The 127868-nt window shown below is 42.9% G+C and overlaps 1 protein-coding gene and 1 non-coding gene across 5 annotated transcripts; both read right to left on the bottom strand.

Annotated features, from left to right (window-relative positions):
• Positions 1-6741: 6741 nt before the first annotated feature.
• Positions 6742-88553, bottom strand: ZFR (zinc finger RNA binding protein). 4 transcript variants are annotated; one of them, XM_058680222.1, is made up of 21 exons: positions 88270-88421; positions 87874-87973; positions 67686-67709; positions 66044-66326; positions 62926-63070; positions 60850-61068; positions 54192-54439; positions 51053-51244; positions 50059-50350; positions 47005-47198; positions 42422-42541; positions 34922-35067; positions 29667-29829; positions 28660-28865; positions 27542-27692; positions 24997-25138; positions 20625-20722; positions 19678-19773; positions 9281-9392; positions 9079-9176; positions 6742-8325 (listed from the first exon to the last, which is right to left on the bottom strand). In XM_058680222.1, the coding sequence occupies exons 1-21, from the start codon at positions 88304-88306 to the stop codon at positions 8146-8148; spliced, it is 3246 nt and encodes a 1081-aa protein (XP_058536205.1). In that variant the 5' UTR covers positions 88307-88421; the 3' UTR covers positions 6742-8145. The 4 variants fall into 4 exon arrangements, 3 of the variants coding, with proteins under 3 accessions (XP_058536205.1, XP_004583692.2, XP_058536206.1); XM_004583635.3 differs by lacking the exon at positions 67686-67709; XM_058680223.1 differs by lacking the exons at positions 67686-67709; positions 87874-87973 and having other exon boundaries at positions 88270-88553.
• LOC118758242 (U6 spliceosomal RNA) lies at positions 52961-53064 on the bottom strand. The gene has a single exon (XR_004995614.2). It is a non-coding gene; the product is annotated as a U6 spliceosomal RNA (small nuclear RNA).
• Positions 88554-127868: the final 39315 nt, after the last annotated feature.

Genomic DNA, 127868 nt, shown 5'->3' with positions numbered 1-127868 from the left:
GGTTGACAGGATGTCATTGTCGTCCGGTCGGTAAGCTGTAGTGGGCCATCGAGTTCTCGTCAGTCGCTCTCTTACTTTGCTGGTGGCTTTTAGGGAGAAGCCACACGTCTAGAAATGTGATGTGTCCAGTTTCGCCGTCTGCGTTCCAAACCTACCTCATTGACATTCAAGGTTTACAATTTTAAATGTGAGACGGACCGAGTGCCAAGGGGCACTGAGGGACAGATTGGAGCGATCCAGAAAGGCGCTGTCAAGGGCATGTTTTATTTCAAAGAGTTGTTTGCGTCTCTGATTGAATATCAAAGCTCCTCTGCTAGTTGGCAAAACCTTCCCTTTCCAACACGGCTACAAAGAAATTCCATTTAAAGTCCACATTGGACGCCAAGCACTGAGACGCTCTCAGAAGTTCAGTGGAGCGGGGGGGGGGGGGGGGGGGGAGGGGAGAGGACCTGATCAATATTGGCAAGTAGCTTTTCAGGCGTCAGGAAGCGGGCTGCTCCCAGGCATGCGAGCCCTTCCCAAATCCCCAAGTCCAATTCAAGGTAGCTAACAACGCTCAGCGAAAGGGACTGTGCTGGCATTTGTAAACAAGGGTGAAGTCAGGCGCTTGAGCTGGGTGTCTGACGTGGAGCCCACCCTGCGTGTGTCGGCTTCAGGTGAGCAAACCCGAGCTGCGGGGCCATTTGTCCGGGCCGTCCAAGTTGGTTTTTTTTTATATATATGTATTTTTTATTGTATTGTTGTTGACAATCTTTACATAGTTAATTGCTGTTAAAAAAAAAAGGTTCAGGGGGTATAGGGAAGTGGGTGTGGGTAATACAATTATGTCCATATTGTTTCCATCATGTATCTGAGGTAAAGGGGGATATTGAGGGAGAAGCCCCACCCGGTTTCCCGCCCACCCCAAGTCCCGGATAAGGGGCATGCTCTGAGATATTTGCTCAAGTGGTGTTAATAGTTCTCCAGTAATGAATCGCTGCCGGTTTCGCTCGATGAGGTCGTCCACTGATTGATATGGTCCATCATAAAGTCTCCGTTTGCCCCATATTTCGCTGCCAACATATAGCTGAGATGAATGATTGACCTATTCTGTCTTCTGTCTTTTCTTGGTTAGAGTTCTGAGTCCAGCAGTTCGATTGGGGAGATCTCCAAAGAAACCTTGAGGTATTCCCAAACCAGATTCTTGTATGTTCTAGCAAGCACAAGGCCCGGCACAGTCCATCACCCCGATCAGCTGGTGGTTGCAATTGCTGGGTTGGTTCTGTTTTCAGTCCCGAGTTGCACTGGAACCAATGTGTGTTGCAGTCCAGTCTGGTTCTGCCCAGCACGTACTCGGCTCTTACATCAACCAGTGGGAGCTGCAGCCTAGTCAGGGCGACCCACAATAACCCCCATCAGGCCCACCCCCTACCCTGGTTTGCCAGTATGTGTAGCAGTAGACCAGTCTGTCCCCCATCCCATTTGGCTCTTGTACTTGTCAATGGGTATTAAAGCTTAGTTCCATCTAACCAACCCAACCATCCAGCCCTCACGGATGTTGTTGAGTACCTCTCTGTCTAGCCCAGGTCTGTCTTGATTCCAAAGTCTACATTCCTAACATACCAAAAAAAAAAAAAAAAGGAACAAACACATCTTGAAGATCCCAATTACGAGGCAGCAGCAAACCACAGTGGTCAATCCTGCTTGAGAAAGTCAAGATCTCCTGCAGCGGTGTGAATAATGTGTTTGTAAAAACTGATAACAATGCCACTTTACATTTCACAGACATTTCTAACTTTCTGAGTGGAATGGCAGAGCAGATTCTTACAGTCTGAGTAAATGATTAATTTACTTATTTAGGATTTGCTTTTAATCTTTTTGAGAAGCAGAGCACCAAAGAGAGGGTGGGATCCTCCACCTACTGGTTCATTCCCGAAATGGCTACAAGGTCTAGAACTGGGATAGACCAGGCGGAAACCCAGAGCATCTTCCTCATGGGCCGTCCTTCTGATTTTCTAAACCCATCAACAGGGAGTAGAGGGAAAGTGGAGCAGCCGGCACATAAACATATGGGATCCTGGCGCTTGCAGGGGGAGGATTAGCTAATTGAGCCACCGCACCAGGCCCTGAATTTGTGTTTTTATGTTAAGGGTGGATGATACATCAGAATCGGGTCAGAGACCTGTGTGTCTTACTGCAGGTGCAGTGCCGCCTCCCAAGCCCTCCCCACGTCCCCTAAGATGTTACTGATCCCTGCCCTGGGGGTCTCCCTAGGAGTACAACTAGAGGAGTCTTTCCTTTCCGGACTTTCCATTGGCCCTCCCAGGGGGTGCCTGAGCACTGGCCCATGGAGGATCCCCCTGTCCTCAGCTGGCCATGCCAGGGAGACTGGCAGGCAGGCACTGACCCACTTCCAGAGGCTGCAATCCCTTGGGGATTGTTTAACCACTACTGTCATAACCCCACACCTGCAGTCAGGAGTAGGCCCAGCCTTTGCTCCTTGTTCTGTGGGTTGGTGTCTCAGAACACGTCCTTTTCTCCCTGTTGTGCCTCTCTCTCCTAAAGCAACAATGGGAACAATGATAATGACTGCTAGGTACCTGAAAGATTATTACAAAAATTGAACCTCTTGGGCCTGGAAAGGCCTGTTAAACAGCAAATACTAAATGGGTAAATGTGGGGCTGGCACTATGGTATAGCAGGAAAAATTGCCACTTGTGGAGCCAACATCCTGTATGGGCACCGGTTCAAGTTGCAGCTGTTCTGTGTCAGATCCAGCTCTCTGCAATGTTCCAGGAGAGCAGAGAAGACAGTCCAAGAGCTTGGACCCCTGCAATCACAGCGGAGATCCAAATGAATTTCTTGGCTCCTGGCTTCAGACTGGCCCAACTAAGCTTCTGTTGGAGCCATCTGGGGAGTGAACCAGCATGTGGGAGATCTCTGTTTCCCATTCTCTTTCTCTGTCATTCTTTCAAGTAGACAAATACATAAATCTTAATTCTTTTCAATAACTAGGTAAAGGCTCTCCACTCAGCAAGCAAGGTACTGCCTGTTGCATGGACTGTACACAAAGAAGCAAAGTGACTCCTCCCTGTTAACTTTGGGACAGTTTTAAACAGAGGTTTTGTTTTTGTTTTACATGGACCCCATCCTTTGACACAAAATCATGCCTTTTGATTTCTAATTCATCATATCACATTTTCCTCCTTCAGGCCATGCTGCATTAAGCAATTACTTGACCCCAACTTCAGCACCCATTGGTGGACACATAGGTCTGCACTGCAGTGATTCCACAAACCTGGCACTCCTGCTGCACGCAGACTCTTCCAAAACACTGCAACGAACAAATGAGGATGACTTTTACAGGCAGTCGCGGTCTGAGTGTGTTTCCTACCCGCTACACCTGCACCCCCGCTCATACACTGGAACTTCATCACCAATGTCCAGGTGTTAAGAGGTGGAGCTGGGGCCAGCGCCATGATGTAATAGACTACTCTGTGATGCTGCCATCCCTGCTTATGACCCGGGAGAGGCAGCAGCAGAGGACGTTTTAATCCTTGGGTCACAGCCAGGCTCCTGGCTTTGGCCTGGTTCATCCCTGGCTGTTGTAGCCGTTTGGAGAACAAAGCAGCTGGTGGAAAATCCAGTTCTCACTCATCCTATAATTTTGTCTTTCAAATAAATAAAGATATCTTTTTAAAATATATCTATATATTTAGATTTATTTATTTTTTACTGGAAAGTTAGACTTACAGAGAGAAGGAGAAACAGAAAAAGATCTTCCATTCATTGGTTTACTCCCCAAGTAGCTGCAACGGCTGGAGCTGAGCTGATCAGGCCAGGAGCTTCTTCTGGGTCTCTCATGTGGATGCAGGGTCCCAAGACCTTGGGCTGTCCTCGACTGCTTTCAGGCCACAAGCAGGGAGTTGGATGGGAAGTGGAGCAGCAGGGTTAGTTAGGAACAGGTGCCCATTTCTTCACAGAATTGTGGGAAGAGCTCAAACAGGGACGCCGCACCCTCTACAGGTCAATTCTAAAAGTACAGTGAGAAAGGAATCTGCACTTTTCCCATTCAGCTATGCTTCCCTGCCCTGTGTCACCAGACCTCCTGGGGTACATTACCGGGCTTGTAACCACCAGAGCTCCGGTTCTAATCCTGGCAGCTCCACTTCCCATCCAGCTCCCTCCTTGTAGCCTGGGAAAGCAGTTGAGGACAGTAGAAAGGCCAGGCTGTCCTTCCAGCCACTCCATGTCATGGGAGGGTGGGAAGATGAGCAGAGCTATTGCACTCCAAAATGCTTATCCTGACTGCTCCATCTTTTCTTAGATCACCCAGATCACAGGAACCCGGGGGCCAGGTGATAGGTCATTGACTCTGCTTCTCACTCTGCTTCCTCTCTAGAGCTGTGTCCTGGCTCAGAGTACCTGGTATGTGTGTGTGTGGGAGTGCATGTGTGTGTGTGTGGGGGGTGGCAGTGCGGGGAGAAGCAACAGCCAGAATGTGTTATTTGCATTACCACCCATTTGTATTTCTCTTGACTCATTCCAGGAGAGTGAAACTCAAGCTCTGGGGGTTGATTCAGGGATGGTAGTCCCCAGGAGGCAGGGATGGACAAAGAACATCTCACCACTTTCAGAATGACACACATGAATGCCTCACATGTCATCCGGTCATGTGAAGGCTGTGTATCCCCAAATCAAAGGGATCTTGGGTTTCACTGGGAACAGAAAGTATTCAGTTTAGAACTTGGAACTTCTGGGACAGCTGAGCTGGGCAGGGAAAAGTGAGGGACCTGGCCCCTCAGGCTGACTTTTTTCTGAACTGAAGTCGGACAGTCCAAGTGCTGTCTGATGGCTTTGGTGATCTGGAAGTTTTGTGTGGGGATGCAGGATCCTCTGTCCATAGCTAAGGGCCACTGCTGCTTGTAGCCCAGTGAACTTAAAAAGGACCTGGTGACTGTGGCACAGTGGATCATCAGGTGAGTCCTCTACCTCCAAGTGCTGGCTTCTCAAATGGGCACTGGTTCATGTCCCAGCTATTCCACTTCCTGTCCAGCTGCCTGCCTGTGGCCTAGGAAAGCAGCAGAGGATGGTCCAGGTCCTTTGCATCCTGCACCCATGTGGATGACCAGGATTCACATGGCTCTTTGGCTTTGGATCATCTCCGCTCTGGCTCTTGTGAGCATTTAGGGAATGAATCAGTGAATGGAATATCTGTCCATCCTTTCTGTAAATCTCACAAACAAAAAGTAAATAAATATTTAGCGAAGGACCTGGGAAACTGGAGAACCTCCTTAAGTGAAAACAGGCCAGGCACGCCTCCATATTGGGACAGGCCATCTTCGATCAGAGCTGGAAGGCTGGGTTGTACCTTTCCAATACAAATAAATCTTTAAAAAAAAAAAAAAAAGAGTGTGTGTGGTTAGACTGGAGCTGTATAGATGTGGCCTTGAATGCCAGGCTAAGGACTCTTAAGGTGTCTCCTCAGGCACTGGAGGGTTTTTACTTTTTTTTCTTCATAATAGTAATTGCTTAATGCATAATCATTTCCTATTAAGTAGTAAAAATTATTCTTTAAAAATTTATTTTTATTAGACAGGTAGATTTACACAAGGAGAGACTAAAAGATATTCCATCTGTTATTCATTCCCCCTAATGATTGCAATGACTGGAGCTGGACTGGTCCAAAGCTGGGAGCTGGGAGCCAGGAACCAGGAGCCAGGATATTCTTCCAGGTTTCTCCTGTAGGTGCGGGGGCCCAAGGCTTTGGACTATCCTCTGCTGCTTTCTTAGGCACATTAGCAGAGAGCTGGTTTCAAAGTAGGGCATCTGACTCATGCGCTGGGATTCCATATGGGTACTAGTTCTAATCCCGGCAGCCCCACTTCCATCCAGCTCCCTGCTTGTGGCCTGGAAAAGCAGTCGAGGACGGCCCAAAGCCTTGGGACCCTGCACCCATGTAGGAGACCCGGAAGAAGCTCCAGGTTTCTGGCTTCAGATTGGCGCAGGTCTGGAACACAGGATCAAACCCTAATTGCAAGATGAAGGGGGCTACATGGCAAAGGCTCAAACACGAAATTTTATACTTGGGTTTTAATTTCAGCTCTGTCACTTAAATTATTGACATAGTTTCCTCATCTGGAAAAAAGTAGTATATGGCACTCTCAGTATCGTTAGAATAAGTTTTTAAAAATATATTTATTTATATACTTATTAATGCTGCAGCCAGGTCTCCTGTGTGAGTGGCGGGGCCAAGCACTGGGGTTTCTCTGTTTCTTCTCTCAGGCCATTAGCAGGAAGCTAGAACAGAAGTGCAGCAGCTGGAACTCAAATTGGTCCCCACATGGGAAGCCAGCACTGCAGCTGGTAACGTTACCCACTAAACCATACAGGCCCCAGAATGGTTTTAAATAGAAAAAGGTATCTGTCGTCAGCTCAAAGTAAGGATTATTTCCATTCCTTCCTTCTTCAGAGAAACAAAACTGAAAAATTTTCCTGGAGGATTTAATATTTGAGAATAAAATCAGATGCTGAAAGATTGAAAAAAAATTTTTAAAAAAGACTAAAACAGGCCTGCCAAAGTTACATAAGATACTATGCAACAAATCTGATGAAAAGCCCAGACTCCCTCAGTGCTCCACCATTCTGTAAAAGACTGACATTACAAAGAAAAAGCAATACAATATTGAATCATACCTTTTTTTGGAATATATGTGCTCACATAATCAACATTTGTCAGGAATAACAACATGTAATACCCAATAAAGTTGAATACGGTTTTACTGAAGCGTATGTCATTTCAAAGCAAAGTAGTTTATGATGTCAATTATAGTATATAATACATGTAAGTCATTATATGAATTTAACTTTTTTATTTATGTATTACACTGTAGTGCTGTGACAACAAAATGACATTTGTATACCAGAGCATACATACATCAACAGTAAGATGTAACTTCTCCTTACACCACTGCTAGAATATTTAGCTTTTCTTAGGAGACATAGGCATATAAGATGGCCACATCAAATAATCTTCTGGTTTTTTTCCTTAATTTTAATTTTTTTATCAACACTTTTATCAATGTCAATGTTATTAGAACTGTAAGTTATCTGGGTGATGGGGTGTGTGTGAACCAATCAACTGTATTATGCTGTAATTGTTACTACACTATCTCACACACCAATAAAGAACTGTCACCATAATTAAGGGCTAGTTACTGTGGTTAGTTGCACAATGATAAAGTTCTTTTGAAAATATTGGTTAGCCCACTTATGTGAAAAATGCCCTTTCCACTTATACAGAAGAAAAAATATTCAGAAAGTTATTTTTGGCCTTGCTATGTCAAAAAGTCAACTGTACAAAGATCTAAGTTGAACCTAAAATTATAATTTTAAAAGTCTATTAAAAACAAAAATGTCATGCATTTTTATTAATTATGCAGAGGCTTTAAAACTGTTGCAAGACCATATAGTATATATATATATATTAGCTTTTATACTGCTAATGCACAACTAACAGCAAACTTGATTAGCATAACAGAAATCTGTCTTAATTACACTTTTATATATCACACTAGAGACAAACGCCACAAGAGCTCCAGAAACACCCAGCTCTGAGCACTCAGATGGCAGGATAACTTTAAGTGTTGTAATCCTTCACATACAGAACAAAAGGGGAAAAATCTGCAGTCTCACGTTACAAAAAAACGCACTGCTGTAAGAGGTTGGGGGGAGAAAGGATATTATTTATAACACAAAATAACTCACACCTAGTGTCAAAAAAGCAAACAAAACTTCTAAATAAAAATATCAAAATACACAAACCAACTGAAGCACAAATCCTGCATTAAATACAGTGAAGACTGAATAAGACAACATACTAGTTAGTAAAAGACACAAAAACAGGGAGACCTAGGGCAATCAGTAAATAAAACCCAAATCATAGGAAAACAATCTGACCCACCATTTACCCCAGGAGGAGTACACGCTTTTGGAGTCTTTTCATTCATATAATACCTAACACTGTACAGTAAGATTTTAATGTCATAGAAAAACTTGGTTCTTCCATGAAATTCTCCATGAATTTTTAAAGTAGACATTATTATGAATGAAAAACAGCCAATAAATGGGCACCTGTTTTTAACACTGAAGAATTACAGAAACTTTTTAAAAGTTATCATAATCTTTTTTATCTTTTTTCCCCTCGGCTTCAAATCCATCAACGCCATCACTATCCCTTCTTCGCTTCCTATTGTTGTGAATGTTAAAACGCTGGTTCATCTGTGGTAATGGATCCATGCCTAAGACTTTGTGTATCTGGCGGAATGCAAGGAGTCTCAAAGCAAACTGCAATCAAAAAGAAAGAAAGAAAACAAGATTTTAATTAGTTAAAAAAAGAAAAAACAAAAAAACCCCAAGTTTTCATTGGGTTGGAAGCATACTGGGAGGGTGTTAGGGCACTGCTGGTGCCATCCCAGGGCAGGTCACGGGGTCAGTGCCAGCTCTGCTTTCGAGCCCAGCTTCCTGAGAATATGAGAAGCAGCAGACAATGACTCACATGGCTGGATCCCGACCACACCTGGGGCAGGTATGGACGGAGTTCCAAGCTGCTTTGGCCTGACTAGACTTAACTACTCAAAGAATTTGGTGAGGCAGTGGATGGAAGATCTGTCTCCGTGGATTCTATGTAGGTCTTTCATGTAAACACCTTTTTATGCTGGCAACAACCAGGGTTGGGCCAGGTTAGAACCCAAATATGGGAACTTGACACCTGTGTCCAATCCGATGGCAGGGATGTCATGTCCTGAACCATTATCTGCTGTACACCAGTGTGCCCATTAGCAGGAAGCTGGATTGCTGCAGTGAGGACTTGAACCCCTGCACCACAACATGAAATGTGGTGTCAACTGGTATACTGTGCCAGACGCTTAGCCCTTTGTCTATACATAAAATCCTTTCAAGTAGCTTACTAAAGAAGCAAAAGAATAAGTACCACACCATGACTTCTTCTAAAGAACAATCATTAACAAACAAGCCAAATCCCACAACAGCCTAGAGGGCAGTAACTGCAGCGAGCCTTTGGGCTGGGCCCTTGCGCACCTGCGCACTGGATGTGATGTCTTCACGCTGCTGCTCAGTCATTGTTGCCAAGGTGTCAAAGGGATCCTTCTCACAGGGATCCAGAAGTCCAGGGCTACCTACAGCAGTCACCAAAAGGAGACAACGTATTGGCATTATCTGTTTGTAAAAGAAGAGTTCCAGTTCCGTTATCTAACCTGGGTAACAACAAAGGTGATGTTACCTTTAAGAATGATCCCTGAAGAAATGCATTCGAACACTCTTCGCAATGCATCCCCAGGGCTCTGCGGGGTTGATGCACTGCTGATTGCCTTCTCCACTAACAGCTCCATAGCCTAAAAAGAGAAACACACAAGGGTTCAACACAAAGTTTTTCTTTTCAATAACGACTGTTCTTAGGGCAGATGTTATGGCATATGGATTAAGCAATTGCTCAGGATGCGCACTTTCCATATTAGAGTGCTGAGTTCAAGTACTAGTAATTTCACCTTTTAAAAAAGATTCATTTCATTGGAAAGTCAGATTTAGAGAGAAGGAGTCTGTAAATGTCTGCTGGTTCACTCCCCAAGGGGCCGCAATGGCCGGAGCTGTGTTGATCTGAAGCCAGGAGTCAGGAGCTTCTTCTGGATCTCCCACGTGAGTGCAGGGTCCCAAGGCTTTGGGTCACTCTCTACTGCTTTCCCAGGCCACAAGCTGGATGGGAAGGGAAGTGGAGCATCCGCGATACGAACTGGTGCCCATGTGGGATCCTGGCGCATGCAAGGTGAGGACTTTAGCTACTAGGCTACTGTGCTGGTGCCCCTTCTCTCTCTGTTTAAGATTTATGCATTTTTGGGCCCAGTGTGATGGCTCAATTGGCTAATCCTCTCCTTGCAAGCGCTGTAATCCCATATAGGTGCCTGCTCCACTTCCCATCCAGCTTCCTGCTTGTGGCCTCAGGAAGCAGCAGGGGATATCCCAAAGCTTTGGGAGTCTGCACCTGTGTGGGAGACCGCGAACAAGTTCTTGGCTCCTGGGTTTGGATCAGCTCCACCTTAGGAGTGAAACAGCAGACGGAATATCTTTCTGTCTCTCCTTCTTTCGGTAAATGTACGTTTCCAATAAAAATAAATAAATCTCTGGCCACAGTGGCTAGAGCTCAGTTGGTCTGAAGCTGTGATGCAGGAACTTCTAATTTCCCATGTGAGTACAGGGTTCCAAGGATGTCGGCCATTCTCTGCTGTCTTCCCAGGCCACCAGCAGAGAGGTGCTTTCAAAGCGGAGCAGCTAGGACACAAACTGGCAACCATACAGGATGCTAGTACTAACAGGTGCTAGCCTGTAGCTATTCCACTTTCAATCAAGTTTCCTGTTAATTCACACTGGGAGGCAGCAGATGATGGCAAGGAGATCTGGATGAGAATATTCCACCTGTGGTTCATTCCAAATGGCTGCAATGGCTGGGGATAAGGCCAGGCAGAAGGCAGGAGCCCAGAAGTCAATCTTCATCTCCCCATGTGAGTGACAGAGACTCAGGCATGAGTCATTCCCTGCTGCCTCCCAGGTGCACAGCAGCAGGAAGCTGACTAGGCACTCAGGGGGTGCGGACTTCAAAATGGCATCTTATCCATTAAGCCAAATGTCTATCCCGTATGTTTCACAATACAGATTGATGATGCTAAGGCATTACAGCAGGAAAATATTCTACAGTTACAGACGCCCCTGTTCTCTTTGCAGTGGTATTACCTAAATTTTCACTGAATGCATATCTGGGTTTTTGGAAAATACAAATTATGCTTTTGGACTATGAGCTAAAAGAATAAATAACAGACAAAGGTACGGATTTAGAAAGCAACAGATGTGGATCTAACCTGTTATGTTTTGAAGGATCTTTTATCACAAATCTTTCCAATTTCTTTTCTTTTTTTTTTCAAAGATTTATTTTATTTTTATTACAAAGTCAGATATACTGAGAGGAGGAGAGACAGAGAGGAAGTGGAGCTGCCGGGATTAGAACCAGCGGCCATATGGGATCAAGGCGAGGACCTTAGCCACTAGGCCACGCTGCCGAGCCCCTCCAATTTATTTTCAAAAACAGAAACGATTCACATGATTCCCCCATGTTGAATCATCACTACTATCTGGTTCCCTAACACTTTCTGTTAGGGTAATGGTGTTACCTAAACACTCATGAAAAGATTCATCCACAATGCAGCTATTATCTCAATTTGGATTAAGACTACCAATAGCAACAAAAATTCAGGGAAAATAGTTTGGAACTTCAACAAAAATTTTAAATCATGAAAATAAAAATCCTTTAGTAAGAATCCCTTTTTTGGGCCCGGCGGCGTGGTCTAGCAGCTAAAGTCTTCGCCTTGTAAGCCCCGGGATCCCATATGGGCGCCGGTTCTAATCCCGGCAGCTCCACTTCCCATCCAGCTCCCTGCTTGTGGCCTGGGAAAGCAGTTGAGGACGGCCCAATGCTTTGGGACCCTGCACCCGCGTGGCAGACCCGGAAGAGGTTCCAGGTTCCCGGCTTCAGGATCGGCGCGCATCGGCCCGTTGCGGCTCACTTGGGGAGTGAATCATCGGACGGAAGACCTTCCTCTCTGTCTCTCCTCCTCTGTGTATATCTGGCTGTAATAAAATGAATAAATCTTTAAAAAAAAAAAAAAAATCCCTTTTTGATAGAACACTAACAAACTGAGATGTACTCCAAGGTCATGTTTCAGACTCTTCTAAGAAACTACATATTTACAGACTTCTCAGAGACACGACAGTGCACGGGAGAGGGACACTTAGAGAACACATGCAAACAGCTGGGAAAAACGACAGTTGGCAACAGACTGAATAAAATCAGAAAATAATGGACTAAGTGGAAGTCACAACAAAAAATAAGTTAGAATGGTTTAATTTATTTAGCTTAGGATATAAGCCAGCTTTTTTTTTTTTTTTTTTTTTTTTGGTAAGAACTTTTTTAAAGATCTTCACTTACATGTTTTAGTATTTCAAAAAAAAAAAAAAAAAAGAAAATTAGTTATATAGAAATCGCTATGCATCTGTATGAGCTATTATTTATTTCCAGATAAATTAGGTATTATTTTAAGATGCCAAAATCCTGGGAGGCTCTTGAAGATAATATCAGTGTCACTCATTCTGATTTCTCCTCATCCTGGCATGATGTCATCAGCATGTAATAAAGACACAAGGAGAGGGACACAGAAAGATCTTCTATTTATTTCCCAAATGCCCACAAGACAGGCCTGGTGCAGGCCACTGGCATAATCCAGGATCTCTTGGGTCTGGCGGCATGGCCTAGCGGCTAAAGTTCTCACCTTGAATGGGCTGGGATCCCATATAGGCGCCGGTTCTAATCCCAGCAGCTCCACTTCCCATCCAGCTCCCTGCTTGTGGCCTGGGAAAGCAGTCGAGGACGGCCCAAAGCCTTGGGATCCTGCACCCATGTGGGAGACCTGGAGGAAGTTCTTGGCTCCTGGTTCCGGATTGGCGAAGCACCGGCCGTTGTGCTCACTTGGGGAGTGAATCATTAGATGGAAGATCTTCCTCTCTGTCTTTCCTCCTCTCTGTATATCTGACTTTGTAATAAAAATAAATAAATCTTTAAAATAAATAGATAAAGGAATGAATCTTAAAAAAAAAAAATCCAGGAACCCTTCCAGGTATTGCATGTGGGTTTAGGGACCCATTATCTGAACCATCACCTGTTGCCTCCCAGGGTGTACGTCAGCTGGAAGCTGGAACTGGAAGTAGAGCTGGGACTTGAACACAATCACTCTGCATCTTAACTGTTGTATTAAATGTCCGGCCCTGATTTTGTGTTTACAAAATATAGGGACCAGCGCAGTAGCCTAGTGGCTAAAGTCCTCGCCTTGTATGAGCTGGGATTCCAAATGGGCTCAGGTTCGTGTCCCGGCAGCTCCACTTCTCTTCTAGTTCCCCGCTTGTGGCCTGGGAAAGCAGTAGAGGACGGCCCAAATCCTTGGGACCCGCCCCCATGTGGGAGACTTGGATGAAGATCCAGGCTCCTGGCTTCGGATCGGCTGAGCTGTGGCCATTGCAGCCGCTTGGAGAGCGAATCAGCAGACAGAAAATCTTTGTCTCTGTCTCTCCTTCTCTGTATAATTGACTTTCCAATAAAAATACACAAAATATTTTTATTTTCCCTAAGTATTTTTGGAGAATATAATGACAAAAATAAGTATTAAATAATCAACAATGATGTAGATAGATCAAGTGATAACACGCAACACAAGTAATTCAAAGCTTTTTCAAAACATCCTTTTTTTTTTTGCAGAAATATCTCTTTAAACTCCCAACTTATGTTACCATACTTTCAAAGATCTATTTATTTTTATTTGAAAGGCAAATTTACAGGGAAAGGGGGCCGGGGAGAGTTTCTTCCCTCCACTGGCTCACTCTCGAAAAGGTTACAACACCCACAGTTGGGCCAACCCAAAGCCAGGAGCCTGGAGTTTCTTCTGCGTGCAGCAATGTTGGTACAGGTGCCCAAGGACGTGGGCCATCTTTCACTTCTTTCCCAGGAACTTTAGGAGGGAGCTGGAATGGAAGTACAGCAACTGGGACTCGAGTTGGTACCAAATGGGATGGCCGGCACAACAGGTGACAGCCCCCCAAATCTGCTCTTTGACTGAAGGTAAAAAGTGGGAAGTTGTGATTTATAGTGGCAGAGAGGGGGAAACTATTTTATTGCTTAAAGATTTTACTTTTATTGGAAAGACAGATCTACAGAGAGAATAAAAACAAAGATCTTTGGAACACTGGTTTACTCCCCAAAGCGCTGCAATGGCTAGAGCTGAGCTGATCCAAAGCCAGATGTTTCCAGGTCTCCGACGCGGGTGCAGAGTCCCAAGGCTTTGGGCCATCCTCTACTGCTTCCCCAGGCCAAAGCAGGGAGCTGGATGGGAAGTGGAGCTGCTGAGACCTGAACTGGAGCATATGGGATCCTGGGCAGTTAAGGGGAGGGTTTATCCATGAGGATATCATCACACTGAGCCCAGAGAAAAAAGTGTTTTAAAGGCACAGGCACAGCGGTTAACCAACTGCTAGGGAAGTCCACATTCTATGAGAGTGGCTAAGCTCAAGTCCTGGTTCTGCCCTCTTTTCCAGCTTTTGCTGATGCATACCCTGGAAAGTGGTGGATCCCCTCCTGTGTGAGACTCAGAATGAGTTCTTGCTTCCCTGGCCTTGGCTTGGTTCAGACCTGCTGCTGAGGACAGCTAAGAGTGAGTCAGTGGGTGGAATCTCTCTCTTGCATCTGCCTTTCAAATAAACATAAAAAACAAACAAACAAACAAACAAAAAAAACCTGGCAGATGCGGTAAGAAACAGCATGGGTTGACGTTGTGGCACAGTTTTAATAACTGCTGGCAATGCCAGCATCCCATAGGGGAGCCGATTTTGAGTCCCAGCTACTCTCCTTCTGATCCAGCTCCGTGTTGATGCGCCTGGGAAAGCAGCCAAGGATGGCCCTGTTACTTAGGTCCCTGGACTCACATGGGAGACCTGGAGAAACATGCTGGCTCTTGGCTCTACATTGGCCCAGTTTGTTTCACTGTGGTCATTTGGGGAGTGAACTAGCTTTCTGGGGAGAAAAATGTTGAGTTACAGCTTCTTGGTAATTTAGGGGAGACTATTACAGTTAAACAGATGGCTTTTGCTGGGAGTAGCTAAAGGCTGGAATATTATTTTAAGTAAAAGCAAATGAGATCCACAGTCCAGGGATAACTGACAACTTCCTGATTATTTTGCAAATTAAGAGACCATTAGTTCTTTGCCTGCAAGTATCAGGGTCCTATCATTTAAATTTTTCTCACTGGGGAGCAAGCATTTGGCTTAGGTCTTAAGGTCTCTACATCTCACTTCAGAGTAGCTGGGTTTAATTTCCAGCTCCCAATTCCAGCTTTCTGAAAATGCAGACCCTGGGAGGTTACAGATGACAACTCAAACCATGGGGTCCCTTCCACAGACTTCAGAAACCTGGACTGTGGACTAGGGCCTATTTTGGCTGCTGTAGGTGTTTGGAGAGTGAATCAATAGATGAAAACACTCTAATTCTATTTTTCAAGTAAATAAAAAAATTTAAAAATATTTATTCTTACTTCCTTTGTTTTATCAGCAACAGTCACGAATTCTCAAATTTAATCCCAATAACTATAATCAAAATTAAAAACTCTTTAAGTACCATTCCAATATAGGGAAATGTTACATCACCCCACCCTCTTTCTTCCAAAGCTTTTCTTTACTTGAAAGGTAGTTATAGGGCCCAGCGGCGTGGCCTAGCAGCTAAAGTCCTCGCCTTGAACGCGCTGGGATCCCATATGGGCGCAGGTTCTATTCCCAGCAGCTCCACTTCCCATCCAGCTCCCTGCTTGTGGCCTGGGAAAGCAGTAGAGGACGGCCCAATGCGTTGGGACCCTGCACCCGTGTGGCAGACCCGGAGGAGGTTCCTGGTTCCCGGCTTTGGATCGGCGTGTACCTGCTGTTGCGGCTCACTTGGGGAGTGAATCATTGGACGGAAGATCTTCCTCTCTGTCTCTCCTCCTCTCTGTATATCTGACTTTGTAATAAAATAAATAAAACTTAAAAAAAAAAAAAAAAGAAAGGTAGTTATAGTGACAGAGAGAGAGAGAGAAATAAAAGCTTCCACCCTCTGATTAACTCCCCAAGTAGCAGTGCTGGGCCAGGAGAGACCAGAAGCCCCAAGCTCCACCTGAGTACTCCCCCATGAGTACAGGTTACGCAGGTGCATTAGCAGGGAGCTGCATGGGGAATGCAGCAGCCAGGACTCAACACACTGCACCACATGGCAGACCTAAAGATGAAGGAACAGTGACAGAGGACAGTTTAAGTGAGGGATGGACACACACACACACACACACACACACACACACACACACCCCAGAGATCAATCTTCCACCTATTGGTTCACTCTTGCAAGTGTGAAGGAAGGTGAAGGAGGTGAGCCAGGCTCAAGCCAGGAGTCTGGAACTTCATCTGGATCTGCCACATGGGAGGCAGGTCCCAGGTAAATTATCAGGAAACGTGATCAGAAGCAGAGTACCTGGGGTTCAAACCAGCACTTTCATATGAGATGCCAGAGTTAGAAGCAGTGGGTTAACACACCGTGCCACAATGCCTGCACTCCTCCTATCCATCTAACCATTTTAAACTGAGCAATTCAGGGACAGGCAATTGGCACTGTGTGTGACACCAGAATGAGGAACAGCTACAAGAAAGATAATAGACAATTCAACCTCAGGATAATCTCTTGTCTCTAGAATGGAGAATCATATCCATCGGACATAATAAACTGTTTCCTTCTTGAATAACTGAAAAAAATCTTCAGGACAAAAGGATATGCAGGTTTCAAAGAAATACTGACAAGCAGATTCAAAGAGCTAATTTGGCTTAGTTAATAAAATCCAATGATTAAAAAAAATTCTTCAAAGAACTTCCACAAAAAGGGCAGAAAAAATAAAGCTGGACCTATTTTCAAAATCAAATGCCCCAATTTAATGCAGTGATAGAAAAAAGAGGGAAAAGCTGTAACCTACCAAACTGTCACTGAAGTAATAGCAAATGGTAGGCAGTTATTCTGAAACATGAAACCAGTTTAAGAAAAATCTTAATGAAATTAAAAGAAGCCCCAACTTAGTAGATAGCACTGAACCATTTAAACACAGAATATGGCAACCTATCTGGAGAATAACATAACTGGATTCATTTTTGATTCACATATGACTTTTTGGTCAATTTTTTATTACCACAAGAAATGTATGTTTATTTCATTCTGGTAAAAATTAAACAACAAGTATCTCCCATAATCTTCCCTTCCCTCCTGTTCCTTAGAAGTAACCAATATTCTTGGCTTCGGATCGGTGCGCACCAGCTGTTGCGGCTCACTTGGGGAGTGAATCATCGGATGGAAGATCTTCCTCTCTGTCTCTCCTCCTCTCTGTATATCTGACTTTGAAAAAAAAAAAAAGAAGTAACCAATATTCTAAGGTATAATCATCCTTTTTCAAGAGTCTGTGCTATCGGGCTCGGCAGCGTGACCTAGTGGCTAAGGTCCTCGCCTTGATCCCATATGGCCGCTGGTTCTTATCCCGGCAGCTCCACTTCCTCTCTGTCTCTCCTCCTCTCAGTAAATCTGACTTTGTAATAAAAATAGAATAAATCTTAAAAAAAAAAAAAAGAGTCTGTGCTATCTATTTCACACACATACACGGAAGGGAGAGGGGTCAGCACTGTGGTATAGGACGTCAAGGTGACATTTAGGATGCCAGCATCCCACCAGCGAACACTGGTTCAAGTCCCAAGTCACTATGCTTACAATCTAGCTCCCTATAATGTGCCTGGGAAAGCAGCAAACGGTGGCTGCAACACTAGGGTTCCTGCTACTCATGTGGGAAATCCAGATGAATATTTAGCTCCTGGCTTCAGCCAGGCACAGTCCTAGTCACTGGGGGATCAAAATGAGGAAAAAATTAGCAGTTGGAAGATATTTCAGGTAGAAGACCTCTGTCATTTTTGCATTTCAAAGAAAGACCAAAATTTAAAAACATATATATATGTAATTACAGAAAGTGTTTAGATGAAAAATATATATAAATCAATTTGTAACCTAACATATGAGAGATCTCTGTAAGTAAACAAAGTAAAAAATCCGGAAGTTAGGTAAACTAATTAGAAATGGTAAAAACTGAAAAGCTGAAAAAAATTACTTTCCACATGAATAAGGGACAATTTATCTATTTTATTATAAAGTTTATATAATTCAGTAAATGACAAGTATCAAAGAAACTGCCAAACAAAACTACGGATGCCAATAATCAAAATAAAAGCAAGTAAAACTGAGATATGATACTGTGTCTAATGTCATCAGTAAGAGAATAATCCTCAGAGCTAGTGAGCATGTAAAGATGAGCCGTCTAACAGTGGGCTGAAACTGCTGAAGATGAAGCCTAATGATACCAGAGTGAAAATACTGCTCCTGGAACCCATGCCCCTTAGTGGAGGGCCTCGTTTGAGGCGAACTATTCCACGCTTCCAGTCCAACTTCCCACAAATGACCTGGCATGCCAGAGATATTTAGGTTCCTACCAGCCACATGGAGACCTATATGAGCTCCTGGTCTAACCCTACCTGCCATTGTTAGAAAGGCACATTTACAGAGAGGGGAGAGACTGAGAGAAAGCTCTTCCATCTATTGGTTCATTCCCTACGTGGCTGCAACAGTCAGAGCTAAGCCAATCTGAAGCTTGGAGCCAGGAGCTTCTTCCGGGTCTCCCACATCTTGGGTGAAGGGTCACAAAGCTTTCAGCCATCCTCGATTGCTTTCCCAGGCCACAACCAGGAAGCTAGATGGGAAGTGGAGTAGCTGGGACACAAATGGGCTCCCATACAAAATCCTGGTGCATGCAAAGTGAGGCTAGGCTTTGCCTAGGCTACCGTGCCAGGCACAAATAAATAAATCTGAAATCAAAACACTTTCTGGTGACCAACCAGCATTTATTTTTTAAATGACATTTGAGTTCCTCCAAATTCTATTATGCTCAAAAGCTTGGGCCTGGCGCAGTAGTTTAGCAGCTCAAGTCCTCTCCTTTTTTTAAAAAAAGGGGGGGCGGTGGAGGCTTTCACTTATATTGCACCATTGTGTACTATTTTTGCATAATGTGTATCTGATTTTTCAAAGCTTCCAGTCCTATATATTTTTTAAATGTTACCAGAATCCTACATGAGGAGATTAACAGCTCATTTTCAGTTTTCCTTATGTATCCATACATGCAAAAAATCCAACTAATAATTCCTGTAGTATTTTTTTTTAATTAGTAAACATCCTGAAAAGAGCATAATATGAGTGAAAAACAAAAAGCAGCAGCAAGCATACTTCAGTGTCAGAGCCTTTCTGGGTCTTCCATCTGGGTACAGGGAACCAAACACTTGGTCCCATCATCCACTGCTTTACCAAGTGCATTAGCAGGCAGCTGGATGGGAACTGGAATCCATAGGACTCAAACCAGTGTCCAAACAGAATGCTAGTACCACAGGCAGAGATGTAATTTTAATCTACTACAATGTAGAGGCAGCCTCCAATTATAATTCTTTTTTAGATTTTTTTTTTAAAACCAAAAACACACATTTATAAAGGAGAGACAAAGATCTTCCATCTGCTGGTTCACTCCCCAAATGGCTGCAATGACCAGAATTGAGCCAATTTGAAGCCAGGAGCCTCTTCTGAGTCTCCCATGGAAACACAGAATTCCAAGGCTTTGGGTCATCCTCCACTGCCTTCCCAGGTCACAGCGAGGGAGAAGGATAGGAAATGCAGCGGATGGGACACAAACCGCCACCCTTTTTGGGTGCCAATATTTGCAGGGAGAAGATTAGCTAATTTAGCCATTGCACAGGCCCCAGGTATAATTCTTTAATTAGTAAATTCTGACAAATTAAAACACTATCAAGACTCCAAGATTTCTTATTAGAAGTGAAACGATAAATCAACATTTAATCAATGAAAGTAGGATTAATAACAAAGTGCAAGGTAAGAGGATATAAAGTGACCGCAGAAATACTTGCTGTTTGGTTTTTCCCACTTACCCAGCTTGGAAAATCAGACCAGGTGGGGACTCGCTGACACAGGTCTCTGAGGATGCGGATGATGATCACACAGGACTGCAGCCCGTTCGCGCGAGCCTTGAGAGCAACACAAAACCACCTGAATCAACCTTAGAAATACTGAAATGATCCCTTGGAAAAAAGGTAAAATACCACTGTTCAATGGAAGCTCAGATAAAAATAAACATAATTGCATTTAAAATTGTATTCAATGAGCTGCCATTTACAGCAATATTTTATGCCAGGGTTAGTATTTAAAAGCTGGTATCTAGGTCAAAGTAAACAGATTATGCAAGAATAATATTTCTTGATCTCCTGTGAACCTTGACCTGTGTTCATTTAAAACAGGAAACTTGAAAAAAAATCTGCCTACTTTAGAAATAAAAGAAAAAGTAAAGAGCTAAAAATTTGTGTAGGGACTGAAAGGTTAAGGAAATCTGTTTGGTTTCCCTTCTGTGCCTTTGCATGACTGCAAAGTCACTAAACCAAACAGCTGCTTCCTCACCTTTCACTCCCTACACCTATTACTGAGAGAAAGAAGGGGGAATCTTAATCCTATACACAAAGCTTTAAACACTTATTCCATTATTTAAAGCAAAGTTATCTGCAGCCTTATGGAATATAATGTATATACACAAATGTGATGCTTCTAAACAAGTCAACTTTAATTATAGCCACTAAAATACCAACCAAACACCCACACTACAAAACACCCAAAAACCTTATTAAAAGTTTGTCAAATTAATAGTAACTGCAATATGCAGATTGTATGTTCATAGCCAGCTTTCTATGTTAACATATTTTATGAGATTTAATTTAAAATAGTATTGCTTGGGTGATCTTTTGAAATGTTTAAGCACAGTTAAACATGTTGTACTGAACTACTCTCTCATAAGGCTACAAGAAAAAAGTAAAATGATGTTCCGAACCTGGAACCACTTAGCGTGGCGTAGAGCAGCCAGAGCGTCAAGACATTTTTGCCTGTCCAAGACGTCCGGTGGGTCTTTCACCATACCCGAGGTTACATCTAAAATGGATTGAATTGGCAAAATGCAGTGAGGAATGGGTGTTTGACCAGGTGAGCAAGACACTTCCTTAGAGCAGCATCAGTGTCACATGAGCCATTTGAGAATTTGCCAGTACTCTAATTTACCCAGGCAGTAACATTCAAATTTCAATAAATCAATAAAGAACAAAGGGTTAAATTCAACTCTTAATTGAATATAATAAATAATTTTGGGGAATATAAATCCTACCCACCAAAATGAAATCTAAAGGAAAGATTACTGGATACAGTGCACCAGCACAAAGACAAGACAAGAGGGAACACAAAAATCCACCTTGATAAATGAGAATGTACAATAAACTGCTGAGTTTGTTCAATACCTAAATAGTCATAGGTTATTTTGGGACTAATACAGCAAAGAACTCATGATGAACATGAAATGATAATAATCATAAAAGATGATAAGTTCAAAATAGGCACTTAGAAGAGTTTCAACTTTTGTTCTTCCACAAAAGGATTTTAGCTATTCGAGACTATGAGATACCTTTAAATTACTATTGAAGTATACTAAAGAGTAATTAGAGAGAAATAATGGATAGCAGAAAAACAACAGGAACTAGCATGGTTATACAGAATTAAGTACAGAAAAGAAGCAATAAGGAGACTGCATTTAAGATAAATAATATACAGTATTTAAGCTGATTCAAATACAAATGAGCCACATAAAATTTGAAAAAACATGAAACTAAACCAAGACCAGAGTTCAATTTACATTAATAAAAATTATTCATCAAAGCAGTAAAAGGGATTTTTTTTCATCTAAACATCTGTAAAATGTGTATAGAACTGACAGCAAATTTGCTATCAAAGCAAAAACAAGCAAATTGCAATTAATTTAAGAATATCTTAAATACAGAAAAACTACATAATCAACTCACTATTAACAGCCATTTTGCTAAAAGGCATAAAAATTACAGGGCACAAAGGATTTAATAATCCACTGAGTAAATCAAATGAATATGATAGACAAACAAAGACATTCATGAATGAGTAAAATAGGAAAAAGTTAAAGATGACATTAGGAGTTCTAGTTGCACCGCTGGCCAAGTTATCATCTATCTCATTATGTGGATTCACAAATTTCTAAAAGTGCTGAAGAATACCACTCCTGGTCTGCACTTTCTTTTCTCAGTTTTTGCTCCTTAGTTAGATGGATATGATTTTTCAGCAGCTGTGTTAGAGGGGAGACTCACAGATAGCCAAGTGGAATGCTGTGGCATCTTGAGAATGGACAATGAAAGAGCAATTTTATGCAATAACTCAAAATTTTTAAAGAGCAGCTGCTGTACCCTGATGTACCTGGAGCAAAGAAATAATTTTGAAGGGGAAAAAGATCATGGGTAAGCAAACTAAGAATTTTTAGAAAGGAAAGAGGAAACATCAATAGCAGAAAACCTCTCTCTCCCCCAGGTATGCAGATAATAATAATAATAATATCTCTTTCCCTGCTCTCACTATATTGTTGCCAACAAAATGCAAATAGGTGAGAATGCACAATCCCCTAACAACCTCTAAATTTTCACATTAACTTATAATTTTATAATTTCCCAAAAAATAAGAAAATGTTTATTCATAAGCATTCACAACCTTGCAAATTTTAATAAGTGATTTAAATTCAAAGATGCCAAGACATCTATTGCAATTTAAAAGCAAATTAGATCTAAAAATGTAAGAAATTTGTTAAAATTCTGAGTGTGGATTTTTGCACCCATTTTGTATTTCAAATGGATTAACCCCTTAGATAAATTGTGCTAAAAATCATAGCTGTGGCCTAACACTCAGTTAACAAAACAAAAAATCAGTTGATTTATGAAAATACAGATCTTTTTCCTACATTTCTTAATTGTAAGGGGTTAATCACTAATTAGAAGACATGCTGTGTCCACACTATTTTATGATTAAATGTTAATGGGAATAGATTAATTTAAATTAACATGGTTATGTAAAATATAAAAACCATTCAACCATTTAAAAACTAGTGTGAACACTGCTCCAGTCTAGAAAAGACAAGGACAGAACAAACAAAACAGCCACACAAAGGACAGCAAATGCCAGACTCTGCATCCAAAATCCCTCCCTAATCAAACGGCAGATGTGACACTGAGCTTCTGAAAACCTTGGTCAAAAATCCTTCCGATGTCTTGGCAGCAACCCCTGACAGGAATCAATCAATCCCCTCCTAGAAGGCTTTGGACCGGGCCTGATAAGCTACAAGTGGAAGAAAACATACATAATAATACTTAGCTTGCTGCAGACAAACTCTGTAGCAAGGGTTAGAGCATTCTGAACATTTCAAACGTAAAGTCAATTAAATGGTTACTAAATGTTTAACTGTCAAACACAGTATACAAAAATACATGTGTCATGTGTTTAACAGTTATTTGGACAATTTAATCATTTATTAGGTAATTTTTTGATTAAACGGGATTACTACACAACAAAGAGGCTAACACACTATGCACAATTGATTTACAATTCTTCTTTCCGGCAAAGCCTTCCTTATCCCTCGTACTATCTCCCCAAAGCAAGCTATAGGCTTTCAATGATTCGAAGACACAGAGCGCTGGGAGCTGCAGTCCGAGAGAATACATACCGTTATTCTGCAGCAAGAAAGAAGCAATCTTCATAATGAAGCTACAGACATGGTTTACTGCAGTGATCTGCAGCAGGGACACTCTATCAATGCTTCTACATTTGTGCACATTCAGTGTCTGGAAGCAATATCTTTCAATTTTGGACTGATCAGATCCCTCACAATCATGTTTAAGAAATTCAGAACAGTAATTCTAACTGAAGTCTGGGTCAGACAAAAATATAATTTTGTTTCCTTTAAAAGGGATAAGTTAACAATTCACTATAAACATCTTAGGGCTAAAATCAGACTCCTGAAACATAAAATGGCTTGATAGTATTTAAACAAAATGAAAACAAAATGTACTCTAAAGTAAATTAAGAAGCTATATAAGCATAATTTTCTACTAAATACAGCAATATTTTTATATCTTATTTGAAATCTTAATTATGGGGTCACATGCTATATATGACCTGACCAGATTGACTCAGAAACTATTTCTCCAACAACACCCATAACCAGACCTTGAGTGGAAACTCGTGTTTATATAAAAAAATCCTTTATACAAAAGCCATTTATTTTTAAGTTGTAAAGTTTAAGATATAACTTAAGAGTCCTAACATAGTGTGTGTACATGTATACATTCATATAAAAGTATGTTACAATAAGTATGTCTCCTAATGACACTTTCAGCAAAATGTTTCTTTTCTTGGGTTGTAGAAAACCCAGTGTCTTAGAAACAACTGCTCTGCAATAAAACCAATTTAAAGGGACTGGTTTAACCTATTTCGCTAAAAAATATCAGGGTATATTTTAACTCCATACTCAATAAGTTAATGTATAAAAACAACATGAAAGGAAACAAAGTAAATTTTATCTGACCCATAAAACAACAGTACCACCACTGCGGACACTGGTCATGCTTTTCTGCTTAAAAGCTTTTGAAGCTTTAAAAACGTTACAGAACAGTCCCTAAAGCAACATTGCTGGCACCAGCAGGATCTCATAGTCTACAATGTTACGTTTAAAAACCTTAGCTGCTTTGACTAACTAGTTACATTTGTACCATTTATTTTCCAATACATCTGGTAAGACCTTAGGGTCAAAGTCCACGTGTAGGTGCATTAGGATGCTCTGCACTTAGCACAGTAAGTGCTCCACAGAAAAAGCAACCTCAGAGAACTAGAAATAACCATCTCAGAACAAGCCAATCCATGACTACACAACTTCTTTCAATGCCAATGTCATGAGTGTTTAGCCAATTTCACTTGTGCAACTCCGTCTTTTTTGAAACAAAAGGCAAGAGCAAGAACTTAATAGAAGTTAAACTTGTAACCATTAGTTACTAGAAACATTTAAAACACTGCTAACAAAAATGATTTTAAAGGTTTTTTCCAGAAATCTGAGGTTAGCAAGAAAAGAAAATTCAAGAAAATCAACCATACCATTAATATTTTATACAAGAATACTTCACTAAAAAGAGCATATGCTTTGCAAGCAATGATCTTAAGCAAAACTGGTTGCTAAGTAAGTCCAATCTATCAAATTCATTTGTAATGCCAGCATGTTGCCTTCTAGGGCTATATGCCATCTTAAAAAAGAGTAGATAAATTTTTAAAAGTTTTAAAAAATAGGACCGTAGAGTATTTAATGGCTTTCCAACCTCCTTCCCTCATGTTCTCTTCTCGAATAATTGGAGATGTCAGGGTAATAGTGACTTGCATTTTGGGTTCCACACATGAATTCAAAATTATTGCTGCTTCAGATACAGCACATTTTATGTCATACTTCTCAGGACTTATAACCTATGAAATGAAATAAGAAATTAGCTGGATCTATTCCAACAAGAAGAAAGAACAGTTTTCATGTCACTTTACCTTTCTATCATAACCACATACAACTTCAACTAAGAATTATATGCCAATATATGCCAACATTATTTAGTTCTTGATTCTCCTTACTTTTGTGCAATTTTTTATTGAACTAATACCATTATCTGCACATGTCTCTTACATGAATTCTTAGATAAAAGAAAAACTATCATATCACATAAATTTGCAGAAGTTTAAATGAATCAATTTTACAAAACAGTAAATACTAGATAAATATTAACCATAATAATGATGATGAATTATTTATCCATTTATCTACTTTTACAATAAAAAGTGATGGATTTGGCAGAATAGATTCTTTATTAACTACTATTTTGTTAGAAAATACTTAAAATACAGAAATTATCCTATAATAAGAAATTCTATCTAGAACACTGGATATCTAAAACAACAAGCAATGCCAGAGATAAACTTCAATGCCACATTTCTCTTCCTAGCTGCTCTGCTGTGATATGGTACCACTCTGACTCATTGTAGTAATATGCATTACCAATGAAAACCAGATCCTTGGATTTACAGTGCCTAATTAAATCACAAAGTTTTAAAATAAAATTTTATATCCTGATTTTTGAATCTTTAAATTAAAAAAAAAACTTTAAATGTTAAGTTATTTGGACAAGCTAATATATAAAATGAAAGCTTTTTTTTCATCTGTTTTGAGAGGCAGCGAGAGAGAAACAATTGCAGAGAAGGTGCTATCTACTGGTTCACCTCCCAAATGCCCTCAGTGATGGAGTGTGGGTCAGGCCCAAGCTGGCAGGAACTGCACTGAATTTCCCACCACTCTACTGCCTCCTTTAGAGTCTACACTGCAAGAAGCAGGAACAGAATGTGGATTAGCAACTTCATCACAGCGCCAAAAGGAATGCTCCATTACTTGTGCTTACCAGGATTTACTGGAGACAAGAGAGGAATTTCTTAACACTATAAACATCTATGTAGAAGATGGAAGATACAGTGTCTCTTGCTTACTTGTGGTTTTGCTTTCGATGGTTTCAGTTACCACAGTCAACCACTATCCAAACATATTAAATGGAACAATCCAGAAACAAATCGTTTTAAGTGTTACATTGTGTAGTTTTAACAAAACCTGATGCTATCTAGTGCCTAGGACGTAAACCATCCCTGTCAGCAAACATGCTGCATCGGTATCCGTTCACTAGCTACTTCAGAGCTCTCCTGTTTATCGGACTGACTGTTCAAGGCATCACAGTGCTTATGTTCAAGTCATATAAACACAAGAGTTGTGATGCTCCCAATTTGGATATGCCAGAGATGACAGAATGCCACATTAAAGTGAAAAGGTAAAAGCTTTTTACCTTAAGAAAAAAATCACACACCATGGCTATTACATGTTACTGTGTTACTTTCTACACATGTCCAATCATATATTAACTTTAGATAGCTATCTAGAGATAACAGATAGCTATAGGGAAAAAAATCAGTACTATGAGTGTCTAGGAATACCTATGGATAACAGGGGACCACTGTATTCAGAATAAAATACAGAAATTTAAAACAGATACTGATTAACTATATTTTATTAAAAATATATTAAATTGGGCCCAGAGCAATAGCCTAGTGACTAAGTCCTCACATTGAAAGCCCAGGATCCCATATGGGCACCGGTTCATGTTCCAGCTGCTCCACTTCCCATCCAGCTCTTTGCTTGTGGCCTGGGAAAGCAATAGAGGATGGCCCAAAAACCTTAGGACCCTGCACCCATGTGGGAGACCTGGAAGAAGCTCTTGGCTCCTGGCTTTGGACTGCTCTGAAACTCTAGTTGTAGAGGCCGCTTGGGGAGTGAAACAGTGGACAGAAGATCTCTTTCTCCCCTTTTCTCTGTAAATCTGCCTTTTCAATTTTTTTTAACTAAGTAAGATATTTATAAATTTTCAATTTTTTTTTAACTAAGTAAGATATTTACAAATTTTAAAAAGGTTTAAGCTAGCTATATATAGACCTGGTTTTCGAAAAACCACCTGTTGTCCTCAGCAACTGCCTTCTTACAACTTAAGTCTTGGAATAATAACAGAAAAAAGAAGGCATATGCTGATATTTTACATTTTTTAAATAAGTAAGGAAGATGGCTTTATGTCAAATACAAGTGCCATAAAAACCTAAAAAGACAAAGTAGAAAATAGTTTTATAGGCTTGCACAATCAAGCAAAAAATTCAACATATAAAGTTGAGCCAAAAATTTAAAGACTGGCGTAGGCTTAAACTAAAGCACAGTGAGTACTGCCAAAAACATAGGAAGCAGACAACTGGTAAAAATTAAAATTAACATAAAATTAACATTTCCATAATACTTACAGCAAGTTGTTTGGGGAGGTTTTCTGCAATTCGGCTTAATAATGACTTAGAAGGTTTTTCTGAGCAAAGCAAAACAAGATGTACATTTCTATCTCCTCTGAGAAGTAATCCTTTTGCCAATACTCCCACTCGCAAAACTCCTTTCAAAGCTCTGCAATAAAATGGAATTTTAATTTTATTATGACATTTTTCAATCATAATCATGATATTCTCTAAATACACAATAATCAATTAAATAACCATTATACAATTAAAATTTTCAACTACAGGAGAAAACACCCAGTATTCTTAGAATTAAACTTTAATCTAGATAAGCAATCACGATTAAAAAACAAATTGATTTGAATTCTCACAGGGACAAGTGCAAATAAAGGATGCTAACAATTCTGTTACTTATTTTACAAGTTAGAATAATTACAGTCAGGTTAAGGTAAGACAAAACTATTTCCAAATGATAAAGGGAAAATGAAAAGTAACAAAAAATGCAAACTTTATAACTGCCACCTCAGGGTTTTTGTGCTTTATGAGCAGGGTTGTGACGCAGCAGGCCTGCAATGCTGGCTACTCCACGTGGGGTCCAGCTGCACACTCAGCACCTGAGAACGCAGCGGAGGGTGGGCCGAGCGCTCGGGTCACCCAGCTGGACTTGGATGCAGTTCTAGAAACTGTGCTTCAGCCTGGCCCATTGGGCGTGATACACCAGATGGAATAGCTCTTTCTCTTTCAGTGTCTCCCACTGTCTCTGTTGCTCTTGCAAATAAATAATTTTCCCCCTTTTAATACAGTTATTGGAACTCATACTGGGTATGTGTCAGATGTAACTAATACATAAGAACAAAAACAGCAAATGAATGTAAGAGACTCGTTATAGTTCCATATAAACAAATCAAATGAGTGAAAATGTTAAGAGTAGAGACGATACGTGTTCTTGGCAGAATTACATGTGTCACTTTGGGGAAAAAATGCATGTAAAAACATTAAGTATCTGACCCAGGCATATTTAAGGAATGCAGATTCAGACCAAGGGTTGTCAGTCTTTGTATCATGATGTCAAATACAAGAAGTCCATGTAAGGAAAACCAAAAAATCCACAAATAGAAAAACTCATGAGAACATACCTGTCTTTCCCTCCCTCTTTCTTATCGTCTCCTTCCTTGTTCTTGCTCTTTTCATGTTCAGATAAGCTGTCTGAAACAAGTTTCAGAGCACGTTCTGTGATAGAAACAATTTTCTGCACTGCCTGTAACTCCTCCTCAGTTGGATAAATGGTTGCATGCTTTGTCATTACATAACGGTCATCAGAGGAGTCAGGACGACGTAAAGGCTAGAGAGAAAGTTATTTCATGTAAAAAAAGCAAACAACACATACGTACTTGCTACGTTTTCAATAATCAAATTGGTTCATGTTAAATGGCCATTTAAAAACAATTTGTATTTTTAAAAAATTTTCATGAAAAAATTTATAAAAATGTATGCCATTCAGACTATAAATAGATGTGTACAAGCCTTGCCTAGAACAGCAGATACACTTAATGCTTCAAAGATGCCTCTTATTCCAATAACCCAAGTTTTTTGCAGCGTAAGACTACAACGACACACAACAGTTCCTTAAAATGCTTTTACTCAGCATTCAAACACTGAACATGCAGATCTTTCCTACAACATTCCTAACAATACACTCGGGTGCCTATCCTGACCCAGCTGTCAACCCCCTTTCACTCAAGTTAGAATAAGTTTTGTGAAGAGGTAAAGATTCCACAAGTAGGCAGGCAGGTAAAACTAACGTGAAGGCCAAGCAGTCAACTTCAAATTAGTTTTTCCTTCAAAGAAACAATAAAATATTTAACATTGAAAGAGTTAGCATAGTAAGTTTGGCTTCCATGTCTTTCAAATAAATTAATCTTTAAAAACTTCACGGAAATTTCATGAAATCTTATACATAAAGACACTGGACTTAAGAATCAGTAATTAAAAGGAAGGAAAATTCTAAATCAGTTAAAAAACTCAAATTAAGATTGTTAGATAACATATTAGATCTAAAAATTAACCCTTCTTAAATTGTTATCTTCTAATGCTAAACCAGTCTTACACTGTCCGCCCTTGCATACACCGAGTGGATACTCACTGCAGGCCCCTGTGGCTGCGGAGGCATGCCTGGGCGGACTCCCAGCAGGCCTAACGGGCCGGGAGGACCATGCGGATAGCCTCCGTCCGGCATGCGGCGGCGGTCGTCCCAGTGATGCTGCTCTTCCTCCACTCTTCTCCAGTACATGTCCTCTTCATAGCGCCTAGAGCATAAAGAACAGTATTGTAAGTACATGAGGGACAATACCAAGGACGTGCTTCAACAAGCGACAAAAAAGTTATGAAAAACCCCATCCAAATCAACACTTTTCTGTTTTTTGCTACTACTTATGGTTTCACTTATTTGATTCCATAAAGAAGTAAATGGAAATGAATCAAAGAGAATAGAGGAAATAGCCAAACAAAATGTCACAGCCCAAGAAAAAAGCAGGAAAGAGGGAGAAAAGGTTTAAGAAAGCTCGGTGCTCCTTCCACCACCACCAAAGTGCGTGCCCAAGGTGCATGGGGAACATGTACGGATTTTCTTCACCTCCTCTAAGAAACAACCATTCTTTTCCTACAAAAAAAAACCTTCGTAGACTATCACTAATTTCCTCACTGAAGATACACAAAGTTGTTTCTCTGTCCTTTTTAATCAGTATTTTATTTATTTGAAAGAGTGACAGGAGTATGAGTTGTGGGAAGGGGAGTGGGGAGGGAGGAGAGGAGGGAGGTAGAGAGAGGAAGAGAGAGAAAGAATGTATCTTTTGTCTGCTGGTTCATTACCCAGATTTCTGCCATCGTCAGAGGTGGGACAGGCAGGAACCAAGAGATGAACCCAAGTTTCCCATGTGGGTAGCAAAGGTACAAATATGTGGCCCATCTTTTACTGCTTTTCCTAGGATATTGGCAGGGACTCAACTGAGAAAAGCAAAGCTAGGATGTAAACTGGTGTGTATGTGGGAATGCTGGCATTTCATGCAGCACCTTAAGCCACTGGACCACAACGCAGGTCTCCAACAGGGATTTCTCTACTTTGAAGAAAACTAAGAGTCCAAGTCAGTACAATAAACAAATAGCAATCCAGGGCTTCACTATGTGAGATATTCAGGGGAAATGAGAAATACGGTAAAGTTTAAAAAAAAAAAAAGCCCTCAGGTTTTGGCAAGAAGAAACAACTGTTGCCACATGGGAGGGGTGGGGAGCGTCAAGCCTGTGAGTCACAAAATCACTCACTCTGACTCTTCCAAGGCAACACAGGTGAGACCTGAAATTCAAAAAACCTATATTGAAATAATTTTTTAAATTTATTTTATTATTTTTAAAAAGACTTATTTTTATTGGAAAGTTGGATATTATACAAAGAGGAAATACAGAGACAAAAATCTTGTCTGTTGATTTACTTCCCAAGTGGTGGGAATGGCTTGAGCAGAGCTGAAGCCAGGAGCCTGGAGCTTCTTCCACCTCCCCTACATGGGCCCCCATCTGGGCTGTCCTCGACGGCGAGACAGCTTCCCAGGGCACAAGCAGAGAGCTGGATGGGAAGTGGGGCTGCTGGGACACGAACCAGCGCCCACATGAGATCCCAACACTTGCAAAGTGAGGACTTGCTGCTCGGCTATTGTGCCAGGCCCAGGATAATTTAAGTTGATAATTTTGTATAGCCAATGAACAATGTTACAAATATTCAAATAGACCTTGAGCTAAAAAAAAAAAAAATCTTGTCTCTGCTTTGCTTGTCAACAAATTAAAAATCCATTCAAGTTTCTTTTTCATCATTTCCCTCTTTGTTTCAACTTCATTTTATTTATTTATTAAAATTTACCTTATTTTTATGTAAAAGGCAGATTTCCAGAGAGAAGGAGAGACAGAGATCTTCGATCCACAAGTTCATTCCCCAAATAGCCACAAGAGTTCTGGAAAAATCATACTCATTCTAGTTTTGAGTAATTTAGTACTATTAAAGCGTTATATTAGGTATAATTTCATAAAGAACTAGACTAGGGGCCCAATGGCGTGGCCTAGTGGCTAAGGTCCTCGCCTTGAACACGCTGGGATTCCATATGGTCGCCGGTTCTAATCCTGGCAGCTCCACTTCCTCTCTCTCTCCTCCTCTCTGTATGTCTGACTTTGAAATAAAAATAAATCTTAAAAAAAAAAACTAGACTAGGATCTAAGTACATAAAATTGAAAAATGTAACAGGAGCAAAACTACTTTAAAAAGTAACATAGTAACAAGTATGAAATAAGTAACAAGCAATTTTCCACAGAACAAATACAGGCCCCATAGAGGCCAGAAGGTGGTGTTGTGAATAAGCTGCTGCACACAATGATGGTGTCCCACTTACTTGGGTGACAGTTCAAATCTTAGCTGTTTTATTTCTGATTTGGCTCCCTTTTAGCACTTGGAAAAGCAGATCAAGATGGCCCAAGTCCTTGGGCTCTTGTACCTGTGTCAGAGACCTGGTTGTGGCCTAGCACAGACTCAGTCATTGTGGTCATTTGGAGAATGCACCAGCAGATGGAACAGTCTCTCTCAGCCTTTCAAATCAATCAATCAATCTTAAAAAATAAAGGCTACCAGGCCTGGAACAGTAGCCATTCAGTTTAAGCCCTTGTCTTGCACAGTCTGTCATCCCATATGGGCGCTGGTTCTAATCCCGGCTGCTCCACTTCCCTTCCAGCTCCCTGCTTGTGGCCTGGGAAAGCAGTCAAGGACGGCGAAAAGTCTTGGGACTCTATATACACACAGGAGACACGGAGGAAGCTGTGGGCTCCTGGCTTCGGACTGGCTCAGATCCAGCTGTTGTCACTGCTTGGGGAGTTGTTAATAGCTGGCTTTAACATGTTACAACAGCGTGGGATGACTGGGATGCTTCCAAGGGATTCAGGAAGTCATGTTCATTTTCATAACAATACTAAGATATTTATTGGCCCCTTTCCTCCCCTCTGTCAATCTCTTATGAGGAATAGAGAGGCTGACAACATAATAAACACAAAAATAACAGAATGTCTTACAAAACAGTATTAATACTTTCCACTATTTTGGCACAGAAATGCAGTTACTTGACAGTTAATTTTCACATCATATTATTAAGCATGTTTAATCCAAATGTTCAGTTATTAAAAATATTTAATCATATTTAAATACAAAAATGGCCTCTTTAATATTTAAATTTATCAGCTTTAATGTATAATAAATATTAACAGCTATAACCCAGAGGAACAAAAAGTCTTAGGAATCCTAAAACAACAAAGTATGTCCTTAGATCAATAGGTGTGAGAAGCACTGATAATACACAACACAAGCAGATACACCCTTCAAACATTCCCAATTCACTATTAGCACACCATGCTAGGAAAAATAACATAGCCTCAATGAGGGCCCATGTTACAATAATTGCAACAGGAAAGCACTGGGAAAAAAAATCCACATATCTAACAATAAAAGACTGGTTATAAAAACCATTTAAATATAGACAAAAGGTAAATCTACACAGGCAGAAAGTGGTGTAATGTTTAGGTTGGGAATAAGATAGAGGCTGCTGGGGGACAAAGGGAGAATGTACGTTAACAGGTTTGTGGTTTCCTTTAGGGGTGATGAACAGTCCCCAATAAAACTTTTATTTATATAAACAAATGTCTAGAGAATAGGCCATCTCAATCCTCCTCCAACACACCTTCAAAGTTCCTATTAATGAAATCTTTTAAAAAAAATTATTCTTAAAAAAAAGGGGGGTGGGGCCCGGCGGGGTGGGCTAGAGACTAAAGTCCTCACCTTGAACGCGCCGGGATCCCATATGGGCGCCCATTCTAATCCCGGCAGCTCCACTTCCCATCCAGCTCCCTGCTTGTGGCCTGGGAAAGCAGTTGAGGACGGCCCAAGGCTTTGGGACCATGCACCAGCATGGGAGACCTGGAAAGAAGTTCCTGGTTCCCGGCTCCGGATAGGCGCAGTAGTGGCCGTTGCAGTCACTTGGGGAGTGAATCATCGGACGGAAGATCTTCCTCTCTGTCTCTCCTCCTCTCTGTATATCTGACTTTGTAATAAAAAAAAAAAGGGGGGGTGACCTGCGCAGTAGCCCAGTGGATAAAGTCCTCGCTTTGCATGTGCTGGAATCCCATATGGGCGCCCGTTCTAATCCCAGCAGCCCCACTTCCCATCTAGCTCCACGCTTGTGGCCTGGGAAGGCAGTTGAAGACGGCACAAAGCCTTGGGACACTGCACCTGCATGGGAGACCCGGCAGAGACTCCAGGCTCCTGGCTTTGGATTGGCTCAGTTCTGGCCACTGAGGCCCATTGGGGAGTGAAACAACAGACACTTCTTCCTCTCTGTCTCTTCTCCACTCTGTATATCTGACTTTCCAATGAAACAAAAATGTTTAAAAAAAAGTTTGGGAGCTGGCACTGTGATGGAGCAGGTAAAGGCACTGTAAGTCACGCTTACATCCTGTGTGGGCACCAGTCTGAGAGGAACAGCTGTTAAGACTTCTGATCTAGCTTCCTGGTAATGGCCTGGGAACATCAGTAGACAACAGGTCCCATACCCACCTGAGAAACCCCAATGAAACTCCGGGCTTCTGGCTCCAGGCTGCTGCAGCCCTGGCCACTGTGGCCATCTCAATGAACCAGCAGATGAAGATTTCTCTATATATATAACTATGACTTTTAAGATTTACTTATTTTTATTACAAAGTCAGATATACACAGAGGAGGAAAGATAGAGACGAAGATCTTCTGTCCAATGATTCACTCCCCAAGTGACCGCAACGGCCGGTACTACGCCGATCCAGAGCCAGGAGCCAGGAACTTCCTCCAGGTCTCCCACACGGGTGCAGGATCCCAAGGCATTGGGCCATCCTCGACTGCTTTCCCAGGCCACAAGCAGGGAACTGGATGGGAAGTGGAGCTGCTGGGATTAGAATGGGCGCCCATATGGGATCCTGGCAAGTTCAAGGTGAAGACTTTCGTCTCTAGGCCACACCGCTGGGCCCCAATAAATATTTAAAGTAAAAAAAAAAAACAATGTTCCAGATAGCTCTCTAAAAACCATGTTCTATTTTGCTTGCTTTAAACTGAGACATTTATTTACAGTACTAAATCATTTCTTCAACATTTCCTAACACCAGGGCCACACTGAATACTAGAACAGCCAATCATTTAGTTTTATTGCATGTTTTTCCTAGACCTAGAATCTTATAGGAAAGTAAAAGCACTGAGAATATAATAAATCTGGATTTCCCTGAATCAGAATCACCCACAACAGCTCAGAAAGGCGGAACCACTTCCTACCACGCTAGTCGAAGCTACTGTACCTCATCTCCATTCTCCAGCGTTCCTCTTCTTCTCTTCTTCGCCAGTACTCCTCCTTCTGCATTTGCTTTCTCATTTTCTCTTCTTGAATCTTTCTTGCTCGAATGCTGGGCTTCACTTCCACTTGCAAATCTGGATTTACCTTTTTCTGTTAATAAAGGCAAGCATTTAATATACTAGCAGCCTCTTTCAGCAATTTACATGTATTTCTAAGCAAATTAGTCTATATATTTTTCCATTACTGAGGCTTTTACCTGCAAATTTCCTATACAGTAAAAATCAAGACACTTAAATGGAATCATAAGAGAGTCAGAATGCATTAATAAAAATCTTAACTATTCCAAATATGAAATGGCATACAACTATGGATGAAACACATAGCTTATTCACTATTAATTCTGACAGTAACTACTCTTGTGTTGCTACTCTTTATTTGAAAGGTAGAGAGAAATAGTCATGCAAAGATCTTCCAACCTGCTTCTTAACTGCATGCAATAACCAATGCGAGAACAGCCTGAAACCAGGAGATCCATCCAGACTTCCCAAGCAGGTGGCAGGGACCCACATACTTGAGCTACCATCTGCTGGCACTCGGGCACATTAGCAGAAGATGGATTTTACACAGAGGTGGGACTGGCACTCAAGCACTCCGGCATGGGATGCAAACAGTCCAAGCACGGGCTGATACCCTACAGCACATTAGCTTCAAAATGACTCTTTTTATATAAAATACTGTTCCGGAATTGACTATTTATTTTCATAGAACCCTGTATTTTAAAAAAAAAGTATGAAAAAAAAATACACGGTCCAAACTAATAAATATTTAAATACAGTATTTAAAGATTTATTCATTTTTTTATTGGAAAAGCAGATTTACTGAGAGAAGAAGAGAAAGATTTTCCATCCACTGGTTTGCTGCCCAAGTGGCTGCAACAGCACGTGCTGAGCCAAACCAAACCCAAGAGTAAAGCCAGGAGCTTCTTCTGGATCGCCCACATGGGCGCAGGCTCCCAAGGCTTTGGGCCATCCTCTACTCCTTTCCCAGGCCACAAGCAGGAAGTTGGTTGGGAAGTGGAGTAGCCAGGTTACGAACCGGTACCCATATGGGATCACAGGCGTGCAAGGTGAGAATTTAGCCACTAGGCCGTTGCACTGGGCCCAACAATATTTAGATTGAAAAAAAAAATTATTCTCCCACGTGTGTGCAGGGACCTGAATACTTTAAACCTTCATTTATTCACTGCCTCCCAGTGTGCTTCTTAGTAGTATTTCCATTTATTTTCCCAGTTAGTGTAACTGGTAAGAACATGTTAAGTAAGGTATTGTTTTAGGAGGACATTGTGACCGTAGAAGGTCAGTGAGTACAGGATTAGTTGTTTGGATATTTGGAGGAGAATAACCAAATGGCTACCTTTTGTATACCTGATGAGATATCACTTGTATAAGAACAGTTGAGTGGAAAGTAATATACAAGAGAAAAGGACTTCCAAACAAAGGCATAGAAACAGTTGATGGTTTTGTTGATGAACTAAGTATCTCTACCTTAATCCTGTATGACCCTCAGTGTATAAAGTCTGATGCCACTAATAAACTACGGCTTTTGACCATCAGTCAGGGTCCACGTGTGTTATTATCGGCTCCGTGCACCAAGTCCATCACTGCGGGACAGCGACAACTGGCGCCCGAACAGGGACATGAGAGAAGAAGAGAAAGTGCAGCGGAGACCCCCACAAAAAGTGGTGAGTGGGACAATGGGCCAGAACCAGTGTAGGGCACAGTCTTTTATCTCTCTTATACAGAATTTTTTAGTGAAAAGTGGAGCGAAGGTAACTAGGCAGCAATTGCGTTCTTATTTAGAGCTTGTTAGTGAATATAATCCTTGGTCTCCAGATGAAAGGACACTAGAAACTGGACTTAAGAATTTTACTCAGAAAAATGGTGAAAAGGCCGGAAGGATAGAAGATAGTTTTTGGATTATATCGGCTTTAATTAGAGCTATTATTATAATTTTAGAAGGGGAATCTGCAAGAAATTCCTCTAAGGGGAGACACCCCCAAAATGTAGCTAAAAAAGAAGTGTTTCATAGTACGAACAAGAAAGAGAAAGGGAATCCTTAAGAGGCCCACCTAACAGGAAAGGACGCTGTAATATGGCTAAAAAAGAAACGCCTCATAGTACAGATGAGGAGGATGGCCAAGAGGAGCCTGTGAGAGATCTCCCTAACGGGAGACGCCACCGTAATGTGGCTAGGAAAGAAATGGCTTATACTGCAGATGAAGATGAGAAAGAATGTGTGAGAGACCCTCCCACGAGGAGATGCCACTGTAATGCAGCTAAAAGAGAAAGGCCTTATACTACAGATGTGGAAATTAGAAGAAAACTTGGAAGATGTTACCATAATGTAACTGAAAATGAAATCAGAACTAAGAAAAAGAAAATTTTCAGTGTTAAACCACAGGATTTCTCTAGTGAGGTAAATGAGGCTGGGATAAAGCAACAGTTAAATATCAGCCCATGCCGTCTTGCTCTTAAATCTGATCAAAAACGTTTCCAAATGTCTGATGTTCCCCGGAGACCTCATGAATTCCGATTGCTTTTTCCAATCATACTTAGTCAAGAAAATAACCAACCTACCTATGAAAGCCTAGATGTTAATGCCATCATAGCTTTTAAAAAGGCTTGCATGTCCTACAGACCTACTTCTTCTTATGTGTGGGAATATTTAAATGGCTGGAGCCAGGGAGCAAACTGGATTCCTTATGATTTTGAAGTAATAGCAAAAATAGGGTTTTCTCCTTCTCAATATTTACAATGGAAAATGTGGAGAAGCGATATGACTAAAGAAAAACTGCTGTCCTTAGGAGCATCAGGTCGGCAACTCCCTGGTGGAGGACAATCGACTTATGATATGTTGGTTGGAGATGGACAGTGGGTTACTACAGAGCAACAGATAGAGCTACCTCAAGCTGCGCTCATGCATATACAAGACGTAGCATTGTGGGCATGGGAGAAAATTGAGACTGGGTCTGAATTTGCAGGCAGTTATACAAAAGTCATTCAAGGAGCCAGAGAATCTTTTTTTTTTTTTTAAAGATTTATTTTATTTTTATTACAAAGTCAGATATACTGAGAGGAGGAGAGATAGAGAGGAAGTGGAGCTGCCGGGATTAGAACCGGCGGCCATATGGGATCAAGGCAAGGACCTTAGCCACTAGGCCACGCTGCCAAGCCCGGAGCCAGAGAATCTTATGCTGATTTTGTAAGATGTTTAACAGACTCTATAGAAAAACAAGTTAGGGGAGAAGGCACTAGGAAATTGTTGTTAAAGCAACTGGCCTTTGATAATGCAAATGAGGACTGCCAGGCTGTTATCCGTCCTATAAAAGAAAAAGAGGATCTTCTTGGTTACCTGAAAGCCTGTTGCAACATAGGGACATTTAAACACCGTGCCCGCCTAGCAGCACTTGAAACTTTTGCTATTCAAAAACAAATGAAGGCTAAATGTTTTAATTGTGGCAAGCCAGGACACCTTAGAAAAGATTGCCGAATGCTTCCTTCAACTCAAAAATACCAACTCAAAAATACTTTTAACAGTCACTCCCCTGGAATATGTCCTAAGTGCCAAAGAGGCCAACATTGGGAAAAAGAATGTAAATCCAAATTTGATCGTGATGGCAGATGCCTGTGGCCAGAAGACTCTGGGAGGGGTCAGCCCCAGGTCCCAAACATTCACAGGTTTACAAAATGGGAATCTGCAGAGAAGTTACAAACTTAAAATTGCCACTGTCTTATTGCCCCACCTGTGCTCCTCACCCTGTAAGTATAAATCCCGGAGGCTGAAATTCCAATCAGTTGTGGTGTGTACATGTTATTCATATAGCACTTTTTCCTATACAGCATTGCTTAATCATGTATACTAATTTTTAAGTACAAGTCTTTATATTAAGTTAATTTTTATGTTCACTGTCTCATTAAGTTCTCATTGTTCAAAATTAACAAAAGCGATGTTCTTGCTTTAAGGAGTATTTGGGTGATGTCATTATATCATTATAAAGTGAATGTTTGCTGTTTTGTTTGTTAATGTACCCAAGTTGTAACCGCATGTCTTTTGGAATATCTTATAATGCTGAGGAAGCTGGCCTTCAGTTGAATGGCTAGCTTTCACAATAATCACCAATTTCAAGGTCTTTTGTTGTGGTAGATATTTAGCAAATTGACTTCATCTGTATATCCATTGCAACTTTTGGGAGCTTGGAATTGAAAGAAGATACTAGGCTTTTGTAAATCTTGAGGGTTTTTTGGGGGGACATTTAATAAAAATGTGAAATTTTATCATAAATAATTTGGTATGAAATTGAACTCGAACACTATTTGATTATTTCAAGGTATAAGTTAATGTGATATTCATTGTCTACAAAGTGTTTGCATGTATTAATTGCATGTATTAATGTAATTCTTGTGTTTTTGGCTGGTTATCAAATCTCTCACTGCCTTTAATGTGTCAAGGTTTTGTATTTGTTTTAAAGATATTTGAGTGATGATCTCGCATCAATAACCAATTGTAATATATCATGTGTTATGCTAATGTCAACAACAAATCTTGTTTCAGATATTTTTAGCTATCCTTAAAAAAGCATTTAAGAATTCAAAGGTTTCAAATCCTAGGGATTCCCTTGGTATTCTTACGAGGTCTCAAGAATGCCAACGGATCTATCTCCCGTTTTATGGAGACAGTTGACCAGGCTATTGGATTATACTAAGATTATTGCCAAATAGCAAATGGAGTAAAATTTTATTGTGTCAAAACGTTGTATACATCCATGGAGTTGTGAAGGTTTAATTTTAGTTTGCGTTGCTAATTATGTATTCTTAGCATGGCTGTATTGCTGGGAAGACTGAAATTTGCAATTTTAGATTGATGGAGGGATTTCATAGCATGATCAATGTTTTTGTCTGAGTTTCTTGGTTCAAAACTATTGATTTAATGGCGTTTCACTTACTGGTTTCTGGTGAACACTAATACTAAACTTGGTTGAGGATAATATTTTCAAGTCTCCAAAAGTGTATGTGTGTGTCTGTGTGTGTGCGCACACACATGTGTGTCTTAACATTTTGTTCTTTGTAAAAAGTTGTTTCAAATTGTTATCATGTGTTGCTGTTTGTTTATCAAGAGCAGGTTGCCTTGGGGCTGTGGCAACCTGCAGCCACACCCAGAGCTTTCCGATAGAATTATAAAAGCACAAGGATGTTAAAGTTATGCTTTAAAAGCAGAAGGGGGGAATATGCTACCCCTGTAAATGCATTAATTTGGCCTTACTCACCTTAAATTTTCTTCAGATTTTGTCTCCTGGTAAGCACCAGCTCTGCGTTACTGGAGGCTGCTTGCAGGCTAAACCTGGATGTCTTTGGTTTGGTGGAGAGACCCAGCCACTCACAAGTGGAGAGGTCCAGACCCCTTGCTAACTGTGGGAAGAGGGTTTGTTTGTGTTTTCCCAGAAACTGAGCTGCAGCCTGTATGGGTGCCAGCAGGTAATATAAAGCCCTGGACTCCATTCACTGGAGGAAGCGCCTGCAGTAAGACAACTTCACGACTTCATCCTGAAAGATCCATCTCCATCAAGGAGACATTGGAGGAGGAGGAGGAGGCCAGACCCCTCCCAACACCGGGTGACATGAGGGATTCTAAGAGATTGGTGCATCAAGCGCAACTGTCCTTGACATTATGATGCATTTGATAAACACTAATAATCCGTGGGAAAGGTTATGCTCTTGTCCCTAAAATTTCCTGATGGATCCTCAAAACTATGGCTCACCTGACCTCGAAAGTGCTGCAGCTCCCTTGAACTCAACGCTGCCCCTGGAGAAGATGGAACCCCCAGTGGAGTTACCTCTAAGAACTGAAAAGCTAAATTTGTTTAATATTCCTCTGGTTCCACTACAGCTCAGGAGTGCAGAGAAATTCTGCACCTTCTTAGAATGTTTGAGGAAGACTTTAAGTGTAACTTGTTATTTATAGATTTTAATGACCTTAGACATTAGAAAAGCCATAGAAATTTGTGGTGGTATCCAAGGATGACATTGACACCCTCTTAAAGGAGGTTGTGTGTATAGAGCAAGGGGGATCTCAGGGTGGAGCAGGAGGATAAGAGGAGCCCTCTATCCTAGTCCCGGAGACCCCCGGAGGCCTCCCATGTGCTTTCGCTGCAGGAGCAGTGGATACCTGCCTCATCAAGGACATCGAGAACTGTATCCCGACTGCCAAGGAGATCACAAGGAAGATGAGTGCCCTTGGAGGCCGAGAACTCTGAGGTCAGTCCTTTAATATTGGATTTCTCACAAGGGATTGAATCAGCCCAGTACCCTGCTCATAGGGTCTGGTGACCTGGGAACTTAAGCCAGGAGCCCTGGGAGGCACTCAGAGACAAAAGGATTGTAGGAGGAGCTTCCTCTAGTCCTTAACTAGTTCCAGCCTTGGCTCCCAGCCCTCTCTTACACCAACCATCAGGGTTGCTTGTGAGCTCCATGTAGAGTTAAATTCTTCCTCACTCACTAAGTTGTTGGGGATTTCCCTGCTCACCTGCCTAAGACTTTTCTATTCTTCAATTGTTAAATGCAAAGTTCTGTGAAAACAGTGCTTCATCACTATAAACTGCAAAGTTTAAATTAGGTTAAGAATCTCCCTGAAAAGTTTTTATCAATTTAAAACTGTTAATGCTAAACAAGATGTAACTGTAACTGTAAAGAACTTTGATGTTATGTTTGAACTCAGCTGCTATGTATGTTAATGTTGGTCTTTACACTGTTCCTGTGCCACTCTGATTTCAGTTAAACATCTTACCTCGGCAGAAATTATATAATATATAATATTGTTTCTCCCCATTTTTCTGCTCTTCCAAGAGCATGTTCCCCCTACATACATCTTTCAGGCCTAATTTTACAAAACACAGAAGGGAGATTTGTAGGAGGACATTGTGACCGTAGAAGGTCAGTGAGTACAGGATTACAGTTGTTTGGATATTTGGAGGAGAATAACCAAATGGCTACCTTTTGTATACCTGATGAGATATCACTTGTATAAGAACAGTTGAGTGGAAAGTAATATACAAGAGAAAAGGACTTCCAAACAAAGGCATAGAAACAGTTGATGGTTTTGTTGATGAACTAAGTATCTCTACCTTAATCCTGTATGACCCTCAGTGTATAAAGTCTGATGCCACTAATAAACTACGGCTTTTGACCATCAGTCAGGGTCCACGTGTGTTATTATCGGCTCCGTGCACCAAGTCCATCACTGCGGGACAGCGACAATTGTTCTTACTGAATTGTAATAAACTTGAATATGTTAAATACATAAAAACCAAGTATCTGAACCTACCAAATGCATGCTCATCTTCAAATAAGAATTCATTGGTGGGAGCTGTGTTCAGATGTTGTTTTGCTTTGAGATTGCTTTAAGAAAAAAAATCAGTAAAAGGAAAGATAATGGTAAACATATTTCTTACTTTATACTGAAGTCTGTGTCTTCGTCCTTTTAAATGCATCTCCTTAGCATTAGGGTCATTAAAGCTGCACTCGCATAATTTACAATGGAACCTAATTACTTTTCCTTCGTCATTTCGTACCTTGTTAAAGAGAGAAAAATCAAGAATCATTGACATGAATGTTACAGTTGAATTCATAAACCATTTCAGATTATTTGAAGAAGCTGGGACCAATTAAAACTTAATGAGAAAAAAAGTAAATGAAAAAATCTTTTAAAAGGACGGAAAAGTCCAACTAAAATTCACAATTTGTATTTTTTAATAGATTTATTTTATTTTTATTGGAAACTCAGATATACAGAGTGGAGAAGAGACAGAGAGAAAGATCTTCCGTCCGACGATTCACTTCCCATGTGGCCACAACAACCAGAGCTGAGCTGATCTGAAGCCAGGAACTAGGAGTTTTTCCAGGTCTCCCACTTGGGTGCAGGGTCCCATGGCTTGGGCCACCTTGACTGCTTTCCCAGGCCACAAGCAGGGAGCTGGATGGGAAGTGGGGCAGCCAGGACTCGAACTGGTGCCCATTTGGTATCTCAGAGTGTGCAAGGCAAGGACTTTAGCCACTAGGCTACCATGCAGAGCCCCACAATTTGTATTTCTAACATGCAACGTGTGCTAGCACAAAGTTGTTTTGTCAATTATCTTTGATTTTAAAGTTCTGACTAAAACATTTAGGTTGCTAATTTCTAAATTTAATTTTAAAATGTACTGGATGCTTTAAATTCTCTAATAGTTAACTGAATAGATGCTTTTGACTTAGGTACTCTTGCAGGCAAAGATAAGCATAATTAAAAGCATAATTTTAGTATATAAATTTATCAATTTTCTAGATTTTTTTCCCTAAGTTTATTTATTTTTATTGGAAAGTCAGATATACAGAGAAGAGAGACAAAGGAAGAAGAACTTCTACCCAATGACACTCCCCAAGCAGACGCAATAGCTGGAGATGCACCAATCCGAAGCCAGGAGCCCAGAGCCTCTTCTGGGTTTCCCATGTGAGTGCGGGGTCCCAAAGCTTTGGGTCATACTCAACTGCCTTCCCAGGCCACAAGAACGGAGTTGGATGGGAAGTGGGACTGCTGGGACTAGAACCGGTGCCCATATGGGATCCCAGCACATGCAAGGGGAGGACTTTAGCCGCTAGGCTACTGCACCGGGCTCCCAAATCTCCAGATTTTAAATGAAGACAAAATGTTACTAAATGATCAGGAAGACAAGAAAACTGAAATGTTCTTATGAGGTCCATAAAGAATATCAGGTTCAAATTCTACACACAGCTTTAAGATTGGCTCAAAGTGCGGTGATGTTTAAAATTAATCATAACAGCTTACTAAATTTGGGATCATTAACCAAAATCACCAGAAATTGGAGTGGTTTAGCTGAGAAACTTTGGGTGCCAGGAGCCCAAGCACTTGTGCCATCTCGTGCTCGCTGGCTGCAGCAGCTGACACTTGGACAAGCACCTATTTCCGACAACAGCTTAACCCATTATGACAAAGCCATAGGCCCCTGAGACCAGTTATTTTTTCAGATAACCAATATAACATTATGAGATCTATCAGTGAACTGCTTAAAATTGGTCTACCTTGTAAACAAAGAAGGGTCAAAGATGTAGCAAAAACCCAGTATTTGTGAGATGCTATGCTGCACAATTTCATTTAGTTCTCACAAATTTGTTAAGGAGTATTCCAATTTTACAGATGTGGACATCAAAGCCCAGAAAACAAATACATGATTTATGATTAGTGGCAGTGTTGTAGCACTGTATAATCCTCTGGCCAAAAACAATTATCTTTTCACTATCTATAAAATCTTCTGATATACCCCCATTCTTCAATTTTACTGAGTTTATTAACTACACTCAAAAAATAGTTTCCCAGTAACTTGAGAAACAAAAATGACCTCTTAAAAATTAACAACCTTCATTTTACTAAGTGATGTATAAAAGGATATATTATTCCTTTCCATCAAAATTTTTGCTGCTTCCAATTTTGAAATTTTTTATTTATCATAGTTGAAAAATATGTTATAAGAAAGCCTGAAGAATAAATGTTTACAAGACAGTGGTAACATAGAAAAGAAAGTAATGCCGTTTAAGACATGCTTTTTTGTTAGGAAACAAAAAGGTTTATTTTTATTTGAAAGTCAAAATTACAGAAAAACACACATCTTCCAAACAAGGTATGCTTTCTTTTTTAATAAAAAAAAATTCCCCAGATATAGGCAACTGCCTTGTATCTAGGCAAGTGCTACATTGCTGGGAGAAAAGTAGCCAGGAGCTGACAGGCATTCTGGAACTAATTAATGCCAAATTTGTGCCAGTATAGTTGCCTACCCAATTATTACTGTTACTTTTTAAAAGATATGCTGTGAAGGTAGAGAATGCCTGGTCAAGATATACCACTGCAGTTGCCATGTGTAGGGGCTACAAATTGCCCAGGGAAGGGGATCTGGGGATGTGTTGGAGTGGCAGCATATGAGGGCATGACTGACAGGGGACAGGTGACACCTAGGGGCTTCCATGGATCTGCACTTGCATGTAGGTGAGGGAGCTGAGATGGATGCTTGTGGGGGAGGGAGGGAGGGATGGAGGGCATATCTGGATCAGGCTAAGCACTTGCCCATGTAGGAGACCTGGGCTGGGCTAAATAGCATGGCCTGTCACCTGCTGGCACACACAAAAGCTGGGGTTGGGAGCATGCCTTGTTAGCCTAGGCCTCAGTACCCACCTGTGAGTGTAGGGGCAGGGAGTAGGTTACATCACGCTAAGTGGCAGACCAAACAGAACGCTAGAGAACCGTATCTGGGGGCAGATTCTGTAGGTACACGTGGGCTTGCCTCTGTGGGACTATGGCACCCTCCAATTTGTATGGAGACCTGGGGTGGTGATGGCCTAGTCAGGCTGCAGCACCTGCCGGCACAAGCAAAGGCCGAGACTAAGGGCAGACTATGACAAGCAGGGCTGTGGCATCAACTGCCACATATTATAACTGGGACTGGGATCCAGCCCGGTAGGGGAACTTGGAGAACTCCCCTGCAAGGATACAGCTCTTGCTGGTGAATACGAGGGCAGGGGCTAGAGGTGGCACAGGAATTGGTGCTGTACCTGCTGACAAATGCCAAGACTGGGGGGGTAGGTCATGTGAGACTGAGCCACAACACCCTCTGGACCACAAGACCCAGGGCTGGGAATAGACGTGATAAAGGAACTTCAGGGACTCCCTTACTAGCTACTGCTTCCACCGATGAGTGTGAGAGGTGGAACTTGGGGGTGGGCTAGTCTGGAGGTAGGCCTGGCCTGGCTCAGCTCAGCTAGCTGCTGCACTTACTGACAAGTGTTAGGACTGGGGGCGAGCCATTCCAGCATAGACCGCAGTACTCTCGGCAAGCACAAGATATGGGGGCTTGGGGCAGGCAAGGCTAGTCAAGATGGCAGCAGTCATTGGTATATGTGTGGGCCAGACCTGGCAACAGGTTGAGTTAAGCCACAGCACCCACGGGCGTGTATGAAAGGCATACGGGAGGCAGGACGCATTGAGTTAGCCTATTTCGGGTCGCCCTAACTGGGCAGTGGCACCCCCTGGTATGCATGAGGACAATATCTGTGGCAGGCTGGCTGGATTGGGCCGCCGCACCTGTTGGTTTGTGTGAGATGGAGCTAGGGCAAAACTGACAAGGCAGCTGCATCCACTACGCGTTAGACTGAATCCGATCCTGCACTGGCTGGTACACACAAGGGTCAAGTCTGAGGTCAGCGTAGGTAAGGTTTCTTAGGTGGATTTCGTCAACTAGACTGCAGGACTCATATCCTAGCCATAGGGAAAATGATAGGATGTGTGATCCAAACTTGGAGTGCCTGTGTGCGGACTGGGCCTCCTCAGCTGCTGATACCTGTAGGATAACACGCTTACATGCACTTGGGGACACGACAGTAAGCTCATCTCGGCAGCAGAGCACGTTAAGTGCCTTGTCAGAAGATGGAAAGCAGAACAGGTTGGATCACTTTCCTGACCAAGCTTTGTTACATGTTCCTGAGCCTGTGCATGCACTAATGCAGATTTGGTCAGCCCTGGAAAGATTTTTCTGGTTTAATGAAGCTGACAACAACTCAGAACTATCAACACCACTCAAGTAACACCATCAGGACACTCTTCCCCACATCGGGGTGTCTAAGGCGACATCAAATAACTGTACACCATCCCTGCGTGCTGAGGTAGTTTGACAGCAAGGAGTGGTCCTCTCCCCTTCCTGCAATTTAGACACTGAAGAAAAAAATTTGAAACATTCGTCCAACTGACCTTCCTCCACACCTCATCCCTTCCCACTGTAATCAGAGACCCACACGGCCATGCATCTCTCTCAACCATGCAAACAATATTAAAAATGAAATTAAAACAACCTCTAGAGAAGTAAAAACAAAACTGATATTCTCTCATAAGTAAACTATATCTAAAATAATTTAATGTAACTTTATATTTGGCGCTTGCTTGCCATTAAATGACCCCTTTCTTAATTTCACAGCAACTGTACTCTCAAATTAATACCTCTTCCACATAGTCATGGCCCACGGGCTGCACGTCACTCTGCAATGCTGCAAGAGACGCAGGAGTGACTGTCTCCGACACTGCATCAGGCTTGACTTCCGCAATCTGCACAGAAGTGACAGGAGCACTTTTAACACACTCGGTTCCTTTTAAGTCTTCTGCTTTGTTTCCTGTTGACTGCAGCTTATTACCACCTAAAAAAGCAAGGAATTAGTTACATCTTATTTTTATAGTAATGCATAAGCATAGACAATGAAAACTTCAGTTTAAGGTCTTTCCAAGCAACATTTGAAAACCTATTTGAGGGGCTGGCATGATAGCATAGTGGTTAAAGTCCTCGCCTTGCACGCTCCAGGATCCCATATGGTTGCTTGTTCTAATTCCGACGACCCTGCTTCCCATCCAGCTCCCTGCTTGTGGCCTGGGAAAGCAGGTGAGGACAGCCCAAGGCCTTGGGACACTGCACCCACATGGGAGACCTGGAAGAGGTCCTGGTTCCTGGCTTCAGATTGGCTCAGCTCCAGCCGTTGCGGTCACTTGGGAAGTGAACCATCAGACAGAAGATCTTCCTGTCTCTCCTCCTCTCTGTATATCCACCTTTCCAATAAAAGTAAATAGATCTTGGGGCCCAGCAGCGTGGCCTAGCAACTTAAGTCCTCGCCCGGAACGCACCAGGATCCCATATGGGTGCTGGTTCTAATCCCGGCAGCTCCACTTCCCATCCAGCTCCCTGCTTGTGGCCTGGGAAAGCAGTCGAGGACGGCCCAATGCCTTGGGACCCTGCACCCGTGTGGGAGACCTGGAGGAAGTTCCTGGTTCCTGGCTCTGGATCGGCACAGCACCGGCCATTGCACTCACTCGGGGAGTGAATTATCAGATGGAAGTTCTTCCTTTCTATCTTTCCTCCTCTCTATTTATCTGTCTTTGTAATAAAAATAAATAAATCTTTTTTTTTTTTAAAAGTAAATAGGTCTAAAAAACCCTATTTGATACATAATAGATCACAATTTTTAAAAAATAAACATTTGATCTTTTTCATTTTCGTTTCCCTTCTTCACCCCCCAACACTTCTGCCCACTTATCTATTTTTATTACATCAACTATCTAAAAGTGAACAGCAAATACTTGAAAGAAATGGGGACTAAGCCTAATCCATTCACTTAGTTAGTCTGCCAAGCAATTGAACTTCTAAATAAATATTATGTAATCCTTAAAAGGTATTTCCATGAGTTTTTAATGAAAACTCAGTTTAAATAAAATTTCCAACTAAGGAAAGAAATGGAACCCTTTAGGATTTATTAGTGTTTATTTCCAACAACCCATTTTCTATGAAATCTGATAAAACTTTCTCCAAGAATTATTTACCATAGATGTTGTCACTTTAAACTGAAAATAGGAATAACTTCCAAACCTGAAAGAACTATAAATCATATTTTCATTTTAATTACTAATGAAACACAATACCCTAGGAGTTTGATATAATTATGATTTTTTAAAAATATATTCTTTTTAAAACACACTTAAGTATCTACAACATGCTGGCAATATAGTAAAAATATGGTTGCTCTTCAGCAAGGAACAGCTCCCCGCTGCAGATTCAGGAGATTAAGAAAAAAATGGAAACATTTATCTCACACACCATCCTCTACACCTTGGCTTCCCCGACCCTAACCAGTGGCTCACTATGGCATACATTCTTCCCAACTATTCAAACAACGTTAAAAATAAACAAACACTAGTAAAATAAAACAACAACCTATAGAAAGGGGGAAAATATTTACAAATATACATATATAGCTGCCCTTGAAAACCTGTGAGTGGAATGAAAATTCACAAGCAATCGCAGCCCAATGTGGTAAGTAATCTGTAATCAGAATGAACTACATAGTATGGGTCTGAGAGGCAAGAAGCCACTACCCTTTCAAACTGATCTGCTTGGGAAAAGCGTCCCAAGGGTCCGGACATGCAGCTGGGCTTTAAAAGATGAGCATGATCTGGGCAAGAAGAAAGGAAAAACATATTTAGAAAAGCACAATGTAGTTACAAAGACATGATAGTCAAAAAAGAGCCAGTAATTCAGTGCAAGTTACTAAGTAGGCAGTGGTAAATAGAAATGAAGCCAGAAAGGAAGCAGGGGTCAGATTATGAATTGCTTATATAACATAATTAAGGAATAGAGTGTTTGACCTCTACGCAAAGGGAAGGCTCCTAAAAATTTTTAAGCAGAAGACTAAGGAAATTTTACATACATAACACTATCTTTATATATGTATGATATGTATTTGTCTACACACACACCCCTGAAACAACTGAAGACAGTGTGGATGAGAGACTGAACGCAGTATTCAGTACGAGACAAGATTCCAAGGGAGAACCTGAAAAAACAAACAAATGGCAACAAAGACTAGATTTTTTTTCTGTAGAAATATAAACAGAAAGGACAAAGAGGAGCAGACAAGGAGAAAGGACAGCTGGAGGAGGCAAAAAAGAAAACTTTTAATTTATTCCATCCATCAAAATGGTTGAGACCACCCAAAAGCAGTGAGGTACACATAGCCGGGGCAGAATCTTGAGAACCCAACAACATAAAAAACACACAGTCAAGGGAACAAATAACAACACCTGAGCAAGGGGTGGGTAAACCCACAACCCCGGGATAAAACAATATCTTATTTCTTCAGACACAGCAGTGAACTTTTCTAACATTAGGGGACCAATAGGATTAAACTGAAAACTGGCCATGAGGTGTGGTGATTAGGTATCTGGTAACTCCTAAACAAGTTTCAGACAATGGGTGGAGCGGAAACAGACTAAGGATTGGACAGAAAGCATATACCAAGAAAAAGTGAAGTTAACAGCTTGAGATTACAGAAAAGGTCTGTGTGTGGTGAATGACTACTAAAAGGAAGCAGATGACTTTAAAAAAAGCAAGCACATACACAAAGGCAAGACACATTCAATAGCACAGGCAAAAAAAAGGATTGTAAGTTCAACAACAGAAGAAAATTTCAACCTAAAGAGTCAGGAGGAAGATAGAGAATCTTCAGTACTTGCCAACAAAGTTTATTTTGGGTGTAGATGTCTTCTTGGCAGCCATATTCGTAGGCACTGCTGCCACTTTACTGCCAGAGGTGCTGTTAAGAGATGTGCTTCCTGTAGTGGGAAGACCTTTTCCTGAAGAGGTCGCAACTGATGAAGTATTCACAGTACAATTGTTCCCTGCAATGCTTGAGGGAGAGGCAGTTGGTTTTGAAGCAGATATCGCTGTTGAAGAAGTAGCTTGGCTAACAACATTTGGTTCTGTAGATGGAATTGGCTTACCAAGCTTTGTATGTAATTTAACCACCTACAAAGCAAAAGCAATTTATTAGGAAACTCAGACTAGAGATTTTTTTTAAGTTTGAATGACATAAAATGAAATTCTAAATAATTTTCTGCTAAATGTTTTCTATGTTTTAGAAACAAAACTCATTACTAAAAGATAATCTGTGTGAAGCACAAACACAGACTCCATCTGCTACAGGTGAGGAAACAGTGAAAGAAAGAAAATGTCTTGGTCATATGCATACCAATCCATAATGAAGCAAAAAAAGAGAGGAAGAATAACATAACTTCCAATTAATGAAATATGTGATATAGTTTAATTAAAAACACAAAGATCTGTAGTTTCCCCCTTTTAAGCAGTAACTGACATCATTTTACATAAGAGGGCACTTAAAAAGGTTCATGAAAAAATAGAATTAAAATGTTAGTTTTGAAAAATTTTGACATCTATGCAATTTTTTCATAATATGTATTACTCACAAACTTTTTGAGGACACTGGGTATGCATGAATTTCAAAAATTTTGCACCAAAACAACCTTGCCTAATACATTTCATTTTCCATGAACTTTCTGAAGTATTATATATATATATAAGCATGTAAGAAGGCTTATAAGGTACTCAAAGTTTTCAAAATTTGAAACCACTTTCACTTAAATCCCCATTGGGGGGGGAAAAAAAAAAGGAGTATGACATAAGGTTGTGTGGGGGAAAACCACCACCTACTTTCTGATGCTTGGCACCACGGATGTGGGCAGCATAGGCATCTGCTCCCGTACAGGACACATCGCAGAGCTCACAACGTAGCTGATTCTGAGTCCCCCGAGTAGAGCTGCTGCTGCTGCTGGTATTTTGTGAGGCTTTCAACGCGGCTTCTTTTTTTTTATGCTTCTGTCCTTCTAAATGTTCTTTATAAGTCTATTTCAGACAAACAGGATACATTTTGCTACATTAATTTTCTTTCTATATTATTAAAAAATTTCCCATACTCAAATATGAAAACTAAACAAATTTTTTAAATAGCTGAATAAGAGTATGTGAGATTGCCTTCAGAGGTGATTTATCCGTACTCCTCCATATCAAGAAAACACTTCGGTTTCCACAATCAACTTCTAATTTACAATTATAGTATTAGGCAACTGCTTTCAGCTTTTTTTTTTTTTTTAATAAAGATTTATTCATTTTATTACAGCCAGATATACACAGAAGAGGAGAGACAGAGAGGAAGATCTTCCATCCAATGATTCACTCCCCAAGTGAGCCGCAACGAGCCAATGCACCCCTATCCGAAGCCGGGAACCTGGAACCTTTTCCGGGTCTCCCACACCGGTGCAGGGTCCCAATGCTTTGGGCCTTCCTCAACTGCTTTCCCAGGCCACAAGCAGAGAGCTGGATGGGAAGTGGAGCTGCCGGGATTAGAACCGGCGCCCATATGGGATCCCGGGGCTTTCAAGGCGAGGACTTTAGCCGCTAGGCCACGCTGCTGGGCCCAACTGCTTTCAGCTTTAAAAGCTTGTTCAAACTTAATATATTTGTAAGAAAAACAATATTAGGGTAATTATAACCAACAAAGCAGTGTAATTATATATTAAAAATTATCTTGAATACAGATTACTGATGAAGGAAGTAAAAATAGCAGGTCAGTTTGTGTTTTGAGTAGAGCTAAATCCTATTTTATAATTCATTTTTTAAATGTTTAAGACAAAAATGATTAGCAAAAAATTATGTTCATGATAGAATTTCAGAGCTAGATGATACCTCAGAAATTATTCTAATTTTTAAATAAGAGAACCCTTTCTAGCAAATGAAATCTTATGTAAAACTACGGAGGGTTCCTATTTTGTTTTGTTTTGAAAGAAAAACAAGAAACTTAACACCCAGACATTTGATTCTCTTATCTAGAGTGGCCTGAAGTGGCTCCACAAAGCAACCTGAGTCATTTATTTGGGACAATTCCTTGTTACACAGTGAGGGATTCAACTTCTCCACAGCCGCACGCTTAGTGGCCCAGGTAACTGCAGCCGTGGCCCCTAAACTGAACAGACTCGGTCTCCCTCCTTATGCCCAAACCAAGACTCACCCTTCACAGCAAACACAGTCAACAATTTCTTATCTGCTGCCAATCATGACATCATTCTCTCAACAGTCAGAGTACAACAAACTCCCCTCAGATGCTAAGACCAACATCCTTATTCCCTTTCATGTTTACTCTGCACCCCTGCAAACATCCTCAAATTTGCCCTTGCCAGTCACGCAATCACAATAAAACCATTTCTCCTCATATTCAAAACAGGGAAAAAGTTTTATGTATCTACCTACATATATTTAATGTTCCCTAAATTGGTGTTAATTCAGGGAATGTCAGACATTGCAAATATATCTCAAATTTAGTACTAAAAATAAAAGTCATCCAGTAAATCACAAATACACATAGGTAGGTCAGAGGTGGGAGATGGGTAGAATTTGAAGATACCAACAGGAAATCCACACTTCATCTTTTCTTTTTGAATGTCAGGCCTTTTATCTGCCAAGCTGCAAACTAAATTCTCAAATTCAGAGTAAAAACAAGCTTGATAGGAGACTTCAATCAACAAGCTTTTATAGATAGAAAAACTAAGCCAGAAAATCAAGGTTATTAGTATGCTTCATTGGTTGACATTTTTGTGTCATTCTTGCACAGGGGCAATGCTAATCTTATCTGTATCATTCCAATTTTAGTATATGTGGTGCCAAAGCAAGCATGGTTGACATTTTTGAAGAAGTCCTTTACATCTCTCTTGCTCCCAAAATTCTCATTATTCTCATGAAAGATTATACAAGTAGTTAACATTTCACAAATCAGCAACAAAAATCAAGTCTCACTAAAACGAGAATCTTGAAAATGATATATTATTAGTAACTAAGTAAGAATTCTGTACAGGGTTTTACACAGTAAGTTATGAATGCTAAAGAAAGTTACAAAAATTTATTTTTACACTCAAAGCCCAATTAATTCAAACATAAAACTTTAAGAACAAAGTAGCCTTCCTTTTAAAAAGCTCAATTTGCTCATTTTTAATTCATATTCACAAGTATTTTTAATACAAATACAATCTTTATGTCTCAATAAAAGCAGGTCTTAAAAATGCGGACATCATGATAGCCTAGTGGCCAAAGTCCTCGCCTTGCATGTGCCAGGATCCATATGGGTTCCAGTTTGTGTCCTGGCTGCCCCACTTCCCATCCAGCTCGCTGCCTGTGCCCTGGGAAAGCAGTCGAGAATGGCTCAAAGCTTTGGGACCCTGCACCTGTGTAAGAGACCCGGAAGAAGCTCCTGGCTCCTGGCTTCAGATTGGCTCAGCTCCAGCCGCTGCAGACGCTTGGGGAGTGAATCATGGGATGGAAAATCATCCTCTGTGAATACCCGCCTTTCCAATAAAAATAAATAAATCTTTAAAAATAAAAAGTCACTGTCTAGTGAACTAGACTTGTCCAATGGTTTCTGTAACGTATTGGTTGCAAAAAATCTGCATATGCTCAAGTCCCTTATACAAAATGGCACAGTAACTTCAAATCACCTACCCACATCCTCAAAAGTATGCTAAGTCATCCCCAGATCAGCTTTAGTAGCCAGGGCACTATAATTGCTTGTGGCAATAGTTGCTGAACTGTGCTATTTGGTAATTAGCATCAGGGAAAGCTCTACCCATAATAATACATCCATTTTTCAAGTATTTTTAATCCTTCACTGGGTTAAATCTGTACATAGAGATCTGTGGATTCAGATAACTGTAGGTATGCACCAGCAGAAGGAAAATGTAAACTTTCAGAGACAAGAGAAGTATCAGTCATTGAGACTACATTATAAAATATGGGAAAGGAGTACCTGTGGTCCAGCACAGCTGATCTTACAAACATCACAATAATGAATCTGGGGTGGTTTCGGAGGCTGTTTTGGTTTCAGTTGTTTATTTTGGAATGGTGTTTTTTTAGTAAACGTGGTCCCTGTCCAGGCAGCTGTTGCAGCAGCAGCAGCAGCTGCCGCCGCCGCCTGTTTCTGTTGCTGCTGCTGCTGTTGGTAGTAGGAGGATGCAGCGGAATACACTGCTGCTTCGTACCCCGAGTAAGATGTACCTTCCAAACAAAACCAAACAAAAAGCAAGTTATGTAAGTATAAAAGGGCAAGGTAAACTTTATTTTACACATTTAATTCAGTAAGTCCTAACTGTGAGATAGATTTACATTTACATATTTAGAAAATCATCTAATAGAAACCAGAAAATGTGTTCTTCCTATATATGCCATTCAGTAAGCACTGAGTCGATGCATGTCAGGTATTACAGAGGTATAAAGAAAGTATAAGATTTGGTCCCTATCTTGAAGAAACCTACAGTTCAATAGCACGGATGGAATAAGACTGCTTGACCAACTTAGGAGGTTAAAAAGTTACTATTTTCCTAAACAAAAATTTAAGTGTTGGATTTGAGGAAGAAATTGAAGAGAGATAACAGACATGAAAACAAACAAAAATGCTTCACAAAATAAGTTTTGGCATGATTTGTAGCTAAGAAGAAAAAAAAAATCTGGGTCGCATAGCATGCTAATCCTCTACCCTGCGGCACCTGCACCCATATTAGTGCTGGTTCAAGTTCAGGTTGCTCCACTTCTGATTCAGATCACTGCTTATAATCTGGGAAAGCAGCAGCAGATGTCCCAAGCCCTTGGGTCCCTGAACCCATGAGGCAAATCTAAAAGAAGCTCCTGGCTTCAGACTGACTCAGCTCTGTCTGTTGCGGCCACTTGGGGAGTGCAACAGCAAATGAAGACCTTCTCCATCTCTCCTTTTCCTTCTGTAAAACCTGCCTTTCAAATAAAAATATTTTTTTTTAATAAGGAAAACCTACAAGATGACACTAAAATTTTGAGCCCTACTGACTGAAGAGTTTTGCAACTGGTAAAATCAGGAAGCTATTAAAAGTTGGTTTGGGGAGGCAAAGTAAATAAATAATAGCAGCTTATGAAATGTGGCTGGAGTTCACATGAAAATATGACAAGAATAAAGAGTTTGGAATGAGGGATCAATCTTAATGACCACCTTCTGGAAGAGGAAAAAGCAATGTGTTTTTTGGTTAAATATGTCAATTTTACTTCTACTGGTCAAAGCCTCCACCAAATAATCACATTATGCCAATTACTGACGAAATATATACAGGTTCATTCTCAATGATTTACAGGTTTATAAAACTGTAAAAAAAATTTTTGACAAGATCTACTTGCAAAGTGGTAAACTTACCATTTTTTACCATGATGATCTCAAGCTTGCTGGCTGGTATAATGTCACAGAATTATTTAAGGGGAGCTGAACTTTTTAGTCTTTTAAATATACGCCATATCAAAAAAAGACCTATGACTCAGTATTACCTATACATATGGGAAAAACAGGATGTGAAGACAGAGCTAAGATGCACAGGCAATGGGCCGACGCTGTGCCGTAGTTGGTTGAGCTTACAGTGCCGGTATCCCACATGGGCATTTGAGTCCTGGCTGCTCCACTTCTGATTCAGCTACACCTGATAAAGTACGTACGTGGGAAAGCAGCAGAGGCCCAATGGTATGGGCCCCTGAACCCACAGAAGTTCCTGGCGAGGCTAAACTATTGTGGTCATTTGGGCAATGACCAGCAGATGGTAGACCTTTCTCCCTCTCTCCACCAGTAACTGCCTTTCAACTAAATAAAACACAATCTTTAAAAAAAAGGATGTACAGGCAATCAGAAATCATGGGGTTTCTTTATTAATTTGAAAAGGCACAGAGTAACTTTCTATCCACTGGATCATTTCCCAAATAGTCACAACAGCTTGGCTGGGCTAGACCATGTCATGCCAAACCCTGGAACTGAATGTGGGATTCTCCAGTGGGTGGCAGGTATTTGAGCTATCATCTGTCGCCTTCCACAGTACATACTAATAGGAAGGCAGATTTGAAGTAGAGCAGCCAGGACTTGAATCAGGCACAAGATATGAGATGTGGTTACCTCACGCTGCAGCTGGAACATTGTGCTGCAAGCCTGCCCTGAAAATCACGGGAATCTAAAACTGGACATATCCAGAAGAGAAAGGAGCCAGGAAACTTCTGGGAAAATTCTTCCTAGACTTTCATGTTAAGCTGTCATGACATACAAACACTAAGCTTTTCAGATTGAAAGTACCGTAACAGGGGCGTGGGAAGTGGCCCAGCAGCTAATACCGTCGCCTTGCATGTGCTGGGATCCTTTATAGATGCCGGTTCATGTCCTGGCTGCTCTACTTCCCTTCCAGTTCCCTGTTTGTTGCCTGTGAAAGAAGCAGAGGATGGGCCAAAGCCTTGGGACCCTGCACCCGCATGGGAGACCTAGAAGAGACTCCTGGCTACAGATCAGCTCAGCTCTGGCTACTGTGGCTACTTGGGGAGTGAACCAGAGGATGGAGAATATTTCTGTTTTCTCCTTCTCTATGTTTCAAATAAAAATATAACTTAAAAAATGTTTTTAAAGAACCTAACTAAACTCACATCTCAAATGCTTTTACATTTCTAGACAAAGATATGTTCAGTATAAATTTCAGTATAAAAAACACCCCAAAGACTAGGACTCCTTAATTGCTGATGCCTGTGCAATGGACAGCATGCCCAGATACACGAGGGAGACAAGATGGCCAGCTGACCTAGGCCAGCAGTGCCTTGTCAGAGGATGGAAAGCAGAATACGTTAGATCACTCTCCTGGCCAAGCTCTTCACCAAGTGTCTGGGACTGTGAAGGCATTAAGGTGGAACGGTCAGCCAACAAAACTTGGAAGATTTTCTTAACCCTGGTGTAATGAAGCTGACAACCTCTCAAAACATTGAAAACCACTCATGGAACACACTTAGAACACTCTTCCCTACATTAGAGTCTCTAAGGTGTCCCCAGTCCTGGGTGCTGCTGCAGACTCACAGGAAGGCTTGACCCCCTGCTCTTATTCCCCCATGGACACAGGAGAAATAAAAAGAACTGAGATATTTGTCCTACCCACCTTCCTACACACTTTGACCTTCCCCTCCCTAATTAGTGCATTCCTCTCAATTATATAAACAATATGTTTTTTTTTAAGATTTATTTTATTTTCATTACAAAGTCAGATATACTGAGAGGAGGAGAGACAGAGAGGAAGTGGAGCTGCCGGGACTAGAACCAGTGGCCATATGGGATCAAGGCAAGGACCTTAGCCACTAGGCCACACCGCCAAGCCCAATTATATAAACAATATTAAAAAAATAAAATACATTAGAAAAAAACATGCAAAGAATCCAACAAAGTCAACAGCTATTTTTTGATAATTACTGATGGGGATCATGATTTTCACATGAAATATTTACATATGAACACACTTTCCAAATGATCTCCACTCTTTTGTAATGACAGTACAGATATGTCACTTAAAGTTGATAAACTATCAAGAAACTCAAAGGAATAAGAGATCTGCATTTAAAATTTAACAGTGTAGTGTCAAAAGACAGCTACGAAACAGACGAGATGAGGCAAGAGTCTAAGAGATTAACACTAAGTTAAATTTAACCACAAAAATCATCAGGCTAATAACTTTAATACTCTATGTAGTCCCAATTTATACATGGTCTAAAAACAACTGAAAGCGAAATTTAATTATACCTTAGTCTGTTATTTTTCTAAAAGCTTCATTTCAAAGGTAGGTTTAACCCCTTAAAGGACACCTTAAATTCACCTATGAATATTAGCAGAAAGGATGTACATTTCTTTTGAGTATCATTAATAAAAAAGCACATTTTTGGAAAACAGATTCACCTAAAAGGGTTTTTAGTAAAAATGTTTATCAATTAATAAGCTATATTAGAAATGACATATAATTTTCAATGGATAATATAAAAAAAAGGAAGTGCTATTTCAGCATAAGCTCAGCATACCACAAGTTCCAATTAGGAGGTAGCACTGTTCTTTGCAAGGCACATTTACAGACAGGACAGATACAGAGTGTCCATCTGTGGCTCACTCCTCAAATGGCCGCAGTGCTAGAGCTGAGCTGAGCTGAGCTTTGCTGAAGTCAGGAGCCAGAAACTTTCTCTGGGGTCCAATATGGTCACCCTCTGCTGCTTTCCTGGGCTATTAGCAAGAAGCTGGGTGGCAAGTGGGGCAATTGGGACAGGAACCAGCACTCACACGGGCTGCTGGTACTGCAGGTAGAAGACTAGCATGAATACCATCATGCTCCACAAACCCAAACTTGCTTTAATGAGATAAACAGAACAGCTGACCTAAGATGCGTCTGCCAAAAACTGCATATACAAAACTGAAAAGCTATCAGAATGATCTGTCTGGATTACAATTTTGCACTATGTAACACTCATTCTTTAAGTATTCTTTCTTTAACATCTACATTTTATCCTAAGAGAGACAAGAGGGCAAATGTAAACATAATACAGCAGATAGCCAGTAAATTGTTCCTAAATACCACTAGTATTTGCAAGAAACCTACAATGGCTGCTTTGTGAAATGGCTGATTATTCATAGCAGAGAGAGCTCAGAATGTATCTGAATAAATATACTGATCAAAATTTAAAAAAAAAAAAAAGAAAAAAGAAAAAGAGGTCACAATAATACCAGGAAAGAAACAGAAATGTATTCTCTTTATATTAAAACAAACAAAAAAGGCTGGGGTAGGAGAAAAATATTAGAACTCTTCTTTAGAGGCGAATGCTTAAAACTCAATGTAAAAAGCATCCTGCAATTTCCATTGAAACTGATTCAGCTAGAGATACTCAAGGGACCTCACACACCGGTGGAAAGTGTGAAAGAGCAGTAAGCCTACAGATTATCTGTAAGTTACGAAGGGAGAGAAAACTTGACAATGCAGGAGACATCTACTAGGTAACACTTTAACTACTGGACACATTGTCAGTAAGAAACAGACTGACATTATTAATTATATAACCTGACATGATATGAAAAAGTTACTCAAGAGGTTTTCATGCCTATAATCTTCCTGGAGCAAAACACAAAGAAATTATCAGATTTCAGAGGATGGAATATCCTACAAGACAGTTTTTTGAACTTCAAAATTACCAATACCAAAATACAATCTGAAGAGGGTGTAGGTGGTATAGGTTAAAAAAAGCCTTGCAATATCTGTATTCTGTACCACAGTGCCAGTTCAAGTCCCAGACAATCAAATAAACAGATTAAAAGAAAAACAAGAGCACAAACATATCAAATATATACTGTCAAGCTATAAAAGACATTTATGAACCGGGGAAAATTGTGTATTAGATATTATCTATGCTCAATTCTACTTTATAATATTAGTAATGTGACTCAGAATATTATCATTGTTAGAAAAAGCAGTTTGAAGAATTCAGGGTAATGTATAAAGGCTACAGCTTAGGAATGCCTAAACAGGATATAGAGCAAATACGACAAATAATTCATTGGTTAATTTGGGTCATAGTATGTGAGCGCTTCCTTATACTATTTCTCCAATTCTTTCACAGAATTTAAAATTTCCAAAATAAAAGGTTGGAAAAAATAATCCATTTCCACTTTGGCACTGGTATTTTTGAAGTTCAAAAATTTGTCTTAATCATTTCTCTATATCTTCACAAGATTTACTTCTTAATGACTGTCAGCGCTGCCTCTACTCTTTCTCCTGAAGTTAGAAACATCCAATTCCCTTTGATCAGCACGCTGTCATTCCACAGCTCAGGCAGTTCTCAGACACATTATCTTCTTCCTTTGAGTTTCACATACTCAACACAGGTAACATACTTACAAAATTCAGGAGCAAGGCTTCTAATATCCAAGCCAGTATAACATAGCAAGTAACAGAAAGTAAATCACCTATGTCAATCTTAAAAGCCTTTGATTTTTAAGACAATACATTAAAGAATAAAGAAAGTGCAAATCAGTAACAAATCACGTATCATTTCAGAAACTGTCTACAAAAAAAAAGCAACACACCACAATATTGCAAGCTATCACAATTAGACCCTGGCAAAAGAAGTAGATAAAGTAATGTCTTAGTAATCATACTTCAATATGGAAATTAGAGATCATTTAATGAAAATAAAGCCACTCAGTCCTTCCAAAAGGTGTTGCATAACCACCATCTTATGGTTGTTTACAAAGGCTATTTAGTATTTCCCAGATTGTTTATTAATGATTATATGGAGAGTTCATTAAGAGTAAAAATAAACAATATAAATAATTTGAATATCCCTGTTAACCATGAATTTTAAAATTCATTTTGAAAAGTCAGAAATAAAATACTTGGAAAAATCCCCAAAGAGCATTTTATATTCTGCTAAGATCTTCCTTTAAACAAAATAAACACACAATTTACATTGTGGTCTATTTGTCATATTATGTACAAAATATTTACATTAATGTTTATAGTCAATTCTTTTTAGGGGGATGAGGTTATGCCACAGAGAACCAAGGGAGTTTTAGTAAGTCTCTCCGAAATATTCTTACTCATTTAAACACAGTTCATTAGTCTTACCAGAATAAGTAACTGCTGTGGTACTATAAGTAGCACTCTGGGTATAGGATGGCACCACAGTGGCCGCAGCTGCTACTGGCTGTACGGTGGAGGACACAGGATAAATGGAGAAAGTAGTGGTAGCTGGACTTGGTGTGGCTGGCTTTATGGCTGTCACTTGTCGAGTTTGCTGGGCTTGAGTATACTGAGTTGCACCTTGGCTATAACCTGCTTTGGGGGCTAAAGCGGGAAAAAGAAGTCAGAAAACCAGTGTTGTAATTACTGCAGTCACTGTGGGTACTGCAACAAGAGCCCTAAAAACTAAGGAAACCAGGCATAAACATCAACTATATTTCATACCAGCAATTTATGCTTGGGGAAAAATTCTTACCATCAATATAAATGCTAAATTAATTGACTATTTTCTCAAATGTTTTCTATGTATTCCAAAATCATTATTATAGCTAACTGAAACTGTTGACAATGGGTAGAAATAAACAAAAAAGTGTCAGGAAAGGGGCATGTGTATATGTATGAATTTACACTAACAGGTCTACATCAAGTGTGGTCACTGCTGGGAACACAACAGAAAAAGCCTCAGAGCATGTATGCCAATTCACATTAAAAATTCCAATGTTTACATGGAACGAGTTCATATATCAGTCACTGCATTTTATTAATTTATCCATAATGAATTTCAATCTAACTAATTCACAAAATGCTACTGACTTTTATCAAATGTCAATAGTTCAGTATACATAGTCTTGGCCATATTTAAAACAAATGTAAACTTCGAAAAAATCTTACACACTTCATTACCAATCATAATTAATTACTTACTAACATTCACTAAAGCATACAAGTAATTCTGGGAAAGGTTTGAATATCAGAGCCAAACCCATTTTATGGTCAGTTCAAAACACCTTCTCATTTATATACCTGCATATTTATGAAATCTGATTCACATAACAGAGAGGAACCCAATATCCAAAATCTAAATGGTGTCAAGAAGTCACATGATCAATGTCAAGACAAGACTAATCAAGATCTTTTGACTCGGACAGTTCAGCATTCTCAAGTACAAACTATACTTAGTAACTAAAATAGGACTCAAATAACTTGTAAGGGACACCTCTCTTAATTCAAGGCTTCTTCCACACCTTCAGGTCCTTCCAAAATAACTGAAGGAGCTGCCTACGTCTTCAGACCCTGCTGAGTTTCATTTTAAAAAGAATTCTACAGGCAAAAGGCATCTTTAAATTCTGCAAATATGCAGTCCTGTTTTCAAACAAAACATTACCTGCACTGAGCCATTACGTATGTTATATTTAATATTGCTGGTGGCGAGTAACAGAATCAAGTCCTTACAGATCAATGAAAGATAAAAATCTGAGTTCCCTTTAGGGCCTGGCACTGTGGTGCAGGTGGGATGAGCGGCTGGCTATGAAGATACCATCCCATGTGGCTGCTAACTTCTGTCCTGGTTGCTCTACTTCTGATCTAGCTCACTGCTAATACACCTGGGACAGCAGCAGGAGCTCAAGCCCCTGCTACCCATGGGCCCCGACGAAGCTCCTGGCTCCTGCTTTGGCTTGACCCAGCCCTGGCCACTGTGGCCAACTGTGGGAGTGATCCAGCATATGATAATCTGTCTCTCCTTCTCTCACTTTCAAATAATACATCTTTTTTTTTTTTTTAAGTTTTAAAAAAAATAAGAAAAGGAAGGAGGGTGGCAGTAGTAAATGACAGAGTAGGAAGTATCATAAAATTTTTTATATGAAATACATTAAATTTGTTCCTTTTTTATAAATAGCAGTCTTCACTGCACTTCAAAGTATTCTGGGGCTTTCTGGCAAAAATAAGAATCAGCACAGCTTCTTTTGCGTAGCTTATTTCTACAGGAAGGGAACTGTACGCAGCACTTCAGGAAGAAGAGCACAACTACGTCCATGGCCTTCTCCCCACGACTCAAAGGACACAACCAGAAACTGCAACTCAGGATCATAAAATACATGGAGTTAAGGAACTCAAAGTTTTATCTTCATTTAAAAAAAAGTACCCTGAATCACCATTTCAGCAGTTGATAACAAAGCCCACCTGTCTGATAGTAGGTTTCAGCAACAGAAGGTTGAGGCTGGGCAGCGGCAGCTACAGCAGCAGCAGTGGCTGTTGGTTGTTGGTAGTACTGCTTACTATCATAGGCTACAGCAGGAGCTGTGGATCTTACATATGAATAAGAGTCCTAAAGACAAAGAATTAAAGAAAATTTGTTATGAACTTTTTACTATGTAAAGGTTTAACAAAGGAAAGCAAACTCAATCTGTAATTTCACAGCAGACCCAGACATAAAAGAATCAAATGGAGTACTACACGACGGCTCAACTGGCTGATCCTCCACTGGGTCCCGGATCCATGACCTGACTGCTCCACTTCCGATCCAGCTCCCTGCTTATGCCCCTGGAAGGCAGCGGAGGACGGCCAGAGCCTTGGGACCCTCACCCCTGTAGGAGACCTGGGAAAGGCTGCTGGCTCCTGGCTTCCAACTGGCTCAGTACCAGCAATTTCGGTCATTTGGGAAGTGAACCAGTGCGTGGAAAATCTTTGTCTCTTCCTTTCTCTGTACACCTGTCTTTCCAATAAAAATTAATAAATCAAACAAAAACCCCTGGAACAATCATTGAAATACTTTTAAATTCTATTTAAAACTTCATGGCAGGGGTTGGTGGCTTTATGGTACAGTAGGTTAAGCAGCCACCTGTAACACTGGCATCCCACTGTCAACACTGTTTCAAATTCTGGCTGTTCTGTGTCCAATCCAGCTCCCATCCTAATGTGCCTGAGAAAGCAGTGGAGGATCACCCAAAATCTTGGGCTCCTTGCACCCTTATGGGAGACTTGGAGAGTTCCTGGCTCCTGGTTTTGGCGACTCCATTGCAGTCATCTAGAGAATGAACTAAGCGATTTTTCTCTCTCCTTCTCCCACAACTCTTTCAAATAAATAGTTCCTTAAAAAAAAAATAAATAAATAAAAAAAATTCAGGGTAGTTTGCATTTAAGGATGCCACAGTATTAGAAAAGCACACTTGTGTTACTAAACTTTGATCACTCTAGCTTTCGTTTCAGTCTTCAAGATTCAGGAGAGTTAGGTGAATTCTGGCATTGCAAACAGTAAGGACGGATGACAAGGTGCACGGGGACAAAGACTGGAGAAGCAGTCAAGGCTCCAAAATAATGGGTTTCATCAGCCCCATTAAAACAGAACTGAAGATGGTGCTGTGGCCAGATGGCTTAAGCCACCACTTAAAGGGCCAGTATTCCATATTGAAATGCTGGTTTCAATCCCAGTCCCGTTAATGTGCCTGAGAAGGCAGCAGATGCTGACTCTGGTGCTTAGAAGACCTCTGCCATCATGTGGAAGACCAGGATGGCATTCCTGGCTCCAGGTTTTGGCCTGGGTCAAACTGACTGTTGTAGCCAATTGATAAAATCAGTGGATGTAAGATTTCAGTCCCTCCTTCTCTCTCTCTTGTTCTGCCGTTCAAACAAATTTCATTCTGTTGTTGTTGTTTGTTTAAAAGATTTATTTATCCTTATTGGAAAGGGAGATTTACAGAGAGAAAGCTCTAGTTCATCTTCCCTATTGGTTTCATTGGGCAGAACTGAGATGACCAGAGGCCAGGAGTCTCTTCCAGGACTCCCATGCAGATGCAAGGTCCCAAGGATTTGGGCCATCCTCCACTGCTTCCCAGTCCATATGCAAGAAGTGGCACAGCAGGGATATGAACCAGTACCCATTTGGGATCCCGACGCTTGCAAAGAAAGGATTAGCCAATCGAGCCATTGTGCCAGGCCCTCAAACAAATAAATCTTAAAAGAATTTATTATATTGTCTGTTGGCATACTGAAACATAAACACACTGAAAGCAACTGCGGGTTTTTATTATTTTATCAATTTCTACTTCAACGAAATCTTACCATTTTAAAAACGATTAAAAAGGGCCCGGCGCAGTGGCCTAGCGGCTAAAGTCCTCGCCTTGAACGCCCTGGGATCCCATATGGGCACCGGTTCTAATCCCGGAGGCTCCACTTCCCATCCAGCTCCCTGCTTGTGGCCTGGGAAAGCAGTCGAGGACGGCCCAATGCATTGGGACCTTGCACCCGCGTAGGAGACCCGGAGGAGGTTCCAGGTTCCTGGCTTTGGATCGGCACAGCACCGGCCATTGCGGCTCACTTGGGGAGTGAATCATCGGACGGAAGATCTTCCTCTCTGTCTCTCCTCCTCTCTGTATATCTGACTTTGTACTAACTGAATAAAAATAAAATAAAATAAAATAAAATAAAATAAAATAAAATAAAATAAAATAAAATAAAATAAAATAAAATAAAATAAAATAAAAATGATTAAAAAAAATTCCAGAAGGCCCAAATCTTAAACACATATCCTAAACAAACAATGTGTTCAAAAAATCAGGACCAAATTAACATGAATAACTGTTTCAGTAATGTTTTCATCCATAAGATAAACATGGTTTAACTATCCTGTTAGACTGGAAAGTGCTTAGATGGGTAAGAACATGACTGCAGTTGTGGTACACTAAAAAGAAAAAAAATCTTAAGTATTTGTTTTAGCTGAAAAATTCCAAGTACGAGGCACAGTGGGCCAGCAGCTGCCTGTGGCAACATGCTCTACTGCAGCACCAAGTCTGAACTGCTCTGCTTCTAATCCAGCTTCCTGCTAACGTGTCTGGGAGGGCAGCAGAAGACAGGCGAAGTGCAGAAAGACAGACGGGATCACAGGCCTGGCCCAGACAAGTAGCTGCCACTGTAGCCATCAGCGAGTGAACCAGGAGATGGAGGGCAAGATCTCTCACCCTGCCCCAATTCTGTCTTTCAAACAGTTTAATAAGTAACATGCCATAATTTAAAGAACAGGCATCTTTTACGTTTTTTTCTTTCAAAAACCCAAGGTAAAATTTAAAAAATATGGATTCTATATAATACAAGAAATGAACTGGGGAGCAGGCAGGTGAGGCAGGATTAATACAAAAATACAAAGGAATTTAATGTTATGTTTCCAAACTACTTAGGCATATCCATTCACTTTTAGGCATATCCATTCACTTTTCTCTGTCATTAGAAGAATATTTTGGCAGACTCCATTTTGAGAATTCTTGCTTTGGACAATGTATTTGCCCACTGAGACTACTTTTCTTACCTGGTAGTTCTGCGTAGTAGCTGGGGGAGGAGGTGGTGGTGCTTCTTGTTGCCTCTGGGTGTACCCATAGTCAGTTGCTGTGTGTGCAGTGGGGTAGCCTCCATAGGCAGCAGCTGTGGCAGCAGCTGCAACAGCTACTGGAGCAGGCCTGGCAACTGCAACTGTAGCGGCTGCTGGTGCATAGGCAGCAGTAACTGTGTGAGCAGCTACTGGAGCCTGATGGACAGTGTAGCTAGCAACTGTAGTTGGATGAGAATAGGCTACACCCGAAGCCGGTTGTTGGCTATATTGTAAAGTAGAAGAATAAATACAACAATTTAGTTTTAAAATCTAAGAGCTTAATAAAAATAAACTTAATAAAAATCACGCTTTCAAATCATTTATTCAAGGGCTACCAAAGGCCACGTATTTGAACTCAAATCTCTTACTGCATACAGTATTTGTTCCTATTATTTAATTTTAATCCCTCAATCTCAATAAATTATATATTCCACAAATATTGCTTCAGATCATACATCATGTTGCATAGCAAGAATGACAAACTGGGTAAGAAACACTACTAGGAAGAAAAAAAATTATCAATAGGAATTTTTAAAAGTATTCATTATATGTAATAGTCTATAAATGAATAAAATATTATAACTGGCCAACTTATGAAACACTTCCGATGTTCCAGAGCAGTGGTTCTCAACTAGGGGAGATTCTGCCCACCAGGGAACATCTGGCTGTGTCCAAGATGCTGATGACCATACAGCAGAGGAGTCAGAGTTGCTATGTTGCTATAGCAACACATGGGAAGAGTCCAGGGATGCTATTACACATTGTAAAATGCCAGGACAACTCCCAACAACCAAGAATTACCAAATGTATACCAACAGTGCTGTGGTTGAAAAGTCCTACTCTAGAGTACAAAATCTACAATGGAATCTACTATTTTAGGTAAAATTTCCAGTTTGGGGGCAACATTTCATTAAATAATTTTATTTTCCTCTTAAAAATATAACAGCACATATTGTAAAGAAATCTAAGTCAAAAAATTGCAACCATAAACATTTTAGCCTTAACAAGCAAATTCCACAAACCGTTATCAAATGAATTTCCTACTAAAGCTCTTAAGAGGTTTTTTTGGAACTTCTAAATTGAGGGCATAAGTAACATAAAACCAAAGGCCCACAGATGATATTGTGGGGTTCTGAAAATATATTTATTGTTGAAGTTTCTTAATTATATACTCAAAATTTCACTTGTTAAGGCTGTTTTATCTAGGCAAATTTGCCCACCAAAACAAGGAAAGTTACTTAGCTGGTGGCCTTCAGCTGATTAAATGTTTTAATATAAAATAGCAATTAAGAATAGCTAATGAAAAATAAATTTAAAAACTGGTAAGCTGAAGTGGTACTAAGAAACTAGAGCACCTGACCTGTGGAGTTAAAATACAGAATATTCTGTACTTGAGTACAGTGTAGAAATAAAACATGGGACATCATATTTTAACTGTATTTCAGAAAACACTATCCACTAGAATATGAACATAATCAATTAAAAGCTTATGGATATGCATTTCATTTCAGATGAAAAGCGGAGGATCTTAGGAAATCAGTCTAGAGAAGGTGATAGCTGCCTTCTACAAGAAGACACTTACGCCATGCTGCTCCAGAGAACAGAACTAGAACCAATAGATGCAAGTTACAGGGTGGCAGATTTCAGTCCAATATGAAAAAGAAAACAAAAAAACAAAGAAAAAAACAAAAGCCTTAGAATGGAGTCCAAAGAAACTTTTATAATTTCTATTTGGTTGAGGATGCCATACTTTGATATAAAACCATCTAGCATTTTCTACACAGATGCTAATCATAAGATAGGAAAAAGGAAGTTTACATTTTAATAGTGGAAAACTGACTTGGGATTGACCTTTTTATGGACAATTTCGTATCTTTTGGCAAAAGTGGCAATAACATTTATACTTCTTCAAACTGAGAAAAAGCATTCTATTCAAAATATAAATACATCAGATCTGTGAAACTTGATTTAACTTTTACAAACAGGGTAGGATTTCACATATTCAGACTGTACTATTTAGGAGGAATTTTGGCTATGTAAAAATTCAACCATGAATTCACATACAATAGTTTCCTACTATCACATGGGCAATTGGTTTTGGGACTTCATGGAAACCAAAACCCATAGACACTCAAGACTCTTCTATAAGGTGGTGTACAGACAGGCATTTGACCTAGTGGTTAAGACACTAGTTAGGATGCCTACATCCCATATGGGAGAGCCTGGGCCCAACACCAGGCCCAGCCCCTCATTTCAGCTTCCTGCTAATGCATGGATTGGGAGGCAGCAGGTGATGGCTCAATGGCTAGGTACCTAACACTTAGGTGCAAGAGCTGGACTGAGTTTTTCAGTATCTGGCTTGAGCCCAGCCACCATGTGGACATCTGGGAAGTTTAAATTAGTGGATGTGAGCACTGTGGCTCTTGAATAAATAAACTTACATATGCTTTAAATGTTATACTTGCATGTATCCTATGCATATCCTGTATAGTTTAAAATTAATACTTATAATATTAAGAGAATGCAAATGTTTATTAAACAGTTATTATGCTACAATGTTTAGGAAATCAGCACATGGGCAATTAAAACTAATGATATATTGATGTATTTTCATGAAAGGCAGAGACACATGTTCCCATCTGCTGGTTTACTTGCTGAACACCCAGGATGGACGAACCCAGGAGCAGGAAACCCAATTCTGGTACCTCATGATGTCAGGAGCCCAATCCCTTGGGCCATAGCTACTACTCCCAAGGTCCACAATAGCCGGTAGCCAACTAGACTCAAGACCTAGGCATTGGGCCTGGTGTGGTAGTGCAGTGATTAAAATCCTTGCCTTGCACATGTTAGGATCCCATACAGGCACCAGTTCTATCCCGGCTGCTGTACTTTCCATCCATCTCCCTGCCTGTGGCCTGGGAAAGCAGTCAAGAATGGTCCAAGGCCTTGGGACCCTGCACCCACATGGGAGACCTGAAAGAAGCTCCTGGCTCCTGGTTTCGGATTGGCTCAGCTCAGCTCCGGTCATTATGGACACTTGAGGAGTGAACCAGTGGACAGAAAATCTTTTTGTCTGTATCTCCTTCTCTCCTTATACATCTATCTGCCTTTTAAATAAAAATAAATCAATCTTAAAAAAAAAAAAGAGTTGCAGACTGGGCCAGTGTTTGCCCACACTGGGCTGCTGGTTCAAGTCCAGCTATTCTGCTCTTAATCCAGCTCTTCACTAAGCAGCAAAGGTTAGCTCAGGTACCTGGACACCCAGTTACTCACACAAGAGGCTTGCCTCATCCTGACGACCCAGCCGTGGTGTTTGTGGCCATTTGGGGAGTGAATCAGCAGATGAAAGATCTTTTTTGCTGTCTCCCACTTTCTCTACCTTTAGAATAAATAAATCTTTTCTAAAAGGCCCAGCACTGGGCCCAGCAGCATGGCCTAGCGGCTAAAGTCCTCGCCTTGAACGCCCCAGGATCCCATATGGACGCCGGTTCTAATCCCGGTAGTTCCACTTACCATCCAGCTCCCTGCTTGTGGCCTGGGAAAGCAGCAGAGGACGGCCCAATGCATTGGGGCCCTGCACCGCGTAGGAGACCCGGAAGAGGTTCCAGGTTCCCGGCTTTGGATCAGGGCGCACCGGCCCGTTGTGGCTCACTTGGGGAGTGAAACATCGGATGGAAGATCTTCCTCTCTGTCTCTCCTCCTCTCTGTATATCCGGCTTTCTAATAATAATAAAATCTTTAAAAAAAAAAAAAAGGCCCAGCGCTGTGACTCAGTGGTTAAATCCTCGCCCTGCACATACCAGGATCCCGTCTGTTGCCTGCAAGAGCAGTCAAGGACAGCCCAAGGTCTTGGGACCCTGCACCAACATGAGAGACCTGGAAGAAGCTCCTGGCTCCTGGCTTTGGATCAGCTCAGCTCTAGCTACTGTGGCCAACTGGACTGTGAAACAGTAGATGGAAGATCTTTCTCTCTGTACTCCCTCCTCTGTAAATCTGCCTTTTCAACAAAAATGAATAAATCTTAAAAAAAAAAAAAAAACAAAACTAGAAGTTGGTATTAAACCCATATACAACACATGAAGACATAGGCATCATAACTGAAAAATTACCTGATAGGTCAAATGCCTACCTTCAGATGCAACTAAAACAATCTTTTTTCAATCTGTAATTAAGATGAGTAATCAACAACTGTGGAACTCACAGATACAGAAGGCAAATTGTATTTTGTTCATCCCATTATCCCTTATCCAGATTGTATCCTATAGGACAGGAGCAAGTGAAAAGAGCAGCAATTGCAAGTCAACTAAGTGGATAATTTTATCTACCTTTGATCTCACCTTAAAGCCCATGTGAATTAGGAAGTAATAACCCCACATGCTCTAGGTGTAATTAATAAATAGTATTTTATTCTATTTATTCCAGCTTGAATAATTAAACATACAGCCACCTTTCCAAGGAATCATATTAAAACATCTACTCCATGGAATACTACTCAGCTATTAAAAAAAAAACAAAATGCAGTTCTTTGTGGCCAAATGGGCCAAACTGGAAACCATAATGCTAACGGAAATGAGCCAATCCCAAAAGGTTAAATACCACATGTTTGCCTTAATTTAAGATGATATGATGCTATGTATAACATATTATGTTATGTATGTTATATGTTGTGTACAAACTAAAATTGAAATGTCAATGAGGTGGTCACAGGATGTGGTTAAGAACTCGCATTTATTTTTAACATATTGGTTACTCATTACTATGTCAATTAATTCCATAATGATGTAAATTTTTGCTGAGGGTATGTTGGAGCTTTTAATTGATCGGGATGATACTCTGCTGGCTCTGTCTTCAAACCAGAGAGGGTCTACCTAAGAAGCCGTTGAACTTGACTGGACAATAAGATGCTGGACTCTATGTTTGGTATATGCTTGCAATGAGGGAATCTCAACTGAACTTGAACTGTGGTTATGCAACAAGGTGGAGGAATCCACCATGGGGGGAGGGTTGGGGAGAATCCCAGTACCTATGAAACTGTGTCACATAATACAATGTAATTAATGAATAAATTTTAAAAAAAGATGTTAGGATATGTTGCAATTACTTTATACGCCATTTCTATAATTTCACTCCTATACACAAGGAATGGAACCAAGGTAATCCACCAAAAGCATCAGAAAGAGCAACACATTTTTAGATTGTACTGAACCAAGGGCAAGTATTCAGAACAAAAATTCATCACGCTGGGGCATGTTGGGTGCAGTCGTGAAGTCACTGCTGGGACAACACCTGCAGCCCATATCAGAATGTTGAAGTCTCGGGTCCACTTTGGATTCCAGCTTCCTGAATACACATACCCTTGGAGAGCAACAAATGAGAGGTTAAGCATCTGGCTACCAGCAACCAGATGGTGCTCCAGCTTCTGGCTTCAGCCTGGCCCAATGCTGGAGACCATGGGTATTTGAAGGAATCCAACTATGGATAGAAGATGTCTGACTGGCTGTACTTCTCTTTCCCTCTTTTTCTGCTGCCCAAACAAGTCAATGCAAGTAACTACAGGGGAAAAAAAAAACTTACTTGAAAAAGGTAAATTTGCTTAGGACTTAGCCAGTGGGTATTTACATCAAATTTGTGTGCGCCAATCTGATTATCTACATCACGTAAATGTAATTTTTCTAAGAATATTTTGAAATAGAAAGATACCTTTCTAAATGGGTGTAGGGACAGGAAATTTTCTTTTGAACTTATTTTCATCTTATTTAAAGAACAGAGACAGACTGAAATCTTCCATCTGTTATTTCACTCCCCAAATGCCCACAACAGCCAGGACTGAGCCAGGCTGATTCAGCAGCTCCACTCAATCCAGGTTTTCCACGCGGTGGCAGAGGCTCTATCGCCCCACTGGAGGCTGAACCAACAGGAAGTCAGGCTGGGGAACGCAGCTGGGACTTGAACTTCGCACCCTAATCTGACAAGTAGGCATCCAAAACAGTGGCTTAACCAGTGAGCCAAACACCTCCCACTTACATTTATTTCTAAAGTCAGACTGAATTAAATTCATATTTAAGCAAAAGGGGCCTTAAGTTAAAATTGCTAAATTCAATATTTTGGAATATAAAAACAAGAAGGAAGGAGTTATTTTCCCACATAAAACATAAAGCTTAACTTTGAATAAAACAGAAAATAAATAAAAACCCAAGACTTGTGGCTGGCATGGTGGTTCACTCTGCTAATCCTTCACCCGCAAGTGCCAGCATCCCATTTTGGTGCCAGTTTGTGTCCTGGAAAAGCAGTAGAGGATGGTCTGGATCCTTAGGCCCCGACACCCATTTGGGAAACCTGGAGGAGGCTCCTGGGTCTGGATCAGCTCAACCCTGGCCATTGCAACCAATGGAAAGGGAACCGCAAATGAAGATCTTTCTCTCTCTCTCTCTGCTTCTCTCTGTAAACCTGCACTCACAATAAAAATAAATAAATCTTAAACAAACAAAAGTCAAGACTTGTGCTTAAAAGCTGTGCATTTACCAAGCATCCCATGGAGTAGCCACTTCTATTTGTAATATCCTTTGTGATATACAGAACTTAACCAGATTCAGTCAGTTCTTCTAAACAAATTTTACTTTCATTTTATCAGACAGAAGCAGTGCAGCAGCAAGGAGATCATTCCCCAGCGGTCACAGCAGACAGGGCTGGGACAGGCAGAAGCCAGAAGCTTGGAGCTACTCTTCACTTCCAACATGGGTACCGGGAACGCAAACACCTTGCTTGTTATTGGCTGCCTCCACAGGTATCATGAATTAGCAAGAACTGGATAGAAAGCACAGGAACTGGGACCCGAACTGCAAACACTACAATATGGAATACGAGCATTTTTTTTAAAAGATTTATTTATTTTATTACGAAGTCGATATACAGACAGGAGGAGAGACAGAGAGGAAGATCTTCCATCTGATGATTCACTCCCCAAGTGAGCGCAACGGCCGGTGCACACCGATCCGAAGCCAGGAACCAGGAACCTCTTTCGGGCCTCCCACCCGGGTGCAGGGTCCCAAAGTCTTGGGCCGTCCTCAACTGCTTTCCCAGGCCACAAGCAGGGAGCTGGATGGGAAGTGGAGCTGCCGGGATTAGAACCGGCGCCCATATGGGATCTCGGGGTGTTCAAGGCGAGGACTTGAGCCACTAGGCCACACCGCCAGGCCCGGAATACAAGCATTTTAAGTGGCAACTTAACAGTTCGCTGCACACCTGCCCCCGGTTCAGTCAGTTTTAAACTGTGACAAACTAAATTAATGAATAAAAACAAAAAATATATGAGGGCAAGTTTCTGCCAGAGTTGTTAAAATGCCTACAGTCTACACTGGAGTACCATGGTTACAGTCCTAACTCCCATTCCAATTTGAGCATCCTACTGAAGTGCACACCACTCACACCCCCATGCAGGCCTAGTGCTTGGGTCCCTAAAATCTCTGTCACAGTAAAAACATCTTCATCTCTTTAAAGTAAAAGCAAACAACAAAAAAACCTGTTATGTGTAACAAAGGAAATACTTCAAGAGTCAGGCATAAAGCAGGTTTCTGGGGGTGCGGGGGAGGCAGACAAATGTTTACTTGTTTTGGGAAGTAAAAACATCCTTTATATCACCTGTACAGTTACTTATCAAGTCCTTACCTGTTAACAGAGTTCACAACTAATCACACTGCTTTTTTCTCAAGAAGAACTGATTAGGGCAAGCACAATGGCTCAACAAGCTAACCTTCCATGTAAAAGTGTTACCATCCCATTAGGGCACAGGTTCTAGTACCAACTGCTCCACTTCTTCTTTAAAAAAAATATCTATTTTTAGTTGAAAGGCAGATTCACAGAGAAGAAGAAATAGAGGAAGATCTTCCATCTGCTGGTTTATTCCTCAAGTGGCCAGCCGCAAGGCTGGAGTCAAAGCAATCCAAAACCGGGAGCCAGGATTTTTTTTAAAAAGATTTATTTATTTTTATTACAAAGTCAGATTTACAGTGAGAAGGAGAGAGAGAGAGAGGAAGATCTGTCCGTTGATTCAATCCCCAAATGGATGCAATGGCAGGAGCTGAGCAGATCCGAAGCCAGGATCCCCAAGCCTCCTCCCGGTCTCCCATGTGGGTACAGGGTCCCAAGGCTTCAGGCCATCCTCGACTGCTTTCCCAGGCCACAGGCAGGGAGCTGGATGGGAAGTGAGGCTGCCGGGATCAGAACCTGTGCCCATATGGGATCCTGGTGCGTGAAAGGTGAGGACTTTAGCAGCTAGGCTGCCGTGCTCAGCCCAAGAGCCAGGATCCTTCCTGGCCTCCCACATGAGTACCTCTCACACAATGACCACTCCAGTAACACTCCCAGGACACTTTCTCCCTCCAAGTGCCCACAGAGGTCATCAGCTCATCTCTGTCCTGCCACTAAGAAGTTTGACAACAAGAATCTGCAGAAACCACGCCTCTACACTCCTCTTACCCTTCTTCTCCTCCCTAACCTCCTCCCTCCCTCCTGAGGCCCACAAAGGCTTGCTTGTAGTCCACATTCCTGCATCCTGGCAGTAAACATTAAAAAGTAATGGCTTTGTTCTATGAAATAAATTTTTAAAAGAAAAAAAAATAAAAGACACATATGAAAATCCCAGTTAACATCATTCTCAATGGCAAAATAAGTGTTTCTTTTAAGATCACTGATGTTTCAGGCAGAGAAATTAGGCAGGAGAAAAAAAAAAAAAACGAAAGGCATCCTGAATGTAAAGGAAGATTCAAAATGATTCGCAACTGACACGACCTTTAAAGTAGAAAGCTCAAGATTCTACACACTGTGAGAAGAAATGTGTTAGCACCAAGTCACATCAGTGCACTTCTTGTTTTTTAAAGTTGAGCTCCCACTGCCGACTCACTCTCCAACCACCTGCAACAGACAGGACAGAGCAGGGCCAGAGCCCGTACTCAGGAACTCACGCTGGGTCTCGCATGTAGGTACCAGAGAAGCAACCTATTTAATCCATTTTCTACAGCCACCATAGGTCCAACACTGGTAAGGAAGCTGGATTAGGAGTTGAAGCAGGAAATTTAAACCCAGGCACTCCAATATGATATACAGACATCTTAATCACCAGGCCAAATGTTTGACCTCACCAGTGTATGTCTTTTTTAAAGATCTTTTTATTTATTTGACAGTCACAGTTACACAGAGATGGGGGAAGGGGTGATATACCGGAGGGAAGAAAGAACAGAGATTTTTCCATCTGCTCGTTGACTCTCCAAATGGCCACAATGGATGGAGCAAGTCACAAATCGGGAGCCTCTTCCAGAACTCGCACATGTGGCAGAAGCCCAAGCACTTGGGACACCCTCTGCTGCTTTTCCAGGCAACTTAGCAGAGAGCTGGATTGGAAGTGCAGTAGCCTGGTCTCAAACTGGTGCTCACATGGGATGTCAGCATCACAGATAGGGCTTTACTCTCATTACTGCATTTCTATACACTATCAATGAAAACTACAAGAAAATTGAGAATAACTCCATTAATAGCATCAAAGAGAGTACAATATTCAGGAATTAAAAATAACCAAGCGGCCCGGTGCGATAGTGTAGCAGTTAAAGTCCTCGCCTTGAACGCACCCCGGGATCCCATATGGGCGCCGGTTCTAATCCTGGCAGCTCCACTTCCCATCCAGCTCCCTGCTTGTGGTCTAGGAAAGCAGTCGAGGACGGCCCAGAGTTTTGGGACCCTGCACCCACGTGGGAGACCTGGAGGAGGCTCAGGGATCCTGGCTTCAGATCTGCTCAGCTCCAACCGTTGCAGCCGCTTGGGGAGTGAACCATTGAACGGAAGATCTTCCTCTCTCTCCTCCTCTCTGTATATCTGCCTTTTCAATAAAAATAAATAAATCTTTAAAAAAATTAACCAAAAATATGAAAGGCTTATACATCAAAAACTACAAAATTTTGCTGAAAGATACAAAGATACACAATAGGAGATATCCCATATTCATGAGTTGTAAGGCCTACTGCTGAGATGTCAATACTACACAAGATAAATACTTTTTTTTTAAAAAGTTTCTCCCAGATGCAGGACAGACTGGACCAGTCTGCTGCACATACCAGCAGGAGCAGGTACTAAGGCTAAGGGCAGACTAGGTGGGGGTTACTGGGGGTTGCTCTGATAAGGTTCCCGCTGGTGTGCATGAAGGCTGAGTGCGTGGTGGGCAGTGTTAGGCTGGGCTGCAGCATCCACTGGTTTGTATGAAATGGGGGTGGGAACAGAACTAGCCGGGTGACTGTAACCACCAGTGTGTGTAGGCTGATGCGGGTGAAAGACTGAACCAGACCCCGTACTGTCTGGCACACACGGGAGTCAGGTCTGGGGTCACCTCTGGTGAGGTTTTTCGGGCAACCCCCACCCCACAACTGTATCATTGGACTCAGAACCCCAACCATGATGAAAATCACATGATCTGTGGCCTCACTGTGGAGTATATGTGTCAGAACTGGGTCTCTTTGGTTGCTGAGGTCTGTGCAGTGGCATTCCCAGACGCTCATGGGAGACATGACAACCAGTCCACTGAGGCCTGTAGAGGACATATTGTACCATGGAGGCAAAACAAATTGGACAGCTCTCCCGGATAACCTTTGACAGTGCGTATCTGGGCGAATGGAGACTCTAAAGTGGACTGTGTCAGCCAATGGACCATGGAACGATTTCCTCAATCTGGGAGCACAGAATGATTTCTTCAACCTGGGCTGTTGTGCCCATGTAGGGAGTGAACCAGCAGATAGGAGATCTCTTTGTGTTTAATCCCTGTAACTTTGCCTTTCAAATAAACCAACCGTGCAAAAATGAAGCAGAAAAATCCTTCCTACAATTTTTATGGAATATTAAGGGATCTCACGTAACCAAAACGACCTTTAAAAAGTAACTGAACTGGATGCCTCAAACTTTTCAAGTTCAAATTACAGCAAGCAAAGCAGTGTGGTGCTGGCAGTTACAAACCAATGAAACTGAAAGAGGAGCCAGAAATAAAATCCTTGACTATACAAGCAGGTTATTTCTCAAAAGCGCACCATGACAACTGAATGCTTTAGGGAGTTTTCTCAACAAATGGTGTTGGAAAAAGACCAGATAGCCACACACATAAAAATCAACTTAACTGGATCAAAGAGCATAGTCAGAGCATAATTAAGTACTGAAACGAAGAGCAAATACAAGCATCATATGGGATTTATAGCCACAATGTATAAAGAATTCCTACAACTCAACAACAACCCAATTAAAAGTTAGACAAAAGAGCCAAATGTTATGGCGCAGCAACTGTGACAACAGCATCCATATGTGAGCTAATTCATGTTCCGGATTCCCTATTTCCAATTTCTATTCCTGCTAATGGTGTGGTAAAGCAGCCCAAGTGACCCAAGTGGTGGGCCCCCTGCCATCCACATGGAGATATGTGAAGCTCTTGGCTCCAGGCTCCAGAGTGGCTGAGTTTTGGCTGTTGAGGCCATCTGGGGAGTTAACCACCAGATGAAGAGCCATCAATCGATGTCTCTCTCGTACTCTTTCAAAAATAAAACATTTTTTTAAAAATTGAGCAAACGACTTCAACAGGTATTTCTCCAAAGATGATATATAAATGGCTAAAGAGATGTATGCATACAAAAAGACTCTTAATTAATCAGAGAAACAAATCAAACCTACAATGAGCAGCCGGCATTGTGGCACAGTAGGTTAAGCCACCCACGGCTCCATTTCTGATCTAGCTCCCTGATAATATGCCTGGGAGAGCAACCCAAGTTCTTGGAGGCCCCAGATGAAGCTCCTGGCTTCAGTCTGATCCAGCACCAGCCATTGTGACATTTGGGGCATGAATCAGCAGTGGAAAGATCTGTCTCCTCTTTAACTCTGTCTTTCAAATGATTTTAACAAAAGACAATGAGGTATCATTGCATATTCATCAGAATGGCTACTGTATTTAAAAAATAAGTGATCAGGGTCTAGCAGCTAAAGTCCTCACCTTTCACGCACCAGGATCCCATATGGGCACTGGTTCTAATCCCGGATGCCCCACTTGCCACCCAGCTTCCTGCCTGTGGCCTAGGAAAGCAGTTGAGGATGATCCAAAGCATTGGGACCCTGCATCCACGTGGGAGACCTAGAAGAGGCTCCTGGCTTCAGATCAGCGCAGCACCAGCCAGTGCAGTCACTTGGAGACTGAATCATCAGACAGATCTTCCTCTCTGTCTCTCCTCCTCTCTGTATATCTGCCTTTCCAATAAAAATAAATAAAATCTTAAAAAAAAATAAGTGATCATTCACTCCAACAGCACATATGCTAAAAATGGCATGTTTCCCGCACAAGGATAACAACATAATTCAGGCAGAGTTTTGAATTTTTGACATAGTCGGCAACCTCAGTAAAGTTAGATGGGATATTTTGTTTTAAATAAACTTGGTAGCCAGGCCCAGCATGAAAGCCTAGTGGCTAAATCCTCGCCTTGCATCTGCAGAGATCCCATATGGAAACCGCTTCATGTCCTGGCTGCTTCCACTTCCCATCCAGCTCCCTGCTTGTGGCCTGGGAAAGCAATAGAGGACGGCCCAAAGCCTTGGGATCCTGCACCTGTGTGGGAGACTTTCCAACAAAAACAAATATATCCTTAAAAAAAATCAAACAGTATCAAACACACTGATTTCTTCACTAAAAGACAAGAATATTCACTGTTTAGATAGAAATACAGGATTAGAAGACAACATTGTAGCTCAGTGGGTTAAACTATGGCCCAAGATGCTTGCATTTCTTTTCTGAGTGTCATTTTGAATTCTGGCTACTCCACACCTGAGCCACCCCCCAGTCTACAAAGCAGCATTTGCCAGCTAAGTACTCTGGCCCCTGTCCCCCAACTCAGGAGACCTGGATGGAGTTCATGGGCCTTGGCTTCAGGCATGGTCCAGCCTCGGACACTGCCATCATCTGAGTAGTGAACTGACAGATGGAAGCGATCTCTCAATCTTCTCCTCTTTCAAATAAATAAGTAAACAAATAAATACATACTAAAGGAAAAATTTGAAAAGAACTAAAAATGACCTTCCACCAATTCATTTTCTATTATCAAGTTTTCCTAAAAATTTACTAGTATATTCAAAAGTGTTTGTATTTTATATGAGATTACGGATCTCTAAATATAAAGTCCTCACTATGGAACCCGAGACAGACAGAAGAGGATAGCCAGTGTTTGGACCACTGCATTCCCATGGGAGACCAGATGAAAACGCCTAGCTTCAGCCTGTTGCAGCCATTTGGGGACCAAACCAGCAAATCAAGAACCTTTCTCTCTCCCTCTGTAACTCTGTCTTTCAAATAAATCCTCAAAAAATATACCAAAGGCCATATTAAATGTGCCGGTGACTGCTCCAAAAACTTTATACATAATACTGAAAGGGGGTACTGAGTGCTGGCTCAGGTTTTTGCTACTCCATTTCCAATCCAGCTTCATGCTAACGCACCCTGGATAATGGTGCCAAGTGTCTGGTCGCTGTCTACCTAAGTGGGAGATCCAGATGGCATTCTGAGCTCCCAGCTCTGGCCTAGGACATATGGACTGGCTGTTACAGACATCTGGAGAATGAACTACTGTGTAAAAGCTCTCTCAAGGAAATGAAAACTACATATATTGAGAAAAGAACAAATAACACTGAGTCCTCAAAATAAAACAAGAATGTAGGACCCCTGGGATGCTGATATTCTTTTTTCGAAATCTGAGTGCAGGTAATGTAGATGTTCTCAGTCTATGACATTTCATCAAGACATCCTCTGTACACAAATCACAGTTCAATAAAAATGTTTAAAATCAATCTCATGAAAAGATATTATCATCAATTCATAGGTGGGGGAATGAGTGCCAGAAGCATCTGCCCAAAGTCACACGGCAAGCAGAAAGAAGCAAATTCAGTCAGCTCAGGAGGCTGACTTTACAGCCTACTCAGTCTCAAACACTACCACACAATTTACATTCCTGTCTTGGCTCAACACATATTCTTTGTCTAAAATCACCTCTAAAAATTTTTTGTGTGTTTTTAAGATTTCTTTAATTTTACTGGAAAGGCAGATTTACTGGAAAGATCTTCCGTCCGCTAATTCACTGCCCAAGTGGCAGCAACAGCCAGAGCTGAGCCGATCCAAAGCCAGAACCAGTAGCTTCTTTCAGGTCTCTCATGTAGGTGCAGGGTCCCAAGGTTCTGAGCTGTCCTCCACTGCCCTCCCAGGCCACAAGCAGGGAGCTGGACAGGAAGTAGAGCAGCAGGGACACAAACTAGCGCCTATATGGGATCCCAGCGTGTGCAAGATGAGGATTTTGCCACTGAGCCATTGCACCAGGCCCATGAAACCTTTCTTTAAAAAATTATTTTCACATTATTTGTAAAGCAGAAACAAGAGAACTTTCATCTACTGATGAAATGCCCACAACCAGCAGTGCTGGGACAGGCCAAAGCCAGGCCCATAGAATTCTGGGTCTCCCACATATGTAGCAGATACCCACATTATTATCTGTTGCCTCCCAGGGCTCATGATAGGAAAAAGCTGGTTCAGAAAAGGAGCCAGGATCTGGAATGAAGGCATCCCAAGCAGCACCTTTATCAAACACTTTGTCCAGTAAATGACTTCCCTCTGGGTTTTTAGAATGAAGAATCTTAAGTCTACTTCAAACTCCAGAGTAAGATTCCTTCAATTTTCTCCATTTTAGCATTTTGTCAAGATTTGGTTATATGACCACTCTCATGGCATAGCTATCTGGAGGTTTATACGCCACGATCACGTTCTAGAAGTGTACATTCCTTGAGAACACAGACTATGCACACTGGAGATGCTCATCAAATGTTAAGTAAGTGCCCTGGAGCTAGAGTCAGGGCACAGTGAGTTAAGCCACCGCGTGGCACACAAGAGTCCCCTCTCTAGAACCCTGGTTTGAGTCTCAGACGCTACCCCTCTAATCCAGGTCCTTGTTAATGTGACAGGGAAGAGACAGCAAGGAGGATGGTTCCTGCCAGCCGTCTGCGTGAGATCTGGACGGAGTCCCAGGTTCCCAACTATGGCCTGACCCAGTTCTGACCTTTGTGGCCACTGGGACAGTAAACCAGCGAATGGTAGATCTCTTGCTCTCACTCTCCCCTTTCTGTCACTTTGCCTTCCAACTAGATAAACTTAAAAAAAAAAAGTGCATTATTGCCTAAAAATTATTTAAATAGACAAAAGTACATAAGAACACCAATATTCAGGCAGAAAGCCCAGTGTTTCTTTCATTTGCTCTTTCTACGCATTAATAGCTGCACTGAGCATGCCTTTTATGAAACAGTAAGACATGGTACACTCAGAACAATGGCTCTCATCTTGTATCCTGACAAAGTGGTGCCAAAGACAATTTATGGACAAGCATAGTGGGTGTACTCACTTTCAATCAGTAGATTAAAGATGTATCTAAGTAATTCTTACATACTTTGTCAATCACAACATTTATTAGCCAAAGGGCTGCCCTCGGATCAATCCAGTGGCATGTCTTCAAATAATAATGATGCTAATTGACCTTTAACATAACAACAAAATGAGTCTGGCACGATAGCCAAGTGGCTAAAGTTGCCTTGCACGTGCTCGGATCCCGTATGAGCTCAGGTTCTAGTCCCTGTAGGTCCGTTTCCCATCCAGCTCCATGCTTTTGGCCTGGGAAAGCAGTAGAGAACGGCCCAAGGCCTTGGAACCCTTCACCCACATAGGAGACCCGGAAGAAGCTTCGGACTCCTGACTTCATACCAGCGCAGCTCTGGCCATTGTGGCTGCTTGGGGAGTGAATCAACGGAGGGAAGATCTTCCTTTTTGTCTCTCCTCCTCTCTGTATATCTGACTTTCAAATAAAAATAAATAAATCTTAAAAAAATTTTTTTTTTTTACTTAAATAGTTATATATTTGGGGCCAGACCTGTGGCACAGTAGGCTAAGCTTTGGCTTGTGGTGCAGGCATCTCATATGGGAACCAGTTTTTGTCCCAGCTGTTCTACTTCTGATCCAGCCCCTGCTTATGTCCTGGGAAAGTAGCAAGAGGATGGCTCAAGTCTTTGGGCCCCTGCACCCACATGGAAGACCCAGAAACTCTTAGAAGGAGGATGAATGACTTGGCTAAGTGACTGAGGGATGTAGCTGGAATTCGAACTCCAAATTCATGTCCTTTTCATTACAGCATACTGTAAGGCAGTTTACAAAAGCATATTCAAACATATGCCTTAAGCATTCTATTTAGGAATATTTTACTAATAGTTAATCAATTTATTAAGGTTTAATTTTATATTAAAGGCAGAAACTGAAAAAGCAGGAGCATATCTCCCACCCAATAGTTTACTCCCCGAATGCCCACAATGGGTCAGGCTGGGTGAGATTGAGCCAGAAGCTGGAAATCCAGTGTGGGATTTCCCATTGGGGGCAGAGGCCCCCACACTGAAGTGCCCACCTGCTTCCCCCTGCCCCATGTGCCTCAGCAGGAAGTTGGAATCTGGGGGCTCCTGGCCCTCAGACCCAGTACGTAGCCCCATGCTGCACACTATCCCTAAATCTATTCATAACATACACAGGCAACATAGCCAATCAAACAGCATCAACCTTTTTGGAAAAAATACGCTCCTGCTTCAACTTCATTTAGACAAAATGCGTCCTTAGGCATCCGATTCAGCAATCAACACAATCAACAGTTGGAAGCTTTTTCTTTTTCTGTTTTCATTTTTTGGAAGAACCAGTAAATTTCCACAACTAGGATTGGCTTCAAAAACCTGTTCACCTGGTTTTTCCACCTTCTCAGAGATTAATCCTTCTCTGCCTTACTAACATTACTTTTATCATTTCCTTAGACATAATATTCTTAATAGTACATGAAACTAAAAAGTGAAGCAGCAAGCACAACTCAGCAGCCTGTCACTCTCAGCAAACTGGCAGGCGACAGCCTTGGCAATGAGGCACTCACCCTTTACAACAGTCCTGAAGACATCTCGAAATTCTTACAGGAGATGCCTTCTTTTGTCTACCAGATTTAAACGTCTAGCCAAAAACACACTTCAACATGTATCATTCAACATTTACTAAGATGGTAAGAATACGGTGGTAAATTATCACTGTATAGTTAAGTTTTCAAGTCATTAACTAGTCAACTTGATTGAAGGTAGAGTAAATTTGATATGGCACATATAGAAAAAGAAAGCTAGTTAAAGCACAAGTTAGATTTATAACATTCTGACTAAATAGGAAGAAGATAATTGCTAAGTCCAGCATTTTTCTGAAGTACCGAGAAAATGGCCAGTTCTGAAGGTCTCCCGGGGGTTGCTTCCGCCCCCCACTAGTGCACAAGGGAAAGCAGCAAAGCATGGTGCCAGCGCTTGGGCATCTGCAACCCATGTGGGAGGCCAGGAGGAGGCGTCTAGCCCCGCGCTCCAGACCAGCCCAGCTCCAATGACCTGGGGACTGAAACAGCACATGCAGGACCTCTCCGTCTAACTAGCTTTCAAACCTTTCAAATAAAGATAAAGTCTTACACAAGAAAAAAAAAAAACAGAAATCCTTATGCCTTAGTTCCTATTAACCATGGAATATAATGGCATTATTATTCAATGTTTTTATTAAATATTAAATACATGCTACAAGTCCCCTTCAAAACCTGAAGGACTCTTACAAGAACTTTTCTATCATTCTCAATAAAGTGAAGAAAAAAATTTCCAAGCCTATGAAACTACTAGAAAGATTTTTCTATACTGATAATTATCTTACATTTTTTGCTAAAGATTATTAAAATGCATCTTTCCCCAAGCTTCATTATAAAACAAAATTATTTTAATATGTTTAAAAAAACTAAAAGTTATTTTCTTTAAAAAGGTGCTGGACACTAGCATTCCATCTTGGAGGGCCAGCCTGAGCCAGTGAGCAGCTTCCAATCCAGCTTCCCACGAATGTGCCCAAAGAGCAACAACGGAGCATGGCTCTGGCCAGGCATGTGGGAGACCCGGATGGAGTTCGGTGCCCTAGCTTTTACCTGGCCCAGCGCTGAATGCTGCCAGTAGTTGGAAAGTAAAACAGCAAACGGAAAATCTCTGCCTCTCCCTCCCTGTCAGTCTGCTTTTCAAGTAAAAGTGATTTTAAAGATACTTTCTGTTTCTCTCCGTAAATCTGCCTTTCCAAGAAAAACCTCCAAATGTTTTTTAAAAGATAATTAAAAAACTAAATGCTTACCACAAAAGTGCTTAATATGCATTGTCAAACCTTAATTAATTTAAATCAGCAGACCAACAAAGATTTCCTCTAACATCCTAAAGAACCCAATCTTTACTTCAGTGTACCAGCATGAATCTCAAACAGTAAAAGCTGGGCCCGGCGGCATGGCCTAGTGGCTAAAGTCCTCGCCTTGAACACCCCGGGATCCCATATGGGCGCTGGTTCCAATCCCGGCAGCTCCACTTCCCATCCAGCTCCCTGCCTGTGACCTGGGAAAGCAGTCCAGGATGGCCCAAAGCTTTGGGACCTTGCACCCATGTGAGAGACCTGGAAGAAGCTCTAGGCTCCTGGCTTTGGACTGGCTCAGCTCCTGCCATTGCGGCCACTTGGGGAGTGAATCAGCGGACGAAACATCTTCCTCTCTCTGTCCTCCTCTCTACATATCTGACTTTGCAATTAAAAAAAAAAAGTCAGACAATCCCGAGTTTGAGATCTTTTAAAACAAAAAAAGTGAACTCTGGTTTCAATTACAACTATTTCCAGCCAGGAAGAAAAAGTAACATTATTAATGTATTTTCTGCATATGTTTTTATTATTTAGTTTATCCAATTTTGCTAAGCAAAAAATATTAAAAATACTGAGCATATTTTTTTTGCCGTCAAATACAATTGTCATGTATTTTGTTTATACACAGAGACCCTTAGTAATTGTTTGTGGTGATAGGCCCAAAAATAAGCAATGCTGAAAGACTAGTCTTGGGACCAGGGCTGTGGCACAGTGGATGGACAGCTACGGCTCACGACACCAACGTCCCATTCTGGAGTGTCAGTTCAAGTCCCAGGGCGTCATTTCCCACCCGGTTCCCTGCTAATGCACTTGGCAAGGCAACAGATGGTTGAAGTGCTTGCATCTATGCCACCTGTATGGGAAAACCAGAATGGGAAAGTTCCTGGCTTTTGGCTTCAGCCTGGCAGCCCTAGTTGTTGCAGCCATTTGGGGAGTGTACAATGGAAGATCTCTGTCTCCCTTTAACGCATTTTCAAATAAGTAAATAAATCTTAAATTAAAAAACAAAAGGTTAGGGCCCGGCGGCGTGGCCTTGCAGCTAAAGTCCTTGCCTTGAATGCACCGGGATCCCATATGGGCGCTGGTTCTAATCCCGGCAGCTCCACTTCCCATCCAGCTCCCTGTTTGTGGCCTGGGAAAGCAGTTGAGGACGGCCCAATGCATTGGGACCCTGCACCCGCACCCGTGTGGGAGACCTGGAGGAGGTTCCTGGTTCCCGGCTTCGGATCGGTGCAGCACCGGCTGTTGCGGCTCACTTGGGCAGTGAATCATTGGAGGGAGGATCTTCCTCTCTGTCTCTCCTCCTGTCTGTATATTGACTTTGTAATAAAAATAAATAAATATTTAAAAAATAAATTAAAAGAATAAAAGGTTAGTCCTTTCCTACTAAACATAACAATCAACTAATTTTAATGGTTAAAACTTACTGAAACTGAGATTAAAGGCCCAACAAATTTAAGTTTCCTATGTTGCCACAGGAAAAATGTATGCAAACATTTTATCAAAAAAAAAAGGATCTTTAAATAGGAATTTGCCCTCCATATTTCTATATTTCTATCTGCAAAGTTTGTATTTACCAAAAAAAAAAAAGTACAAATTGTCACCAAGATGGGCAGGTAGTGACTCCCTGCAGGCCAATCCCCCTCCTGTGAGCCAGAATCCCATACAGGCACTGCTCGGCTGCTGCGCTGCCCATCCAGCGCCTTGATAATGCATTTGGGAAAGGAGTGGAGGCTGGCCTAAGTGCCTGAGCCCTGCATCCTGAGGGAGACTGCCTGTCCATCAGTGCTTGGAAGAGCTCAGTCTTTGCCCCCTCTCTGTAACTCTGCCTTTCAGACACATAAATAAATCTCACTAAAACAAGAAGCAACTGTAATGGTTACATACAGCCTCGCTACAACATGCAGCACTTGCTAGCAGCACTGACGCTGATTAACTACCTTGTTTCCCAGCAAATTTTCCCTTGCTCTGCAAAAATTAACACTAAAACGTCTTATCAGCAGCTAAAACTTCGTTGCTTCATTATCACAACTTGTAACCAAAAGATGTTTTAAGTTTGAAAAGCCCTAAGACTCTGCTCTAACGGTTCATGATCTCAGTTCTTTTGTCAGACACAGGCCTCATGATGAGATGCAAAACGCCACATGAAATCACATCTGACAATCAGCAAAACATTGATTTCATCAACATAATGCACTCTTACACATTCCACCAACTTCTTAAAAAATTTAGTTTTGATCATACATTCCAGCAATTCTTTAAAAAATAAAAATAAATGGGGTCTTAGGCAGTGTGTCTTATTTGAATTCACAGTGCCTTTTTTAGTGTTACACAGAATAATGACACCTCTTAGAACAAATGGCATCTTAGGAGCCCCCACAAACACTCTCAGAACTGCAAGTTTTAGCTAGTACAGTGTCTCATTTTACAGATGAGGGAAACAAAAATCTGAAGACACGAGGTCTCCAACATCATGAAACCCACAGTAAGACTCAGCCCCAGTCATGCCATTCCCCAAACTGCTTGTCCCACTACACACCTGGCGTCTCAAGTAGAGGAGAGGGAAACACAACAACAACAAAACACCGACAAACCACCTGACTTTAACCAACTGCAAAACGTGCAAAAACACTAGGTGGCTAATATTACATACGTAAAAAGCTGATTTCCCACGAGCTCCGTGTGCGTACTGCCTGATCAAGACACAGTCTCAAAATGATCCATCAAGAGCACATTCCACTTTGGAGCGCTTTCGGGATGGTTAAGCTGCGCAAAGGGACCCCGGACACTTCCACAAAAAGGGAGCTGCCAGTTTAAGGTGGGCGTATCATCCGAGGCATCTCCCTAGTACCTTCTTTCCTCTGAAGAGAACCCCCCTCAGGAGAAGTCAGCTGCTAGCCCACCTGCAACCTAAACTCCCAACAGCACCAGAAACTTTGCACCTCTTTGGCTAACAGGTGGTTGGGACAGGGAGCTGGGGGGCCCGGGTGACAGCCGCAGTCGCCGTGCAGGGCCGGAGCACCAGGGACCGTGGACCTGCCACGACGCCGCTCTCCTCCGGGACAGCCTCCCCCCCGGCTCCCCCGGCTCCATCCCCGGGGCGGGAGGACCGCAGAGGCAGGGACCGAGGGACGGGGAGAGGTCCCCGCCGGGTGGCAGAGGGGGGCGGCTCGGCCCGGCTCCGAGGCCGCGGGAGGCCATTTTAGCTCCGGGCCCGCGGAGGCCCCAGCGGCCCTCCACGCTCCCGGATCGCCGCCGTGTCCCCCCCGTCCCCGCCCGCCGCCGTGGGCTCGGCTCGGCCGGGCGGGGCGGGGCGGGCGAGGCCGCGGGGCTGGGCCTGCCCAGTGCTGGCCGGGGCGCAGGGCTCGGGGCTCGGGGGGTCGGCCGCGGGGGCGTCGCGTCGGCGGCTGGACCCCGGCCGCGGGGGGCGATCAGGGGCCCCGAAGGGAGCGGGCGGGAGAGCCGTTACCTATACTGGGCCGCAGCCGCCGCCGCCGCCGCCCCGCTGTGGGTGAATCCAAAGTAGTTGCCGGTCGCCATTTTGGCATCTTCCCCCAGCCGGCTGGGCACTGCGGCGGGCACGGAGAGTCGGGTCCCATGGCGGGAAGAGAGGCGCGGAGGGGGCCGGGACGCCGAGGGAGGGAGGGCAGAGAGAGAGAGAGGCGCCGTGAGAAGCTGCCCCGGCCGGCCCGGCCCGGGCCGCGCCGCCTCCCCGCGCCCGCCTCGCACTCCTCACTCACTCGCACGCCCCGGTGGCGGCCGCCGCCTCCTCCCCGGAGCCAGCCCCAACCCCCGCACCTCCCCGCCGCCCCGGGCCAGGGAAAAGGGGGCCAGACTGGTGCCTCACGGGCCACATCGGACTCACCATAGGTGAAAGAAACTACAGGGCATATGGGAATCATGGGCTCGGGCTGCTGCTGCTGAACTCTGAACTCTCACCCGCTTGCCTCCCTCCTCTGCCCCGCTCCTCCTCAGCGGAGAACAGACCGCCGCCTCCGGCCACACTGCGCAGGCGCGCCCGCGCTTGGCTCCCTGGGAGCTGTAGTCCCAGCCGCCTCGCTGGTCCCCGCGGGTGTGTCGGGGAGAACCCGGGAAGAGAAGAGGGAGCGGGCGCAGAGTCTCTGATGAGTGGCAAGGGTCAGAGGGCCGAGGACCTTGGGCTTCCCGGACTCTGTAGTGGCGGCGTTCTGGACCGGGTAGACAGTGATGCGGAGGAGAGAGCGCCTGGGCCGTCGCGGGGGCGTGGGGGAGCGTGACCAAAGAGTGTGACGTCTGTCAGCCTTTTCCCCCTGGGACTTTGCATTCCTTTCCTTTGATTTTGCCTTTCTGTCCGTCTCGCCCCGTTCGCTTTTCAGAATCGGAGCTGGAATAATCAGCATTCTGCCTCCTTTTCCACGTTCTTGCTGCTTATCCCTGGCCTCTGAAATGGGGAGGGAAGGGGGAAGAAGAGACAGTGGATTGGAGGCGTGCCACACCGCCCACGGCCTACACCTGCTGTGTCCTGGAGCCACAGCAGTGACCCAAAGTCAGGTTCCCGTTCACATGGAATTTACATTAAGGGGAGGGACATGTGACTGGCCACAGCCCAAATCTCAAAAAGCCTGTTGGATGGCAGACAGGTTGTCTATCTTCAGATTGACTCCCCAAATGCCGGCAATAGCAGGGACTGGGCCAGGCCGAAGCCAGGAACTGAGAATTCAATCCAAGTCTGCAACATGGGTGGCAGGTGGAGAGGGTGGCCCAGGTGATACGGTGGAATCTCTTAACTTAAAGAAGCAGGTATAAGCTCTGCAGACAAATCACCTACCTCGGAGAAATATCTTGAAAACTCATCCTAGAATGGTGTGGCTATTTTTTACCTGGCAGGTTGTTAAAAGCCAAGAATGTTCAGGAGCTATCTATCAGAAACTGTCAGAAGGTCATTCTGATCGCAGCTGAGTGAGAGAGCAACCCTGGCAGACACCTGCTTGGTACAGGCACCATGTCTTTGAGCAAGAGTATTTTCCTATGCATTTTTTCCTTCCCTCTGATCCTTTTACTTTCCCAATTCTCTCTATGCAAGTGATCTCTCTTCTGAAGGGCTGTCTCCTTCTGCCTTCCCTCTTCCTTACCATCCTTAATGTGTAAGTGTTCCGTTTCGCCTTTTCCTCACCCTCTCCATGCCCATCCCCCAGGCCTTCCACTCCTCCTCTCTCCTTGCTGTTGGATTAGAACACCCAAAAGAAACGCAAAAGGTGATTCAGAATTCACCCGTGAAACCTGGGGCTTTCTCCCACCTTCTTATGCAGAGAAGCAATGCTTCAAACAAGTATTTGTGCCAACCCTGCTCTCCCACGCCTCCTACAAAGGTACAGCTTCTGAAGACCTGTCTAATTTGCCCTTTTACTCATTTCAGCAAAGAGAAAACATTGGGGAAATTTTAATGTCATTGTTTTTAAGAATATTAATTTTTTTAGGCAGAAATCCTTTGTGTTCCAAGAGTGTTGTTATAAGAAAATATCTACTACACATAGGGCATTGAAACTGCAGTTTAAAGTAATTTGGCTTGCTAGACTAGGATGTAGCACCCAGTACCCACCAGCAAGATCTGGAAGTGGTATGGGCCAGTTGGGCTAGGCCTCAGTGCCCGCTTGGTAAGTGCCAGGATTGCAGGCTAGCCATGTCAGTCTGGGCTGCAGCACCTGCAGGCACACATGAGATCCTGGGCTGGTAGTGGTCTTGGTAGGGGAACTTGGGGATTTCTTGTGCTAGGCAGGAGCTTCTGATGTAAGTGTGAGAGCTGGGGCTGAGGGAAGGCCAGGCCCAGGCCAGACTGGGTTACAGCACCTATTGGCATACATGTGAGCTGAGTCCGGGGGCGGGCTGAGGGCGGGCCAGTCCATAACACACACTGGCATGAGCAAGATAGGCATAAGGACTCCCTTGCTGGGCCACTGCATACATGACAGCTAGATGGAATGTGGGATGGATCAGGCTAGGCTGTAGCACATACTGGCAAGCACAAAGACTAGTGACAGGGGGACCTAATGGAGGTTATTGAAAGTTGCCCCGACTAGGCTATGGCACCCAATGGTGTGTGTGTATCAAGTTTGTGGTGGGGTAGACTGGGCTTACCAGATTGCTGCAGCACCCATCAGTTCATGTGAGAGATGGGGCTGGGGGAAAACTGACCAGGCAGCAACAACCACCATGAATTAGCTGGTGCAGATGGCAGCCTGAACCTGACCGTGCACTATCTGCACTATCTGGCATACAAGAGGGTTAGGTGTGAGACCACCTCAGGTGAGGTTTTTTTGGAGATTCCCCAACTAGACCACTAGATTCTAACTCCAACCACAGGGAAAATCACAAGATATGTGCTCCAAACTTGGAGTGCATTTATTTGTTATTAGATCTTCTCAGTTGCTGATGCCAGTGCATTGGTCAGTATGCCCAGATACACATGGGGAACATGACCACCAGGTCGTCAAGGCCAGCAGAGGACCTCCAGTGCCTCATCAGAAGATGGAAAACAGAATAGGTTGGACCACTCTCCTGGCCAAGCTTTGCAACATGTTTCTGGATCTGCGGATGTGCTAAGGTGGACATGGTCAGCTGTTAGAACTTGGAAAGATATTCTCAATCTGGTGCAACAACGTCATCAACATTTTAGAACTATCAAAAACTTCAGGGCTGGCATGGTAGCCTAGTGGCTGAAGTCCTCACCTTGCATACACCAGAGTCCCATATGGGTGCTGGTTCATATGCTGGCTACCCCCACTTCCATTCTAGCTTCCTGTTTGTGGCCTGGAAAAGCAGTTGAGGACAGCCCAAAGCCTTGGGACCCTGCACCCACATGGGAGACCTGGAAAGAAGCTCCTGGCTCTTGACTCCTGGCTCCTGGCTTCAGATCTGCTCAACTCTGACCATTGCAGCCACCTGGGGAGTGAACCAGCAGACAGAAGATCTTCCTCTCTGTCTCTCCTCCTCTCTGTATAGCTGACTTTCCAATAAAAAGAATGTTTTTTTAAAAAAGATTCTTGTCAATTTTATACTTTACTGCTTAGTGGGTCTTTAGAGGGTGGCATGCTGGTGGCATATGCCCTTGAATAAGCACCTATACTGGAATGATCAGATGTTGCCTTTTTGGTGGCTGCTGTTAGGGTCTAAGTAGCTGTGCAGTGGAGAGACTGCTTCAGGGATAGAGCTTAAAAGAAGACTTTCAACTGCCACTGACTTGGGATCATTTAAGAAAAAAGTTTTTGGAAGGACTTAAATTTTCCCAGCTTGAATTTTAGTAGTAGAATGGCCTGAAGACAGAGGCTGGCACAGAGAAGCAGTGAACTAAGCTGCTACCTGCAATGCCTGCATCCCAGCGTGGTCCAGGTAGGAGCCCTGGCTTTTCCGTTTCCTATCCAGCTCCTTGCTATTGCACCTGGAAAGGTAATAGAAGATGGTCCAAGTACTCGGGCTCCTGTCACCCACATGGGAGACCAGCGTGGAATTTCTGACTCCTGGCTTCATCTTAACTGAGCCCAGACTATTGCAGCTATTTGGAGAGTGAACCAGTGAATGCAGATTTCTCTCTGCGTGTGTGTCTTTCAAATAAATAATTCTTTTTTTAATGGCCTGAATATATAACTTAACCTTTCTGATCCTAAATAACATAAATAGCAATAGCATCTCCCTCATGAAACTCTGGTGGGGGATAAATTAAGCAGTGTTTATGTTAAAACAATACCTAGTCTTTTAATTACGAAGTACTAGACTGCATGATTGTGATTCTAATAAGCGAATGCACTATGATTGCTCACGTATGGTCAAAAAGTGAACGGTTCTGTCCTGAAGAAGTAGGCTCCAGATTGTCCAGTCTGGGAAGCATGACAGCACACAGTCCTCCTGGGACCATGGGAGGCACAGGACTTAACTGGAAGCAGCGAATTATAGCATCTGCCTGTTTTCAGGCCCTGAAATGATTCAAAAAACAAATCTGATCAAATATTTCCCATTCTTCCTAAGAAAAAGTAAAATTCTTCCACATGGCCTGAAAGACTGGTTTAAACTCTCTGCCTATTTAGCATCTTCTTCCTTATTCTCTTCATTCGAGCTGCTTTGGCTTCACATCCTTTGCTCGCTTCTTCCCATGGGGCCTTGCATGTTATCTCTGCCTAGAATACTATTCCTTCGTCTTCTTCCCTGGATAGCCTCATGGTTGGAAATCTTGGCGAAACCCTCTTCAGTTTTTCCTAATTGTGCTGCCGGGACACCAGGTGTCTCTTGACAGTTACCATCAACACGGTTGCAGTGTTAAACTTCTTGTGTAGTTTCCTTCATTATAGTTGTGGTCTTAAAATTCTTGCATGATGAATTAATACATATTTCTCCCATCCAACTATAAACTTCGTGAGGACAAGGTGCTAATATTGTGTACCTGGTGATAGACACCCAATAAGTACTTTTGGAATGAATGAACTATGTACAATTTAAGCTTTCTTTGGTAATTTGAAGAATCTGTAGTGTCAGAGCTGGTATATGGCTCAACAAGTTAATCCTCTACCTGCAAGCACCAGCATCCCACATGGGCACAGGTTCATGTCCCAGCTGCACTTCACATCCAGCACCCTGCTTGTGGCCTGGGAAAGCAGCAGGGGATACAGAAACTCCTAACTCCTGGTTTCAGATCAGCTCAGCTCTGGCTGTTGCCATGTGGGGAGCGAACCAGTGGATGGTAGATCTTTCTCTCTTTATCTCTATAGATCCATGCAAATAGATAGATCTTAGGAAAAAAAGAGAGGGTACCGGCGTGGTGGTCTAGTAGAAAAATAAAGCATAAAAAAAATCTGTAGTGCTTCATACTTCGGAACCTCACTTAGCTTCTAGAAGCAAATGAGTTAAATGCTAATTGGCAGTTCTGTGAGCCACAAGGTAGAGCTAGGCTGAGAAAGCCAGGCCCTAGACTTACCAAAAATGTTATCTGGTCACTTTCAGCAATAACTCTGAGTCAAGGTCCAATATGCAGAAAGGCCTTGTCAACATATAAGTGTATTAGCTCCTCTGTCACAAGAGGAGTACAGTGAAGGACAGAAGGGCACAGAGAGACGTGAAACCACAACTCTGCTTGGTCCCTCCCTGCTGTGTGACCTTAGCTACAACCTCTCTCTCTTTCTTTTCTTTTTTAAAGATTTGCTTATTTTTTATTGGAAAGTCAGATTTGCAGAGAGAAGGAGACACACAGAGAAATGATCTGTCTGTTAGTTCATTCCCCAATTGCTGCAACAAATGAAGCTGAACCAATCCCAAGTCAGGATGTAGGAGTTTCTTCTGTGTCTTCCATGTAAGTGCAGGGTCCAAAGGCTTTAGGCTATCCTCAACTGCCTTCCCAGGTCACAAGCAGGGAGCTGGATGGGAAGCAGAACAGCCAGGACCTAAACTGGCACTCTTGCAGGATCCTGGTATGTGCAAGGCAAAGATTTGGCCTCTCTAATGCCTCAGTTCTTCTTTCTCTAGAAAAAGAAATGTGGGGCTCGGCAGTGTGGCGTAGTGGCTAAGGTCCTTGCCTTGATCCCATATGGCCGCTGGTTCTAATCCCAGCAGCTCCACTTCCTCTCTATCTCTCCTCCTCTCAGTATATCTGATTTTGTAATAAAAAAATTAAAATATTTCAAAAAAAAAAAAGAAAAAGAAATGTAAGAACAGGTACTACATCAGGGGACTACTGGTGAGCTCCGTGTCTAGCTCACTGCAAGTCCAGAGCATGAGCTGTTCTACCACCACTCATTTTTAAAAATTGTAATTCAAAAATGGCATAGAGTATCCCAAGAGGAAGATGAAGTTCCCCAGAATATCAAATGTGCGGTCCCGGGACAGAAAGTGGCAGTGTGGAGGCCCACCGAGAGACCAGGGACAAAATGCTGCCATCCTTTTGTTTTTGGGAACCCAGGAGTGAGCAAGAAGCTCATGTGCAAACTGTGAAACATCTCTTAGGGCTGATAATTACAGTCACTGCATCGCACTAATACGTAAAAGAGTGGAAATGAGTCTTCAGTCCTAGTTATGACTCAGTCGTAGACTGCTTAGACTCCAAGCATTCAATAACACAAGCAAGTGGTTGTGGGAGATGCCAGCATGTGGATGACAGCAGGACTGAGCGTGGGAACTGATCTGGCTGTCACACTGGCTCCTGAGGACCCAGTTAGATGGAACAGTGCTCATGGGTCAAAGAGAAAGCTCTGACTTTATGCAGGACTCCTGGAGTGTAGCAACAAATGGCAGGAAAAAGCCCCACCTCAATTCTCCCCCTTTCCCTCTTGGTGCCGTTCAAGTAGAGCAAGTCAGTAGGATGAGTCTTGATAGTTGACTTGTAGCTTAAGTTCAGCTGGCAGGAGCAAAACATCAATGAAAAGTAGAGTGAAAAGTTAGCAACATACAGATGAATTTAGAGTGGAATTGGGATGGGGCAAGATGAAGATCAGGATCATAAAGGAACTTCAGAGTATCTACCATGACTTTCCATGTGAATCAGTTGGTCCATGGTTGAGGGTATTGTAGTCTGCCCTCCCTCCTCAACAAATGCTTACCTGGGTCTCGACCTTTCTGGAATAGTCTAGACTGGTTCCCAAACCCTGTCTGGGCAAACTTTTGGCACTGCTCCATGATGTAGTTCACAATGCTAGCAGCAATGTCAAACTCCTTCCACCTTGTACCCTAGACCCAAACCTCAATTGGCAGAACTTGTCAAGGAGCAAAGCTGGAGGGCAGAATCTAAGTTGAGAAGCAAGGGATTTAGAATTAACTGTCACAAATGGAGTAAGTGGAGGGAAACTGCTTAATAATTTCTGTGACATTGAAAGGCCTAGCGAGCAGTTTTCAGGGTTATAGTAAGGGCGTAGGATGAGAGTGTGTTGACGCTAAAGCCAGTTAGTCTGTAATGGGTATGTGATCCCTCTGCAGATACTTGATGCTATCATTCACAGCATCAGTGGATGTGCCGCATGAACTTCCTTAGATAGTCTATCGTTCTTATAGTTATTACTCTACAATCAGGACTATGGAATAACCCTGCAGTAGGACAGAACAATGAGAGGTTGGGCAGGTGTTTGGTGAAGCAGTTAAGATGCTTGGGACACCTGCCTTCTATGTTGAAGTATTCGGGTTTGTATCCTCACTCCACTCCCAATTCCAATTCCTGCTGATGAGCACCCTGTGACCACCTGATGGCTCAAGTGGTTGGATATTTTATTGAAATGGCAGAATGACAGAAAAAGAAAGTCAGAGAGCAAGAGAGGTATCTTATATCTGTTGGTTCATTCCTCAAAAGACTGCAATGGCTGAGGCTCATTCAGGTCAAAGCCAGAATCCAGGAGCTTCAACCAGATCTCCCACATGGGTACAGGGACCCAAGACTTGGGGAAATTGGAGTGCTTTGCTGGGCACATCAGTAGAGAGCTAGAAGAGAAGTGGAGCAGCCGGGACTTGCACTGACACCCTTAGAGGATGCTGATATTACGGGAGTTAACTTAGCCAACTACAATGCTGACTCCAGCGTCGTATACCTTCCCTGACAAGCAGAAGCTGGTTGTTCTCAGTAAGCATTCCCTCCTTCCTACGATTCATATTCAAAATTAAGTGCTATAAGCCTCACTGTTGGATGCACTGCTCTGTTTATTGCTCTCCTGGAAGATCTTTCTATCAAGAGAGAATAGATACTCTCAGTGTCTTCAGGAGTCAAGCATCTCTCTGCATAAGTACCCTTGCTCTCTGTCATTCTGCTATGTCTATTTTTTGACATTAATTTTAAATTTTGAAATGTATTCATAAACTTCAGGATTCACTCTTTTGAAGTGATCAGTTCAGAGATGTTCAGCATATTCCCAAAGTTGCAAATACATTGCCACTATCTCATTTCATAACATCTTTATCACTCCTATCCTGAATCTCATACCATTAGTAATCACTTAACATTTCCAATCTCCCAACCCCCAGGAACCACAACACTGCTTTTTGTCTCCATGGATTTATCTAGACACATAAATGGAACCATACAATGTGTGGCTTTTTGTGTCTGCCTTCTTTCACTAGGCATAACGTTTTCCAGTTTCAGTGCCTGCTGTTTGGATATACCACATTGAGTTTATATTCATTCATGCACTGGTAGATTCTCTGGGTGTTTCCATTCTTTGGATGTTATGAATAATGCTTCTACGAACATTGCTATACGAGAATTTATGAGGATGTGTGTTTTTAGTTCTCCTGAGTAAATACCAAGGAGTGGAATTGCTGGTATGCCTTTTTTCATCTTAACTTTAGTATATCAAAAATTGCATTTCTCTGCTGAGCTACTGCTCTAGTTCATTTCTTGCCCAAGGCTACTTCAATATTCTGCTAATTGTCCTTTATCTCTAATTATATAATCCTTTTCAATCTATTCTCTACAGCATGGTCAAAGGGTCTAAGATCTTAAAAAATTATAATAATAATCATTATTATTACCAATTTAATGAATAATCTCTTTCTTTTTCTCGAAAATTATTTTTATTTCAAACTCATAAAGACAGAATAATACAATGAGACAGAGACCTTCCATTTGCTGCCTACAAAAGCTTGGATGGGGCCAGGCTGAAGCCAGGAGCTGGGAATTCCACCTAGGTCTCCCAGATGGGTGGCAGGGAGCCAAGTACTAGAGCCATGACTTGCTGCTTCCTAGACTATGCACTGATGGGAAGTTGGAATCAGACTCAAAATCAATGCTTGATTCCAGACATTCTGTTATGAGATAAAGGTGTCCCAAGCAGCATCTGAACTGTTATAACAGACACTCACTCCTTGTTTATTCTTTTTAGAAACTTACACAGTAGGTACTATAATGATCACCCCATTTAGAGATAAAGATAAAAGTGGTCCAACAGGAGCTGGCATTGTGGTATGACGAGTTAGGTTGTTGCCTGCAATGCTGGCATCCCACATGAATGGTAGTTTGAGACGCAGTTGCTCCAATTCCATCCAGCTCCCTGGGAAATAGTAGAAGATGGCCTAAGTGCTTAGGTTCCTGAACCGAAGTGGGAGACCTGAGCTTTTGGTTTTGGCCTGGCACAATTCTAGCCATTGTAGCCATTTGGGAAGTGAACTCACTGATGAAAGATCTCTCTGTCTGTCTCTTCCTCTCTTTAACTCTGCCTTTCAAATTAAAAAAAAAAAAAAAAAAAAAAAAAAAAAAAAAAAACTTTTTTTTTTTTAAAGAAAACTGATAAAATGGTTCATATAGTTAATTTGTGGCATGGGCAAGATCTAAATCAGGCTTGCCTGATTCCAGAGTGTCTAACCTCTGTGATTTGTTGCCTCCACAAGGCACATCCAGCCAACCCATCATGTTCTTTGTTACTCAGTATTTCCCTTTCCTGAAGCAAACAAAACAAAAGAAAAATAAACAAACAAAAAACACATAAGCAGCACAGGGTCAGGAACCAAGTGGGTCTCATCTTACCAAAGGATTGTCCTTACCTAGAGGACAGTACACTCTTATTAAACACTTCTAAAATGAATGAAATTAATCTTTAGTCCATTTCTTGAGGTCAGTGGTTTTATCAGATGTGTCTGATATCTTCTCCCTACCCTCGCTATCTCCTGACATAGTACTGGACAAATAAGCAAATACTAACCTATTTTAGTCCCAGCTTCCTTGATATTCTAGCACATGGCATCAGCTGCCAAGTCTCAGGACTTCACTTCGGTGGTATAAGGGTTTCTTTGTGTCAGTAACACATCTTTAGCAATCCGAAGCACCTGCAGGACTCAAGGCAGCCACAAGGAATCACTGTTTAGAAGCCACTCTGGGACCTGACTGGGAGTCTTGATACCATCATATGAGACACTGAAGGCACATTACTTAGATCCCACAGCCTGACTGGCCATTGCAGCTTTCTTTAGGGGCAGATGCTCAGCACGGCAATTAAGACAGTGCTTGCGACACCTGCATCTCACACAGAAGTATCTGGGTTTAAGTCTGAGCCCAGATTCCCATTCCAACTTCCTCCTAATGTGTACTATGAGGCATCAGCTGATAGGGCAAGGAATTGGGTCACTGTAACCCACGTGGGAGTCCCAGATCGAATTCTGGGCTTTGGTTTGGCCCAAGATCAGCTACTGTGGGCATTTGGAATGAATAGTAGATAGAGGATCTCTGTCTCCACCTTTTTTCCAGTTTTTCCTTTTTTTCTTTTCATTTTTCATTTTATTTTTAATACTGTTTACATAGTTAGTAGAGGGCTGCACACCCAAGTGGGTCTTCAATTAGGTTAGGGAGGGTTGAGGTATGGAGGAAGGGGAGTAGGACAGATTTTTTATTTTTTTTTTTCCTCCTGTGTCCCCCAGAAGCAGGGGGCTGCTCCTTGCAGTCAAACTACATCAGTACTCAAGGATTGGAGAATGGTCGTTTGATGATGCCTTAGAGAACCCAATATGGAGAAGAGAGTTCCAATGGGTGCTGAAACCCAGCACAGTCTACTCATCACAGACCTGGTCTTCACACACACAAGTGGGTACTGTGGCCTAATCAGAGCAACCCCTAATAATCCCCATTGGGCCAACTACTAGCCCTGATTTTTGCACATGTCAGGCTCTATTGTGGTCTAGCCTGCCAGGCACAAGTTACATCCCATCTGGCTCCTATGCACACCCATAGTGCTGCAGCTTAGCTCAGCCAGACCAGCCCCCAGACATGGCCCCCATGTATGCTGACAAGTGCTGCCACCTCATCCAGCCTGGTCTGCCCAACTCTGATTCTTGTGCTCACCAGTGGTAGGTGCAGCCTAGTAGGGAAGTGCCCACAGTTCCCTACCAAGCATACTCCCAGCCCAGCATCTTGTACCTGCCAGGAGGTACTGTGATCTAGCCTGGCATGCCTTGCACCTAGTCTTGGCACTTGCTAGCTACTGCTGCAGCCTAACCCGGCTAGCACACCCTCAGTCCCAGCTCTCCTGCTCTCCTTGGAAGCAGCAAAGGAGTCCAGGAGGCTCCTCTGCTAGGACCTCTCCCAGCCCTGGGTCTTGTGTGTGAGAGCAGATGCTTCAGCCCAGTCTGAGGTGGCTCGCCCCTAGTCTTGGTGTTTGGTAGCAGGTGATACAGCCTGGCTCTGCCCCAGTTCCCACAGGTATCAAGTGGGTTCATGTGAGGAGAATTCCATGGTCTAGACTGGTTTGGGTTGTCACCACTCCCAGCTCTCTCTGTAAATCAGTAGGTGCTGCAGTTTGGTGCATCAGAGAAGACCCTCTTCATGATGGGCAGCTCTCATAAATGCTTGGGGTCATGTACTCGGGTAGATATTTAGTTGCCATGAGTGCCCAGAAGATAGAGACAGAGAGACACAGAGAGAGAAAAAAGTCTTTCATTCCATGGTTCTTTCCCCAAATTCCTGTAACGGCTAGGTCTGGACCAAGCTGAAGTCAGGAGCCAGGAATTCCATTTCTTATGTGGGTGGCAGGAACTCAAGTATTTTAAACATCATCTGTTGACTCCTAGGCTGTGCATCATCAGGAAGCTAGACCAGAAGCAGAGGCAGGACTCAAACTCTGCTGAAAGATGCTGGCACCGAATCACCAGCTTAACCCATTGTACCACAATGCCAACTTTAAACTATTTATTGTATTTTAATTTCATTTTCCATAAACCTTTGAAGTCCTCTCGCATATCCTATACCTCTCTGATCAACATTCCATCAATATTTCTCAACTTCATCTCCATTCCCCTACCAGATTATTAGTTCCAACCGTCATTATTTCTCAAGAGTATGTCAACAATTTCATTCATCTCTCTTTCCTCACACTTTTAAAGCATAATCTACTGTCCCATCAAAGTGGTTTTCCTGAACTTCAAATGTGAATCCAGCTATATTGCCCCGTTGATGAAAACCCCCCAGCTCTGAGGATGAAATTCTGCCCTCTTTGGATGGTCTTTTCTAGAAACATAATTGACATGTCATCTGCCACCCAGTAATGTGTTCTCTGTTTTCAGCCACAAAAAGCTAGACATTTTCTGAACATGTCTCATAAAGTAACATCTTTGTGCCTCTCCCTGACTTTGCCTGACATTCCGTTTGTTTCTGTTTGTCAGGTTAAGTACACATCAAAAGGAGACAGGTTAGGTGATTTTTTTCCCCCTCAGATGCTACTGTTGAAAACCGCTAAGATGCGTCATGTAGAAATGAATGAATGAGTATTTTGAAAGTAATTACTAGAGCACAAAATAGGAGCCAGCATAATGGTGTGGCTGATTGAGCAGCCACCTGGAACACTAGTATTCCAGACACCAGTGTGAGTCCCAGCTGCTCCACTTCTGATCCTGACCCCTGCTAATGCACTTGGAAAAGCAGCACATTCCCCAACTGCTTCGGCCCTACATCCACATGGGAAATTCAGATGGAGTTCCTGGCTCCTGGCTTGGTACAGGCCCAAACTTGGCTGTCATGGCCATTTGGGAAGTATGGGCACTGGTTTGCATCCTAGCTACTCCGCTTCCCATCCAGCTTCCTGCTTGTAGCCTGGGAAAGCAGTGGAGGATGACCCAAAGTCAGGAGCCCCTACACCTATGTGAGAGACCTAGAAGAAGCTCCTGAATCCTGGCTTTGGATCAGCTTAGCTCTGGCCATTGTGGTTGCTTGGGAAGTGAACCAGTAAATGGAAGATCTTTCTCTCTGTCACTCCTTCTCTCCGTAAATCTTATCTGTGTTTCCAGCAAAAAGAAATCTTTGAAAAAGTTACAGGCTATTATATTAATATATAAATGCAAGGTATTACTATATAACTGTACAGCCAAGTATGATATTTGTTGAATCTAATTATTATGCAGCCAAAAAGCAAAATCTGTTGATAATAAGACATTATTGATTATAACATGCTTCCAATTATAGGAATATTTAATGTACCCCTTAGAAGCACTGTAAAAGGTACCCTCAAAGCTAGCTTCCATCGACTACATAAGGAAATAGGTTTAGAAAGCTGACTGACATCGCAAGATCACACAGCTCCTTAGTGGTGGCATCCCTTCCAGATAAACCTCATGAACTGCAGTCCAGCCAGCTCAATGGCATATATGTGAGTAATAACAATTCTCTAACTTGGTCCGAACGGCTTCTATTAAGTGTTCTTATTCCCCTTGATGGCAGGAATGGCAGGAAAAATATAAGTTGGTTCTTTTATCTCAGCATCCCTTTTATCTTCTCCCCTAAGGCTGGCAAAATCAAGTAAAAGCATTTTTAGGGGTTGATTGTGAAAGGAAACATTGTGTGCTTCTGCATCAGTATGAGCATATGAGGCCCGGGGCTCTGATTTCAATGTCCTTGTCACTTCCAAAACATACGTATTGGCAGCTGAGTCTCAGATGTGTCGGTGTTGGAAGGTGTGTCATGATGGAAGAGCCTTCCAGAATGGATGCAAACCACAAGAAAAGGAGTTGGCAGAAGTGGGCTCTCTCTCTCTCTCTCTCTCTCTCTCTCTCTGTACTCCTCTAACGAATGAGGATTTCCTCTTTGCCACACACCATTACAGTGACTCAGCAAGAAGGCCATCATTGGAAGCCATCTGGTACTTCCCAGCCTCCAGAAGTACAAACCAATAAATATCTATTCATCGCAAATGACCTCATCACTCAGTAGCACAAAGTGAGGGAAGACACCCAGAGAAGTTGAATAACTTACTGGAGATACCCGTGACTCTAACAGACAGAGACTTTATTTTTTCACTATGTTTCTATTTCCCATATATTGAATTGAATTTTCAATTAAAATCTAGCTTTGATCATCTAAGTTGCATGCATCTTGGAAATACAGTCATCTGTACCCTGGCCTCCCTCACTCCCACCTACCTTGAATCTGTTTTCCAGCTGCCAGGCAGCCCCCTCATTTCCATTTCCTCTGCCCACTCTGGGCTTCTCCACCTGTGCGCTTTCAGTCCCCTGATTCCAGCAACCCTGGCTGGGATGCAGGCCGGGGTTACTTGAACACTGGTTTCTCTCTGCTTGGAGGCACGAGAAGTGAGTCAGCTGCTCAATGAGACAGAAAGGGGGCCTCAGAGCCAACTGTTGGACTTGGCCATTACTCAGCCAAGTCTTTTGTTGTAAGATGTGGTGACTGCGTCCCTCAGCAGCACTAACCCTGAGGTTGTTCAAAGATATCATGGTCCAGGGCTCACTGCTGGAGTGGCCACACGCCCACCTCTCTCATTTCACGTAGCAGTGTCTCAAAAGCTGTGTTGGCAAGGGTCTGCGTGATGTGGAGTCACAGGAAAACATGGAAATGTTGAAATCCAGGAGTGTGGAGCAAGTACAACAGTCCTTACTGGGGTGGGAGTGTCAATTTTCTCAGCCGCTCTGGAAAACTGTTTGCCAGAATCTGTTAACGCTACACAGTGCACACTTTGGACCCAGCAAGTCTAATTGCCAGTATAACTTAGAAAGGTTTATATAAGTTTACTGAAGGATACCTACAAAACTAGTCATAAAAACACTATTCATATCAGTCCATAATTAGAAAGTCCCCCAATTTTCACCAATTGTCAAATAGAAACGTAAATCCATTTCAAAAATTTGATTTTGGCAGGCAGAAAGAGTGACAGAGACAGACAAAGAGAACTATGCCAGCCACAGTTGGGTCTGGGCTACGCTGAAGCCAGGAGCCTACAAGACTGTCAGGAACTCAATGGGCTCGAGCCAACACGTGCGTCATCCACGGGGGCAAATTAGCAGAAAGCCGGAATTGGGAATGGAGCACTGAACGATTGTGTCAAGCAACCCTCTCAATAAATTCTGTTCTACTCATTCAAAAGAATATTAACAGCATTGGGAATGAATGGACTACTGTTACACAAAAGAATGACTCCTGCAAATGTAACATTAAATAACATCAACAAAATGAAGGCAAGTAAACACAGATTGAATGTAGTAGTTTGCATGTGTTTTTAAAAATATTTATCTTTATTGGAAAGTCAGATATACAGAGAGGAGAGACAGAGAGGAAGATCTTCCATCCGATGGTTAGCTCCCCAAGTGGCCACCATGGCGAAGCTGCGACAATCTGAAGCCAGGAACCAGGAGCTTTTCCGGGTCTCCCATGCGGGTACAGGGTCCCAAGGCTTCAGGCCATCCTCGACTGCTTACAAGCAGGGAGCTGGATGGGAAGTGGAGCTGCCGGGATTAGAACCGGCGCCCATTTGGGATCCCGGTGCGTTCAAGGCGAGGACTTTAGCCACTTGGCTACTGCACTGGGCCCCTATAATACATTTTTGTGATTTCGTATATACTGTCCTGAAATGAAAACTGCAGAAATTACACACACTGCATAAGAAATCTAATTTTATAATTTAAAAATCAATCTAGCATCTTAGTTGAAGTGTAAAGAAAAATGAGGAGGGAGTTTTTATAGTGATATAAAATGTGCATTGCAGCATATTCAGGTCTGGTGATGACTGCTCCGGAAGACATCGAGGACATCAGTTTGCGTGCACCTTGTGTAAAGACATGGATGTCTTTGTACAACGTCTTCATGGATGTACCAGCTGCAACTACAGGGTGATGCAGATAAAGTATTAGCTCATTACAAGGCACTGGTGAGGGCCTGGTGCGCCAGACCCTTAAATGAGTCTTAAGGGCAAACTTACAGAGAGACAGAAAAAGTCACTGGTCTTCTCCCCAGATGATCGCAATAGACAGGGCCAGGCCAAGCTAAAGCAAAGAGCCAGGATCTTCTTCTGAGTCCCCCTTGTGGGTACAGAAGCTTAAGGACTTGGGCCATATTGTGCTGCTCTCCCAGGCACATCAGCAGGGTGCTAGATTAGAAGTGGAGCATGTTGGGTTTGAACCATATGAGCACTGGTTTGTATCCCGGTGGCCCCGCTTCCCATCCAGCTCCCTGTCTGAGGCCTGGGAGAGCAGTTAACGACGGCCCAAAGCCTTGGGACCCTGTACCCATGTGGGAGACCTGGAAGAGGCTCTTGGCTCCTGGCTTCAGATTGGCACAGCTCCAACTATTGCAGCCACTTGGGGAGTGAATCAATGAATGAAAGATCTTCCTCTCTGTCTCTCCTCCTCTCTGTATATCTGACTTTCCAATAAAAATGACCCTTTTTTTCTTTTAAGAATCTCTTTCCTGGGGCTGCTATTATGGCACCAAGAATCAGGTTGGTGCCAGCATCACTAGCGCCCCCCACCCAGGGAGTGCTGACTTGGGTCCTGGCTGCTCTGCTTCGGATTGAACCACTTATGTAACTGACTAGGAAAGCCCATTGGAAGGAAGGTCCCTGCTGCTTATGTCGGAGATCCACATGGAATTCTTGGTTCCTGGCTGTAATCTGGCCCAGTGCTGGCTGCGGCAGACCTTTGGGGAGTGAAGCAGCAGATGGAAGATCTCTATCTCTCCCTTTAAAATAAATATAAGTATACCTTTAAAAAATGCCTCTTTTCCTGATGACATCCATGAATATTCCATTGGCAAACAAATAAATCACATAGCTACATCAGTATCAGTGGGGTCATGAAAATGCTTTCTGCCTGCAAAATCACATGGCGAGAGCTGTGGGCGTTTCATTCTGTTGCAGAGAGGAAATGAAGAATTGAGTGCAGTAATCCAATACCTTACCACAGGGCCTATGATGACTGGAGGCACAAGTAAGTTACCATGGAGACATGCTGAATCAGAAGAGAGAAACTCAAAGGTAGGGGCGCGAGGCTGGAGATGGTTCCGTTGTTTCTGCCACTTGGATACACAAGCCGTGATTTCCAACTTTCAGGCTAAAATGTGTGCCTCCTTGATTTCTGCCTCCAGGTTAAATGTGAGTGTATGTTTCAATATCCTATATTATTCCTTAATGGGTCAGGAGAGCAGAGAAATCTTCCACCTTCTTAGAATGTGTGAGGAAGACATGAAGTATAACCTATCAAGAACATAACAGGTAACTTATAGACAACAGACTTGAATCAGCATTAGACAGTAGCAAAACTAGAAAGACACACAGGGGGACTCAAGAGTGAGCCTGACAACCTCTTAACAGAAGGTCACATGCACAGAGCGGGGCCGGGGGCGGGGGTGGCCTCAGAGTGGAGCAGGTGGACAGGAGGAGATTTGTATCCCAACCCTGGAGACTCCCAGATCCTCACCTAGGACTATCTGTACGGGCACCAAGGGCTATATCCCAACTGCCAAGGAGACCACTGCGAATTGGACTGCCCTCGTAGGCCAAGAATTTTGAGGTCATCCACTCCCTTTCGGAACTCCTACATGGGATGGCAGAAGCCCAGATCCTTCCTCTCAGTATCTAATGTCATCGGAACAAGGCCGGGAGCCCTGAGCGGTCGTCAGGAACAGAAGAACAGTAAACTTTCTTCGGGACTCGGGTGGGGAGCTTTCTCTGGTCCTTACTTAGCTCCAACTTTGGATCCCCACCTTCTTTTGCAATGATGCACCCCTTTTGCTTTGGTGCACCCCTAAAAAATTAAAATTAGAATAGATAGACAGAGATCAATAAGGAAAGCTTAGAACCAGACAGGAAACAAACAGTGTATTGATCACTCAATACCATGTCAATTAACTCCGTAATGTTGTAAATTGGTGGTGTTGTGTTGTTATGGCTTTTCATTGGATGGGATGATATTCTGCCAGCTCTCCTTTCAGACCAGGGATGGTCTCCCAAGGAAACTGTTGAGTTTATTTGGACAATAAGACGCTGGATGCTCTACAAGGTACATGCTTGCAATGACAGCCATGACCGGATTTGAACTGTACTACTGCAACAATGTGGAGGAATCCACCATGGGGGCAGGGCATGGGAAGGGGATGGGAGAATCCCAGAGTCTATGAAACTATGTCATAAAATGAAATCAAATTTAAAAAAATGTGAGTGTACGGAAGCTCCAGTTACAGGGCAGAAGCAGCTTTCCCCGGCAGGCAGAGCCAAGCTGGGAACCTGAGCACATGCAGCCTGGAACGTGTCGCCTCAAGGTTGCTGCTCCGGTGCAGGGAAATGCAGCAACCAGGGCTGGCCTGAGGGACAAGGGCACCTGTCTTCTTCGCTTCCACTCAGAATGACAGGGACAGCTAGCTTTGTCTTGATGTGCAGGCACAAGCTTGGTTTTGTGGTGATTTCTTTCCATGTCTAATAATTATAGTGAAATTTCACCTAGCCGACATTATGAGAGGATATTCCATATCGTGGATATTTCCATATAATGGGAACTTGACCCTTCTGGCGCCAAAAGTTCATTTGAACTAGTTAAAAAAAAATCAGAAGGGATGTAAAATGCAGTCATGTGCTGCCCAATCATGCTTTAGTCAGTATTCCATATGCAATGGTACAGCTGGAAAATTCCAGTGACCTCGAGATGTGGTAAAGCTGTGCTGACATTTCAGTGCAGCACTTTCCTCACATATGTAGTGATGCTGACATAAAAAAAACCTATTGCACTTCCAGTTGTATGTACATATAGCACACAATTATCACGTAACAGTTACGGTTATGTGTTTACTATATTATATATTTTTTCTTGTGATTTTAGAATGCACTGTGTTGCCAAAAAAAAAAAAAAAAAAAAAAAAAAACCAACCAAACAAACAAAAAAAACCAGAAGTTCACAGATGGGTATTTAGCCTAATAGTTCAGATGCTTGTTAAGATGTCTGTATCTGGGGCCCGGCACGGTAGCCTACTGGCTAAAGTCCTTACCTTGCATGTACCGGGATCCTATCTGGGTGCCAGTTCTAATCCTGACTGCTCCCCTGGCTGTGGTCTGGGAAAACAGTTGAGGACAGCGCAAAGTCTTGGGACCCTGCACCCATGTGGGAGACCTGGAGGAAACTCCTGGCTCCTGGCTTCAGATCGGCCACTTGGGGAGTGAACCAGAGGTAGAAGATCTTTCTCTCTGTAACTCCTTCTCTCTGTATATCTGCCTTTCCAATAAAAATAAATAAATCTTAAAAAAAAAAAAAGAAAGAAAAAAAAGATGTATGTATCTGGAAGCAGCGCTGCGGTGCAGTGAGTAAAGCCACCACCAGATACACGAGCATTCCATACAGGGGCCAGTTCAAGACTCAGTTGCCCTCCTTCCAATCCAGCTTCCTGCTGGAACCCCTGGGAATAGCAGTGGAGGATGCCACAAGTGCTTGGGACCCTGTGTCCACAGGGGAGGTGTGAATGAAACTACAAGCTGCTGGCTTCAGCCTGCGCTAACCCTGACTGTTGCAGGGAGTGATCCAACAGATGGAAGATTCATATTCATTCTCTCTCCCTTCTCCTTCTGTCTCTCCCTCCCTCTGTTTATAGCTCTGCCTTTCAAATAAATAAGAGCCTGGCACAATGGTTCAATGGCTTAAGTCTTTGCCTTGCACAAGCCAGGATCCCATATGGGCGCCAGATTGTGTCCCAGCAGCTCCACTTCCCATCCAGCTCCTTGCTTGTGGCCTGGGAAAGCAGTCGAGGATGGCCCAAAGCCTTGGGGCCCTGCACCCATGTGGGAGACCTGGAGGAAGTTTCTTGCTCCTGACTTCAGATTGGCTCAGTTCTGGCCGTTGCAGCCACTTGGGGAATGAATCAAAGGACATAGGATCTTTCTGTCTCTCCATCTCTCTCTCTCCCTAAATCTGCCTTTCCAATAAAATAATTATTTTTAAAAATAATAATTAAGTCATGAAAAGATACCTGTATCTAGAACAGATATTGTGACAACATGCTAACCCAAGCCTTAGGATGCCAACAGCTCCTATGCGACTCCCTGTTCCAGTCCTAGATGCTGTACTTTCAGTCCAACTTCCGGCTGTGCATCCTGGAGGCAGCAGGTGATGCTCCAGTGACTGTGTCCTCCACTTCATGAATCAGCAGATGGAAGATATGTTTCTCTGTCTCTCGGCTTTCAAGTAGATGGTGAGAATAAATAAGACAACCTCATCAACATTTATTTTCTTTCTTTTTGTTTGCTTGTTTATCCTAGCCATCCAAATGGGTACGATGTAGTATCTCATTGTGGTTTGAATAATGATTAGTGATATAAACATCTTTTAATGTGTTTCTTGGTATTTGTGTATCTCCTTTGGGAAAAACCTGTCTAAATTCTCTGCCTATTTTCAATGGAATTTGGTTGTTGCTGAATTGTACGAGCTTTATATTCTGGGCAGTAATCCTATAAGATTTTTTACTAATTATTTTTATTTGAAAGGCAGATATACAGAGAGAAGGACAGAGAGAGAGGGAGAGATTGAGAAAGAAAAAGATCTTCCATCCACTGGTTTACTCCCCAAATGGCTTCAAGAACTGAGCCAGTCTGATGATGGGAGGAGCTTCTGGGCCTCCCACATGAGTATAGAGAGGGGACTGGAGCCATCGTCTGCTGCTTTACCAGGTCACAAGCAAGGAACTGGATCAGAAGTAGAGCAGCTGGGACACCACAGGCAGATTGGCTTGCTGTGTTTTAGCACATTGGATTTCCTTTTGGATACATAGAAAATATACAAATATCCCCTCCCATTCCATGGGTTGCTTTTTCACTCCACTGATTGTTTTCTTTAATGCAAGACAATTTTTTAGCCTGGCAGAGTCCCATCTGTTTGTTTTTGCTTTTGTTGCCCATGGTTTTGCTGTCGTAAACAGACATCATTGCCAAAAACCCAATATTAGGAAGCTTTTACTTTGTGTTTTCCACTAAGAGATGCTTGGTTTCAGCTCTTATATTCATATTTTTCATCTAATCTTTAGAATTAGTCTTTTTACATATTCTGCTAGGTAAGGATCCAGTTTCATTCTTTCACACCGGTGTAATAGTTTTCTCAGTGTCAGTGTTAAGACTGTCTTCCATGGGCTGTCACAGTGGTGTATGAAGTTAAGCCTCAGTCTGCGGTGCCAGCATCCCATATGGGTGCTGGTTCAAATCCCAGCTGCTTCACTTCCAATCCAGTTCTCTGTTAATTTACCTGAGAAGACAGTGGAAGATGGCCCAAGCCGTTGGACCCCTCTGCACCTACTTGGGAGACCCAGTGGAAGTTTTGGTTCCTGGTTGCAGACCCGCCCAGTTCCGGCTGTTGTGGCCCTTTGAGTAGCCAACCAGCAAATAGAAGATCTCTCTCTCTCTCTCTCTGCAACTCTGCTTTTTAAATAAATATAAGTACATTAAAAAAATGAAAGACCATCTTTCTTCCTTTGAATGATCTTGCAACCTTGTTGATAGTCACTTACTTGAGGGCCCAGCACGATAGCATAGCAGCTAAGGTTGTCTTGCGTGCACTGGAATTCAATTCTACTTATTTATATTTCTGCTTTTATACTAGCTAAAAGAAAACACAGTCCTGGGATTGGTGTTGGAGCATAGTAGGTTAAGTCACTACATGCAATAGCGTCTCAAACTGAAGTGTCTGTTGCAGTTCTGGCTGTCCTGCTTTCAGCCAAAGGCTGCCCGGTTTCAGGTCCAGCATCTGCCTGCTGTGCCTGGAAAATCTGAATAAGTTTAGAAAACTTTGGAAGAACATGTAGACGAAAAACTATGATTTCAACTAATAATAAAAAAAAACTACATAGGTTCTGGTGTGGTAGCCTAATGGCTAAAGTCCTCGCCTTGCTTGTACCAGGATCTCATGTGGATGCTGGTTCTTGTTCCGGCTGCCCTACTTTCCTTCCAGCTCCCTGCTTGTGGCCTAGGAAAGCAGCAGAAGATAGCCCAAGACCTTGGGACCCTGCACCCACTTGGGAGACCCAGAAGAAACTTCTAGCTCCTGGCTTCAGGTTGGCTCAGCTCCGGCTGTTGCGGCCACTTGGGGTGTCAACCAGTGGATAGAAGAGCTTTCTCTCAGTCTCTCCTCTCTCTGCAAATCTAACTTTCCAATTAAGAGAAAGAAAAAAAAAAAAGTATGTGATACTAAATGACCTTATTGGGGTTTGTATTCATATACCTGCTCTCTCAACAGGTGGCCTGTCTTTCTTACTTTGTGAGTCTGGAAGTGCTTGTCATATAAAACCAGTCTAGTCCATGAGCTTACAATATTGCAAACTGTGTTACCTCATCTATTCCATTGCTTCATTTGTGTGTCGTTTTGCCATGAATGATTTTATTGCGATTACTATGTTAGCATGACAGTATTTCAGATAACTTTCTCCTTGTTGGGTTTTTTATTTTTGTTTTTATAAGTACTTTGCATGAAACTTCTTACTTTATAATGATGGAGTTGCTTTTTATTTTTGCTTGTGGGGTTTTTTTAAAGTGAAATTTAATTTTTTCCGCAAGTAGTACTATTATGCCCATTTTGAGTGTCTTACTTGTACTGTATCACATTCCATGCCCTCATTTAATTCTTAATAAACTGTTCACTTGCTTTTCTGGGTAGCATGGTAATTACTGAAGTAGTACTAAATGTGTTGAATGGTCTTTGGGAAAACGGATTGATTACAATAAACCTCATTTGCAGGAAAACAGTGTAGTTCTGAATCTAGGTTATATAAAGAGTGAAGTTTACAGTTAGGATTATTGAATGTTGTGATCAATACTTATATATTTTTTCAAGATGAAAAAAGCTGGGGTTGGCATGGCACAGCTGGTTAAGCTGCCATTTGCAACCCTCGAAGTCTCAGCGTGCTGGCTCCAGGCCCAGTGGCTCCACTTTGACTCCAGTTTCTTGCCAATATGCTAGGAAGGCAGTGAGCGCTGGCCTGCGCACTCACACCCCTCCCACCCACATGGGGGAGAAGGAGCTTGTCCTCTTGCCTCCCACCTGGCTGGCCGTGGTAGACATTTGAGAGTGAGCCAGCAGATGACAGATCTTTGATACTGCTTCCCCCTTCCGCTTTCCTTCCTCTTTTCTTCCCTAACACCTTTTCACTGTTACCTATCTTTTTTTTTTTTTAAGATTTATTTATTTTATTACAAAGTCAGATATACACAGAGGAGGAGAGACAGAGAGGAAGATCTTCCATCCGATGATTCACTCCCCAAGTGAGCCGCAACGGGCCAGTACGTGCCAATCCGATGCCAGGAACCAGGAACCTCTTCCAGGTCTCCCACACGGGTGCAGGGTCCCAATGCATTGGGCCGTCCTCGACTGCTTTCCCAGGCCACAAGCAGGGAGCTGGATGGGAAGTGGAGCTGCCGGGATTAGAACCGGCGCCCATATGGGATCCCGGGGCATTCCAGGCGAGGACTTTAGCCGCTAGGCCACTGCGCCGGGCCCTTACCTATCTTTTAAATAAATAAACCTTAAAAAAAATGCTACAGTAATGTATCTCAGACTTCGGTATGCTTGTGTGTGATTAATATCCTACTTCCGTGATAAGAGAATGTTATTGCAAATAACCTACAAGTCATTTGACTTTAAAATACCTTTCAGCAGCTTCATCTTTCCGCTTTATTTAGGATAATATTAAAGTGTTTACTGTTTCCTAAGCTTGCGTGTCAGTATGTGACGTGATCCAGTTGTTTGCAGATGGATGAAACAAGAGAATGTCCAAATAAATTTCCCAAATTAAAAAAAAAGAAGAAAAAAAGAAAGTATGTGAAAGGCAGAGTGAGAGCGGGAAAGAGATAGCGTGTGTCTGCTGATTCACTTCCCGAACAGCCACAACAACCTGGGATGGGTCAAGTCCAATCAGGAGCCCTCGGTCTCCCTCAGTGGCAGGAGTCAAGTACCTGGGCTATCTGATGCCTTCCTGGGTGCGTTAGCAGGAGGTGGGATTTAAAGTGGAGCAGCCAGGACTTGAACCAGCACTCTGACGGGGAGGACTGGTGTCATAAGCCGTGGCTTACGTTCAAATTTTTAAAAATTGAAATGCGATGTGGAACAGAGAGATGGGCAGAATTTCAAAGCCAAAATGGAATTTATTAGAATTAAATTTTTTTCTGTCTCTCTTTCTCTCTGTAAAAAATAAATCTATTCTGAAAGGCAGTAGGAGAGACCGGGAGAGATGGCCTCTGTTCACCGTTGGGGAGTTCTGGTGTCCTTTTTTCAGCGGGTCCCTCACCTCCATGCTGCCACAGGGTTCTAATACAGTTCAGGGGGATTCCACACCTACAGTCACACCTACGATTGGTTAATTATATTTCAGCCAATCAGAATTGCAACTATCAATCCCTCATTTACATAGAGTCTTATCTCTAAAGGGGACCTTGCCTGGAGGAATGTCCTGTTATGCTGTCAGTTAACTGGGATTCTGAGCTCTCTCAGACGGAGGCAGAAAGCCTCGGGGCGTTGTGACTGCTTTGGATGGAAGATCTTCCTCTCTTTCCTCCTCTTTGTATATCTGACCTTGTAATAAAAATACATAAATCTTAAAAAAAAAGAAAGAAAGAAAAGCATATACCCCGCAGGAAGGAAGAATCAGGGTGGGTAGGCCTGGGCCCTAAGTGTGGCACTGGCGACCTGGCTGACTAGGGGGCAGCATGCGAGGGGGTTTACAAAGACACTGCAATAGCAAATGACCGGACCTCGGGCTGACTGTAGTGACCAATTTCTGTGATATGCACTGGCAGGGTGCCCTAGTTTAATGCAGAGTTGGGCCGGAAGAAAGCTGCTTTTAAGGGTCCCTGAAGGTCAGCATTTGTGAAATATCACCATGAAGACCCACGGGATGTTTGAGGTGTTGTGTAAAGAATTAGAGGGACAGTTAGGGTCTCTGCCGAAGTCGCCTTTAAGAAGTTAATTGAGTGTTTAAAAATGAGGTTTTCCCCTATTTCTATACTCTTCCGGAAGAGAAGGAACCAAGGGACAGAACCAATATATCAATCCCTGTCCCCTGGGGAGGAGAGTGGCCCACTTTGAGCGTGGTGGCACCTCAGGTTATCTTCAGTGTGGGGGAGGAAGCTATAGGTCTCACCTTTTGTATCGGGACAAGGTGGTAGAAATTACAGCCCATTGTGAATAAGTTGTTTTTTTTTCTTTCTGTCCTTGGAGTATTCCTGTAAACCCCCTTCCCTGAGATGGTGGTTAAAAGACACCATTTGAACCATTTCCTTTTGGGTTTTTCCCTACCTTAGAACCCCTCCAGTCACTAGGACAGGAGCCTCTTTCTTTCTTTCCTAAATAAATAATATGATGCAAACTAGAGCTTGTCTGCATGAAAATCCTTCTTTTGTGTGAGACAAGAAACGAGGTTGCCGCCGTGTTTTTGCACAGATCCCCTACAACATCCTACAGCATTGTGTTAGAGTAAGTGGGGAGATGCTTATGATTCTCTTAACTGCGGGCAGGGCTGATGCAGCAGACCCAAGATCTGTTCCTGAGAAATTCCTGCAGATGTTGAGTGGTGAAATCCAAGTACAAAACCAAAGAATGCGTTCTTTATTCCCCAGTATAGAAAGTTGTAATGTATCTCGCAACCACCAGGGGGTGCATGGATTTTGGTCAGTGCTTGGCTGGGCTAATGAGAGAGAGAGGGAGAGAGAGAGAGAGAGAGAGAGTTGGTGGGTGCCTCCCACAAGAACATAGAAATGAACCATTTGATTGGCCAAGTGGATGATGTCTCGGTTTGTTAAAATATCACATTAACAAACTGCGTGTAGCTTGGTTATCCAAGCTTATGTTTGAGAATTCTTAGGGTTCTTTGCTTTGTTCACTTTTTTAAAAGGCCAAGTCATGGGATTCTCTGCAAACTGGACAAAAACTGCCTGGGAGTGGAAACAACCATCTGGTCTCAGTTTTGTCATCAAAGAAAACCCATCCCTTTATAAACAGAAGGAAAAGTGGAAGGGGTCCAGAAATTCCTAGAAGCAACAGGCTCTCTTTTGTTGGTGGGTTTTACTTGTTTTGCTTTAAGATTATGAGCAGATAACTCATTCTGAGGCAAGAAAAAAAAAAGAGCCACCTAGGAAAGAGTTAGCTGGAGACCCAAGAGAGGGAGTTGTGCTAGGGTAACTCCCCCATCTCCCTGGAGCCCCATTTCTCCACACATCCCTGTCTCCCACCTGCTGTGAACCACCTGCGGGAGGCAGGCTCACCACAGTGCAGCTTTTTGGGCTGCATCCCAGAATCTAGTTATCTCAGTCTGCATTGTAAATGAATCCCCTGGTTGAATTATGAATAAATATTGCCTGTGAGATTAGAGGGCAGCTTCCTCTGGGGGTGCAAGGTAAGAGGGGAGATGTGGTTCCCAGAGACAAGCCTTGTGTTCCAGAAAGCTGCCCTGTGGAAAGCCAAAGAGCTGGGCTCTCAGGACTCTATCAGGAGCCAACTGGAGGGAAAGCCAGGAGCTGGGCCGGACTCTTCTGCCACTCAGAAGCAGTAGTATCAGGTGCTAAGGGTCTTGGTTCTTGCAGGCAGAGAAGTAGGCGTGAGTGACTGGGGAGAGACTACAAAACCTTCACCCTACTGGCCCTGCTCCAGGATTTACCTCAGACTGCTCACTTTGCTGTTTAACCTGTGACTAAAGGATCTGATGAAATAGGATAGGAGCTCAGCCTGACTAAACAAGTCTAGTTTGTAGCCTTGTGCACAGATGGCCTGGAGGTATGCAGACCCCAGCTGTGTGTCGCATATGTCAGTCATGAGCATCACAGCCCATCACTGGTCAATGCCCCTCATCCTCAAGCCTCAGGGATCCAAGTTCCAGAGCAGGAAGAAAGACTGCCACGTGCTCTCTCCATACTGTGCTTCAATCAACCTTCTCCCTGGAGAGGGTCACGTGCTCTCTCTTCCAGGCCTGTCCACTCCTTGGAACGTATTTCAATGCACTTCACCTTATTACCCCAACATTCATCCCTCTGAACTGAGGCAAGCCAGCCTGAATTGGTGACACTTCTCTGCAGAACACCTGTGAAAAATCCCTCCAGCCCCAGCATTTCATCCCTTACTCCTCCCTTCATCACACTCCCTGGAATTTCCCCAAGTATAGCATCCTATGTGTGGGATTTCTGGCTTGTTCTTTAATCTTTTTAAATGCAAATCCCCTTAAGAAGGTGAAATTTCTGTTCTCAGGTGGGAGGGGATTTGCTTATTACCCCTTATGACAGGATTGTTATCTCTCACACTAGCGGAAAGCACTTTTTTTTTTTTTAAACTGACTTGAAAGGGAGAGAAAATTTTTGAGCTCCTGAGGTTGGTAGCTGGAAGAGACTAGAATGTTAATTCAGGGACATGCTAGGCAGGGCCCACTTTAAGAGCTGCTTCTGCTACTCTGGGAAATTCTGGCCTGAGGAAATGAGAGACAGAGTACACGAGCAGAAATGAATGTGTCTGCTTGCCCCGGCCTAGAAGATGTGGAGCTTCCTGTATAGTTTTTAGTTACACTGGTTTCTACTTTCTACCTAATAAGTTGGTAGTCCATGTCAATCATGAGGAACTTATGACTTGCTTAGACTGTCTGTGCACTGGGGATTGGCAGAGGAACTCCACCTGCTGTTGGCCCTCAAGGATCCAGGCAGGAGACATTGAAGAGCCTGGAAGTTTTCTGCCCTTTGTGATCCCGCCTTGATGGCTTGGCTGGGGGCTGTGTGGATTCTAGGCCTGACACCCAGCAGAACACCTGGCAGGTCACGTAGGCAGACCACTCCTCAGGAAGGAGGTACCTGGTGTTTGATAAGATCCACCACCCTATAGCTCATCGATTTGTACTTTTTGAAAGTTGCTTGCTTCAAACCCACCAATAGAAGCCTGCTAGATCATGACTGTATAATTAATAGCCTGAAATGTATAAAAACTGGGGAGCTTGGGCTGTTGGGGTCTTTTCCTTTCTCTCTCTCTGGCTCACGGGCTTGCTGCGGATCCTGCAACGGCTGCCCCTCCCCCGCCCGGCCATGCTGGGCTGGGGGAGGTGGCTGGGAGACCTAGGTTAGTTCGAATAAACCACTTTTATGCCTTAGCACCGGCTTCAGACTTGATGATTATCTGGGGATTTCAGAAACCGGCACAACAACATCATCTCCACTTTCGTCACTATAGTCACTGCTCTGTGTACTCATGGTGATTCTGGAGGGCCCTACATGGTGAAGGTAGATCTTATCCAACCAGCTTGTGCTGCTCTGTGAAAGAAGTTGACAAAAAGAACAAGGCAATGTGCATCTGAAAACATGACGGGTAGGCAGTCAGTGGTACAGGAAGCATCGGCTTCCTGGCTTGCTTTCCTTTTCTTTTAAAAAAAAGATTTATTTATTTGAAAATCAGAGCTAGATACAGGGAAATAAGGAAGAATAGACGTTTCCATCCACTGCTTCTCTCCCCCAAGTGATCAGAATGGCTTGCTCCTCTGGGTCAGGCACTCCCTGTGTTTTAAAGGCAGAGGCTTCTTCCATGGGCAGGTCTCTGCGATGCTTTCCATGTTGATACTTCTTTTACTTTGGAGGAGGTCTCAAGTGCTGGGAATGCTAATTATTAATGTGTGTGCTCAGATTACTGAGTGGGACCAGGGTTCCATTTGCATTTCAACGGAGATGGAAGAGAACTTTGGAGGTTCTCAGTGGACTTGTAAATAGAATACAATGTTCAAGCAGAAAATTGGAAAGAATGTGCAACACAAAGATTTTTCGCTGATGCCGGAATGTCTGTCTCTTGTATCTGTCTCTTGCATGGTTCCTGTCTGGGAGGATTCATCACGGGGAGAATTTCTATTGTTTACTAACTAATGCCATAGGAATTACTGTCGACAACCTATATTGTATTTTTATATGGCTTAACACATGACATTTGCCTTATGCACTTAGCAAATGTGCTTCTTTGAAAGGCAGAGTTAGGGCCCAGTGGCGTGGCCTAGCGGCTAAAGTCCTCGCCTTGAAAGCCCATATGGGCGCCGGTTCTAATCCCAGTAGCTCCACTTCCCATCCAGCTCCCTGCTTGTGGCCTGGGAAAGCAGTCGAGGACAGCCCAATGCATTGGGACCCTGCACCCGTGTGGGAGACCTGGAAGAGGTTCCTGGTTCCTGGCTTCAGATCGGTGCGCACCGGCCCGTTGCAGCTCACTTGGGGAGTGAATCATCGGATGGAAGATCTTCCTCTCTGTCTCTCCTCCTCTGTGTATATCTGACTTTGTAATAAAATAAATAAATCTTAAAAAAAAAAAAAAAAGAAAGAAAGGCAGAGTTAGAAGGCCAGCACGGTAGCCTAGTGGCTAAAGTCCTTGCCTTGCATGCATCAGAATTCCATATGGGTACCAGTTCATGTCCTGGCTGCTCCACTTCCCATCCAGCTCCCTACTTGTGGTCTGGAAAAGCGGTCAAGGATGGCCCAAAGCCTTGGGACCCTGCAGCCATGTCGGAGACCCAGAAGAAGCTCCTGGCTCCTGGCTTCGGATTGGCTCAGCTCCGTCCATTGCGGCCATTTGGGGAGTGAACCAGCACATGAGGATCTTTCTCTCTGTATCTCCTTCTCTCTATGTGCCTACCTTTCCAATAAAAATAAATAAATCTAAAAAAAAAAAAAAAAAAGAAAAAAGATAAGCAAAGTTAGAGAGAGAGATGCAGAGAGTGAGAGCTGAAGAAAAAGAGAGAGAGAATTTTCCATCCGGGGACTCACTCCCCAGTTGGCTTCCACAGTGAGGACTGGGTCATAGCTAAAGCCAGGAGCTTCTTCCAGCTCTCCCACATGGGTGCTGGGGCCCAGGAACACAGACCATCTTTTGGTGCTTTCTTATGTGTCTCAAAAGGAAGCTGGAAAGCAACCAAGATTTGAACTAGCACCCATATGTGTCTTAGGTGGTGGCTTAACCTGTTGCACTGTAACATCATATCCATTCCTAATGCACTTTTGTTCCATTTATTAAAAAAAAAAATCTTGAGCTCTGCATAATGGCTTAATTGGCTAGTCCTCCCACTTCAAGTACCAGCATCCCATAAGGTGCCAGTTTGTTGATCCAGCTGCTCAACTTTTCATCCAGTCCCTTGCTTGTGGCCTGGGGAAACAGTAGAGAATGGCCCAAAGCCTTGGGACCCTGCACCCACATGGGAGACCAGGAGAAGGCTGCTGGCTCCTGGCTTTGGATTGGCCCAGCTCCAGCCATTGTGACCACTTGGGGAGTGAACCAGTGGACAGAAGATCTTCCTATCTCTGTCTCTCTTCTCTCTGCAAATCTGCCTTTCCAATAAAAACAAAAACCAAAAAAATCTTATTGAAGAAAAAAATAACTCTCATAAATATACTGATGTTAGAATAAGACACCACTACCAGAAACTGTAATAAACACATATCAGTTGTCTTTAGCATGATCAGCAATCCTGGGATTGTGGAGAGAATGGTTAGAGACAGTAAGAGGCACGCAGTGGCAACAGTGAGCCGCCGAAGGTAGGGGCTGCTGCTAGGTACAGGGCTAAGCTGCTATCTGAGGAGTCCACAGACCATATTGAGTTCTGGCTCTTCTGCTTTTGCTTCAGCTTCATGTTTAATGCACAGCTGTGATAACCCAGACAATAAAAAAAAAAAAAAAGTAACCATAAAGCTAGATCTCCTGAAACGTTTCCGGAAGGTGTCCATGACCTTGGGTTCTTGGAAATTTCCGGGAACATGAGAGTGCTTATCACAAGAAACATCCCATTCTGGGATGAGAGTTTGCTTTCCTTCTACAGCTCAGGCGGTAAGCTGATTGTTCCAAATTGGTTTCCATGCATGGATTTGAAAGGATCTCTTAGTCTGATTCAATTGTTCACTGCTAGACAGGATGCAGCTCTTCCTGATTGGACGGATTAGAGTGCACAACGCTTAAACTAATTGGGTGTCTGTTTTGCGCCACTACAATTGACTGGATAATTTGTATTGTGCACTGATGTTAGCTTGGTTGATGGAATGATTCATATCATGTGCCAGTGCTCTTAGTTGACTGGTTAATCATTGCTTAAAAACTCCTGCCCATGGCTGATTGGAGTAGCTCTTCTCTTCCACTGCGGGACAGTCCGGGGCTGGTGAATGAAGACTCCAGAGCTCCTAAGGGTTTGCCTCCAGCACATTTCAGGGATAGACTTGGTCGACTCACAATGCAGCCTGGGAGGAAGCAGATGATGGCTCGTGTACTTGGGTCTCTGTCCCCCCTCTGGGAACTCTGGACTGTTTTAGACTCCTGACTTTGGCTTGGCCCAGACAGAGAGTGCAAGATCTCTCTTTCTCATGATGAGGAATTTCAACACAAAGGATGGAAGCAGCCTCAGTTCTTGACTCACATAAAAGAATTTTCATGTGGACATGTAATTGTGAGTGAAGTGAAATTTACTGAAGACAGAAACTTCCTACGGCAGCACCCGGAGTGGGGCTCCAGGACCATCTGACATGTCTGAATGTCTTTCAAGCATGTGTCCGATGAGCAGATCAGCAACACAAAACCCACCAGAAGGCCAGAGCTGGAATCCTGTCTAGTTTGCTCAAGATAAAACATGAAGGGTAACTGCTGTGTATTCTCGTGATGAAACTTGACTAAGGCACTTTTGTCTTCTAATGTCTTCTGGGCCTAAGCAAGCATCTTAGACACTCTTAAAGAGCCTCTGCTTTTCTTATTCCAGCAGGCACAAGGCCCTTCCTGTCTACCTATTAGCCCTTGTGCTGTCTCTCTGCCTTTCAAATAAAATGAAAAAAAAATTTTTTTTGAAAGAAGGATCCTATAGAAAGAAACCCAAAAATAGAAAAGTTAGCTTGCTTTTAACCAGTGAGAAGACAGTGGATTTCTGGAAAAAGACTCACAGGAGGGGAGCATTAAAGATCCAATACAGAAGAAATGTGTTTCCTTAAATCCATACAGAAGCCAGTGTGGTAGAGAAGCAGGTGAAGCCGCTGTCTGCTACACTGACATCCCGTATCAGGGCTCCAGCCGCAGCCCCAGCTGCTCCACTTCTGAACTAACTCCCGTAATGCACCAGGGAAGGCAGAAAAAAAAATATCCTATGGACTTGGGCCCTTCCACCTACAGGGGAACCCCAGATGGAGTTGCAGGCTCCTGGCTTTGCCCTGGCCTAACTGCTGCCGTTGCAGTCATCTGGTGAAGTGAATCAGCAGATAGAAATCTTTCCTGTCTCTCTAAAACTCTGCCTTTCAAAACAACAAATACTTTCTCTTTTTTTCTTTAAAGGAATTCAGGAGAAGTTTTCAAATCAGTAAACCATTTCTTTTTTTTTTTCTTTTTTTTTTTTTTTAGTAAGCCGTTTCTTTAACAGTGTTAAGCTTTGTGATTTATTAGTTGGATGCTTTACAAATAAATACATACGCAATCCCATGGGCTTGCCTCATGGATGGGAAGGGAACTAGGCCAGCTCAGACGGCACCACGGTTTGCCTGTAGCACAGACCCTAGGCAGGAAGAACCTCAGGGGCTCAGCATGGTAAGGCTAAAGTCCTCGCGGGGGGTCCCATGTGGGTGCTGGTTCTAATCCCGGCTGCCCTGCTTCCCATCCAGCTCCCTGCTTGTTCCTGGGAAAGCAGTCAAGGATGTCCCAAAGCCTTGGGACCCTGCACCTATGTAGGAGAATGAGAAGAGGCTCCAGGATCCTGGCTTCAGATTGGCTCAGCTCTGGCCGTTGAGGCCTCTTGGGGAGTGAGTCAACGGATGGAAGATCTTCCTCTCTGCTTCTCCTCCCCTCCGTATATCTCACTTTGCAATAAAAATTAATTAGTTAAAAAAAAAAAGAACCTCAGTTAAGATGGCCTGGGGGAGCTGGAGAGCTGGGTGGTCCCTGGCTTGGTGCAATTCCCCCACCCGCGTTTGAAGAAACTCAGTTTAGAGCTGCTTGAGTCAGCTTATCTCTTCCTTTGTTGTTCACCTTTGAGTCATTTCATTAGTTCTGGTAAGTGTTGGGTGGGGGCGTGGGGGAGGGAGGGAAGGAACTTGCGTTGGCTTCTCTTATCATTTGAAAGATTGTAGCTCTGGCTGTAGTTTGCAGAGGGAAAAATGGAGCGGAGCGCCCTACGACATTGTCGGGAAACCTCTCGCCTTCCCTCTCGGATGCCCGTGGATTTCTCATCTCCTTAACCTGGGTTTCCTTCCCTTAATCCCTTTGTCTCTTCTTCAGTTGGAAGGGTCAGCACTTTGGGTGCAGCCACTCGAGGCGGGATGGAGTCAGGGCAGTGAGCCAGGAGAGTGGTTGAGTGGCTGCTCTCAGGCAGCCGCCGAGGTAGGGGTCCAAGCCGCCTCGCAGCCCGGGTTCAGCACCTCTTCAGATCATATTAAGGAGTCCCACCAGCCTTTCATTCAACCTCCAGAGAAAGAAGGGTAAAGAAAAGCAAACCAGAAAACTCCTGTCCTGCCAGAATAAAATGGCACAGCTAACAGAAGACACTGCAGGGGGCCTGGAGACTGCGGGAGGGAGGGAGTGGCCTGCAGTGGAGGGGAGAGGGCAGGGAGTCGGTGTAGCTGCTCGCTGGTGCTCTGGAAGGCAGATGCTTGGAGAAGCCGGGAGGATTACTTTACAGGCTGAGTGGCTGCTGCTGCTGCAGTTATTTCAAGCCACTGGGGAGAAAAAGCCTACACTTTCTGTCTTCTGGAGGCACTTTCTTTCCTTCCTTGTTTAGGAAAATGGTACCAGCTCTGTAAGCGGCGGGTTGTGGGTGCTTTTTTTGAATACAAAGTGTAACTCGGGGACCGGAAATAAGGAGCAGTGGTAGAGTGGATGGCTGTGAATTATGCCTTCTCAGCAGCCACTCCTGCCTTCTCTTGTGGTCTAGCATAAGGCCTAATATTTTCATTTCCTAGCTTCTTGCCTGTTACTTAAAAAGCATTTTAACCACAGGCATTAACATAGATTAAGACAGTGGGAAGGTTTATTCAGAGGGTGAGGAATGCAGACACACGCGTTTAGGGAAAGAGTAAAGCAGAAAAGCTGCTGCCTTGTGTCCTCCATGTCTGTCCATCCAACCGTAAGAAGAGAGAATGGCCCCTTAGCAGTGGTCTGTGAGGGGAGTGTTTACTCAACACCGCCCCCTTCAGGTCCTGGATAACGAGAGGTAATTCATTGAAAAACCATCATTACAAAGGTTGGGGAAAGGTTAGCTTCCCAAACTGGTGACCCTGAACTCGCTGCCTGCCTAAGTCCATATCCCTGTTGAGAGAGACACTCCACTATGGCAGGAGTTATGCGTTCTCTTCTGTTTTGAAGCTCCCTCCCATCAATAGGACGGGAGCCTCTCTTCTCAGCTTTTCTAATAAATCTTGCTTTCAAGCGAAACTGTGTCTGCATGCAAATTCTTTCCTGCAAGACAAGAATTGAGGTTGCTGCCATATTCTGGGTGGAAAACCCTACAACACTGTGATAACGGTGTTGCTACTGGGGAGAGATGGACCAAGAGGTCTGTTTTGGGGTTCAGGTGACAAGGATCTCCACTCAGGCTGGACCCCTGCTCCAAGCAGGGCACTAGTGTCCAGCAAATTCATCACTTGCGTGGGGATGTCCAGGTGCTGAGAGTCAGGCTAGCACTTCCGTGAGAGGCTTGCTTCCCACTGCCGGCGCCCTGTGGCTGCAGCACATGCCTGGAGTTGCCCCTGGCTTGCTCTGTGAAAGCTTGAAAAGCGAAGCTGAGAGGATGAGATTCCGTTGAGTAATGAAGAGAGAAAGTTCCTGAAAAACTTGTCTGTGCATCTGAAAATGTAGCCGAAACTGATACTAAGTCCTTAAGCGTATAAAGTCATCCCCATACCCTCCATTTTTTTTTTATAAAAGATTAATTAAGAAGGAGGGATAGAGGTAGATTGTGTTCCTCGGCTGGTTCACTTCCCAAACGCCCACACTGATCAAAGCTGGGTGGAGTTGAAGTCAGGAGCTCGACCCAGGTCTCCCATGTACGTGGCAGGGACTCCTCTACATCCCCGTCTCTGCTCCCATCATGTCCATGCAGGCCTGTCCGTTAGCATGGCTGTGATGTCTGCATGTTAGTGGCTGCAGATTTGCTCTAATTGTGCTGGTTGGGAGGTAAGGCCAGTGGCAGGTATTAGGCCACTGGAGGCATGCTCTGGGAGGGGTATCTTGCAACAGGATTGATTGCTTTTCCAGTTCAAGTTGAGCATAAGTTCTCTGCTTTCTGGCTTCCTGTGTGATTTTGCCTCTACATCTGCCATGAATAGTCTCCTCAGGTACTAGGCTATGGAGTCCATCTCATCCTGAACCATAATCTTGGAACTGCGAGCTAAAATGAGACTTTTCTATCCCAAAGAATTCCTCAGATATTTTTGTTAAGATAATGCAAAGTAGAATCATGCAGGCAGAATGCGCTGGGTGGGAGTGAGAGCCGGGACTTGGTGCCCTCATGTGGGATGCAGGCATCACCGCTGATACCTTAACCATTAGGTCGTTGCCCATTTGATGTTCTGTCTCTTGCAACCCACAGCATCCCTCCATCAAACACAAATGCCTTCAGCAAACCTCACAGACTTACCCAGCTCATTATGCTGAGCAGGACAAAGCCATGCTGCTGCTGGCTGCCCTGGCTGCTCTGCTGCTTTTGCTGGGGAGGAAGCCTGGGGGCTTTGACCCTGAGTACGCAGCTGTCTCTGAGAAAGCCCGCCCAGAGAGAGCCAGCAGCCAGAATTCGGCTCAACCATCAACATGTCTAGTTCTGTGCTAGTTTCTGTGCAGGGCTGTTGCACAGCAGGGCTCCCTAAGGACATCTCTGAGCAAAAGTGAATGCCCATAGAAGTCCAAAATGCCTTCAGGAAGCCGGTGTCTGCTATCTCCCACAGGCAATGAAATCATTGTTCTCAGACCCGTGCAAGAGATAGCTCTTGGCTCCCAGACGTGGCTGTTGTGCAAATGTTCCTTGAGTGAAAAGCAGCAGGAAGCAGCTGTTCAGGGGATGGAGAGAGAGAAGAGGTTACTATAAATTTAAAGGGACGGGCCCAGCACAGTGGCCTAGTGGCTTAAGTCCTTGCCTTGCATGTATCCACACTGATTTTAATCCTGGTGGCCTCACTTCCCATCCAGCTCCCTGTTTGTGCCTAGGAAAGCAGTCAAGGACAGCCCAAAGCCTAGGGACTCTGCACCCATGTGGGAGACGTGGAGGAGGCTCTGGGCTCCTGGCTTCGGGTCAGGATCAGCGTGGCTCCAGCTCTTGTGGCCGCTTGGGGAACAAATCAATAGATGGAAGATCTTCTTCTCTGTCTCTCCTCTTCTCTGTATATCTGATTTATATTAAAAAAATTTAATGGGACATTTATTTCAGAGACAGAATTAGTGTCAGCGCATGCTCTCTTATCTGCTGGCTCTTTAATATTTATCCATCTGTCCAGCAAACATTGATTGTTGATCCAGTGCCTTCTGTTGCGCTAGGGATACTAAGAAAAGACAAAACTAGGTCAGAATCAACAGGTCAGTAATTAGTGGTCATTGAAATGGAAATAATGGAAGACTATTTGTCTATCCAACAGCATCTCCCTCTCCTTGCGTGTTTCATAGGATCTTGATTTTATTCTGAAAGTCAGGTGGGTAGGCTCCTCCCCTGGGTCAACCATGATAGATTTATCTCAGTCATTCCAGGTTTTGCCTTGCATCAGAATCACAAGGGTGAGTGATTAAAACCTAGAACTCCGGGGTCCAGTGTAGTGGCTCAAAAGGCTAATCCTCCACCTCTAAGCACTGGCATTCAATATGGGTGCCAGTTTGTGTCTCAGTTTCTCCACTTGAATCCAGCTCCCTGCATGTGGTCTGGGAAAGCAGCAGGGGATGGCTTAAGTCCTTGGGACCTTGCACATCCACATAGGAGTCCCAGAGGGAGCTCCTGGCTCCTGGCTTTGGATCAGCTCAGCTCCAGCGGTTTTGGCCATTTGGGGAGGTTAACTGCAGATGGAGATCTTTCTGTCTCTCCTTTCTACAAATCTGCTTTTTTTGGCTGATGAAATAAAAGGGAAAGTCAATGGAGAAATTTGCTTTCTGGTGAACGATGTCTTTGCAGGAGGCCTTCTTTGCCACCTGCCTGGGGAAAGGTTTATGTGAGATGTGCTATTGAGAGCTAATGTCATCATTCACTATTCCAGCAGGTTATTTACTCTTTAAATAACAAAGTGGACTTGGGCAAGAGACCTGTAAAAATTCCCTAGTATTATCAAGAAACTAAGCAACCCAGGCTTTGCATATCTTCAGAATACCTGCTCTCTGGAGTACTTGCATGCTGTTATCCTGGTTTTCTGTTAGTGCTAGAGGTAGCTCCAGTGATTCAAGGGGCCACTGGCCTGAACCTGGAAGTGATAAAGTATTGGAGAAGGCTTTTCAGAGGATGACACTTTTTGTTTTCCCCTGCTCCTAGGAGAGAAGGGTACCTGTTTGTGCTTTATTGACTTTGTAGAGTAGTTTTCATTGGGTTGAAATGTTAAATTTTTGAATGTCAAGGGTTTATGTTGTGGATAGATAGCCTGTTAGAAAAGAGAATGAAAAAAACCACTAATGACTTCCTGTGACAAAATGAGAAAATTTGGGGTGTAGAGTTAACATTTGATGGACAGAGTAGCATGGTGGAGGAGTCTATTACGGTACCTGGTGTGTTGCGTGTGCTCAAATGAGTTCAGGACTTCTCTGACCTTAAGACCGCATCACCCTGAGGAAATGGACAGCAGCCCAAGGGGATGATAGTTATCTATGTTAGAGGACAGTTTGGCGTGGTGACCAGTCTGGATTACATTGAGCCCATGATGTGAAAGAATTGGGACTCATTGTGTTAGGGTACACTGGAAAGCAAAGTCAAGAAGATCAGTTGAATCACTGTAAAAGATTAAATATGCCAATCCTCAAAGACTTCTGAAACTCAACCCTTTGAGTCTTTTCTGCCTCAAGAAAGAGCATTTCTTCTGCCCAAGGAGACGGTCGCTTCCTTCAATAGGAATTGCTTCATGGCCTACTTCTCATGTTGCTATATCAGCAAGTAAAATCGAAATAAAACATGGTCTAGGGTGAAGCAGAATGGGCCAGTTAGGAGATGAAAGGAAAAAGAAAATAGAAAATAAACAGAAGAGATTACTTACAGCTGGGAGTGGCTGTTACAGGGGATTAGGGAATAGGCAATAGTTAATATTACCACTATTGTTCTGGATGTCATAGTCACACCCAACCCAGAGGGTGGGAAAAACATCCTGTGAAAACACAGGGACTTAACACCCTGGTAGATTCTATGAGATTTAAGTATGGACAGATAAACTCATAGTTTATGGGGCTTCTTGAATGTTGAAGGTGGCAGAGAACATATTTGATTGCCTTGCTCTATCCCATTTACCTGATGAGTCCAGAGTTGCCATTTTTTTTAAAGATTTATTTATTTTTATTTGAAAGGCAGATATACAAAGAGGAGGAGAGACAGAGAGGAAGATCTTCCATTCGATGATTCACTCCCCAAGTGAGCCGCAACGGGCCAGTGCTGCGCAGATCCGAAGCAAGGAGCCAAGCACCTCCTCCAGGTCTCCCACGCGTGGGTGCAGGGTCCCAAGGCTTTGGGACATCCTCAACTGCTTTCCCAGGCACAAGCAGGGAGCTAGATGGGAAGTGGAGCTGCCGGGATTAGAATCAGTGACCTGGATCACATGGGATCCTGGAGTATTCAAGGCAAGGACCTTAGCCACTAGGCCACTGTGCTGGGCCCCAGTGTTGCCATTTTTAATTTGGGAATAGAGCAAGAAAAGGCTCCCCCCTCACACAGAAACAAACAGGTGCCAGTGGCCTTCATGATCTAGCAGCTGCCGCATGACTACAGGCTAAGTCTCCAACTGAAGCGTTCGCCACATGATGAAACACTGTGCTAACTGCTTAACTGGTTTTTATGTCCTTACTAATTTGAAACATTTGATTCTCAGAAGGAAATTCAGTAGAAGATTTTAAACCATGCCTAAGTACTAGTGTGAGTCTGTACAGCTCCACTTCCAATCCTGTTCCCTGCTAATGTGTCTGGGAAAGCAGTGGAAGGTGGGTCAAGTGTTTGGGTTCCTGTACCCAAGTGGGAGACCCAGGGGAAGCTCCAGACTTCCAGTTTTTGACCAGTTACTATATCCATTTGGTAAGTGAACCAGCAGATGGAAGATCTTTCTCTCTCTCGCTGTCTCTTTCTCTGTGTAACTCTTATTTTTAATAAACACGTAAATATCTTAAAATTTGTTTGAGAGGCATGGAGACACAGAGTTATCGCATCTGTTAGTCCATGGGCTCAATCTGCAAATGTCTGGAAACTCAGTCTAGATCTCCCATATGAGTGGCACGGACCCAACCGCTTGAGCCTTCACTTGCTTTTCTCATAGAGTGTACATTAGCCAGAAACTGAACTGGATCTTGTGGAGCCAGAGCTCATATACTGCCATGTGAGAAGCAGGTGTTGCAAGCAGCTTCTTCACTTTGGTGCCAAGTGCCCAATGCTGCTTCTTCCCGTATGTTAAAGTTTTGCTTAGTGTCACCTTCTCAGAGGGGTCTTTCTCAACTGCCTCCCCTGTCAGTCTCTGCTGCTGCGTTTGCAATATTCCCCCTCATGTGTGTGCTTACTCCCCGATGACAGGGACTTGCCGATCCTGTTCTCTGTAATGTTCCCTGTCCCCTTGCCCTTAGCACAGTGCCTTGCCTGTTGCTACACAGTGAATATTTATGTCTTGGTAGAATTCCTAGGTTGAAGTCCTGTCTCCCAGGTCA

Source organism: Ochotona princeps, chromosome 23 (assembly GCF_030435755.1).
Source record: "Ochotona princeps isolate mOchPri1 chromosome 23, mOchPri1.hap1, whole genome shotgun sequence".
NCBI classification, from domain to species: domain Eukaryota; kingdom Metazoa; phylum Chordata; class Mammalia; order Lagomorpha; family Ochotonidae; genus Ochotona; species Ochotona princeps.
Note: the sequence above shows the minus strand (reverse complement) of the source record. Positions and strands in the feature narration are given on the sequence as shown.

What these genes read in the sequence shown, in the direction of transcription:
- ZFR (XM_058680222.1), bottom strand. Translation starts at nt 88,306, where the DNA reads ATGATTCCCATATGCCCTGTAGTTTCTTTCACCTATG. An exon ending in TGTAGTTTCTTTCACCTATG is followed by an intron (nt 87,974 to 88,269) that starts GTGAGTCCGATG and finishes TGCCCGCCGCAG; the next exon opens with TGCCCAGCCGGCTGGGGGAA. An exon ending in GACACAGACTTCAGTATAAA is followed by an intron (nt 35,068 to 42,421) that starts GTAAGAAATATG and finishes CTTTATTAACAG; the next exon opens with AAAAAGGTAAATCCAGATTT.